Genomic DNA, 137306 nt, shown 5'->3' with positions numbered 1-137306 from the left:
GTGCCCGGATGTTCTCGTTTCAGAGCCCGGATGAGTGGAATTCAGTGCCCGGATGAGTGGATTTCAGTGCCCGGATGATGGCTCTCGGTCTCGGCGTGACGTCACCACAATGCCGAACACGGGAGCTAAAAGTATTTCATGCTTAAAAAGCTTAGGCACTCAACTTTAACCCAGAGTGTTTCCTAATGGTGCTTTTAAAGGCTAAATGCGGCTGCGGAGAATAAACACCTCTTTCCTGGCACGCTCAGTGACACTGCAGTTCTTTCAAGGCACCAAAGTTAGTTATTTGATTTGAAGCATAGGTGATTTTTCCAGTACCTTTTTAATCAGCTAGGAGGCGCTGTTCGGCAACAAAGTAAGTTGCTTGGAGTGAGGCGTAAAACTTGGCAAGGCATACAATAAAATGGTTCGACTTATCGCCTTTGTTTATAATGCGCGCAGAAAACGCCTCCTTGCCTTTTGAGAACTTAACCTAACCTAAAGAGCACAATGGCATAGTATGATGACATGTCGAACATGTCGCTTCCTCTTGCTCGATGGTGACGTTGATTGGCTTCCAATCAACGTCAGCACTCAGCTCAGCTCTCAAGCGCAGCGGCGCAAGCGGACGAGAAACGATGCGCTTGCGGGCATCCTGCAGCACCGGTTTGCGGGAACCTGCAGCAAGTCTACAACTCTGCTACTCATCTTACTGCACTGCGTACGGTCAAGCGCCGCAGGGCCACCACGAGAGCTCTATGACCATGGCATGCCTATTGCGCCTACGCACAGACGCACTGCGAGTGCTTGAGCGAGTACGTCCTTTGGACTGCTTCATACGTATCTATTGTCAACGTCGCCGCACTGACAAGTAGTCTCAACTGATGTCTAACAAACTTGGCTGCGAGTTCTTGGGAAAACTAGCTTCTTTAGCCGGATTTCAAGCCCTATTTTTTACTCGAGGGCCACATAGACGACAGTGTCACCGGGACCTGCAGTTTATTTCCGCCAACATACCTCCAGAATGACTCCATTGAACAGCAGAATTGGCTGAGTGCCTGCAGTCCGGTTCATATGCGGGGAAGATGAGCATGAACAAGCAGTCGATGCACTCCCGCTGTTTACGCGGACGAAAAATTCTTCGGAATCAAGAGAGTGGGACCATGTTATGTATTATCGATGAACTTGTGATCGAAGAACGAAAGGAGCTTACACGCAAATTTCGCGATTACGTTGACCTTATCTATGCCAGCAAAGCGGCTGTTTATGGACTAGGGCGACCTTTCTTCTAAGATGGGCAAAATTTCTCGCGCTCACAATAGTGGTGCGCAATACAGAAATCTGAAAATTTTATAGGAACTCTGACCAATGCGCAACTTTTTCAGCGCTGAAACTAAAAGTAATTTAAAAGCGAGCCTCATTACTTTACATTACATTAATTGTAATGTAATGCCATTACTTCTTGAGAGCAGTAATTTGTAATGTGATTTAATAACTTTTGCGAGATTTCTAGGAAAGTAACCAGTAATGTAACTTAATTACATTTCAAAATCAATTTTGCCATGCATGAAACTATCGCTTCGAACGGAAGCTCCTCAGTGAACTACTACCCAAAGGGCAGCGGTTCCGTTCAAGCTCAACAAATTTTTCTCAGAAGAGCAAGTTGCTGGGCTAGTTGGTACTGTTGCATCGTGGTGGAGCAGCGCAAAGGACGGGACACAAGAAACAAGGAAGGACGTACACAGGCGCTGACTATCAACTGAATTTTTATTTCGAAACACATAAAATATGTAGCAATCATATGGAGGTGGAACAGTCACGTCAGTAGATAAAACATATTGGTAAATGTGGTGGCGGTGAAAGACGATAAAGAGAAGCGGAGGGTGTGCAGGGTCAAGGCGCGAAATAAGGGATGATCGGTAATGTAAGATGAGGTCGTCCAAAAGGGGCTAAAAGCTACAGACAATAAATAGCGGAAATGATGGCATTAAAGACATATAAAATCGTTAAGAAGAATTAAAAAACACTTTAAAAACATTAATAACTGGTAGGCTGCGAAGTATGAAGGGCCGGCAATCAACAAACACATTAAGGCCTCACAGAAGATGAATTTTTAAAGAGGCCAAAAAAGGAGGCTAAAAGCACGAAACAACTAAAAGGAGGAGTAAAGGCCTGCGACGAATAAAAACTAACTCTATGTCACAATGAAAAACCCGGAATAAACACTGGAAACAGGATTGGACAAAATCAAACAACGCAAAGACTGACAACGCATGCCCTGCTGTTCTAAGAAAATCCAATTCTTTCTGAGATAAACTAATGGAAGATGTACTGACACAGTGGTCTTTCGCACGACGGATGTTTCAAGCCTCAGAGATCGTACGTCGAGAGAAATAATTGAGGCTTGCAACATTCGTCGTGCGAAAGACCACTGTGTCAGTACATCTTCCATTAGTTTATCTCAGAAAGAATTGGATTTTCCGAGAACTGCAGGGCATGCGTTGTGAGTCTTTTCGTTGTTTGATTTTATCCCATCCTGTTTCTAGTGTTTATTCCGGGTTTTTAATTGAGACATAGAGTTAGTTTTTATTCGTCGCAGGCCTTTACTCCTTTTTTTTAGTTGTTTCGTGCTTTTAGCCTCCTTTTTTGGCCTCTTTAAAAATTCGTCTTCTGTGAGGCCTTAATCTGTTTTTTGATAGCCGGCCCTTCACACCTCGCAGCCAACCAGTTATTAATGTTCTTAAAGTGTTTTTAATTATTCTTAACGATTTTATATGTTTTTAATGCCATCATTTCCGCTATTTATTGTCTGTAGCTTTTAGCCCCTTTTGGGCGGCCTCATCTTTCATTACCGATCATTCGTTATTTCATGCCTCGGCGCTATACACCCTCCGCTTCTCTTTATCGTCTTTCACCGCCACCACATTTACCAATATGTTTTATCTGCTGACGTGACTGTCTTCTGGATTCCGGTGACCGAGCAACCCTTTTATCAATGTTCCACCCCCTCATGATAGCTATATATTATCTGTGTTTCGAAATAAAAATTCAGTTGATAGTCAGCGCCTGTGTATGTCCTTCCTTGTTTCTTGTGTCCCGTCCTTTGCGCTGCTCCACCACGATGCAATTTTTTCAGCAGCGAAAGGGCTTGAAACTGCGCCACAATTCTCTCGATCAATGGCCCTTTTTTATTTTATTTATTCGTACTGTTAACCCTCTGTGTGAGGGTCATTGCAGGGAGGGAAACATATACATATACAAATGCAATTCTGTTCGCTAAGAAACACTCAAATACACAGAATTGCAGATTTGCACAGCAATCTTCCAGGAACGTGTTCACACCTATCACAAATTTGTCTATACGAGATCTGTTAGAAAGTATCCGACATTATTTTTTTTTACGAACACCTGATGGATTTGAAACAAGCACGCTTGCACCAGCCTACCTTGAACCTTCGTACGCATGCACAAATTTTTTCTCGCCTGCCGTTAGCTTCAGTCACTGGCACGCAGCGTTTGAGTGAGGCAGTGCGCAGTGCTCTCGTCGGTTTTTTATTGCAAGGAAAATGGCGGAGCGACAGGAGCAGCGCTACTGCATCAAATTTTGCCAGAAACTAGGCGACAGCCAAGTGGAAACCATTCGGAATATTCAGACGGCTTTCGGTGACAATGCTATGAGCAGCACACAGATTAAGCAGTGGTACAATTGGTTTAAAGACGGCCGCACATCGGTGCAGATAGAGCCACGCTCCGGTCGGCCGTCAACATGCCGAAATGACCAGGTCATTGCCGAAGTGAACGCTGTGTTGACCCGGGACCATCGTGTGACTATCCGAGAAATTGTGGAAGAGGTGGACATCACCAATTTTTCTGCATATTCTATTATCACCAAAACTTTAGCCATGGAGAAAGATGCGGCGAAATTCGCGCCGAAGCTGCTCACGGTGGAGCAAAACAGCTTCGTGTTGAAGTCTCACAGGATATGCTGGATTCCACAAACAGCGACCCCGACTTCATGAACACCATAATCGCTGGTGACGAGTCTTGGGTGTACAGCTACGACCCGGAAACCAAATCCCAGTCGTCACAATGGCAGCATTCCACGTCACCAAGACCAAGAAGGCCTGCCAAGTGCGCAGCAATGTCAGAGTGATGCTGACTGCTTTCTTTGACTCCATCTGTGTGGCACACTACGCGTACGCACCCCACAAAGTAAACATTGACCAAAATAATATTACAGGGATGTCCTCCGTCGCCTGCGTGGTGCTGTGCGGCGCAAGAGGCCGAAGTTGAGGTCAACCGGAAATTGGCGCATCCATCATGACAATGCTCCTACACATTCCTCGCACTAAATTCACACTTATTTCGCGAAAAACCAGACTGCTGTAGTTGAACAGACTCCTTACTCTCCTGATATGGCCTCCTGTGACTTCTGGCTGTTTCCCAAAATCAAGAGGTCACTGAAAGGAGCGCGATTCAGACAAGAGAGGACATTGTGGCTGCAACGACAGCTGAGCTAAACTCCATTCCCAAAGGAGCCTTTTCGGAATACTTCCAACAATGGCAGCACCTCTGGGAGAAGTATGTGGAGTCCCAAGGAGACTACTTTGAAGGTTATTAGGTTTCCAACGCTCCAGTTACGCCAGTTTTTTTTTCTTCGGCAAAAGGTCGGATACTTTTCTAACATACCTCGTATCTGTTTGGTCCACAACGTCACTGGGTAGTTGATTCCAAATTTCTACAGCATCGGGAAGAAAGGAGTAGCGATAACGTGTAATAATGGGTTGTAATACGTTACTGTGATTTTTACGTGGGCAACGCTTCAGGGGAGGTGTAACATAGCGTTGTTTATTAACTTTGACTTTATCATTCATTATCAGGAAAAAAAAGTTTAAATTTCTGCTTTGTTCTTCTTATTTCTAGTGATTCTAACTGACACTGTTTCAGCATTGCTGTGACTGAATCAGTGCGGCGGTATTTAGAGCATATAAAACGTGCTCACATCCTTTGCAATCTTTCCGGTTTTCGTTTTAGACCCTCTTGATGAAGACTCCACACTGCACTTGCGTACTGTATAATTTGCCGCACGAACGTCTTGTATGCAATCAATTTAATTTCTTCCGGCCCCACAGCCTTTTATTGCACCTCCTCCGCAGCGCCGCAATCTATGGCGAAAAAGTGACAACCGTCCCATCTGTTATTCCTGTGGGTTTGCTGGCCATGTTGCCCGGTACTGCTTAAATCGCACTCACGACGATTTTGTACCGCACCGAATGTCAGCTTCCTGGCAGCCGCCCCGGATCAGTACGCAGCCGCCGATCCATCTGCAAGCATCACCGCAGCAGTGATGCAGCGTCCAAGCGATGGGCCACTGTCCTTCTATGGCAGGGGCTCGCCCCGGTGGGACTTGGGCGGCTTGAGTGGGGATGCGATCCAGGTTGCTCTTCCCGAGCAGCCTCTGACGTTTAACTGAGCTGCCACCTGACACGGTGGACAGGCTGCAGTAGTGACTCACTTATACCCGTGGCTTTCAAACGTCTGGGGCAAGTGACCTGGACATTGTGTGGTTGCCAACCGGACCTTACCATTGGCTGAAATTTGATGCAGTATGCAACAACTGGTGAGGTGCATCGCAGCGCGCTGTCAACAGCAGCCAACCGCAGCTGACCACTGGCTTCCATTGGCTGCGACATGCAGCCAATGGTGAGATATGGACACCAGCCACCTAATAGCCGAGTCACTTGCCCCAGGCGCGTGAAAGCCATGAGCATATCGCAGTTAACACTGACAGAGGACCGAATAGATGCGAAATGAGCGACGGAAAATGTACAGCTTAAGGAATACCGCCCCAGGACTTGCTACTAAAAATGGACGAACTGCTAATGGGTGACAAGCCGATTTCATAAACTATAACGAATCTAGTATTATTTCGTTATTGCATTATAATTTAGGGTACTTTAGGTGAAATAATGTAGAGGTAATGATTCGTTTTCTTTGGCTCCCTCATAATTTCTGAAGTGAGGGGTTAGGCTATAGTGTTGCCAACTCTAGTTTGTTGTTTTAGCCATGCTAATCTTTTTTGTGCCTGTACGTTATCCCAATTATACTTCTTTCCAAACTACGCTGCGTTCTTCTGTTTCATTTCAATGCATTTTGATTGACTAGAAATTTCAGTGCTATCAAAATTCTAATCTGTTTTAAAGTAACTCAGCATGGTTGTTAAGGAAAACATACTAAAATGCTTATTGGTTTGATCTTTCGGGGAATTAATATTCCTTGGTGTCTACAGTTTAGAGAAACATGTATCGCGGATATCTTCAAACATCGCGCGTAATGACGAAGATAGAAAGAAAAGAGGATAAAGTACATGAGCACAGAGCGCAGATTGCGTACCAAAAACGAGTCCAGCCCCACTGACTCTCTTAAGTGGTTCTTAAAAAAGTCGCCTCCTAATCACTGCCAGCTCACCTGTGAAACTATTACGCGAAAGGAGGCAATGTACTTAGTGAGTTTTCTTCGTCAAAAACGCGTGCCGGTAATCATTTTGATTGCTCTTGACAACTTTTTGCCACTGACTCAAGCTGTGTCTTTCTCCCCCGGGAACTTCCTGGCAGTCAAACGCAGCCACAAGGCTGTAGGCAATGATTCGTATAGGATTTCTAAAAGAGCCACTTGAAAAAGGTACTGGGGCTGAGCCCCTTCATGACAAGCAATCTGCGCTTCTGTTTTCATGTCCTCTTCTCTTTCGTCTTCACTTTATTGCGTAGTGTTTGAGAGAGAGAGAGAGAGAGAAAAGGACGGAAAGGCAGGGAGGTTAACCAGGCGGTGCCCAGTTGGCTACCCTACACTTGGGGAGGGGAACAAAGGGGAAAAAAGGAAAAAGAGCGGCAAAGAAATGAGTCTGTCAAGTGTCCATCGACCACTATGTCACAGGGACAGAGGGCGCGCACAAAAAACTTAGATTATAGGCGGGAATGCAACCCCGAGTCCCTTAGGAAATTCAGGAGCGCTTTCACCGCTTTCCGCTGTCTGGAAGGCTGCGTCTAAGGCCCCAGAACGTTAGACTCTGTTAAAGGACGCGAGTCCAAGCGGAGCAGAGAAGCAACTAGGCAACCGCGCTCTCGCTCAAAACGAGGGCAGTCACAGAGGAGGTGGCTGATCGTCTCGTCACAACCACACTGGCCACACGCAGGAGAGTCAGCCATTGAGCCATTGAGGCGTTTGTGAACGCCACTCCCAGCCACAGGCGGCACAACAGCGTAGTATCATTGCGGGGGAGGCCGAATGGTATATGATGTTGGAGCAAGAGGTTGAAGTGATGCGAACGGGGTGTCCAACCTCCAGGGGCAGACCACGATGTTACAGTCAGGTTTCGGGCGAGCAGTTGAAGGTGCCTTGCTGCGTCAGCTCTTGTCAGTGGTATGCGGATAGTGTTGGTTGTCTCGTGAGCCGATCGAGCAGCATCGTCAGCTAAGGCGTTACCAACAATGCCGCTATGGCCTGGTACCCACTGGAAGATGATTTCATGGTCTTGTTCGATTGCCTGATGATGCAGATATCTACATCAACGACCTCCCAAGTAATCTATCTTCCACCGTTCGTTTGTTCGCCGACGACTGCGTCATCTACCGGAGCATCACTTGTAACAGAGACACTTCCAATCTGCAGTACGACATAGGACTTGTGGAAGAGTGGTGCGCAAACTGGCTGATGTCTTTAAACGTTAATAAAACAACGCTAGTATCATTTCATCGTCGTCAATCGTATTCTACTCCCAATTACACCCTTCGCGGTTCCATGATAACACACGCATCTTCATATAAATATTTAGGTATTAGCTTTACACAGGATTTCTCTTGGACCACCCACATAATGAACATAACGAACGAAGCTAACCGTGTTCTTGGTTATCTAAAGCGTAACTTGCGTTTGGCACCTGCTTCCGTAAAACTGTCCGCCTATTTAACTCTTGTCCGTCCTAAACTTGAATATTCATGCTCAATCTGAGACCTCCAACAAATTAACCTAGCCAAAACCCTTGAGTGCGTCCAGAGCCGCGCGATAAGATTCGTATATTCTGATTACTCATATCATACGAGCGTAACAGCATTGAAAACAAAAGCTAACCTCCCCAGCCTTGAATCCCGTCGAAAAATAGCCAGACTTTGCCTTTTCCACAAGTTTTATCATTCGCATTTCAGCCAATCTGTTATCACCCCTGCATACCGCCTTTCACTTCGCATCAGTAATCCGAAAGCTGTTCATACACCTCGAGCATCTACTTCTGCGCACCTAAAATCATTCTTCGCCCAGACCGCAAGAGACTGGAACGACCTCCCCGCTGAAGCTTTTATCCATCCTGGCCTGGAATACGTCAAATCATTCATCACTGATTTTTTTCTTCAGTGATATGTATGCCCACCCCTCATGTAATCCCCCTAGTGGGCCTTTGAGGTACTAATAAATAAATAAATAAATAAATATCGTATCTCCGCAATAAGTTGCTCATGGTCGCTATGTCTCAAGGCAGATTGAAGACATTGTAGGGCAGCTTTTGAATCACAGAAAACAGCCCATTTTTGAGGTGATTGTTGTGAGATATACTGTACCGCCGCAAGAAGTGCGGCCAACTCTGTTCCAGTAGAGGTAGTCCGATGCGAAATTTGTCGGTGAATTTGAGTCTGTCGCGCAGGAACGACCACAGCGCAAGCAGAACTAGTAGAGGTTACTGATCCATCCGTATAGACGTGAGTACGGTCCCAGTATTCGAAGTGGAGCATGGACAGTGTCAGTTGCTTAATGGCTGGCGTCGATAAATTTCACTTCTTCGCTATCCCCGGAATAGCAAGGCGTACACATGGGAGCCGCGTACACCACAGAGGAGAGGGAGGTAGGGCTGCCGGGGTGAACTGTTGTGGGATCGACGACTGTTGCGTCGTTATCACCTTCGCAAATGCAGAATGTGGTCTCTGCAGTGGCAAGGGCGCAAGGTGATGCTGTGGAATCCTTGAGATATGACGTATGTGCATTCGCAAGCAGTCTAGGACAATATAAGTAGAGATCGGGTGGTCTTTGGCGAGTGCAATGCTACCCAGTGTTGATGCGCTCCGAGGGAGACCTAGGCATGTGCGAAGGGCCTGACCCTGCACTGACTGGAGGGCACGCATGTTAGTTTTGCACGTGTTTGAGAGTACAGGTGTACTGTACCGCAAGCATCCCACAAATAGAGCTCTGTACAACTCCAGCATTGACTGGACCGACGAGCCCCATGATTTTCCTCCCAGAAATCGAAGTAAATGAGCGATAGATGTTAGCTTTTTTTTCAGTAGAGTAAAATGCGGGCTCCATGATAAATTGCGGTCGATCAGGATTCCTAGGAAACGATGAGATTTGCTGTAAGAAATGACTTGACCGTCGATGCGTACCGGATATGGAGTCATACATTTACGTGTAAATGCCACTAGCGCGCACTTTTCCGGTGAAACGCTGCGACCTTTCTTCTGGAGATAGGAAGAAGTGATTGATGCTGCCCGCTGAAGTCTTGCCCGCACCAGGGGACGCGTCACAGAGGAGGCCCAAATGCAGATATCATCGGCGTACATACACACCTGGACGGTGTTGGGGAGGTTCTCAGGGAGGGCGATGAGAGTCAGATTAAACAATGTAGGGCTAAGGACACCGCCCTGGGGCACGCCACGGTAGGTGTAATGCGCAGGCGTCGGGCCATCATCACATTGGATAAAAAATGATCTTTTGGACAGATAGCTCTCTATCCATGCAAACATCCGACCACCGATGCCCACAGTTTCCAGCGCATCAAGGATGGCCTCATGGGTCACGTTGTCGTAGGCACCTTTTACATCCAGAAAGAGTGCCACTGACAAACGTTTCAAGTGCTTCTGTTGTTGAACCGTGGATACGAGGTCAACGACGTTGTCAATAGAAGAGCGACCCCGCCTGAAGCCGGCCATAGCGTCGGGGTATATTTTGTAGTGTTCGAGGTACCACTCAAGGCGCGACAAAATCATTTTCTCCGTGACCTTTCCTACGCAACTGGCCAAAGCTATTGGCCTATACAATGAGAGCTCGAGTGGAGATTTCCCAAGTTTTAGTAGGGGTATCAATCGACTCGATTTCCATTCTTGAGGAACAGCACCGTCGAGCCAAGAGTCGTTGTAACGTTTGAGGAGCTCTTCTCGCGCGTCGTAGCCAAGGTGGGACAGCGCAGCATATGTGATTCCATCTGGCCCTGGTGAAGACGAACGCCGACATCCTGCAAGAGCAGCGTCGAGTTCCTCGCTAGAAAAAAGGACATCCATGGCTGAGACCCGTGAGGCAGGAGGAACACGCCGGGAACTCGAAGTAGTTGGTACACCAGCAATTTTCCTGCAGTAGTCCGTTGCTACCTCAGACTGCTGTCGATCTTGATAGACAGCCAACGCATAGAATGGTTGTCTTTGTTGCGGAAGCGTACGAAGGCCCCGCACAGTACGCCATATGAGGGACATGGGCTTGCGGGGATCCAAGTGCTGACAAAAGGACCTCCAGCGCTGGTTCACCAGCTGATCCAATCTTCGTTTGATTTTTTTCTGCGTACGTCTCGCCTCCCGTAGATCATTTAAGCACTTGGTTCGTCTGTATCGCTTTTCTGCTCGCCGCCGAAGAGCACGCAGACGTTCTAGTTCAATATCGAAATCACTGCGTATTCTTGAGGACGTGATGTGACTTCTCGCAACGTTCATAGCATTAGCTATAGTGTGCTCCAGCCTGCCAGTGAGGGCTTCTTTGCTCGTCTCCTCCATGTTTTCGAAATACTGCCCAGTCGATTCGCGCGAGTTGGGCTGGGGTGGACGCACCAAGGCCGTTTATTTTGAGGTAGGTAGGAATGTGGTCACTTCCATGGGTCTCCACATCACAAAACCAGCGAACACTCCAGTGCAACGACCTTGAAACTAATATCAGGTCCAGGCAGCTGCTGTAGTGACAGCCGCGCAGGTATGTAGGACTGCCGTCATTCATAACATACAGATCATTGTCGGAAGCAAATAACGCCAGATGCCTTCCTTTGGCGTTAATCCTGGTGCTTCCCCATAGCAAATGGTGGGCGTTAAAATCGCCAGTAATGATCCAAGGAGCACGGGTTTCTTCCATGATGGCCTTCAGCCTTTCGCAGTCTAATTGAGAGGAGGGTGACACATATGCTGCAATCAGTGTGAATTCTAGCGTTTTTGTCTTGATTAAGAAACACGTGTATTGATTGTAATTGTGAGGTGGAACTGGGCAGCAAACATACGTCATGTCAGTGCGGAGGTATACCAAGACTTGGCTGCGCTCCCCGCATGTAGGGGCGAAAAAAGATTCGTACCCGGAGAGCCTGATTGCTTCTGATAATTTGGGCTCGCAGATTACCAATATCGGGAAGTAGTTAGTGAATACGTAAGGACGAATACTTGACATTCGCGACCTCAGACCTCTTGCGTTCCATTGGAAGATCGTGGCGCCTCTGACTTCCTCACGAAAGGTGGGGAGGTGGCCAGCCATTATGGATTAAAGTCCTTGAAGTGCTGAACTCAAGGAGTCCAACACTAGTAAAACGCTTCGAGCAGTTGGGGATTGCAGAGCCTGTAGGAGAGGCCGAATTGCGTTGACCACGGTCTTTAAAATCACAAGGGTTTGGCGGTCTTGCTCCGGGAGCCCGTCTGCAGCGGCCGACGTGCTCAGCGATGGGAGCTTACGTGGAGGGGCCTCAGGAGGACATAATGGCGGAAGCGCTGGCCAAGGATTGGAACCTGATGACATCTGGCCACCCTTGTCCACAGAGGGCGGACGGAACACACTGGGGCGAGGAGGAACAGGAGGTGGAGGAGGGTGAGCAGGAGGCGCCAACGGCGCGTCGTTGCGGCTGTCATTGGCAGTTGCCTGTCTGGATTTCCTCTTGCGTCGGGCACGTCTCTTGCGAACGATCGCGGCGGCTTCGCGGTGCGTCGAGTTGTCTCGGACCATTTGTCTTAGGACAGCACGCTCTTCTTTTAGCCGCGGGCAGTCTCTAGATGAGGCGTCATGGGGACCGTTGCAGTTTGAACACCTGAGAATTTGTGCTGTGCATGTCTCAGAATCATGAGGCTCGGCACACCGGGAACACACACTCACCTTGCCGCAGACTCCGCTAACATGGCCCAGTTTCATACAATTGGTGCATTGTAGGGGCTTTGGTATGAATGGCCGTACTGCGTGACGAAAAAGGCCTACCTTCACATGTGACGGAAGGCTGTCGCCTTTGAAGACAATCTTGACACAGCGAGATTTCCCAAGACGTGAGACTCGGAGAATCACGGTGCCTTCGTTTCCTGGCTTCACAAGTATGGGCAGATCTTCTTGCGTGATCGTCTCATCGACGTCATAGATGACGCCAGAAGAAACGTCCTCGCCGAGCGGGATAACTGTACGGACCGACATGCCTCCGAGTTCAGTGATGGCCCGCAGTGACTCGAGTGCTGGCGCATGATGGACGTCAACAGCAACAACGTTTTTGCGCGAGTTCACGCGAACGTCTTTAATTTCATTCGGCACAAGGGCCTCAAGTTGCATTGAGACACCTTGCCTGTTAAGCCGCCTCATGTTGTGGGATCGATGCGCAGGCAGGATGAGAATAGTATGCTTCGATGCTTGGCCAGTTGTCTTCACCGTGGACTGGCTCGATGAGGAGCTGGCACTTAATAGTCTTCTTTTGGTCCTGCGGCTCAGGTATGTCTCAAATTCGCCTTCGGTACTGTCCTCGCTGAAGTACTCTATGGTATCCTCGCTGTCGGGGTCACTGGGAAGGCTGCAACGCTTCCTCGAAGAACTCGAGGAAGGAGCCGGCAGTCTGGTCGGATGCCCAGGAGGATCCACATCCATCGCCGTATGACGGGGGCGGCGTCCCCGCAATACACACAAAAAATACACTAAAAAACACTGGAGCTAGCATGCCGGAAAATTCTGCTCGGTTTGTGTCATGAGAGCTCCGACATGCATATGAGAGCTCTCTGCTAATTATTCAGACCACGGTTGCGGCCATTTAACAGGATACTTTAAGGCAGCTGGCTGGAGCCCGACAGCTTTGTTCTTTGTTCAGTAGTTGCAAGCGCATCTGGGGGCGTGGAGTGGCTAGCCGATGGTAACGCGGGATGGTCGCTGCGGAAGCATAGGCGATCTGACACAGAGTAAGTTTCACCGAAGTACTTTACCTCGAATTTCTTGTGAAACGCCGTCGCCGCTCGTTAGGCTTCCGTTTGCTTCTGGCACCTCCATGCTTCGGTTTTTGCTGACGAACTGTGAACTAATGATCGCTAACAATGCCATTAGACATCGAGCATTCCAGAGCAAACTATTTACCGCCTTTTAATAAGCTGGGTTGGGAAGGGGAAGGCGGGAACCTTAGATTAAAACAGGTAGATCACACTATTTAGCGTTTTCCTGTTTTGGCATCGCCACCGAATCTACTAAAACAACAAGAATTCTCCATCCCCCTCGACTACAAGCTTCAGTTAATTAGCGGACAGACCCGAGTACCGACACTGGTAACAAGAAAAAACCCTAAATGGGAGTAACTGACTTTTCCTTTAGCAAGCACCCAAAAGGAGGTTTTATTTACTCCATAAAAATGGAGTGTTTTATTTGCGCCCCTACAAAATGGAGGTATTTAGTGTACTAGGAAGAAAAACTTTTCTACCCACAGAAATGCAGCAGTATCAGCGGCGGAAACGGACAAGTAGCTGGGGGGCCGCCGACCGCCCAGCTGGGGAAACTGCGCTGCTCTAATATGATCCCGCGTCACGCGTTCTTTTGACCGTCTACAACCTCAGCGTCGGCTTTGGTGAAGGAGACAGGAGTCGTCTGATTCCCGTCCTCTTTGGCTTTATGAGCTAGTTTGGTTGCCTGTGATGGTTGATACAGCGGAGTAACACTGGAATCATTAGTTCAATGCTAAAAAGGAGTCTCGGAGTAGTTTTCATGATCACGCACCCCGCTATAGTTGACTAAAAACCAGATCAAAATGAGTTAGAAAAGACAACACTTCCGAAGGTATGCTAGTATGGCAGTGCTCGCGTTCGTCTTAACTTTTTTAAAGCTTGATTTCTTAGTGTGATTGAGGAAAAATGTAGCTTCATTAGTTCAATCAAAAGCTCGGCTCTGAAACTATGTTGTATCACAGTTACATGTTCATGCAAAACACTATTGCCTGGTGGAACGCAACGTCCGAGCCACACCGAAAAAAGGTGTTAGAATGAGGCCCAAGCGGGAGCTCTAGCGGGATGGCGAAGCTCATGGCTTGAGCATTACATGCTTCACAGGATCAGTTCAGTTGAGCAGTTTACTTACTGCAGCGGAAAGCGGCGACCAGCCGATATCGTACTGCGTGGTAGGCGCCCATGAAGAATGACAAGTGTGCAGAGATCCAGCGACAGTAATAACCAAGGGGTCGTCACTCACCACCATTATCACACGACTGGCCAGAAGCAGACGAGACGCCAGATGGCAGTGTGGGTGGCGCAAAATGGTGTTTTTTTTTTTGTACTCCATTGGGGTCTTCGGGCGCATTGAGACCAAGGAACTTCATTTAAAAATGGCGGTTATAAAGAGCAGAATCCTTCTTTTTGCCCTTTTATTCAGTGCAGGGAGTAAAACAGGTCACATAACATATTTTTACTGTATATTTATGGCGTAATTATTTACACATACGGAGTTTGAAGAAAGATGCCAACTAATGACTCACAATTCGATTGATTCTTGCTTGTAGTGTACACGACTAGCACGCAAACGCGGCAAAGACGCACGATTATTGAATCCGTTTCTGATAAACATTTTGTGTACCTTTCAGTTACTTTATGTTATTGAAATTATACGTTTTCATGCTGTGTCCAAGGGACAAAAACCATCTCTTAGACTCCCCTTATTTACCGACGTGCTATGATAGCCGAGGAAAGCGTTGCATTGTGGTCGGTAATATTGGAATTGATTTGAGCAATTGTCTTTCTGTTTTTTCTTATCCAGGAAGTCAAGCGGCTGCAGAACAGACTGGCAGCCTACGAGGAGGGCGCTGTGATGCCAGGCAACCTTGGTCAAGACCAAGCGTCCTTTCCCGCTCATCATGGAGCTGCATGGGTTACCTGGAATGACGATGTTCCCGTTTGAGCTAGCGCTTCTCAGTTAGATGCTGCAAACTAACGCTGCTCATGGGCTCTAGAAACACTACGACTGCCACCAACGGTGTTCTGCTGACCACGTTGCACAGGTTGATCGAGATAAATTCGTCTGGCTTTAAGGCTGTAGTGGCTGATCGTGTGTGCTCTAATTTTTTTTCTCAGAAAGCAAGGCTATGCAGCCACTCATCTATTCCTTTAGCGCCTTATAAGCTTGACATTGCGGTTTGTGTGACGGCGGCGTTAATATGCTGTTTCGCATAAATACAAATACTTAGATAACATAACAGTAGTGTAGGCTGAGCCTCTAAAAACACGCTCTGAAATAGCGCGACACATCTTACTGAATCAAGCTATTCGGCAGGTCCTGCTGCTTCTCTAACATAGAAGTAAAATATTTTGAACATAACGGCAATAATCGGAAATTAGGGTTCGTAGTTAAAGAGACTGCCATGATGCAATAAAAGTTCCAATATGGCGCGGATGGCGTGGTGGCTTTGTTTTTGGGACATAAATTTATCCAGCTGTCGTTTTGCTGGTGTACAATCTGTGCATAGGAAAGTAGTACTCTGAGAATAACAAGTTTAACATAGGCACTAGATATATTTGGCAGGTCGTCCATCAACCGCTTTTCCTTTGGAAGCCCGACCGGCACACATAGAAAAAAAACTTCTGAGCGAGGAGTTCAACGCTTTTATCCACCCACGCTTTTATCCACCCTGATGTTTATGCCAAGTTACGTGGACGTGCGAATCACGGAAGCGTTTTTTTCATCACATGGCCCTTGCTTCTATTCATGTTTTTTGCGCACATCATCTTTGTGAAATAAGTGTTCAGCCCCGACAAATAGAATGCCTGCAGGGATACCGCACTGTACAGCTGGGTGTGATGTGCGTAAAAACTATACGCCATTTCGGGCTTAGAAGTTCTCGGAATGATGGGTTGGGCAAACAGCAGATGGACTGAAGTCAAAAGTGACATCTTTCGGGCTACTTTCAGGGCACGAGCGCGAGATTTTCCGGTATGTCTACTTTGCCCACCGTTGTGAGGCCATGCTGTATTTTTGCACCTCTTCGATTTGCCTTTGCATTGCAAAGTGAGGATAAAGTGAAAAAGGGAAAGAACAAAAGCATTTGTGATTTAGCGCCATTCGCTTTTCTTTTGTGTTTGTTTCTCCAGCTTTTGGGGTAGCAGGAATTCCTCTGAGTATATCATTTTGTGGCTGATATCAGTCAAGCAATGCGTACGAGGAAAGAGCTCCGCACAAGTCTATATTCTACTATCTGCGCATTATTGGGATTTGGGGCATCCCACCGCTGCCACCACTGTTGGGTCTGGGACTCCAAGCCAAGAAACGGTCGAGGCGACGGTGAGTCAAAGGACGTATATGTACAATATCTACAAGGGCTTTTACATGGCAGATACAAGGGCCAAGAGCACCACGGGCTAGCACAAAGAAGAAGGGCGGCGCCCGGCGATGAGCGTAGCTCCGGCGTGATGGCTCTTCTGCTGCCCGTCTGCTGCTCGGGTCCAGCGCGGCTCCGTTTGTATAGGCGCCGGTCTCCGTTGCGGCAGCCAGCAGTTCAAATCATCCATTCAGGTCACGGCACTGGCCACCGTTCAAATTAGACGAGTGGTCGAGAGGCACCCGGCCGTTGAAGGCTTGCAGTCTGGAACGGGCGGCCAGCGAAGCGTCGTAGGAGTTCGAACCGACGGTGAGGAGGGGGAGGAGGAAGGGTCCGCGGCGGGCGCCGGCGAGGCGGGATGATTGAAGCTGCAAGCCGCGACATGTCCGATAAGAGTCTGGGCTTGCTTTGCGCGACGGCGAGCGCACGGCGCTGGTTTCCAGAGAGGCCAGCGGAATGTGGGCAAAAGCACAACAGCATGCATGGTAGGCTAGCCGCCTGTTGAATAATCATAAATCAACTATTAACATGGAACGTAATTTTAAGACTCCAAAGGTACGTTGGAGAAAAAGATACATGCTAAGCTTTCTTGCAAGATTGACGGAGCTGACTTTATGGGACAATCGTAACAGCAACAAGTTGTTTTGCCGTATAGTGGATTCTGTTATATCAATCCGTTTGCCTGCTCTTCGTGCTAAGCCAGATAATAAGCGAGGTCTAGCGGAGCTGGCGGCCCACCTTCCATGGTATTAATCTCATTACCTAATTATTCTGCACGACTGACTGACCGGTTAGGATTAGTGACCTTAAAGCTTTCAACCAATGTGTAAACCGCTTGAAGTAGGCCGGTCTTAGGCAAGCACTCTGTGTTAAAGAATTAAAGGCGTCCCCGGGCCCAGCCGCTGCTACCTTCTTTGCTGTCAGTCAGATATTGGAGGAAACGAGAGTATGAATCAAGAGTTGCCTTTCTTGGGCAGGAGACACCCCGGCAGTGCTCAGCGCTGAGCTGTGTGAAGCTTGCTCGTATGTCTACACTGAGATTATAGAAAGCCCAGTCAGGCGCAGGAAGGCCGTTTAATTTCTTTGTGAAGTGCGAAGTGGGGACACAAACTAGCGAATGTGCAGCATGTTTGTGGGAGGAAGTTTTTCGCATCCTGTGGCAGTTAAACGGCTCCCGCGAGTACATCAGAGCAGCGCTATGACGAGCGCTAAGTCATATTCTCTAGGGGGCGAGTTGAACAACAGGTCATCAAGTGTGCGAAGGATTGTTCAGGTGTATGCAGGTGTTTTAAAAAATCTGCTCTCATCTGGCGGCCCCAGCGTGCGAATCCGCTGATGTGACAAGTGTCTACTGCTGACGAAAAGCTCGTTCGCAGACCGTCTAGGGTATTTCCCAGCAGAGAAAATTAACGTGGCTCTCCTCCCTCTCCGTGATGTGTTTGTTCTTTCCGATCATGGGAATAAAAGTAGCAATAACGAGATGAATAACTGCGTCCCAGCAGGAAACTGTTAGGAGAGCTGCGCTGTAAGCTACGACATTACAAAAAAAAGACCGCTTATGGGGTTATAGCGTTCCATAGCGACTCAGGCTATGAGGGACGCCGTAGTGAAGGGCTCCGGAAATTTCGACCACCTGGGGTTCTTTAACGTGCACTGGCATCGCACAGCAGAACGGGCCGCTAGAATTTCGCCGCCACCGAAATTCTACCACCGCGGCCGGGATCCAACTCGCGTCTTTCGGGTCAGCAGCCGAGCGCCATAACCGCTGAGCAAGCGCGGCGGCGTTGCAAAAAAGAAAACACATGCGAAAAAGAAAGCACTTCAAATAGAACAACACCTGTGCGCATGTTTTCTTTATTATGCCGTCGATGTTGCGTCGCAGTTCTCAAGAAAGTGCGCCTTGATGCGATAGGCGACATACATGCAGTCAGGCATGTGACGTATGATCAAAGGAATTGTTATGAAGCACCGCTTTAAAATATTTCCTCGCGGGAAATTAAGAACGTTTGTGCAAGGCTGACACTAATCATTAGCGTTCCTGTAATATTTAATTTAGATAGCAGCTCTCTAGTACTCACGACGGATAAACCGCACATTTGTTGCGCCGGTCGCAGTGAGCCAGGATTGAAAAGTATGCTTGCTTCCCAAAATTTTAGTGTAATGCACAGCACGCTGCGGCAGCGCCGCGAACTAGTCTACGTAATTTCGGCACGCGCGTGAGTGGCTAACACTCGGACGTTGATGTGAAAATTTCAATGCAGAAATAAAGTTTAGAGGCGTTGTTAATTGGGTGTTTGAACGATAGTGCGATCAAGGGCTGCTAAGTGTCACTACGTCAGTTGTCTCATGCTGAAGACACACAGAGAGCACTGCCGTCTAGTAAACATCTCCACAACCACTGTAGCACTATGTGGACCTTCGCTCCTCGCAACGACATTATAATTAAAGGCAAGCTTCTAGGCCAGCACACACAGCACGGAAATCGAAAACAACGACCCAACATCAGTAGTGAGCAGGAACTAGTCACAGCAGAGTGCACTCTTTCAAAAATAATCGCTTTGCCTGCTGACTTCTGGAAATTTCGCGTTACTTGCCAACTTTTAAAGAGAGCATCTTGTTTGTCTACAATACACGTGGTACACTCGAAAAATTTGGTGTGGTACGTGTCTTGCTTTGTTAGAGAGTGAAGAGGTCTTTTGCACAATTTTTTTTTTGTCTAAAGAAACACAATGCGCTGACTAACTAACGCTTTCTGGCAATGAAAACAAGGTTGCGGGCAGGACTTCGAGCATAGAGGCCGCCGTAAAGTGAAATCGGAGATATTGAAGCTGCCGTGCACTGGTATCTGGTGCTACGTTAAAAAATTGCGCCTCTCCCGTAACCGAGAGTAGAGTAAGCATGAAATGTTTACGGGCCTAACACAGGCTCCATTGCTCGGCTTAAGCAGCTGTGACGGTGGCGGCATTGAAATCCAGGACGATGCAGAAGCGTACGCGAACACGACGAGACGCAGGCCTGACCAGTATATATATGCAGCGCGTTCGAATACTCCGCGGGCGTGTATACATCTGCCTGCCAGAGGGGGAAAGGGCTTGAAGGCCAAGCGGCCGGTCTTTTACACGCGTGAGTGTGGGACCGCAGCGTCATCCTTGGGGAGGGAGCGAAAGTTTTCCGCCGAAAGCCATTCGCGCCCTGGAGCTCCCCTCTTTCTTTAAGCGGCCTTCTCTCTAAAACCCCTAACAGATCACGTATGACAACGAAGTGTATTGTGGCATGTATGTGCTTTTTCCACGCGTTATTAGAAATCGGAAATTATAATTCCGTGCATTATCAAATGCACAGCTCGACTGATATCTTGATAAACATTGAGAACACACTGGCAGCAGTTATTTTTTGTGACTCGTTTGGAGAGCAACCGGCGCTTGTATGCCGGTCCCGTAGGAGGGCTTAGAGAGTCTCGTTGAATCTCGGTAAGTCTCGTACGGTGCCCGGATGTTCTCGTTTCAGAGCCCGGATGAGTGGAATTCAGTGCCCGCATGAGTGGAATTCAGTGCCCGGATGAGTGGATTTCAGTGCCCGGATGATGGCTCTCGGTCTCGGCGTGACGTCACCACAATGCCGACAACGGGAGCTAAAAGTATTTCATGCTTAAAAAGCTTAGGCGCTCAACATTAACCCAGAGTGTTTTTGCTAATGGTGCTTTTAAAGGCTAAATGCGGATGTGGAGAATAAACACCTCTTTCCTGGCACGTTCAGTGATACTGCAGTTCTTTCGAGGCACCAAAGTTAGTTATTTGATTTGAAGCATAGGTGATTTTTCCAGTACCTTTTTAATCAGCTAGGAGGCGCTGTTTGGCAACAAAGTAAGTTGCTTGGAGCGAGGCGTAAAACTTGGCAAGGCATACAATAAAATGGTTCGACTTATCGCCTTTGTTTATAATGCGCGCAGAAAACGCCTCCTTGCCTTTTTAGAACTTAACCTAACCTAAAGAGCACAATGGCATAGTATGATGACATGTCGAACATGTCGCTTCCTCTTCCTCGCTGGTGACGTTGATTGGCAGCTACAAGTCTTTGTTGCAGACGCTGCGGTACGAGATGGTAGCACGCGGCCTTGAAACTGTCCAGACATGGCACTAATTAAAATACTCTAAGCAAATTACTCTCCGCGGTAATTTGTAATGTAATTCATTACTTTTCTGGGCTGGTAATCTAGTAGTGTAATGAATTACTTTGGAGCACTAATTTTACGAAAAAGTAATTATCAATAGCGAAATTACTTTTACAGAATAATGAGTCCATGCTCTTATATCGAACATCCTTTGGCCTTGCGTTTGCTGGTTTGAGAGTATACAACGCTAGAAAAACTCATGGCCATCAATAATATTGTTACCAGTGAACTGGTTACCGTATCAGTGGACTCGAATCGTGAATGATTCGTGAACGCCGAAGTGGCGGTGCGCTGGACGACCACGACGCTGACAGTGTGAAGCTGGGCCCTTGGAGTCTCTGAGCGGAGTACTGGCCATCGCATCCAGCACTCAGCTCAGCTCTCAAGCGCAGCGGCGCAAGCGGACGAGAAACGATGCGCTTGCGGGCATCCTGCAGCATCGGTTTGCGGGAACCTGCAGCAAGTCTACAACTCTGCTACTCATCTTACTGCACTGCGTACGGTCAAGCGCCGCAGGGCCTCCACGAGAGCTCCATGACCATGGCATGCCTATTGCGCCTACGCACAGACGCACTGCGAGTGCTTGAGCGAGTACGTCCTTTGGACTGCTTTATACGTATCTATTGTCAACGTCGCCGCACTGACAAGTAGTCTCAACTGATGTCTAACAAACTTGGCTGCGAGTTCTTGGGAAAACTAGCTTCTTTAGCCAGATTTCAAGCCCTATTTTTTACTCGAGGGCCACATAGACGACAGTGTCACAGGGACCTGCAGTTTATTTCCGCCAACATACCTCCAGAATGACTCCATTGAACAGCAGAATTGACTGAGTGCCTGCAGTCCGGTTCATTTGCGGGGAAGATGAGCATGAACAAGCAGTCGATGCACTCCCGCTGTTTACGCGGACGAAAAATTCTTCGGAATCAAGAGAGTGGGACCATGTTATGTATTATCGATGAACTTGTGATCGAAGAACCAAAGGAGCTTACACGCAAATTTCGCGATTACGTTGACCTTATCTATGCCAGCAAAGCGGCTGTTTATGGACTAGGGCGACCTTTCTTCTAAGAGGGGCAAAATTTCTCGCGCTCACAATGGTGGTGCGCAATACAGAAATCTGAAAATTTTATAGGAACTCTGACCAATGCGCAACTTTTTCAGCGCTGAAACTAAAAGTAATTTAAAAGCGAGCCTCATTACTTTACATTACATTAATTGTAATGTAATGCCATTACTTCTTGAGAGCAGTAATTTGTAATGTGATTTAATAACTTTTGCGAGATTTCTAGGAAAGTAACCAGTAATGTAACTTAATTACATTTCAAAATCAATTTTGCCATGCATGAAACTATCGCTTCGAACGGAAGCTCCTCAGTGAACTACTACCCAAAGGGCAGCGGTTCCGTTCAAGCTCAACAAATTTTTCTCAGAAGAGCAAGTTGCTGGGCTAGTTGGTACTGTTGCATCGTGGTGGAGCAGCGCAAAGGACGGGACACAAGAAACAAGGAAGGACGTACACAGGCGCTGACTATCAACTGAATTTTTATTTCGAAACACATAAAATATGTAGCAATCATATGGAGGTGGAACATAGATAAAAGGGTCGCTCGGTCACCGGAATCCAGAAGACAGTCACGTCAGTAGATAAAACATATTGGTAAATGTGGTGGCGGTGAAAGACGATAAAGAGAAGCGGAGGGTGTATAGCGCCGAGGCACGAAATAACGAATGATCGGTAATGAAAGATGAGGTCGCCCAAAAGGGGCTAAAAGCTATAGACAATCAATACCGGTAATAATGGCATTAAAAACATATAAAATCGTTAAGAATAATTAAAAAAACACTTTAAAAACATTAATAACTGGTAGGCTGCGAGGTGTGAAGGGCCGGCTATCAACAAACAGATTAAGGCCTCACAGAAGATGAATTTTTAAAGAGGCCAAAATGGAGGCTAAAAGCACGGAACAACTAAAAAAAAGGAGTAAAGGCCTGCGACGAATAAAAACTAACTCTATGTCACAATGAAAAACCCGGAATAAACACAGGAAACAGGATTGGATAAAATCAAACAACGCAAAGACTCACAACGCATGCCCTGCTGTTCTAAGAAAATCCAATTCTTTCTGAGATAAACTAATGGAAGATGTACTGACACAGTGGTCTTTCGCACGACGGATGTTGCAAGCCTCAGAGATCATACGTCGAGAGAAATAGTTGAGGCTTGCAACATTCGTCGTGCGAAAGACCACTGTGTCAGTACATCTTCCATTAGTTTATCTCAGAAAGAATTGCATTTTCCGAGAACAGCAGGGCATGCGTTGTGAGTCTTTGCGTTGTTTGATTTTATCCCATCCTGTTTCTAGTGTTTATTCCGGGTTTTTAATTGTGACATAGAGTTAGTTTTTATTCGTCGCAGGCCTTTACTCCTTTCTTTAGTTGTTCCGTGCTTTTAGCCTCCATTTTGGCCTCTTTAAAAATTCATCTTCTGTGAGGCCTTAATCTGTTTGTTGATAGCCGGCCCTTCACACCTCGCAGCCTACCAGTTATTAATGTTTTTAAAGTGTTTTTTAATTATTCTTAACGATTTTATATGTTTTTAATGCCATTATTACCGGTATTGATTGTCTATAGCTTTTAGCCCCTTTTGGGCGACCTCATCTTTCATTACCGATCATTCGTTATTTCGTGCCTCGGCGCTATACACCCTCCGCTTCTCTTTATCGTCTTTCACCGCCACCACATTTACCAATATGTTTTATCTACTGACGTGACTGTCTTCTGGATTCCGGTGACCGAGCAACCCTTTTATCAATGTTCCAACCCCTCATGATTGCTATATATTATCTGTGTTTCGAAATAAAAATTCAGTTGATAGTCAGCGCCTGTGTACGTCCTTCCTTGTTTCTTGTGTCCCGTCCTTTGCGCTGCTCCACCACGATGCAATTTTTCTCAGCAGCGAAAGGGCTTGAAACTGCGCCACAATTCTCTCGATCAATGGCCCTTTTTTATTTTATTTATTCGTACTGTTTACCCTCTGTGTGAGGGTAATTGCAGGGAGGGAAACATATACATATACAAATGCAATTCTGTTCGCTAAGAAACACTCAAATACACAGAATTGCAGATTTGCACAGCAATCTTCCAGGAACGTGTTCACACCTATCTCAAATTTGTCTATACGAGGTCTGTTAGAAAAGTATCCGACTTTATTTTTTTTTACGAACACCTGATGGATTTGAAACAAGCACGCTTGCACCAGCCTACCTTGAACCTTCGTACGCATGCACAAATTTTTTCTCGCCTGCCGTTAGCTTCAGTCACTGGCACGCAGCGTTTGAGTGAGGCAGTGCGCAGTGCTCTCGTCGGTTTTTTATTGCAAGGAAAATGGCGGAGCGACAGGAGCAGCGCTACTGCATCAAATTTTGCCAGAAACTAGGCGACAGCCAAGTGGAAACCATTCGGAATATTCAGACGGCTTTCGGTGACAATGCTATGAGCAGCACACAGATGAAGCAGTGGTACAATTGGTTTAAAGACGGCCGCACATCGGTGCAGAGAGAGCCACGCTCCGGTCGGCCGTCAACATGCCGAAATGACCAGGTCATTGCCGAAGTGAACGCTGTGTTGACCCGGGACCATCGTGTGACTATCCGAGAAATTGTTGAAGAGGTGGACATCACCAATTTTTCTGCATATTCCATTATCACCAAAAATTTAGCCATGGAGAAAGATGCGGCGAAATTCGCGCCGAAGCTGCTCACGGTGGAGCAAAAGCAGCTTCGTGTTGAAGTCTCACAGGATATGCTGGATTCCACAAACAGTGACCCCGACTTCATGAACACCATAATCGCTGGTGACGAGTCTTGGGTGTACAGCGACGACCCGGAAACCAAATCCCAGTCGTCACAATGGCAGCATTCCACGTCACCAAGACCAAGAAGGCCCGCCAAGTGCGCAGCAATGTCAGAGTGATGCTGACTGCTTTCTTTGACTCCATCTGTGTGGCACACCACGCGTACGCACCCCACAAAGTAAACATTGACCAAAATAATATTACAGGGATGTCCTCCGTCGCCTGCGTGGTGCTGTGCGGCGCAAGAGGCCGAAGTTGAGGTCAACCGGAAATTGGCGCATCCATCATGACAATGCTCCTGCACATTCCTCGCACTAAATTCACACTTTTTTCGCGAAAAACCAGACTGCTGTAGTTCAACAGACTCCTTACTCTCCTGATATGGCCTCCTGTGACTTCTGGATGTTTCCCAAAATCAAGAGGTCACTGAAAGGAGCGCGATTTCAGACAAGAGAGGACATTATGGCTTCAACGACAGCTGAGCTAAACTCCATTCCCAAAGGAGCCTTTCGGAATACTTCCAACAACGGCAGCACCACTGGGAGAAGTATGTGGAGTCCCAAGGAGACTACTTTGAAGGTTATTAGGTTTCCAACGCTCCAGTTACGCCAGTTTTTTTTCTTCGGCAAAAGGTCGGATACTTTTCTAACATACCTAGTATCTGTTTGGTCCACAACGTCACTTGGTAGTTGATTCCAAATTTCTACAGCATCAGGAAGAAAGGAGTAGCGATAACGTGTAATAATGGGTTTTAATACGTTACTGTGATTTTTGCGTGGGCAACGCTTCAGGGGAGGTGTAACATAGCGTTGTTTATTAACTTTGACTTTATCATTCATTATCAGGAAAAAAAAGTTTAAATTTCTGCTTTGTTCTTCTTATTACTAGTGATTCTAACTGACACTGTTTCAGCATTGCTGTGACTGAATCAGTGCGGCGGTATTTTGAGCATATAAAACGTGCTGACATCCTTAGCAATCTTTCCAGTTTTCGTTTTAGACCCTCTTGATGAAGACTCCACACTGCACTTGCGTACTGTATAATTGACCGCACGAACGTCTTGTACGCAATCAATTTAATTTCTTTAGTCGCATTCGGCAACTTCCTCCTCAGGAACGAGAGCTTCTGGTAGGCTTTTAAATAGACATTTTCAATATGGGTGCGCCAGTCAAGATTATTTGTTAGAGTCACTCTCAAGTATTTGAGACACTTTACTTCATCTAAGGAATTTTCACCGATATTGTATTGAAACACCAGAACATTCTGCTTCCTTGTTACTTGCATGTAATTAGATTTTTGGTAGTTTATTTCCATACCCCATTTCAGGTAACACGAGTTTAACGACTGAAGACACCTATTTATGTTCATCTGATCTTTTTCGTGACACACACGAGCTCGCGGAAGCGGGCTTCTCTCGAGAACGGAACCGTTAATGCTGCTGCATTAAAACCAGCCAATTACTCAAACGGAAGCAATGCTCTCGGCTTTAGCGAAAGGGAATTTTTTGCCGAAAGGCGTCTTTGATTAGAATACGGCGCCATAAAAAAAGTCAATATAAAAACTAGCCACATAAACACTTTACCGCCTTTAGAGGAAACGATAGTTTCTTTTCTTTTTTTGCGGAATACCCGCTACAAATAATGTTTCGAAATTTAAACACATTATGCAGCAAAATACTCGACGTGATTAGAGCTAGGCCACTTAATATGAACTGTTTCTATAATACCCTGACAACTTGCACCGATATGCTGTCTGAACAGTTCATTTTATTGAAAATCGATGAAGAACCAATTCATGAAAGGACAGAGGTGTTTTTTGTTCGAGATAAGCGCATGTTCAGCAGAAATTCGTGGTGAGTCACAATCGGAAGTCATATATCTGCTTCATCTTACCTTACCATAGAACAAATACGATGCCATGGCTGGGCAGAGTGTAACAAAATATACAGAACAGAGTTTTGAGAGTGCGTAGAATGGTTGTCTTTGTAAGATATAATTTCCTTAAAACCAGTATGCCGGCTATGGGCGTTTTCGTACTCCCACAGTGATGTCCTTGGCAGTTAGAATGGCGGCGCCGTTATGAAACTCCAGGGGGACCTGCAAAAGAAAGAAAGGCTCAGGATTCCGGAAGGGCGCGGGCCTCTTCAGCCATAGATCTAGTCATAGTCATAGATCACCCGTTCGTGTCAGCAAAACAGGGCTCGTTGCGTCATACACTAGCCGGCGCACCATTGTATTGTATTGTAAATAACATCATTATTGTACCTATTCGCTCTGTAAACATGTTAATATGGTCAATTCTCGTCTATTCATTCTTTCTCCCACAAACAGTGGTTTTACACTACAGTACAATGTTTATTCAACATCGGAAGGATGTCTGGCTCACGGGCAAAAAGCCAGAAGAAGGCTTCACTAAGTAGCCCGTACTCCAATATATCGCAAGCAAAGGCAACGCATGAGAAAATTTTATATGCACAATGTTCAGCTACATGCTGCAGTGGTTAACACAAATAATAAATAAAAAAATGGCTGCCAGGTCAAATAATACGTGATAGGAGAACACACACAAATCAAACATTAGCATGCATAAATAAAAAGCGGACTGTAATGAAAATGTAAATTTAACATGGTGAAGCGTATACATGTTCAGCCATATATGCAAATTGATTCAAAGACATCAGCAATAAAGAGCATAGAAATAAAGTGAATACGCAGAACAGCTTCAAAATTTTAAACATGGTGGCATCCCACTTCTATACATATTTATTCCGCTGACTCTTCAATGAAATAGACAAGAGAAGGATGATCCCGTACTAAAGTGGGTACGCATAGACGAAGTACTCCTGCTGCAACTGCGCAGTGACCTAGCAAGCGAGCATCGCTTGTGCTCCAGTTAACCACTTTTTCGTGTGTATAATAATATGCAGGGCATTGTGTCGGATGCACACTCTTTGTTTCATTGTTTTCTCTAGTTTCGATGCCGATGAAGACGGAAGTGCCCGGCGTGCCTTCTTTGCCAAACTAACCAAGCTGCATGGTTTGCTTCTCTGTCGAATATAGCACTCTGAACAGGAATACGCCTATATGGGAATAAAAAGGGTGTAAATTTGTCCTCTAGTGCATATTTCCTTAAAAAGTGTGTGCACTAGAGGAAAACTTTCCTCCCTTTTTACTTCTGTTATTCTGTTAGATTGTAAAGCATTTATGGAACGACTTGAGCTCTAAATCTCTTTATGATGAGGAGAACCTTTCTCACCTTTCACGACCTTTTATTTTTTAGGGAAGCCAGGCTTCCGCTATGCGGGTGTAAAGCAATCCATGGCTTATTTTTGGCAAACGCTATATGTGCATTTAATTGCTTATCACCCTATCCCAGCTAAATTAATCGAAGTGCAGTGCGCTTCGGCTATAAGCGGTTCTGCGCTGCGGTTTAATTGAAGAGATGTATGCAGCCTTGCGATGAGCCTTTGACTAATTTCTGTAATTTCATAAGCTGTAGTACTTTATATCTCGCAGTGGGCGCCTTGTAACACCAAATGCTCTTATTCGAATGGTTTTCTAACGCTAAAAAAAAAAACAGAATTGGAATCAATGGCCTGCTTGGTGAAACCATCGAAATCAATGCGTATGCTGGCGATCTGAAGCCGCACGCCACAGCATTTACTTTGTTCTCAAGTTCTCAGGACGTCAATTTTGCAAATACGGATCATTCCTCACGTCCGTAAGCATTTCTCGAAATAAAGCATTACCAAAAATGACGATGCCATGTAGTGACACATATTCCCCTCCCCCCTCCCTCAGGAAAAGCAGCGAAGGCTAGTGTCGGCACTCACTTTTGTTTTGTCAGTTCTGACCAGCGTGACGTTGTGTACTGCGTGCAGCACGCAGAGCTTGACGGCCTGGAGGGCGAAACGCATACCAATGCAGTTACGCGGCCCGGCGCCGAATGGTAGATACGTGTAGGGATGGATAGATCCAATGTTATCCTCGTTGAACCTAAAGGAGGAATTGGAAGCAGTGAAAAAAAACAAACTCTTGTCAGCTGTCTCGTTCAACTGCTGGCAATTTGTACAAAGCAGTCAGGAGCCTCTTCAAAACTTGAATTCGCTGTTGCAATAAGCTGACACTTTATGGGATCCTTTAGCCTTGCAAACACCGGACACTTTTGGAAAATTTGACGAAGATACCGTAGTTTACATTGATTTATAATTTTTTTTTTCGTTGGCAGCAGAGCTTACTGCTTGCAACCCTGCCATTCAGCGCAGGATGCAGAAGTGCGCTGATATATACCCGTTGAAATGAAACATAGCACATCCTCTTCCGGCTTAATGAGGCTTTTCGCTCGGTCAGCTTGCGGCCGCAGCTTCCGTACCGGCTTTGAACTAAACAGGTCAGATTTGCTGTACCCTTTGCCTCCCCCACATTTCTCGCACGAATAAACTCTCCAACGACTAATTTCACTAATCCGTCCTGTGGATCTGTGCCGAGAAAAATGGTTACTTTTTTCCCAACATATAAGCATAAAATTTCATTCCGTGGCACGTTTGTCAATCAGCGTGAACTGAGTGTACGTGCAGAACTGCTGCGAAATAATGACAATTAAAACAGCGGTGAACTTCGCTCACCTTTCCGGGTCGAAAGTGTATGGGTCATGAAAGTAGTTCGGATCCCGGTACATAGCATAAAGGGGAATTGCAATCATGTCGCCCTTCTTGATCGCCACGCCGGTGTCGCCGAGAACGTAGTCATCATGCGCCGTGCGCTCAATTCTTGAGGAGAAAAAATAATGAGTTTTTTGTTCAATGCGGCGAACAATGATTGCATGATAAGTGCCATTCTTGTGCTTTAGGAAGTTACATGCATCCTGCACCTTGTGCTGTATATAGCGCATCGTTGCATTTAGTTACTTACATCTATGTTATTATGAATCGTTAAATAACTGTAGTTTATTTGGCAAAAGTATTTTAATACTGACAGCATTACACAGGGCATACTTTTATATCGGGCTGCAACTGCGCTTTTGAAAGGAAGACACAACAAAAATGAGACCCGCAAACAATAAAAGAGCACTCATACTGGCACTGCCTTCAAAGAAAATTTTTCTGAGTGTAGGTCCTTTTTGCGTTCCTCTTTTGTTCGCCCCAACCCTGCGTTGGTTTTTCCTTTAACTCTTAAGCAAGCAGCGTTCAAGCCTCAGATACTCACAGTTAACCCTTAACTAGCAACCCCAAGCTCGCCATGGGAGGTTGTACCAATTACCAATGAGGAGTCACATTCGTCCAGCCTGATGTTGTGTTACTCCCACTTCCAAAGACGAGTTAAGGTCAGCATTTATTTATTTATTTATTTATTTATTTATTTATTTATCATCATACCCACAGCGCCATTGGCTGGCATTACAGTGGGGGGGGGGGGGGGGGGGGGGGTAGAAGAAAAAGTACACAAATGCCACCGCGTGCAGGTGGTTACAAAAAAAAAGATAACAATGAGATAGAAAGAACACGGAATTATTATACACAAAAAAATGTCACAGCATGGAAGAAAATGAATCATTTGATAATATGGACACTACTTCCTCAGGCAGCTTGTTCCATTCCGAAACCGTTTTGGGGAAAAAAGACATTTTAAAAAGGTCAGTCCGGCACCTGTATTCTTTGTATTTTGCACCTGTATTTTCGTTGTTTGCAATTTTCAATACTAGGGGGCTGCAGTTGACCATGTTCACGCCTTTCGCGCGTTTTATGCCTGAAAACAGTCTTTTTCGGCAGAAATGATCAAAAGAATTGGGCAATTTTGGTACGTTTTTCGGCAATTATTTTGCTGGTGTAAGGGATAGTAAGCTTCGACCCCTCAAAAAGGATTAAAAAAGAATGTTTCTGCCCCTGCCACTAGGTACGCAGTACTAATCAGGGACACTGAGACAATGGATTGTTGAGCATTGAAAAATGAATATATGATGTCGTTGTCCGTGCCACAAACCTCGGAGCTCATGTCATCGGCTGAGGCGCACTATCACCGCGCCGGAGGGCAGGAGGTGACATCAAACACAGCGCGAGTAGGGCGTCCCATTGTGCCACAGCCGAACGCGCCAAACTCGCTCTGCGCCGTTGCACGTCGCGCTGTCTGTTTACTGTGGCCTCTGAGAAATACGCAGACATTGGAGTCCATTCTAACTACCTGCCGAAGCCGAAGACTTCGGTTACTGGTTTGGTTTATTGGGGTTTAACGTCGCAAGGCAACTCAGGCTATGAGGGATGCCGTAGTGAAGGGCTCCGGAAATTTCGGCCACCCAGGGGTCTTTAACGTGCACTGACATCGCATAGTACACGGGCCTCTAGAATTTCGCCCTCATCGAAATTCAACCGCCGTGGCCGGGATCGAACCCGCCGCGTCTTTAGGGTCAGCAGCCGAGCGCCGTAACCACTGAGCCACCGCGGCGGGGCGGTTACCGATTTGTACAATTAGTATCAAGCAATTCAGTAATACAAACTCAACGCACGCGTGATCGCGAAATGCTACGATTCTTATAGTGCAGGTCAGTCAGACGTAGCACCGTCGCGTTATTTTTACTGCTTTTGGTGCATACGTTCTAGAGCTTCAGCTAGTAACTCCCACAATTACCTGTTCGCGATTCTAAGTACGATATCCGCTCTCCATGAAGTCACCTTACATTCCTTGATGTGCGTACACATTGCCAGAAATAGGGTGCTTGAGCTAAGGTAGGAAGAAAGAAATTGGCTGGAATCCTTAATATTATCATATCTGCGGACATGCATGGGCATCCGGTCGGCGGGTACCTTAGTGAGTGAAGAGCAAATAAATGCTTCGGAACGCTATCGTATCCAAAATTTATTTAAGCTATGCCCACTTGGAATGCTTCTTCTTATTTCTCTCTGTCGATGCTTGCTTTTGGTCCTAACCGAGCGTGCGCAGCATCGCCAGTGTCATCTGCCCGCGGCGCACGGCTACACGTCGGTCTCACTGGAGCGCGTTGGCGCGCACTCGTGACATGCGCTCCCAGCCAAACGAACTGCACCATTGGCAGCTAGCCGAACGTGGGTCACCATACGAGTGCGCAGAAAACTCCTCCACTGCTGTCAGTTGAATGCACATTAAAGCCGCACGAAGTTTGTCATTGTTGTCCGAATTGAACAGGTAAGGCTTTAGTAAAAAAATGAACAGGCATTTTCACGAAGAAAGTTTCTCTATGGGGCACAGTTTAGTTACAACGCTTAAACATGTTTACGCTTCTATTCCAGAGAGCCGCCGCGACGGCTCAGTGTTTATAGTGTTCGGCTGCTGACCTGACACAGGCGGGGTCGACCGCGACCGCCGCAGCCGCATTTTCATGGCGGCCAAATGCTAGATGCCCGTCTACTGTGCGATATCAGCGCACATTAAAGAACCCCGGATGCTAGAAGTTATCTCGAGCACCCCACTATGGCCTCCCTCCTAGGCTAAGTCGCTTTGGTACGTGTACCTGATAAAACCTTTATTGAACATTCATGTCAATAAATAATATACGCCCAAGAAGTTAAGTAAATAATTTTTACTGAGCGCGTAATTTTGAGTAGTTTACGTTGTTATGTCTAGTTGCGTCTTTTCATCGAGTGCTCAATAGAGCGCCCGGAACATCTGACTTCGAAAAGCGTAGCTCGGGGTTCAACTAACTGAAATAGATGTTGAATGGAGGTACTAACAAAGCCCTTTGAAATAATCAAGCAGTATAACTCAGATGTTCTATCGCGGCAAGTCCGAAAGGCGTTAGCCTAACATAAGGGCAGCCTGAAAGTCACAGCTTCGTCCGTTTGAAGAACGATATAGCGGATAGCTTGGTAACCATATCAGGTAAGCAACAATTTTGTGGCTTTCAGCACAAAGAATCGGAAATCGACGGTCCTGGGGTGGGAGGCGTTGCACCGGAACAGGACACGCGCCGAGTACTTAATAATATCATTTGCACCGTAAGAAACTGAATAGGGCAGTTTTCGTAGCGCTGTATGAGTAAACGCCGTGTTCACCTTTCCATTTCTTTTATTACCATCACGCCTTCGTCGCCCCAGCTTGAGCTTCGCACACATGCAGCCACTCTCGCGGAGTTCGCCCGTCTGCTCCTTTAAAGGGCTCTGATCAAGAGAAAGGGCGACGCTCTCGTGGCGTTGTTAACCTTTGGAAGCGCGTACATAGCTGCATTCAAGCAAGCCTTACCGCGCAGCAGGAGGATACATGCGAAGAGACTCGGATACAACGCAGTGCAAGTACTTGAGCCTCGTTACGGCGTCCAGGTCGGGGTGATCGCCCTGTGAAACGAGACACACATCACATAACAGTGTAAAGAAAGCTTTTTTAATGAAGCTTTAACCCATAAAATGAACGCACGTAAAAAAAGTATATCAGCCGATTTGGGTAACTAGGCCAAATTCAGATATCTGTGCTCATTATCATCATCAGCCTGACTACATCCACCGCAGGGCCAAGGCCTCTCCTATGTCTCTCCAATTAACCTTGTTTTTTGCAAGTTGCGGCCACCCTATCCCCGCATACATCTTAATCTCATCCGCCCACGTAACGGTCTGCCACCCCATGCAGCGCTAGCGCTCTCTTGCAATCCACTCCGTTACCCTAAATGGCCAGCGGTTACTTTGCCTTCGCATTGCATGCCCTGCCCAAGCGCATTTATTTTCATTCATTTCGACATTTATGTCATTAACCCGCATTCATTCCCTCACCCACTCCGCCCGTTTCTGATCTCTTAACGTTACAGTAAGAAACAGCTGTTGTATATTTTTCTCTCAAGGGATATCGGTAAACTCCCATTCATGATCTGAGAGAACTTGCCATATGCGCTTCACCCCACTCTGATTCTTCTAGAGTTATTTCTCTCTCAAGATCCGGACTAGTGCTCACTACCTCCCTACCTCCACACACTCAGCAGCAGTGGTCGGCAGCGGCGGTACCGAGTGGTTCAGGCCTGTTTCAAAGACGGCACTTCTCATGTTGCAGGATTCCTTCCGCCATCGCTAGACGCACCTTTGCCATTTCTGGCGGCGTGGATCTTATCTACCGGCTGCCAGCAAATTACTTCGCCCTGACGTCAGCACCCCTGACGTCACTGACGTCACCAGAAGAGAGCAACAAAAGAAACCTGACATCGCTGGAGGCAGTCACACACTCAGCAGCAGTGGTCGGCAGCGGCGGTACCGAGTGGTTCAGGCCTGTTTCAAAGACGGCACTTCTCATGTTGCAGGTTGGTTGTTTTTCACCTTGTACTTTTCCGTCTATTGCTGCCACTGCTGCTGAGTGAACCTGTTTTTTGGCGTGACGAGTAATTGTTATCATGTCGGACTGTCTCGTTTGCAACAAAGCGCTTCAGGACGATGAATTACACCTATCGTGCTCTGAATGCGATTATAGTTATCATCTGGGCCCTTGCTCGGGGGTGACGTTAAGCGCCTGCCGCAAAAAATCGGAAACCGCCTTGAAATCCTGGAAATGCGCCACTTGCAAAGCAGGCAAGACCCGAAGCGGTCAGAACACAACAAACTACGATGAAGTAACGGAACTGAACCTTTCAAGTGAAATTTCAGAAATACACCGCAAACTTGCAGTGCTACTTGAAATGAAAGTTAAGCTAGACGCTCTAGAAGAAATAAAGGAAACTGTTACTAGCGTTGAGCAGGCAATGCAGGAAATGGCTACAAAATATGATGAGGTCATTATTGAGATGAAGCTGCAAAATGAAGATATTGCAAGCCTTCGAAAGCGTGTGGAAAAACTTGAGGTCGACGTAAAGGACCAAGAAATTGACAAACTTAGGCAGGAATTAAACGACCTCGACCAGTATGGCAGGCGGCTCAATCTAGAAGTGCATGGTCTGCCCCACCATATCAATGAAAACCTGCTAGAAAAGCTAAACTGTCTGGCGGACGATCTCGAGCTTCCCCACCTTTCGGGACATGACATTGAAGCCGCTCACCGAATTCCGTTGAAGTCCAGGACTGGTGCAGGAGACGATGAAAACGAGAAACCCAGCACTGAAAAACCGGAGAAGGTTCCGCCTGTTCTGGTTCGCTTTACATCTCGCGCTACGAGAGATGCTTGGCTTGGAAAAAAGGCTCAACTGAAAGAATTAGACTCAAAAATTTTCCTGAATGAAAATCTCACAGCGCAGAACAAAAAACTTTTCTGGCATATGAAGACGCGAGCGGCTGAAAAAGAGTACAAATTTGCTTGGCACAAGAATGGGAAATTTTTTGTGCGTCGTGGTCCTCGTTCCCGAGTCATCAGAGTTATCACAATGGAAGATCTGGATAGGATACGGTAGAGCCCGTCAGCATATATTTTTATGCTAATTTTCAAAGATGGCAATCCCTTTTCAAGGATGCAGGTACTACAATAAGCTTTCTTTCAAGCAGAGTATAGCGTTAACTAACAACAATCAGATGTCCTTATTCCATTTGAACGCCCAAAGTTTAAAAAGCAAGCACGAATCTGTTTGTATGCTCCTAGATGACCTAGAGCACGAATTTGATGTCTTGGCTTTCTCTGAGACATGGTTTCGCGATGATTACGATGCAGTTCACTTTTCAGGGTACAAGTGTTGCTCAGTTTCCAGGAAAAGTAGGAAAGGGGGTGGTGTAGCTTTCTATGTAAAACACGATCTCGGTTTTGATGTAATTTCTGAGTTTTCTGTCATACAAGAGCACTTCGAATCTCTCATGCTCAAGTGTGCGAACACAATATTTGTGGTTATTTACAGGCCTCCTTCCGGTGCTGTATCCATCTTACTAGATTTTCTCGAATGCATGTTGGAATTTTGTACACAACTGGGTTATCCCCTCATTGTCACAGGTGATTTCAACATTAATCTGCTTTCTCTAGAACGTGCCAAACAGATGTTTTTGGATGTATTCATTTCCTTTGGCTATGAAAATGTGTTCAATGTTCCAACCAGAGTGACGAATGGTTCTGAGAGGCTACTTGACTTATGTTTCACGACGCGAACAACTGAATTAGAATCGGGTGTCCTCACAACTGACGTAAGCGATCACATGCCGATATTCTTATTTTTCACACGTGAGACTAAAATAAGACCGCAGCTCAAGAAGGACAGCAACTCAAAATACAGACTGATAAAGAAGAACACGATTGCTGATTTTCATGCATTAGTGAGCAAAATCGAATGGTCCGAGATATACACGTTGACGGATACTCTTAAGGCGTACAGCCTTTTTGTTAGTAAAATCAAGGAACTTTATTGCAAGGCATTCCCTCTTAGACAAGCAAGAAGAAACAAGAAATGTAGAAAACCTTGGGTTGATACCGCGCTTTTAAAACGGATTAAAGAACGAGATAGGCTTTTTACCACTTTCATAAAGACAAGGCAACCAGAATACCTATCGGAATTCAAAAAGGTAAGGAATAAGCTAAGCCGCGACATCAAGCTGGCGCGTGAGAGCTATTGTGAGAATAAGTTTACTCATATTCTTAATGATCCAAAAAAAGTCTGGAAATCATTTAATAATCTGCTCCCGCACAGTGAACACAGCTCAATTTCTGAGCTCACTGACAACGGTGTCGTATTCACAGGGACTGCGTTGGCAGATAAGTTTAATCAGCACTTCTTAAATTGTGGTGCGTCAAATGCTTTCGTTTCTGACAGCCCGAATTATCAGACATATATTCCATGCAGTATGAGAAAATCCCTGTTTCTTGTACCAACAGTTGAAGCTGAAATAAGTAGCTTATTCTCCAAGTTAAAAAATTCCACATCATGTGGTTTGGATTGCATAAAGGCAGAACCAATAAAAGCTGTGGTGGCGCTTATTAGTAAGCCTATGGCACATATATGTAATTTAATAATGTGTACTCGTTCATTTCCCGATGAGTTAAAAGTTGCACGAGTAACGGTAATTTTTAAAGGGGGAGACAGAAACGAAATGAACAACTACAGGCCGATTTCAGTTCTACCAGTTTTTTCAAAAGTCGTAGAGAAAGCTATTAATGACAGGATTTTAAATTTCTGCACCCGAAACAGCATTTTAACAGACCACCAGTACGGTTTCCGGAAACACCAATGTACCGAAACGGCGCTGCTAAACATTAAAGAAAAAATAATAAGTAATTTTGAAGACAAGTTGTATACAATAGGAATATTTCTAGACTTTAAAAAAGCGTTTGATTCTATTAAGCATGATATCTTGTTTCGAAAGTTAAATGAGTATGGGATCAGAGGTACCGCTCTTAACTTAGTTAAAAACTACTTAACGAATCGACTGCAGTATACCGACATTCATCACCACAAATCATCACTTGGTGAAATTAAATTCTGTGTTCCGCAGGGGTCCATTCTGGGGCCGCTTCTTTTTCTCTTATACATTAATGACATTACAAACGTGCCCCTAACACCTGACATAATTATATACGCTGATGACACTAATGTTTTTTTTTTCTGGCGAAAACTTGTATGCTCTCCAACAAGAAACAAATATCTGGCTCGGTAATCTTTCAGAATGGCTTCGAGTAAATAAGTTAGAACTAAACATTAAAAAGACAAAATACGTTGCCTTTCGCCCTCGTAACAAGTGCATTGATGACAGCATAGTAATAAAATTCCGTGATGAAGTCGTCCAGCGCTCCACTTGTCATAAGTTCCTTGGTGTTACGTTTGAAGAAAACTTAAACTGGACCGCCCACGTCGACAGCGTGAAAACCAACATTGCACGATCCATCGGCATTATTAATAAACTAAAGCATCTCTTTCCTTCTCGATTAAAAAAACAGTTGTACTATAGCCTAGTACATTCGCGCCTCCAATACTGTTTATCTGTCTGGGGTACCACGACGAAAACTAACATCGACAGCTTGCTAACCTTGCAGAAACGTATGATACGTGTCGTTGAAAATGCGCCCTATAGAAGTCATTCTGCGCCTCTTTTCAAGAAGAATACTACATTAACAATACAAAATCTTATTAACAAAAAAAAAACAGCTATTGTAATATTTCGAGAGATCAGCCATAATGAAAGCGCCTTTTTCAAAACATACCTTCCAAAAGAGCACACATATAATACAAGACACACTATATACAACACAGGCAAGATAAGGACAAACTATGGTATGCAAAAGCTATCTTTTATAATTCCAGATTTCCTAAATCATCATCCTACCATCCTCAGTATTGTAAACGAATCGCCATCTCTAGGAAACTTCAAAAAAAAAAGTGAACTTGTACCTGTTATCTATTCAGCTGTGATTGTTTTCCTTGAAAGTGTAACTTGCGTTCACTGTTTTTATTATTGATTCCATGTTACTTACCTTCCATTTTAAGTGTATGTATATACTTTATGTAATTTTTCTTACCCCCTGTTGCTCGAGTGTTTTGTGTTTTCAGAAAGGGGGCTGACACTTAGTCAGGCATTCGTTGCCTTTTTTTCAGCCTCCTCGACAGACGTTTTTTGTATTTCTGTCGAAAATAATCATTCATTCATTCATTCATTCATTCATTCATTCATTCATTCATTCATTCATTCATTCATTCATTCATTCATTCATTCATTCATTCATTCATTCATTCATTCATTCAAGTAGACCAGCACCTCGCTACCGATAGTAAACTGGAGTTTCAGTGCTAGACTGTTGAACATTACTTTGGTTTCCTCATGTTTAATTTTTAGGCCCACCATTGTACTCTGCCTGCCTAACTCATTGATCATGCTTTGCTGTTCATGTCCTGATTGACATAGGAAGGCCATGCGATCGGCGGATCGCAGATTACTTAGGTAATCTAGGTTAACTTAACCCCAACTGTTCCCAATTCAGCCATCGGAATACGTTCTGTAAACAGGCTGCGAATGGCATTGGCGAGATTGTGTGTCCCTGCCTGACAACCTTCCTTATTGGAATTTTATTGCTGACTTTACGGATGACTATGGTAGCTGTGCAGTCGTTATAGACATCTTCCAATATTTGCACATAACTCTTCTACACCCAGATTGCACAATGGCTGCATGACAGCTGAGGTTTCTACTTAGTTAAATGCTTTCTCGTAAACAGCGAACGCTGTATATATATATATATATATATATATATATATATATATATATATATATATATTGTTACGGCTAGACAGTCGGGACGGCCAGGACACGCTTTACTGTGAAGCACCAGGCAGCAGCGGACTCCCGAGGGCACCACACAGAAAAGACGACGACGAAGAAGCACTGCCCGCCACCATGGCTAAAGCTAGTCAGAATAGCGGTCAAGGCAATTCGGCCGGGAGACGGCGCCACGAGAGTGCCCAGGAATGTGGCATTGCTCCCCCCCTCTGGAAAGCGCCGCCCTCGGCGCGGCAGGTCGTGTGGACCAACGGCGGCTCCCCCGGGCACGGGATTTTTGGCACACGAACACCTGCTGTTCATGGGGCGCCCGTGCAGAGGGGCAGTAGTCCTGGTGCATGTAGCAGTTATCGTCGACGGGCGCGGAATCCACTGTCTCGGCTGTTTTGATCTCGTATGCGAGGAGGGAGAGACAGCTCTCAGTCGTCCGGACATCTGCTACTTCCAGTTCGCGCAGCACGCGGTCGTTGAGCGTTCCCGAAACCGAGTCTGTCCGACGGAGTATTCAAGCGGCAGCGTGTTGTGGTTAGACAGCAGGGCGAGTGTGGGATTCCATGAGGTGGTTCTGGCCGACCGCCATCTCGACGGGCACGCACGCTGAACACCGTAGTCTTCGGCGCCCGCACGTAAAGACGAGTGAGCTGCTAGCGGGCGTGGTAAGGCTTCCTTCGTGCGACATGCACAACTTCGGACGTTGGTCGTCTAGAAGAACGAATAGTTCCTTGAGGGAGAACTTCATAGTTTACCTCGCCGAGTTGGCGTATCACTTTATAGGGGCCAAAGTACCGCCGAAGCAGCTTTTCAGAGCGCCCTCATTGGCGGATTGGGCTCCACACCGAAACGTTTTCTCCGGGCTGGTAAGTGACATCACTGTGGCGATGGTTGTAACGGTGAGCGTCTTTTGCTCGTTGATGCCGGATATGTTGCCGAGCAAGTTGGCGGGCGGCCTCAGCTTCGTGAACAAAGCGGTCGGCCCCCACGACAGCGGTGCTTACACTACCAGGAAGAAGCATTGCGTCGAGCATAGTCGTGGCTTCGCGACCATGTACTAAGCGAAACGGTGTGAAGTGAGTCGTCTCTTGCAGCGCAGTGTTATATGCGAAAGTTACGTAAGGGAGTACTGCATCCCAGTTGCGGTGGTCGTCGTCGACATACATAGAAAGCATGTCGGCGATCGTCTTATTTAGGCGCTCTGTGAGTCCATTAGTTTGCGGGTGATAAGCTGTTGTTCGTCGGTGGCTGGTGCCGCTGAGCCGCATAACTTCCTCTGTCAGCGCCGAGGTAAAGGCCGTCCCTCTGTCAGTTATAACCACCGTGGGTGCGCCATGACGAAGCACGATGTTGTGCATGAAGAAGGCGGCAATTTCCGCAGCTGTTAAACCGGGAAGAGCTTTCGTCTCACAGTATCGACTCAGGTAGTCGGTGGCGACCGCAATGTACCGGTTACCCAGCGAAGACTCCGGAAAGGGGCGGAGTAAATCCATGCCGACTTGGTAGAAAGGAACGTGTGGTGTATCAATAGGCTGCAGTAGTCCGGCCGGCTTAGTAGACGACGTCTTGCGAGGCTGACACTCGCGACAAGTTCGGACGTAGCGTTTCACAACCACCGCAAGCTTGGGCCAGTAATACTTTTGTCGTATGCGTGCCAAAGTTCGGGAGAAACCAAGGTGACCAGAGGAAGGGTCATCGTGGCACGCCTGCAAGACTTCATCACGAAAGGGATTAGGTATAACGAGCAGATAGACAGCCTCCGTCGGCCCATAGGTCCTTTTGTACAGGATGCCGTCCCGTTAACAGAATGATGACAGGCCGCGTGAAAAGATGCGGGGCGGATTCCGAGCGCTTCCTTCGAGATAGTCAATCAGGGACCGTAATTCAGTGTTGTCTCGTTGGCGTTGAGCCAAGTCGGAAGCGGAGATGACCCCAAGGAAAAGGGAATCGTCGTCGAGGTCCGCGCTGTTGGTTGGAAGTGGACACGGGACAAACAATCTGCATCACTGTGCTTTTGCCCTGATTTATACACAATGGTGACATCAAATTCCTGCAGTCGGAGGCTCCAGCGTGCGAGTCGCCCTGAAGGATCCTTGAGACTTGCCAACCAACACAGCGAGTGGTGGTCGCTCACCACTCGGAAAGGGCGGCCATACAAATAGGGGCGAAATTTACTGCCCACACAATAACTAGGCATTCTTTTTCGGTGGTGGAATAGTTCAGCTCAGATCATGATAACGTGCAGCTTGCGTAAGCGATTACGCGTTCGACACCATCCTGCCACTGTACAAGAACCGCACCAAGGCCAACGTTACTCGCGTCTGTGTGCAGTTCTGTGCCAGCTGCCTCGTCGAAGTGCCAAAGTATGGGTGTACTTTGAAGACGCGTGCGTAGCTCTTCGAAGGCATGTTGTTGCTCCCGACCCCAGAAGAACTATTCGTTATCTTTGGTGAGGCGGGTAAGGGGCTCCGCAATTCGGGAGAAGTTCTTCACAAAACGCCGATAATAGGCGCAGAGACCCAGAAAACGGCGCACACTTCGCTTGTCAGCAGGCATGGGAAAAGCAGCGACGGCGGCAGTCTTGTCGGGGTCTGGGCTAACACCCTTGGCGCTCACAATGTGGCCTAAAAACTTCAGCTCCTCGAAAGCGAAGTGACATTTTTCTGGCTTAAGGGAGAGACCGGCTGAACGGATAGCTTCGAAAACAGCGCGTAAGCGGCTGAGGTGTGCCTCGAAAGTGTCGGAGAAGATGACATCATCCAAGTACATGAGGCAGGACTGCCATTTCAGGTCTGAAAGCACAGTGTCCATCATCCGTTGGAAAGTTGCCGGAGCCGAGCATAGACCGAAAGGGAGCACCCTGAATTCGTATAAACAGTCCGGGGTAATAAATTCTGTCTTCTCCCGGTCACGTTCGTCCACCTCTATTTGCCAGTAGCCGCTGCGTAAATCGAGTGATGAAAAGTATTTGGTGTGGCGCAGGCGGTCGAGGGAGTCATCAATGAGCGGCAAAGGATAAACGTCTTTCTTAGTTACTTTGTTCAGGCGTCGATAATAAACACAAAACCGCAGGGTCCCATCTTTCTTTGCAACTAGGACCACAGGCGACGCCCACGGGCTCTTAGATGGCTGGATCACGTCGTCCTGGAGCATTTCTTGAACTTGCTTTCGAATTGCGTCTCGTTCCTTTGAAGATAAACGGTACGGCGACTGGCGTAATGGTCTCTGGCTGTCGTCGACTATAATTCGGTGTTTTGTTATCGGGGTTTGTCTAACTCTGGAGGCTGACGCAAAACAGTCCCGGAAAAAGTCAAGGACAGTCTGCAGATTGCGTTTTTCACTAGGCAGGAGATTCGGATTCACGTCGAGTTTAACAGGAGCATTCGTTGACTCTACTGATTTCGTAGCCCCCGTCAGCGAGTACTCTCCGGCGCATTCCCCGAGTTCTTCAAAATAAGCAATCGTTGTGTTGGCCGCTAAACGTTGGGGTTCACAACCGAAATTTGTGATCAAAAGCTCGGCTCGCTTTTTGTTCAATTCTATAAGCCCGCGAGCGACACACACTTCCTCATTAACACACACAGCGGCACTTCCTCATTAACATGCAATACAGAGGCCAAGAACTTCATTGATGTCTGTTTAAATTTTAACCTCACACAGTTAGTCTCGGAACCAACTCGCGTCACGCATGCAACCGCAAATACCCTTGACCTAATACTAACTAATAGCCCTGAGTACCTATCATCCATTAGTTATCTTCCTGAAATCAGCGACCATAAAATCTTACATGCTCTATTTTCATTTACCCCAGCTCAGAAGCACCCATCCAGAAAAACAATAAATCTTTACGATAAAGGGAATTACGGTGCAATAACTGAAGACCTTAACATGTTTTTTTCAGAGTACCAATCCACATTCGACACTCACTCTGTTCACGAAAATTGGTTGATATTCAAAAATAAGTTAAATGTGCTCTCTAATATGTTTATCCCCAGGGTATCTTTCCAAAATAACCGCAATAAGCCATGGTTTACTAAGCATCTAAAACGTCTAGAAAACAAGAAGAAACGCCTGTTTCGTACAGCCAAACACACTGATAATCAAGCCACTTGGGAAAAATACCTTGCATCTGAGAAATCATACTTACTTGCAGTTCGTAGCGCCAGGCGCTCATTTTATCACACTGACTTACCGAAGCTACTAATCAGCAATCCTAGACAATTCTGGCAGGTTTTAAATCCTAAGCACACTCATGATATTACACTCACTAACGACTTGCACGAAGCGGTTACTGACCATGAATGCGCAGAAATATTTAATAACGCATTTGCATCTGTTTTCACGAGTGAATTTGATATGCCTTCACAGTTACCATCGCTCAACACAGAAGCCATCATGCCAGCTATCACATTCTTCGCAGATGGTATCGCTTCCATAATTGATAACATGAAACTCTCATCATCAGCTGGTATGGACATGATTAATACAAAACTGCTTAAAAATGTGAAATCAACATGTGCAGCCTACTTATCTTTGATTTTTTCGCAATCGCTCTCTTCAGGGATCATTCCAGATGACTGGAAAACGGGGAAGGTCGTTCCAGTCCACAAATCAGGTAACAGAGACTCCCCCATGAATTATCGCCCCATTTCATTAACTAGCGTACCCTGCAAAATCATGGAACATGTCATCCACTCTCAAATTATAAATTTCTTAGACTCAAATGATTTCTTCCATTCTTCACAACATGGGTTTCGTAAGGGCCTCTCTTGTGAAACCCAATTAGCGTTGTTCCTTCACGACTTGCACACTAATCTTGACCGTAACAGACTGATGCTATATTTCTAGATTTTGCGAAAGCTTTTGATAAAATTCCCCACCGTCGTTTATTAGTGAAACTTGCACAGCTGAACTTACATCCTAACATACTACAGTGGATTGAGCAGTTTCTCACTAATCGTTCTCAATCAGTGTTTGCTAACGGCCACCTGTCTAACAGCCTCCCGGTTACATCAGGCGTTCCGCAAGGATCTGTACTCGGTCCATTACTCTTTTTAATATATATTAATGATTTACCTGACCACGTTTCCTGCAGTATTCGAATGTTTGCTGACGACTGTGTTATTTACCGCACTATTAGTAACTCTAGTGATCAACTTAGTCTTCAAACCGATCTTAACAGCGTACTTAATTGATGTAACAACTGGCTCATGTCCCTAAATCCTAATAAATGCAAACTCTTATCCTTCTCTCGTCGCCATAGCCCGCATCGCTTCCAATATTCCATTTCTAACACCTCGATTAATTCAGTATCATCTTATAAGTATCTAGGAGTCACCTTGTCTTGTGATTTATCTTGGCGCACCCATATTGGCAACATCATTTCAGCATCGAATAAAACACTTGGTTTTCTCAAGCGCCATCTCCGCCTTGCCCCTCAACACGTAAAATTGCTCGCATATAAATCGCTCATCAGACCAAAATTAGAACACGCCTCTGCCATATGGAGCCCGCCCCAAACTTATTTAATTAATGCATTAGAAGCTGTCCAAAACCGTGCCACTCGATTCATCCACTCTGCATACTCATATGACGTCAGCATTTCTTCATTGAAAGCATTATCAGGACTACCGCCCCTTTCGTTCTGTCGTCGCATTTCAAGTCTCACCCTTTATCACAAATTATTTCATTCTTCCCTCAATCGGTCACCGTATATCACAGCTGCCGCACGCATATCTCACCGCACCAGTCATCCCCTACAAGTTGCCCGGCCGCCATCGCATACTGCCACCTTTTCCGCTTCATTTTTCTTTCGAGCAGCAACGGACTGGAACGGCCTACCCCCTAACATCGTCAACATCGCTTCATCCTCTACTTTTCAAGAACATGTAACCGATCACCTTCAGTGCTGAATAATATTCGATGTTTTGTTTGCTCATTTCATTAAAATCCCACCCCTTATGTAATACCCCCGATACAAGGGGGCCTTTAAGGTAAATAAACTGAACTGAACTGAACACTTGCCGACCCAGGAGCAGTGACATGTTGGCTTCAGCGATACCATGGGTGCCGGCGCTGTCATCGCACTCCACAGTCACTAACATGCTGGTTCTCGACGGAATCACCACGTCATCATCGCAGACCCGCAACTTAGTCCTGCGTTGCTGGGGTTCGTCGGCAACAGTGCGGTGTGCGGCGAACGAGACGATGAACTCCTTAAAGTCGATGACAGCCCCGTATTCCCGGAGGAAATCCAAATCGAGTATCAGATCTTTAGAGCACTCAGGAAGCACAGCAAAGCAGCCGGGGAAAGTGACCCCGCGGATCTGAATTCGCAGACGCCGGTCGGCGTCACAACATGGCCGCCGGCTGTGCGGATCTGCGGCCCAGTCCAAGGTGTCAAAACCTTCCTGAGGGTCGTGGCTAGCCGGCTGCTTATCACAGAGAAATCAGCGCCGGCATCCACTAGTGCGGTTATTTCTAAATTATGGGCGGTTACTGGTATATCCGTTGAAGCCAATCGCTGGCTCTTCGTCGGTGGGCTCGTCGGGTCAGGTGGTCGTTGGTCTCGTAGTCGCTGCAAATCGTCGAGTGGAGGCTCTTGTCTCTTTCCAGCCGCGGCGGCCCTACCCCCGGAGGACGCCGTCTTCAGTTTTCTCGCCGTGGGGACATGCCTCTGAATTCGCCAGAGGTTGATGGACGGCTGGGAGAAGAGAATCTCCGTGGCGATGGGGATCGAGACTGACGTTGCGGCACGGTCGGAGCCTGCAGGTTGGAAGTCAGGTACTGTTCTATCTCCTGAGGTCTCTCGCCGTAGCGTGGGCGAGGAGCGTCCGAAGCAAAACCCCTTAAACCCATTCGACGGTAGGGGCAGTGGCGCAGGATATAACCGGGCTCACCGCAGTGGTAGCAGAGTGGCCGGTTCCTCGGCGTACGCCACACGTCGGCTTTACGCATGGCGGGCCTGAATTCCTGCGGCACGGTGGTGGGCACAGCTGGACGTGGAAGCCGGCACAGGTGAAAAAGCTTTTGCCACTGCCGCAGGCCGTCGAAGTGCTTCGCTGTAAGTCATGATGTAGGGCTGCGGCTCCGGAACCACTGGTGCTGGCTGCACCACTCGCCGGATTTCATCCCGCACCACGTCCGACAGTACAGCGACGCTGGGCTGTGGGGCTTCGAAGCGGAGTTTCGCTAGTTCTTCGCGAACAATGCTCCTGACGAGCTCTCGAAGATCCTCTGCGGGCAGCGTCGTAGGCGTGCAGGTTTGAGCGGTTGGCATACTAGCCTGCCGGCCGTACTGCGCGCCGCGTTCCTGCAAGGAGCGCTCCATGCTCATTGCCTCCCTTGTGAAATCGGCCACTGTCCTTGGAGGGTCGCGGACAAGTCCAGCAAAGAGCTGCTCCTTGACACCCCGCATTAGATGCCGCACTTTCTTGGCCTCGGCCATAGCAGGGTCGGTTCGATTGCAGAGACGCATCATGTCCTCAACGAACATGGTGACGCTCTCATTTGGCTGCTGCGACCGGGAGTGCAGAGCGACTTCAGCCTTCTCTTTTCTTTCACTGTTGCCGAATGTCGCGAGCAATTCACGCCGAAAAACCTCCCAGGTGGCAAAAGAGGTCTCGTGGTTCTCGAACCAGATCTTTGCCGAGTCCTCTAGCGCGAAGTAGACATTCCTCAACTTCCGATCACCGTCCCACTAGTTGAAGGCTGCAACACGGTCGAAACTGGCAAACCAATCTTCAGCGTCTTCAAACCTGTCTCCGTGGAACGTTGGCGGTGACCGGGGCGCGTGGAGCACGAACGGAGCATCAGCTCCAAAACGTTGAGTGGTTTGGCTACCAGTGGTTGATGTCATCTTCCTTGGTTTTGTCAGGCCGCTGAACTCTGGCTGTAGGCCTAGCAGGCGGCGGCTCGCTTTGTGGACGGGGGTTGTGTCTACGCCCTCAGAACTGGCTTCAAAGGCCTCTTCGGAGTCAGTATACATGGGACGTTACCCAGCACGGCTCCACCAAATATGTCACGGCTAGACAGTCGGGACTGCCAGGACGGACACGCTTTACTGTGAAGCACCAGGCAGCAGCGGACTCTCGAGGGCACCACACAGAAAAGACGACGACGAAGAAGCACTGCCCGCCATCATGGCTAAGGCTAGCCAGAATAGCGGTCAAGGCAGTTCGGCCGGGAGACGGCGCCACGAGAGTGCCCAGGAATGTGGCAATATATATATATATATTGTTGCGGGAAAGAATATATTTACAAATATTTACAAACCGAAAAGAACAGCTGTGAGCGGCACCGAGAACACAGTCCGAACTTCGTTGTCGTCTTCTACTCTTCCCACTCGTGCCATCGCTCTTTGTCGTCGTCGTCTACCCGCTTCAGGACCCCCGGCTGCTGAAACGCCGTCTCGGCGTCAGGGCGGCGACGTATGAGCGTCGTGATAAGGTTTAAGGCGACAGACGTGGACGATGTCGGTGGTGGCGCCAGAGGACGATGGCGAGGTTTCAAGGGGAGCAATTTCATAGTTCACGTCGGTAACACGGCGCACGACACGGTAAGGGCCACGGTAGTGCGAAAGGAGCTTCTCGGAGAGACCGACGCTGCGAGTGGGCGTCCAGAGAAGGGCGAGTGATCCTGGGGTAAATTCGACGGCCTGGTAACGGCGGTCGTAGGCTGACTTCTGGGAAACTTGAGAGGCTTGGAGCCTACTACGTGCTATTTGGCGCGCCAGAGTGGCCTGGGATATGGCGTCCCGAGCGTAAGCAGTGGTTGGGCCTGAAGAAGGCGGCATGAGTGTGTCCAAAGGCAAGGTGGGATGCCTACCAAACATAAGGTAGAAAGGAGAATAGCCTGTTCTGTCATGAAGGGAAGAGTTATATGCAAATGTCACATAAGGCAAGGCTGCGTCCCAATCTCGGTGGTCTGGCGATACGTACATGGCTAACATGTCGGTGAGCGTGCGGTTGAACCTTTCCGTAAGCCCATTGGTTTGTGGGTGGTAAGCTGTAGCGAGCTGGTGCTGCGTGTCACACGAACGAAGAATGTCGTGAACTACTCTGGATAGAAAATAACGACCGCGGTCGGTGAGCAGTTGACGAGGGGCGCCGTGGTGAAGGATGACGTCTTGCAGAAGAAAATCGGCAACATCGGTAGCGCAGCTACACGGCAAAGCAAGCGTGATGGCGTACCGAGTGGTATAATCAGTTGCGACAGCGATCCACTTTTTGCCGGAGAGGGACGTCGGAAAAGGGCCAAGAAGGTCGAGGCCAACACGGTGAAAAGGTTCCGGAGGTATGTCGATGGGTTGCAGAAGACCGGCAGGCAAAGTGGAGGGCCTTTTCCGACGTTGACACAGGTCGCAAGCGGCCACGTAACGCTTGACGGAACGATAGAGACCAGGCCAAAAGAAGCGATGCCGCACCCGAGCGTACGTGCGGGACACGCCAAGGTTACCGGCTGTCGGCAGATCGTGCAGTTCTTCAAGGAGAGAAGAGCGTAGACGTTGGGGTATTACGAGAAGGAGCGGAGGGCTATCGGAGCGTAGGTTTCGGCGATACAACATGCCGTTCTGGAGCACATAAAGGTTCAGAGACGGAGATCGGTTTCCAGAACGGATGCCATCAAAGATAGGACGTAAAGATGAGTCGTGGCGCTGTTCGTTGCCAATATCGGCAAGATCAGAGATAGCTAAGAGGCAGGGCAGGGTCTCAGCGTCCTCTAGGTCAGGTGGTTCCACAGGGTATTGGGATAAACAGTCAGCGTCCCGGTGATGGCGCCCTGACTTGTACACGACGGAGTATGAGTATTCTTGGAGGCGCAATGCCCAGCGACCAAGGCGACCGGTGGGATCTTTTAGTGAAGACAGCCAAAAGAGAGCGTGGTGATCAGTGACAACAGTGAATGAACGGCCGAACAGGTAGGGTCTGAATTTAGCTACTGCCTAGACAAGGGCAAGACACTCGCGCTCAGTAATGGTGTAATTTTGCTCTGCGGCTGAAAGTAGGCGGCTGGCATAAGCGATGACTCGATCTTGACCCTGTTGACGTTGGGCTAGGACGGCGCCGATGCCATATCCGGAGGCGTCGGTGCGAACCTCTGTGGGAGACGACGGGTCAAAATGTGCTAAGATGGGTGGAGTGGTCAGCAAATGGACGAGGGATGAAAATGAGTTCTCTTGAGCAGGGCCCCAGGTAAAGGGGGTGTCGTTCTTCAGAAGATCGGTGAGGGGACAAGCGATGCCGGCGAAATCTTAGATAAAACGGCGAAAATACGAGCACAACCCGACAAAGATGCGCACATCTTTCGACGACCTTGGAAGAGGAAAGTCCTTCACAGCTTGAATTTTGATGGGATCTGGGCGTACACCAGAAGCGTCAACGAGGTGTCCGAGAATAGTGAGTTGGCGACGACCGAACTTGCATTTCGATAAGTTCAGCTGAAGTCCGGCGTTACGAAACACTGTCAGAATATTGGAGAGGCGCTCGAGGTGCGTGGCAAAAGTAGGCGAGAAAACCACAACATCGTCTAGGTAACAGAGGCAAGTGGACCATTTAAAGCCACGAAGAAGGGAGTCCATCATTCGTTCGAAGCTAGCCGGGGCGTTACAGAGGCCGAACGGCATGACTTTAAACTGGTATAAGCCATCAGGCGTCACGAAGGCGGTCTTCTCGCGGTCCTTTTCATCAACGGCAATTTGCCAGTACCCCGATCGAAGATCAATTGAAGAGAAATATTTGGCGCCGTGGAGGCAATCTAATGCATCATCGATCCTTGGGAGTGGATATACGTCTTTTTTTGTGATGCGGTTGAGGTGCCGATAATAAACGCAGAAGCGCCAGCTGCCGTCCTTTTTCACCAGGACGACTGGTGAAGCCCAAGGACTTGACGAGGGCTCGATGATGTCTTTTGCGAGCATCTTGTCCACCTCTTTTTTTATGACGGTGCGTTCGGCGCTGGACACTCGGTACGGACGTCTGCGGAGAGGAGCGGAATCACCGGTGTTTATGTGATGCGTCACCACAGAGGTCCGAGCCAAAACACGGCTATCAAAGTCGAAGATGTCGCGGAAAGATGATAAGAGGCACCTAAGATAGCGAGCTTGCATCGGCGGTAGGTCAGAAGCGATCATGTCGGCGTAGTCGTCCGTTGGGTTCGCTGTTGATGGGGCCGCAGGCAACCGGCATTGCTGAGTGGAAGGTAAGCAGCTGTCCACCACTGATATCACACATTCGGTAGCAGGGCACAGCGTGGCGAGTGAGATGCCTTGCGGGAGCGGTTGGATGGATGAACCAAAGTTCAGGACCGGAAGGTACGTTCGGTTGGCCGACATTGTAAGTACAATGTGTGGAAGCGCAATGCTGCGCGTCAGGGCGACGTCAAGTTCCGGAGTGACTACGTAGTGACCATCAGGTACAGGGGGAACAGATGAGAAAGAAATTTAAGTGGCGGCTTGTGGCGGTAGACGGACAAAGTCGACAGCACAAAGACGGCGTATAACTGGGGACGGCGACTCAGCAGAAAGAGGGAGGTCAAGCTGAACAACATTAGTGGCGCAGTCAATGAGGGCTGAATGCTCAGACAGGAAGTCGAGGCCAAGAATGACTTCATGAGGGCACTGGTCCAGAACAGAGAACAGAACGGATGTATGGCGGCCTGATATGGTCACACGGGCTGTGCATAGTCCAACAACATGAGGCGTTCCGCCGTCGGCAACGCGGAGAGCGGCTTTGGGTGCAGGGGTCAGTACTTTTCGGAGGCGGCGTCGTAGGGCTGAACTCATGACAGATACGTGCGCGCCTGTATCGATCAGGTCTCTCACAGGCACTCCATCGACATTAATGGCGAGCAAATTATGGTGTGCGCGAAGGGCTAATCGAGGATTTTGGGGCTGGAGCTGTACTGCAGCATCACCTCCAGACACTGCAGCGTCTAGTTTTCCGCTTGCGAGCGTCCGTAGGGGCCAGGAGAGGAGCGACGGCGTTGGGGCGAACGAGACTGTCGACGCAGGGGGGACGGGGAGCGGCTGGAGCGGGGAATCTGGCCGCCGACTGTAGCACTGTGCTGGGCTGGAGGGGGCGTGTAGTGGCTGGGCTGTTCGTCGTCGCGGTAGGAGCTGAGAGGACGGTATGTGCTGCGACGGGACCAATAATTTCGACAGTGGCGGGAGATGTGGCCAATGCGGTGGCAATGGAAACAAATGGGCCTGTCGTCGGTTGTCCGCCAATCGTTAGGGTTTCGGCGACGTGGAGTGAAATACGAAGGTCGTCCAGGAGCAATCGCAGTGATTTCGGGTGGTGGTGAAGACCGTACAGGGCTGACGGGCTGGAAACCAAGGTTTGCAAGCTCTTGGCGGACGACAGCTTGTACCAGAGAGATGGTAGGCAAGCGGTTGTCGCCATCATGTAGATGCAGGGGGGCAGGGGACATAGCTTCGAGCTCGCTTCGGATGATGCGGGTCACATTTTCTGGGGGCGCTGGAGTTTCCCGGTGTCGCAGGACTTCACATGAAGAAGTCGCAGCCGTGTTGGGGAGGCGTGTGTACGGCTGGTCAATACGCCTGCTTTTGGCTTCCTCGAAGCGTCGACATTCCTTAATAATTCCGTCGTGCAGTTCTTGTATACGAGCAAGTTGAAGGCATCGTCGGCGATTCCCTTCAACACGTGGCCGACTTTGTCAGAATCGGGCATGTTGGCGTCAACTTTGTGACAGAGGGCCAGCACATCTTGAATGTACGACACATAGGACTCCGTAGATGTTTGAGCTCGGGAGGCGAGGTTATTCTTAGCGGCAAGCGTTCGGCCGAGCGGCCGTCCAAACAATTCGCGGAGTTTCTCTTTGAGCACGTCCCAGCTGGTCAGATGGTCTTCGTGCGTCTCATACCAGACCCGGGCGGTGTCTTTTAGATAAAATATTACATTTGCGAGCATAAGGGTCGGATCCCAGCGGTTGTAGGTACTCATTCGCTCGTACATGTTGACCCAGTCGTCGACGTCAGTGTTGTCGGTACCAGAAAATGTCCCAGGGTCACGAGGGGGAGAATGAACGAGTGATGTCATGGCCGGGGCTAAGTGTGCTGGGCGGCGTCTTGGGTCATGATGAGTGAAGGCAACTGGCGGCCGCTGCGGAGCTCCGTCGTCGGTAGACGTAGGGGAAATCCGCACCTCCACCAAATATGTTGCGGGAAAGAATATATTTACAAATATTTACAAACAGAAAAGAACAGCTGTGAGCGGCACCGAGAACACAGTCCGAACTTCGTTGTCGTCTTCTACTCTTCCCACTCGTGCCATCGCTCTTTGTCGTCGCCGGCTACCCGCTTCAATATATATATATATATATATATATATATATATATAGGGAAGGGGAATGAGGGGCTCGTTATAAATATGCAAGAAGCCAACAGCCACAGAAACCAAGGGGCACAGGGGATTTTTTTTTTTATTTAATTTATTTATTTTGTGGTGTTGATCAAATTAGAATATTACTGAATATGTTATCGCTTAAAGCTAATTGATTAGAAAAGCAGAAGAAAAAACAACCACTGCCGCCGGTGGGATCCGAACCCACGACCTCCGAATTACGCGTCCGGTGCTCTACCTCTGAGCTACGGCGACGGCTGTCCAATCTTCTGCTTTCGGGGGTATTTATGTTTACAAGTAACCTAACCTTGAGAGTGTTCATGAGCGCCACCCACGTTCATAAGCGGCGGACGTGGAACGTCCTGAGTTACCGCAGGTGTGACGTAGAACGTCATCGAACGGAGAGGGTGGAAGCTGCGTGAGAACCCGCTTATGCTTCCTATGGCATCAAGGCTGCCAGAACCGAGGCCCTCGCTAAGCAATTAAGCAAACAAGGGAAGGGGAATGAGGGGCTCGTTATAAATATGCAAGAAGCCAACAGCCACAGAAACCAAGGGGCACAGGGGATTTTTTTTTTTTTATTTAATTTATTTATTTTGTGGTGTTGATCAAATTAGAATATTACTGAATATGTTATCGCTTAAAGCTAATTGATTAGAAAAGCAGAAGAAAAAACAACCACTGCCGCCGGTGGGATCCGAACCCACGACCTCCGAATTACGCGTCCGGTGCTCTACCTCTGAGCTACGGCGACGGCTGTCCAATCTTCTGCTTTCGGGGGTATTTATGTTTACAAGTAACCTAACCTTGAGAGTGTTCATGAGCGCCACCCACGTTCATAAGCGGCGGACGTGGAACGTCCTGAGTTACCGCAGGTGTGACGTAGAACGTCATCGAACGGAGAGGGTGGAAGCTGCGTGAGAACCCGCTTATGCTTCCTATGGCATCAAGGCTGCCAGAACCGAGGCCCTCGCTAAGCAATTAAGCAAACAAGGGAAGGGGAATGAGGGGCTCGTTATAAATATGCAAGAAGCCAACAGCCACAGAAACCAAGGGGCACAGGGGATTTTTTTTTTTTATTTAATTTATTTATTTTGTGGTGTTGATCAAATTAGAATATTACTGAATATGTTATCGCTTAAAGCTAATTGATTAGAAAAGCAGAAGAAAAAACAACCACTGCCGCCGGTGGGATCCGAACCCACGACCTCCGAATTACGCGTCCGGTGCTCTACCTCTGAGCTACGGCGACGGCTGTCCAATCTTCTGCTTTCGGGGGTATTTATGTTTACAAGTAACCTAACCTTGAGAGTGTTCATGAGCGCCACCCACGTTCATAAGCGGCGGACGTGGAACGTCCTGAGTTACCGCAGGTGTGACGTAGAACGTCTTCGAACGGAGAGGGTGGAAGCTGCGTGAGAACCCGCTTATGCTTCCTATGGCATCAAGGCTGCCAGAACCGAGGCCCTCGCTAAGCAATTAAGCAAACAAGGGAAGGGGAATGAGGGGCTCGTTATAAATATGCAAGAAGCCAACAGCCACAAGCAAACAAGCTTAATTGCTTGTTTGCTTAATTGCTTAGCGAGGGCCTCGGTTCTGGCAGCCTTGATGCCATAGGAAGCATAAGCGGGTTCTCACGCAGCTTCCACCCTCTCCGTTCGATGACGTTCTACGTCACACCTGCGGTAACTCAGGACGTTCCACGTCCGCCGCTTATGAACGTGGGTGGCGCTCATGAACACTCTCAAGGTTAGGTTACTTGTAAACATAAATACCCCCGAAAGCAGAAGATTGGACAGCCGTCGCCGTAGCTCAGAGGTAGAGCACCGGACGCGTAATTCGGAGGTCGTGGGTTCGGATCCCACCGGCGGCAGTGGTTGTTTTTTCTTCTGCTTTTCTAATCAATTAGCTTTAAGCGATAACATATTCAGTAATGTTCTAATTTGATCAACACCACAAAATAAATAAATTAAATAAAAAAAAAATCCCCTGTGCCCCTTGGTTTCTGTGGCTGTTGGCTTCTTGCATATTTATAACGAGCCCCTCATTCCCCTTCCCTTGTTTGCTTAATTGCTTAGCGAGGGCCTCGGTTCTGGCAGCCTTGATGCCATAGGAAGCATAAGCGGGTTCTCACGCAGCTTCCACCCTCTCCGTTCGAAGACGTTCTACGTCACACCTGCGGTAACTCAGGACGTTCCACGTCCGCCGCTTATGAACGTGGGTGGCGCTCATGAACACTCTCAAGGTTAGGTTACTTGTAAACATAAATACCCCCGAAAGCAGAAGATTGGACAGCCGTCGCCGTAGCTCAGAGGTAGAGCACCGGACGCGTAATTCGGAGGTCGTGGGTTCGGATCCCACCGGCGGCAGTGGTTGTTTTTTCTTCTGCTTTTCTAATCAATTAGCTTTAAGCGATAACATATTCAGTAATATTCTAATTTGATCAACACCACAAAATAAATAAATTAAATAAAAAAAAAAATCCCCTGTGCCCCTTGGTTTCTGTGGCTGTTGGCTTCTTGCATATTTATAACGAGCCCCTCATTCCCCTTCCCTATATATATATATATATATATATATATATATATATATATATATATAGCAAACACGGCAAGGGGATGAGGGGCTCGTTATAGCTGTGGCTGTGAGAGAAGCCAATAGCCATAGAAACCAAAGGACACAGGGTATTTGTAGTTTATTTATTTTGTGGTGTTGATCAATTTAGAATATTACTGAATATGTGTGATCGCTTAAAGCTAATTGATTGCAAAGGCAGAAAAAAACAACCACATGCCGCCGGTGGGATCCGAACCCACGACACCGGAGGCGTAATTCGGAGGTCACATGGTCACATGTAAACATAAATACCCCCGAAAGCAGAACATCAGACAGCCGTCGCCGCAGCTCAGCGGTAGACCACCGGACGCGTAATTCGAAGGCCGTTGGTTCGGATCCCAACGGCGGCATGTGGTTGTTTTTTCTTCTATTTTTCTAATCAATTAGCTTTAAGCGATAATACAACTTTTTGGGTGAGTTGGTCACCAACATTCATTATTACAGCGCAACGACGGCACAAAACAAGAGGGGGGCACAACAGCGCTGTTGTGTCCCCCTCTTGTTTTGTGCCGTCGTTGCGCTGTAATAATGAAAGCAATAATATATTCAGTAATATTCTAAATTGGTAAACACCACAAAATAAATAAATAAATTAAAAATCCCTTGTGTCCCTTCGTGTCTGTGGCTGTTAGCTTCTCTCATACTTATAACGAGCCCCTCATAGTTTGTACGAGGCTACCACCTAATTACCACTCCAACTTCTTCTTCAGTTTACCTACTGTGCAAACATTATTCAAATCACACTCTCCTCCTCACCGCTGCTACTTATTCAGCTTTGCTCGGTGGGCTTAGGGGGGGGGGGGTGCTCGCCTGGCTACTACCGGCTACACCTTGGCAAGTAAACCACCGTGTGGACAGGGGAGTAGTAGCGCAGTGGCACAAGGCAAGTGCTGTGGCAGTTGTTGCCATTGGTTGGAGTTGGATTGGGTTCCGACCAGGTTGCTCTTAAGGAGCACCCTCTCACGATTAAATGGACTGCCACCCGACGCGGTGGCGGGTTGCCCACTACCTGGTTTGCTGGTGACCAGCTTCCACAAAACCAGCTTCATACAGACATACAAACAGACAACGCCCAGATGCGGGGGATGGCTATTATAAGATGGAGCGCGCTAAATGTACAACAGACACGGAGGTTTCTACTATATAACATCTGATTCAGCGACAGTTGTCTCCCGCGGATAATGTGGTATTCTTCACTCGCTTTTTTTTTGTCTTCTTCTCTGCTAGAGTGCGCGAGAGGTCATTATACTGCCGTTCCTGATGACACTCTGCTGGAAACTTTCAGCCCGGCGCGTGCACTGACGTCATATGCGATCTTACTACATACTGTCCAATCTGCATGAACTGGCGCGTTACTGCAACTACACCTCCGTAGCCGCTGAGCCGAGAAGAGTACCCGTAGCAGATGGCAGCATGTCAACATATAAGCACCTTTCAAGAAGGAAATGATAAAACAATAAATACTGAATGTCAAATTTTGACATTAAACGCTGGGATGAGCACATGCAGATGGTCCTACGCCATTCGGGACGACATTAAGCTTGCAAATACTTCGGGGACACCTAAGTTCACGTTAAGAGTATGACGTATAGCGTTAAAAGGCCCCTATGTCCGCTTGGAGGTCACCCGGTGCAAAGCTTCGCAGTCATGAACATGGTTGTTGTAATTACATACCGGTCTACTACACATCAACGTACATAATTATTGGCGGCGCTTATTAGTGACCCTAAATACCTAGCGTTACTGTAATGTAATTCGCCTACAGTACGATGCCAGGTGCTCTTCCCAGGCCTTCTTTCATCTCAGTGAAGGATTTTCTTTTTTCAACATCACAAGTGAACTTTACCTGACAAAACGTAGCTTCGTGAAAAAGGGACTTTTGTGGAATGGTCTATGAACTGCCGCTTGTGCCAGCAGCCAGAAACTATTGATCATTGCTTTGTGTTTTGTTGTGATGCCGTTTTTTTTGGAACAATGTCAACGTGCTCTCAAAAAGGACATTGAGATGTCCTGTATCGCCCTATCGTAATAAAGTTTTGCCTACCGTGGAAGATTCTACGGTACTAAGTGATCTTTTAATGGTCATAGGACTGTTTAGCCTGTGGAATAGCCAAATGACTGATCGCCAAGCAGAGCTGCAACGTTCGTCAAAGTATCTGTTCAGTGAGCAGTGTGGTCTGGTGCGGGGGGTATATGCTGCGCTGGATCGACGTCCTGCCTGGATCCGTTTCCTCGATGCATGCGTGTGTCTCCCGGCATTTTGACGTGCTGACAAAGTGAGAGTGGATGCTGGTGTGATTATCTATGACGGGTTGCAGGATGCCGCCTGGTTGTCAGACTCAGACTTGAAGCCTCTCAGTTTGAGTGTGCTTCCATGAAAGGGAGAAAAAAGTTCCTCAGCCGCCCGGCGGTTACGTTCCGCCTGGCAGCCACATTTTTTTGAAGCGAAAGCTTCACTACGCTATCTAGAGCAGCCTTCAGCGACCATGTTTATTTCACCTTCAAGCCAGTTAGAGTTCAAACCACAGTAGAGCAATGGTGTGACGTTACACAATAACGCGGTGTAACATGATATCGACCGCGTTATATATATATATATATATATATATATATATATATATATATATATATATATATATATATATATATATATATATATAGCCAGCTGCAAGATTGAAACGACAGCCTGAAGCTGCGAAGAGGAAACATGCAGCCGCAACTGAAGAGGAGAGTGAAAAACGATTGGCAAAACGCCGACGGGAGGATGAGTCTCGTCAATGCTTCAATCACGACTGCTTTCTTAACGTAGCCATAGTGTGAAACTTTCGCTTGGACTCCTGCTTTAATCAAAGCTTAGCCATGCTGGAACTTCTTTTTTCCTTTTTTTTCAGCGAGACTCCTTTTCTACATTACTACCCTCTCCACCAATCGCGATTTTTCACAACGACGTCGACGCCTGTTTTTCCGCCGATCGGTACCTTTAACGACAGAGCTTTATATATGAACGCAAAGCCCTGGCACATTTATCTATGAATCCATATTTACTGCAGCTGCCCCCTGACTGGCAGTCCCATCAACAGCGCTGTCACATGAACAGAAGTCGCTGATGTAACCACAACGATAAATTATTTCATCATTGTAGCCAGCTCCTTCAACCAAGTTTAAAGTGCTACAGTTTAGTGACCTGTACCACTGACTTACAGGCAGCCCTGATTACATGAATAGTGACTATGCTATCCAGGAAGCTTTATCAGGTAGTCAGTGCACCTGGCTTTCAGCCAGCCTGCAACCCTACAAGCTGTCGTCCCCACACACGCACGCGCCACAGACACACACTGAGCGTCTATGCCGTGAACCGAATGTACTGGACAGAAGTCTTCCCATCGATTGAGCGGCAGTCAACTCTGATAGCTCTTTTTTACCCAGTGGCTTCAGGCCGCAATTAGCAGAAGTCAGAGCCGGATTTGTACGGTGTCATGTGTAATGGCCATCTGAGGTGACTGCAGAAAAAGATAACATTTGTACGCTTAGACTTTTTGGCCATCCTGGAGAATCTCTGCCCGATAATCCAGATTAGAATTACATACAATTTACACAACCCCCAAAAGATCCGTCGTTAAGCTTTGTTTCAAACTATTCACGAACCCACGGCGATTGCAAAGCTCATACGGTATTATAATAGGATAAGATTGGCTTGGCTCAAGAGCGCCATTTATTGGTTAGTTTGAGTCTTTGAATACATTGCAGGTTAATCGACCTTTTGAAGCATTATTAAGAATAAATATGCTAAGGCATGGAAAAACCTACGCGGTCTGTCCAAAGCTATAAATAATGTGGCCCTTTTTCTCATTTTATTATATTGACTTTCAACTCACTCTTGCCTTCTTTCTGCTTGCTAATAATCGTCATATGTGTGCTTCATGAAGTTCCGACGGCATAGTAATTTTGCAGACAAGGCAGTCGGCGTCTATCACGATCATTTAGGGGCGATCGCGATCTGGGAGGGCTGCGCTAAGTGCTTGGTTGTTTTCTTCATGCTTTAACTTCCGGCATCAGCTTCCCAGATTGTACCATACACACGGAGGCTGTATTTCACTGTAGTGATAATTCACTGCGCAATAAACTCTCCTTCCACTCAGAGCGTTTCCACTCGATATTTTGGGAAAGAATGAAGACAATGCATTTTTTTACTTAAATTGAGGCGCTGTGGTGGAATTTGGGGGGAATTGGGCAGGGGCGAGGGGACGTCAATTCTACGCGCAAGTAGTGTCTTGCTCTTTAATTCCGTTGGCGAGGATCTACAGCGACTGCAGTAATGTTACCGCATTTCTGATGAGTGTCTTCTGTGGTGATATTTTTGTACGATATAGAATCCCTTGAGTTAAAATCCCGGCAACCCAACAATAGCAGGAAAGGAAAAATATGAATTGGACTGTGGAGGAAGAAAAGATGTTGGGTAATTACATTGGTAGCGAAGCACTCGTCTGCTTCTTCTCTGAGCTTTTCCTGCACATCGGGGTGAACAGCAAGCAGGTACAGGGTGTGTGCTATCGCAGTAGACACCGTGTCTTGGCCAGCAACAAGAAAGACCAGGCACTGAGCCATAGCCTCGTCTGCAGTGAGTGCTGAAAAAAAAGAAAACAACAATAAATATGTACAACCTCCTTCAACATCTACTCGCGTAATTGTAATAGTTCTGGTAGTAGACCAACAAAGCTCGTATTGAAATGCCTGGACCGCGTCAGCACGTCGTTCGTACTGCATTATTTTCGATTAACGCAAGCGTTTTTATAAAAGTCAAAGAAAGCTTGCATTGGCCGTGGTCTCATCTACGAGCATGTGGAAGAGATTATCGCTTTGGCCGAGAAGTCCTGAGTGAAACTAGGGAGTTTTATTGGTAATATACAGGCCGTATCACACAGCATGACCAAGGCCTAAAAATGTGTTTAACTGCGGATTGCTCAAACAAACAATAGACTGCTTGCGATTCCTTTTCGCAACTCACAGTATCACTATTCTACAAACTGCTTGTCAGCATGAACTGGTGGGCGAGTTGGTCTGACATATCTTGTGAAGCATCGCTACGGCACAAGGCCAAGGGAAGAAAAGGACAAACACAGCGCTGATTTTAAAAAGCCTCCAAACAACGCCGCCAGCACTTCAGGAGGAAGGATCCGCTTTCGAATGCAAAAACCAAGCATTCGCAATTTGCATGATGGATTAGCAATAGCTGGGATTGAACGGGATGGTTCAACAACACAAGACGACTAGATAGAGCCCCTTGTACATGAAATTAAGTTGTGCAATACGAACTGGTGGGCGAGTTGGCCTGACATATCTAGTGAAGCAGCGCAACGGCACAAGGCCAAGGGAACAAAAGAACATACATAGCGCTGATTTCAGCGCTCTGTATGTATATCTGTATGTATGTCTTCACTAGATATGCTTGTCAGTTCCAGCAACCTCGTACAGTGAAGTCTATTTCGCGTGCTTATTTCGATATACTGGCAAGGAAGGAAAATGTAGGAGGTATACTGCAACAGTAAACCGACTAGACTGTTCTTCAACAATTACAATTGTGTCTTCACATCGAATATTGCATACATATGATTTGGTTTTGTGTGGTTGAATGTCAAAAAGGAACTCAAGCTATGAGGGACGCCGTAGTGTATGGCTCCGGAAATTTCGACCACATGGGTTCTATAACGTGTACTGATATTGCCCAGAACACGGACCTCTAGAATTTCGCCTCATCAAAATTTGACCGCCGCAGCCAAGATGGAACCCGCGTCTTTCGGGCCAGCAGTTAGTTGAGTGCCGTAACCACCACGCCGCAACCACTGCGTACTCTCGGGGACGCAGCGCATGGTTTAAGCATTCGCCTACGGTCGTGGTCGCCATAAAACACTCTGAATTCAGCGTTAGACAGCTTTCAAAGGAGCCGTTTTTTTAAGTACGGATATTTTCTGAAATTCAAGAGAACCGAAACAATAAACGCGAAAAATATGCAATAAAATCACTGAAGAATATTTCTTATTCTTGCTTCCAAGCCACGGTCGTCTCCTGAAAAAAAAAGATCATTAGAAAATTGTGGGCAGCCGGTCGTCTCCACGTGTGAGAGACGAATATCTCGGGTTGCAGTTTTCTTCTTCACCAAGTGCAGTTACAGTAGGTGTAGCAAAAACAATTCACTAAACGTGGGCTAGTCACTATTCGTGCGGTTACTTTGTAGTCAGAGGACACGACGTTCACCAGTGCAGTCTAACGGGAGGTAATTTGGGCGTTCGAGGTATATAAAACCGTAACAGGCAGGCAAAGCTAGCCCTTTGTTTTTGTTCATTGACGGTAGGCAGGCTGCCCACAATGAGAACGCAAATCTTGTTTTCGATAGAGGTGATTCTTCGAGCAATCTGACCTTCTCACTCACATCCATCAAGGAGTGTCAAAAGTGTTTGTCTCCGAAACAATATTTTAAAACCCTTTCTACTGTGACGCCAGATGACAATAATTTGGTATCGTTCCTTCATACCGCATATCGCTCTAGGGTTCAAGACTCGGGGCAAACTAGGTCTCTTTATGCCAACATTCGGCACTATTGCGTAAAAAAATTATTCTCTGGGGTTAGTGCCCCTGTCTCTGTAAACCTGATAAAACATCGGGATTTTTCGAGCCAGATTTACGAACTACTTGAGTGCATGAACTGGCAGTGTTCGGTCCACATTAATGGAAGGTTGACTGGGCCCTCGTTTCACAAGAACGCGGAACTCGCTGATGAAGCCCCGGTGTGTAACATCACTATAAATAAAAAAAAAAGAATCCTGCGCTCAGCGAGCTGCGGAAGCTCGTGTAGCCATAGCTCGTTTTTTTTTTCGTGAGGCATCCAATGCGTGGCGAGGTTGCATAGTGGTTCGTGGCTTGTTTTATATTGGCGTGGATGACTGCGTCTATTCAAGTTGGCCCACATTTCGCTTCTCGCTTGTGGCTTAACCGGCAGCGCATCCGTTTCCCGCATCGGAGGGCTCAACAGCAGTGTTTTTCGCTCTCACTCAGACATGCGATTTACTCGATTTAAGGAAAATCTGGGGGAATACATAGCGAGAAAGTTTTAACTAGCAGGCAGAAGCTGACACATTATCTCAAGCACAGAAACAAGACGCGATAATATTCCTGCGCTGGGAATTCATTTCACAGCGGCATGTAGACGCCGCAGAATGGGCGTGCTTTTGGACACGCTCAGAAACATCGGCTGTTTCTTTTTCTTCTATTTCTGATTGATCATCTATGAATCCTTCGCTAGTAGCCTTTATTTGTCTGTTACTATACCTAGGATGTGGTGGCGTGAAATTAAATGACTTCTCACCTTTGTTTGATGATGGCGCAGTATCAGGCCTCACTTCTGAGCCAAGGTTGAATATCTGATCGTCCCGCTCGAAAGAAGAAGTTCCTGCTACACTATCAACTGTTCCATCTTGGGCATCCATCATCAACTGCAGGAAATCTTCATGGTGCTAAAAATGCCAAAAAGCACATGACAATAAGAATTCAAGGAATGGGAATAGGAATTGGAATAGGTATTGGAATATAAATTGGAATAGGAATTGGAATAGGAATTCAAGGAAGGGAGCACAGTATTTAGAAATACCAGTATATTCACCTCTTGTCCCTGCCTTCGTCTTTTGATGATGTTTTGGCAGGTCTGTATCAGGTACGTAAAAGAATCGGAGGTAGCAATCCGAAGGCCAAGCAGGTTCGCGACGGCCGGAAATGCAACTGCAAAAAAAAGCTACAATTTGAACCGTGCATACAAATGTGAGCTTATTATTCTCTTCTAAGAATTCTAAGAATTAAGAGCTTAAAAGAATTCGCTGTCGTAGGACGGAATAATGAGTTTCAATCAAGAAATTTGCCGTACATATCTCTCATGTCGTCAAAGCGCTTGATACGACATTGTGAAGAGCACTTCGAAAGCATAAAGAAGGCAATATCGTAAGGGGGAGGAAAAGGCGCGGCGAAAAGAAATTGAAATTTTCGAAATTGAAAGGTTGCAATACAAACGCTGGTTTTGTTTCCATTGCACTACTCATGCCAGAAGCACCACGAATGAGTCTTAAGTGGTCTCCTGACAACATGGGAAGGTTCAAGTTTGATTGGGCGAGTTGTCTAGATTTCGAAATGGTGTCTGCTAGAAATTTCATTCATAAATAGCCAATACGCTGTGAGTCTGTCAACTTAGAATTCTAGCGTCTTGCCTGTCGCGTGCAGCGATGCCATGAATGTTTGGCAAAATTTCAAGCTTTTGTTCTGAGTTCAGGCGCAGTGCTGACCTTTAGTCAACTCTGTAGTGTTTCGGCTATGAGTTGCAGGCTTAGGCTGAATTTTATGCGTAGAATTTCTCCGTTCTTTATACTTTATATGAAATTTATTTCGGTACGTTCGACGTTTTGTTTTACAAAAGCTACATATGGGGTTCAAGAACTTGCACTCTTCCCGATCGTGAGTGCTGTCGTACATCTAGCCGAGAGTCTTCCGCGTCCCTGCTCCGGCACGTGGCAGTTGTGAGAGAGTTGTGAGGCCTACATTCATTTGCCATTGGTTTATGGAGGTTTCTAACCTCCAAAAGTGACTCAAGCTATGATGGACGCCGTATTGTAGAGCTCCGGAAATTTTCGCCACCTGAGGTTCTTTAATGTGCACATACGTCGCACAGTACACGGGCCTCTAAGATTCCATCGAAATTCGACCGCAGGGTCCGGGATCCAACCGGCATCTTCCGAGTCAGCAGCCGTGCCCGTAACTATCATAGCATTCAAATGGTTATTCGGCAAAACCATGTTCCTTACTTCTTAATTAATTAATTAATTAATTAATTAATTGAGTTCATTGGAGAGACATGGGAGAGACCTTTGCCCTGCAGTGGGCGTAGCCAGGCTGAAGATGGTGATGATGATGACTTCTCTCAATGAGAACAGCAGCCTGGGCATGTTGGTTACACATTTGTGACGGAACAGCGCAAAACACCCGGACCAGAGACAAGCGCTTATCTCTTGTCGCTCGTCTGTTGTGCCGGTGTTTTGCGCTGTTCCGTCACAAATTCTCTCAATGGTTTATTTGCTTTCCATCATTCTTCCTTCTGCACGACGCATCCCTTTCATCTCAGGGAAAGCATAAAACTTACGTTTGCGAGACTGCAACACATAACGAGAACCATCCACTGAAAACTGTAGGTGCGAACTGTCATGGAGCCGGTTGGCCCCGCCGGCATAAAGATTAAACTGCTTCGCTTTCAGTCAGACGAAGTACTCTGTCTGAATGTGTTCTCTTAGGATTTTTGTTTTCACATCAAAGGTTCTTTACTTTGGCAGTTTTGAGGTACTAGTAAACAAACAGGTAAATAAACATATGTATCAGGTTTTGAAATTATTCACTGTTGTGACTGAATGCGTGAACTTTTGCTGTCCACATTCGGTGCCTCCTTACCCTTGTTGCACATGTCTATCATATCTCGAGACTGTGGCTTTCTTCCTAATCATGTTTCCTTTCGTGTTTTTTAGTTACTTTTCTCGTTTAGTTGCATGCTGCAATCGCGAAAAGAATAGGGCGGTAGAAAACTTCAGAGGGAGGAGGAACTCACGCATGAACAAAAGGCGTGGTGTAACGCGTCCAGAAAAGGACTGCCTTGTCTTGGTCACAAACTCATTTGTTGTGTCCGAGTGCGAGTCCACCTTTGTCGCGAAAGCACATCTGGCGATGACGTCCAGGGAGTAGTTACCAAAGAACCTGATGGTTGTAAAGAACACAAAAAACATAGATGACGCGACACACAGCCTTCCTAATAATTATGAGTTGCGTGAACACGGAGAGCAGCCACACTTCAGGTAATGGGAAGCAAAGTGAGCTTCTATGTAATCACAGCGAACACTGATTACATGGTTATGCTTGAGAATTTGATGATGCGTACAATTAATGGTCATGCTTAAAGGTCACAAAGACTGCCTTGAGATTAATAATTTAGTTAGAGACACATGAAACATTAAAAATCCCAGACTGCGTTTGACGCACTAAATCTGCGCGCTAGCGTTTATCTCGGGTGTGACCAGACGCAAAATGTACACGACTGAATAAAAATACTAGATTAATAAACTGAGGCAGAGGGGTAGAATCTGACAGGACGGGCGCTTAACATCAACTGTAATTTTTAGTTCGGCAGAAGGTACATAAATATAGTTCCGTGACACATGCAGGCGCAGGATTAGAACAAAGCAAAAAGTCACATTCCAACACGTGGCAAACTGTTTCACAGGTACATCATTCATTTTTGTTGCAAGGCAAGAGAAGGCACGCGCACTCAGTTATCTCCTTCCTTACTAAAGTAAGCGCGGCGGGTGCGTGCCAGCATTTGATGCCACGTGTGTGCTCAATAGGGGTGGACCGAGGTTACATCGGGAGATATGTGAGGGCTATCACATTAGCAGTGAAGGCGATAACTGTGTGCGCGCGCCTTCTCATGCCTTGTCACAAAAAGAAAGGATATACGTGTGAAACACTGTTGCCACGTGTTGGATTGTGATTTCTTCGCTTTGTTTTAATACTGTGCGTGCGTATGCCACGGAACTTTATTTATTTACTGTCGGCCGGAAAAGTAAATTTGTTGTTGTTGTGTGTTGTGTTTAATAGCGCATAAGCGGCTAAGGCTATCATGCGCCAAGCTCAGGGTAGAATGGAAAAGTAAATGGACCATCGCCTAGGGCAGCGGATCGGCTGCAGGGCCGCGGCGTTTTTACCTCGCGCCCCTCGCTTGCAGAGAGAGTGCCCAGAGTGACGACAAACTTCGCCGTCGCTCTCGTGCGGGGGGTTGTCGTCCTTGATATATATCTAGTGTTGCATTCAGCTGCTCTGCTGCTGACGGTCTCGACTGAGGGGAGCGCGCAGGAGTAGTGGAGGCAAGAGATAGGTAGTAATATCTAAGATGATGTCAATATAAAAGGACAACCAAACACAAAATTACGACTCGTTTCATGATATTGCCGCTTCTGACTGACTGACTGACTGACTGACTGCGGCTGCCCGACTGACCTGCCATAGCCCGATGTGCTCGATTAATAGGCGATGCGCGCTCCCCGTCGTCGAGACCTTCAACATGAGAGCAGCTGAAGGCAACGCTAGACATTTTATCAAGCGCGACAAGCCCCAGCGCCTGAGCGAGGGCGAAGTTTGTCGTCACTCGGTGTACTCTGGCTTCTAGCTAGCGGCAAGCGATAAGAGAGAGGCGGTGCGGTCCCGCGGTCGCTTCTTTGCCCTGAGCTGTGGTCCATTTACTTTTATATATATATATATATATATATATATATATATATATATATATATATATATATATATATATATATATATATATTGTAAAGAGGAAGACGCTTAGCAGACGCGGAGCAACAGAACCGATGCGCGGCGCGAGGCGAGAAGAAGACGATCGGCAGCTGAAGCAGCAGAACCGACGCGCGGCAAAAGCATCAGCTGTTCCGGGACCGGACCTGCCCTTGCCCGCTCTAACCGGCCTTAACAACCAGTCATCTATTGCCAATAAAGGCCGCTACAATATATATATATATATATATATATATATATATATATATATATATATATATATATATATATATATATATATATATATATATATATAAATGGTGAAGGTGCATTGACATACGGTGCAATAACGAAAAACTTTAATACCAACGTTTCGACCAGGGTCTGCACTTTACGAGACTGGTAGATGAGAGTGAACTTTCGGGGCGCAAGGGCATCTGCAGCCAGAGAGCACCATTGCACAAGGCATATTCCTTTGCGCAAGGTGGAGTCAAAGACCCATTTCCCAAGCATTTCACAGTGATTTAGCTGAGCACCAGGCTAGGGCAAGCTTGCGCCCATTTTATCACGTGTGGGTACCAAGCGTTAAAACAGATGCTTGGGCAAGTTGGTAACTCATTTTCACCGGAACAGCGCGCACTAAGACACGGACAAGAAGGGAGACACGACACACACGAGCGCTGACTTTCAACTGGTGTTTATTGTTTGGAACGAGGCATATATACACAGTTCCAACAACACAAGGAAAACAACCATCCTTTCATAGATTCATAGTCAATTCATGCATGTCACACTGAACAAGGACGATAACAACATTATCATTTTCCATTCACTAAAAATTCCAATTCTTTTGAACTGATCGATAAAGAGGGGCTACTGACGCATGCGTCGTTAGACCAGGCGATGTGCGCTGCTTCGATTATTTCGCGTGTTAATTGGTCACTGTGTTTACTTAAAATTCGTGTGCTAGTGAAGTCAGGGTGGCAAGTTTTGTTTTCACAGTCTCTACAATGAATCCCGAGATGCCCTTTTACTGTGTTATGCACGTTATTATTGTGCTCCTTCAGGCGTTCATTGAGGCATCTCCCCGTCTGACCCACATACAGCTTGCCGCATGACAAGGGAATGGCATACACTACACCTTCTTCACATGACACGAATCGATTTTCATGCTTGATGTCGCAATCTCTGGGAACGAAATCAGTATTAACCATTTTGCACATCTTCCCAAGCTTATCTGGAGCCGAAAATATAACCTTAACTCGTGCTCTATTCGCTATCTTTTTTAGTCTGTGGGAGAAATGATGAATGTAAGGTACAACAGTAAATTTTTCTTTTTCCTTCCGCGTCTCTGAATCTGCCTGCTTCCCTTTTACATTTGTGCTCAAGCTACTGAGAATAGATTCGGACACTGATACTAGTAGCTGCTTGGGATAACCAGCCTTAACGAGCCGATCGGTTTGGAGAAGGAAACTATCTTGCATGGAGTGCATGCAGGATTTGTTAAGCGCGTTGTAATAGCATGACTTCACCACGGCACGTTTCACCAGCTTAGACTGAGATGACGTAAAAGAGAGCAATGGCTTTCTGCTTCGTGGCTGGTAAGACCAACACATGTGATGATGCATTAATCTGAGTTTGAGGTCTAAAAATTGGATGACATTGTTTTCTGGCACTTCAGTAGTTAGTATGAGGGGATGAAGGCACTCAACAAAGTTAGCTTTGATCTGCGTAAAGACTGCGTCAGATTCTTCCACATTAGAGTCTATAAGAATGAGAAAGTCATCTACATATCGAAAACATTGGACAACCTTTGACCCTTTCAATTTTTCTTGAAGCATTCTACCCTTTTGTGCTAACAACAAGTCACTAAGCACGGGAGCTATGCATGACCCGATGCAAACTCCTCGTTTTTGCAGGTAAAACTCACCATCCCAGGAAATGAAGGTAGAAGTTAAATACACTTGAAGTAGTTCTAAAAAGCCTTCGGCGGATATGCCGTTCTTGTTTTGGAATTCAATTACTCCTTGCTGGTCAATACATTCTTCTAAGCACGCGAAGAGCTCGTCATGTGGTAGTGAATAATATAGGTCCTTGACGTCAAAAGAGCAGGCCATCAGTCCCTTGTTCTTGTTAGTTTCTAAAAACTGGATTACATCCTGCGAATTTTTTACCTGGAAAGGATCGTCCAACGTGAGCGAATTTAAGATCTTTAGAAAAACGGCTACATTTTTCTGCCATGTGCCTCTCTCAGATACGATCACACGAAACGGACACTCTGGTTTGTGGGTTTTTGCGCTAAAAAACACTTGTAAACTAAGGCCTTCACTTTTATCGGCTCTTTTCGTTAACAGATCAAGGTTAAGTTTTTTGCACACTCTCTTGGCCTTAGCTTTAATTCTTTTCAGATTAAGGTTCTTGGCCACAGAAAACGAAGACAGAATAGCTTCCCTACCCTTCTTGACGTACAAATGGGAGGGTAGCACTAGGAATCCCCCTTCCTTGTCGGCTGGGAGCAAACACAGCGAATTTCCCTTCAAATAGGAAACAGTTCGCCGAACCGAGACGGTGTTCACTGGGGCCTTGCAACGCAGAAGCGCATCAACTCCTTCAGACACGAACCTATCGGATTCTGCCACCGGTGCCAACCTGGACACCTGCCTCACCATGCTCAGAAGTTCTGCGGGCGAGCTTTTGGGTTCCGTGGCGTACTTCGGCCCCTGGGAGAGAACACGACGCACTTCCGTAGGCAGCGACACGTTCCCTGCGGTGTGGATTACATTCTCTGTCGAGTGCTTCTTTCTGGCCGGTGATGCCCGGAGCTGGAAAAGGGTTTGGTGCCACAAGAAGTCAGCCGTTGTGTTCGCTAAATCAGAAAGCTCTTTCCATTTCTTCTTTCTATGTGGTGGGGCTTCGGTTCTTTGCAGCAGAAGAAAAAGACTGCGCCTGTAAAACAGAGCTTGTCTGTTCCATTCAGCCTTCAGGATGTGGCAAATTCTTGAGCAATGGCCCTGCGAAGGCTGGAATCCTCCAAACAGCTGCAGAACGTACGTTGGAACACGTTTTTCCTTGACGAGAAAAGCCAATGATCGAGCGTTGCATACGGCGACAGCAATGTAGGTGACGAGAATACATGGATGGACGGACAGACAATTAATAGGGCCCGATGTACTAGAAATGAAATTCGTTAAAACAGATGCTTGGGCAAGTTGGTAACTCATTTTCACCGGAACAGCGCGCACTAAGACACGGACAAGAAGGGAGACACGACACACACGAGCGCTGACTTTCAACTGGTGTTTATTGTTTGGAACGAGGCATATATACACAGTTCCAACAACACAAGGAAAACAACCATCCATTCATAGATTCATAGTCAATTCATGCATGTCACACTGAACAAGGACGATAACAACATTATCATTTTCCATTCACTAAAAATGCCAATTCTTTTGAACTGATCGATAAAGAGGGGCTACTGACGCATGCGTCTTTAGACCAGGCGTGTGCGCTGCTTCGATTATTTCGCGTGTTAATTGGTCACTGTGTGTACTTAAAATTCATGTGCTAGTGAAGTCAGGGTGGCAAGTTTTGTTTTCACAGCCTCTACAATGAATCCCGAGATGCCCTTTTACTGTGTTATGCACGTTATTATTGTGCTCCTTCAGGCGTTCATTGAGGCATCTCCCCGTCTGACCCACATACAGCGCTCGTGTGTGTCGTGTCTCCCTTCTTGTCCGTGTCTTAGTGCGCGCTATTCCGGTGAAAATGAGGTACCAAGCGGCACTGGAGAGCGAGACTGGTAGATATGTTTGTATAAAAGTTATTCGTTCTTTCACAGCGCGTCCATCAACCTGCTTCACCGGATCCATACGACGTTCAATTTCCGCTTATATATATACATAAATAAATACATTCATCAGCATTTTACGAACTGCCAACCAAACGACGAGACGGGCAATTTAAATGGCATTTCCGTGAATGTGGGCTTGAGTGCTAACGCTCTTAAAGGGGCAATGACTGCAGTGTGAGAACCTCTTATTCCCCTATGGCATCAAGGAAGCCAGAACGGAGACTCTCGTTTATACTATTACGCGCACACCGCATAAAAACATATGAGGCTTTTTCGAATATATGCAGGAAGCGGCCAGTCGATGAATCCAACCCGACCACGGGGGTATATAATTTCTTAATATTACCTAGAGGGAAAGCAGGTGGCACTGCACCATATCCAGCGTACAGAGGTGGAGGTATTATCGGAAGACGAGGTTTCGTATTGGGCATGAGAATTTTTTGCGCGTGAAATGCGCATTCATAAATAACAATACGAGCCGTCTCGAGGAAAAAAGCTTCGATGAAACGCTGTGAAACTTACATCAGACTAAAACGGGTAGAATGTTTTTGAGGAAGGCAAAAACGCAATAGTAAAGTGATATCACGTGCGCAGAGAGGAGAACATAGTACCAAACAGCGGCGCAGCTGCCAATTCGGAGGCACAATCGATGTTTCTGGTCGACACTAGGAAGGCCGAATAACAAACCTCTTTTTCTCGCATTTCCGCGGTGGATGAAGTGCTTTTTAAGAAACCCGTATAGACAGCGCCGCTAGCTTTTCGTATAGGTAACATTCAGAACCTCTGTGCACAGGAAATTGTGCATGTGATTTCCTCGCTTCCTAAGAGCGTTGCATTCTTCATTATACTGTGGAACATGCGATTAGTTGACTCTTGCTGTCAACGCTCCCTGCCATGTAAAGGGTACCAATAATAATATTACCCTTCGTTGATTTTCGCTTTGCTTCTCTCGTATAGGTTCCGGTCTCTTCTGCTTCTCTCCCAGAAAATATACTCGACGACGGTCCAACTCACGTAGCCATACAAAGATGCACCTACCCCAGCGATTTTGTACTTAAATTCAGTACACTAACTCGGTTCATAGCTTAATGTGATAGCTGACTCTACGGTGATAGTTTAGAGATGGCGATTTGAAATAGGGCAACGTTTAATGTCCACTTCCAGACAGCGTGATTCATATTGTAATGACCAGCATATCATTTGGAGCACGACGTTTGAAAGAAACAATTATTTTCACCTCTGTTGTAGAACTACATGATTTGAGAAGATAATTCTGATGATGATGAATATGTATGGCGCAAGGGGATCTATGGCCAAACAGCGCCACAGGACAAGGTTTTTTCTTCTACTCAAGGTGGGATCAAAAACCCTTTCCCAAACATTTCACCGTTAAGAAGCCGAGCACCAGGCAGGGAAAAGCGTGTACCCGTTGTATCACCGGTGGGTGCCCGGAGGCACTGGGGAGAGAAGGTAATTCAAGAAACTAGATCCTCTAACACATTTATCAGAGCAAGGTCATATTTTCACTTGAGGTAGGCCTCGGACAACTCCTAAAAGGTAAATGTACGCAAACACTAACCCTAGCTGAAAAACAACCTGTAATATCTGCTTTTGTAAAGCGACATTGCAGGTGACAAGGGAATTTAGAATTTTGTCCTAGATTTACTGCACTCCTCTGCGTATTTACTAGCAGTTTTAATAAATGTAACAATTTTCGTACATTTGTGCATTTTAGAGGTTAGACTTATGAACATCGCAAGAACACGGGACGAGAAAGAACAAGGGATTACAACGCGCTGGCTCGAAACTGGTTTTTATTCCACCAGAGGTGAAATGTATACAGATGTATACAAATCAAAACAACAAAAACACAAAACAACGCGTTCTACAGTCGCGTACTTTCTCGTCCCATGTTTATGGGCTGTTTTTCCTTCTGAAGTATGATCAACCAACTTGCCCAAGACTCTGCCCTAACACAGATGTTAGAGCAGAAATCTTTGAAGGTCACGTCTTTTATTTTCAATGTCACTGCAATGCCTCTGCAATACTCCTCAAAACATATTAATATTTCGCAAAACGTATAAAATCGCTTACTGTTTCATGTCAATGTCTTCATTATTCAATGCCGCCTTCTTCAAGTGTCGAACTGTAACCTGGGCACATTCTTCAATCAAGGAATGCATCTGCGGTGTCAGTTAGTCACTTGGTTAGAAACTTTGGTGAAATGTTTATGAATGCACTTTCTAGACACTGTAAAAGCGCAGCGAGCGCGGACGCACTCCGCGTACGTTCACGGATAGCAGCGATGGCAATGGAACGGAATTATGTGTGCGCGTACTTTGCAGTGAGATTGCAAAAATGTTAAAGTAACGGCGCGTGTCCTAGCAGCATTTCCCTATCAAAAGGATATACTGGCGCTAGGCCGCAGCTTCCCCACCTTTGCGGCTTACTAGTGCGCTCATATGAATAGTGAAATGATATTAGCCGTGTTCATAACTTCTACATACCCGCGAACTGGCAGTTAGAGGTTGTACAGTTATCCAATATTCACTCTTTTCACAGCTTATATTTCAGAGGTTAGAAGAATCGTGGGATAGAAAGTCGACAGCAGTGAGGAACTGTTGCTGGCTACAAATAAAATACTTCAAGCACTTTAAAATGTTAGATTCAAGGCCCCCGCTTCGTAATATTAGCAGCAAAAGCCAATCCTAGATTTTGTGAAATTGTCTGGTGAAGTAATAATTATTACTTTCTGAGAAGGAACAGCGAACGAAAGCGACATGAAAAAAGTGGGAGGTGATAATTTTTTTTTATAAACAAGGCTGTCGAACTGTTTTGTGATTATAAAAAGATTAAATAACTGTTAAGGTGAAAATTTCCAAAAAAGGATAACAATCTGTGAATGATTGACAGGGTCTTGACAACAAACAGAGATGTAAAACTATAAAGGAAGCATATATTTGTAGCTTTGTACATCGGTAGCACCTTAAATACTTTAAACTTCACTGTTGTTTCTCAAAAGTCTGCAGGATAAATAACTTTTATCACTAGCAAAATTGCATGAGCGCCAAGGCAGTCACCTTTTTCAGCTTTCCCGTGGTGAAGGCAGGGCTAGTAGCTCGTCGCACCCTGCGCCACTGCTCTCCTGTGGCAAGTGTCATCATGCTGCTGACAAGTGGTTCCATGCCGATGGTGCTCTAGTAAAAGCCCAGAAAATGCTACAATTAGGGATCCGTTCACATCGTAGTCTGAATGTTACATAATGAAAGATGTCAGACGTGTTACGAGCTTCCATAAGGGAAAGCTTCTCGCCCTGGACTTCATGCTACAATGCCGTGAAGGTTTTACGGTTCCGACCTACCAGAGCGTCTGATAGTCATTAATTTCTTCTACATAATGCAGATACCTCCGTTTGGTTCTGCCTGGGAAACAACCTACGCTTTTTTCATGGCATTGATCGGAACGGCGCTGACTGCGCGGTAACATTATTAACTTCCACATAACCGCCTTTTCTACAGGCGAGATCGCGACTACTGGAAGAATATCCTTAATATTGAAGAGGGCTTATTTTAAAGCACTTACGTACCCTTCGGTTTGGCATATGCGAGAAATCCTTGACTAAGACTTGTTTCACCAAATCAGGTTCGGCGATAAAGAGCACAGGCTTTCCTCCTTCGAAGCCTCTGCAAGGTGGAGGATGGTAATGCACAAATTGTTTGGGAAATGCTAAATTGGCACGAGTTATGGGGGAGAGAGGTTACTTCCTTGAATACCTCAGAATTATTAAAAGAAATACTTATAGTTAAACTAAAGATTCGGTTTAAAATCAGGCGGCTTTAAATTCGCTGTACACGCTGTTTAATTAAGCAAAATAACCCCAGCCAAAAGAAGACGCGCACAGGAAATTGGGAAGGCGACAAGAAATAGGCTGGACCGCCAAATGTTTGTTTATCAGATCAGGGCTCAAATATACACAAGTCAGACGACGTTCGCACAATCTCTGTCCCATTGACTCATCTAGCATGGATCAAATATAATAACGATAAAAATTTACAAAGACCTCCTTCACCTTCTGTCTTTCTCGGGTGTCTCACAGCTTCAGCTTCCTAATGTCAGTGCAGAAATTCTTGTCAATAAGAGAAAATCATTGCAAAAACAGAGGCAATAACATTAAAACAACAAAACCGAAAAGGAACACTTTCAGCGCCCAACAGCACGAACGACATCCAGCGGAACAGAATTTCATTCCGTCTTGTCTGGAGTAGCAGAGGCTCTGGCACAAAAAATGAAGCGGTCAGGAAGCGCCATAACAGAAGCACCAGGACAAAGGCGACCATGAGGGGCCCCCATACGCACCGAGTGGCGCGCAGCCTGTAGAGGGTTGCGGTCAGGTATGAAGTACCCGTCGTTTCTACAGCGCCAAGAAATATAAATGGATTTTGCGCATATATCAGGCGGAAGAAGAAAGCCTAGTGGAGAAAAGGAAGGGCAAATACCTTGTGAACACTCTGGTTTGTGTTGTTTACAGAACACCACTGACCTGTGGAGGTGCTTACATAGGCGAAACGGACCGTTGTATCAATGACATAGCATGGAGAACTATCGATCGTTAGAGCTGCCGCTGTGGCTCAGTGGTTATGTCGCTTGGCTGCTGACCCGAAAGAGGCGGGTTCGATTCCGGCCGCTGCGGTTGAATTTCGATGGAAGCGAGATTCTAGAGGCCCGTATAGTGTGCGAGGTGGCCGAAATTTCCGAAACCCTTCACTGCTTCGCTCCTCATAGCCTGAGTCGCTTTGACACGTGAAGCCCTTATAAACGATAAATTGTTAGAGACGAGAAGTCGAATTTGCCCCTTCACTGCAAAAAGTGGAAATGTGAGGAGGTGCTTGATGATGTCAGGATTCTGGGCAGGAGTTCGATAAGATGACGGTGAAATACTTAAGGCTTTTATGATTATGAAGAAAGGCGATACTTGTTGCTGTGATTGCTCAATTTCCCTTCGAGAAAAGAAAGTTGCCTTCATGAAATCTGTTTTATAATGAAAAGGGCTTGCTAGGAAACAGCCACGTTTTTTTCGAAAGTTAAAATTCTGTTTTGCTTGAAGTAGTTTGGTTTGCTGGGCTCTGAATGTGTTGCTTTTTTGGTTTTCCTGTTTTATTGTTATTGACTGCTTTTCCAATGATTACCTGTTATTGACAGGATTACTTGTTATTGATTGCCTTGACATTAGCCAACCGAAGCTGTGAGATATCCATCAGAGAGAGAAGGCGATTTGATGTTTGTAATTTTGTAATTATTATATTTTTTCCATGACAGATGGGTGAACGGGATGATGACTGTGCGACGGTCATGTGTCTGAGTGCCCAGTACGTATTTCCACCCCGATCTGGCAAAGAAACAGCCGGTAGTCCAGGCGCTTTCCTGTCGTTTTCCATGTTTCCTGTGTGCATCTTCTATTGGCTGCTGTTATTTTACATAATGCAGTGGCAAGAAGTAGCCGAAAAACGTGTTTCACTGGACTACATTTTTCAGGCATCGTTTCTGTAATCGCCTCTTTGGCAGCCATAATTTAGACCGGTAAAATTTCTTGTGTACGATATTTGAGCCTTGGAGGCAAAGCAGCGTACCTTAACTGTGAGACTGTCATGTTATAGTTTTTTTTTTCCCTGTTAGTGATGAAAGCGCTGTTTACGCTTTAGTTTCGCATTGTTGTATAACAAAACCCTGGAACTACAAACTGATTGATGGGGCATACTTGTGAAGCACTTGAAAGGTCGAGCGAACATATGCTGCGTCAACGAGCAAGCTTACTATTCACTACAGCAAGCCTGGAAAAAGTTTTGGAGGTGTGTGATCGGCCACAGCAATAGCGAGAACTTTTAGTCATTGTTGCCGAAGGCTTAACCACAGACCTCACAGCGCGAAGCGGCGAGCGCGAAGGCAAAGCTCTCATAAGTGCTACCGTGATCCTTCTGTATTCGCGCTTTGGTGTTTTAGTCTTACCGTTCATTTGATGCGAACGTGGAGCAGTCAAACGGTTCTTTCAGGTTCCTGGTCTCTCAAAAGACGGAACCTACCTAAATTCACATTCTCTCTTCATAGCAAATAAAAGGGGCTACTGCGTACAAAAAGACACGGACAAGAAGGTAACACAACAAGTGCAGACTCGTGACTAACTTTATTTGAAAAACGGCACTCCTTTCATAGGTTCAAACTGTCCCATCACACATATGCACAAAACAAAAACATGCCTTCAACCAAAAGTGTCTTGTGCATGCTTGTGATGGGACAGTTTGAAGCTATGAAAGGAGTGTCGTTTTTCAAATAGAGTTAGTCGCGAGTCTGCGCTTGTTGTGTTACCTTTTTGTCGGTGTCTTTTTGTGAGCAGTAGCCCCTTTTATTTACCCTGATTGACCGACTAGTCCAACAAAGTACGCTCTTAAACTCTCTTCATAGACGCCAGATATCCTTCAGGCTGCCGGTGACATGCATGCGCTAAAATAAAAGGCGTAGGAAAACGGTAGTTGCAGCTCTCGATTTATTTTCGTTATATAAACACGGAGGTCTCGATGAGCCGCCTCAAATCTTTCGCATATTTTCTAAGCATTGTTTTATTGACGCTTTAAAATCTAGCTCAAGCTTTCAGAAGTGTACTCACCCAAAAAAGCGTCCGTATTTCTGATATCTTTCATGGTCAAGCTCATGCTGAGGCTGCAGTAAAGAAAGTATAATTTTTTGTCCTCTACCTGAGAGATACAGCCAAAGGCATAAGGGAATACTCCTACATATGCAGTGCTATCTAACAAAACATTAGCATTCCATGTTTACGCAAAAGGCGTACTGGCGCTAAAAAACGGAGACAACACACACAACAGGACAGGACTGGCGACAGTCCTGTCCTGTTGTGTGTGTTGTCTCCGTTTTTTAGCGCCAGTACGCCTTTTGCGTAAATATGTCATGCTACAACCAACTAGCTCAAATCAAAGTATTGCAGTAGCATTCCAGCTTGGAAACAGCAGTCTGGTGCATATTCAGCCGTCAGTTTTCCTTCATTAAATTTTCTTTAATTAAATTATGTCTTGAGATCGGGTCGCAGATTGTTTGGTGTGATGGAGATTTATGTTTTGTAAAGAAATGCTAGTGTGCCAGCATCGCGAGCTAGTTCTACGCCAAGCAGCCTCGTTAGCTTAGTGGTTATGTCACTCGGCTGCTGACTCGAAAACAACGGGTTTGATACCGGCCGCAGTGGTTGCATTTCGATGTACGCAAAATTCTAGAGGCCCCTGCACTCTGCGATGTAAGTGCAGGTTAAAGATTCTCAGGTGGTCAAAATTAACCGGGCTCCTGCACTGTGCTGTCCGTCATGGCCTTAGTCGCTTTCGGAGAATGAACCCCGTAAGCCAACCATTTCAGGATTAGTTGGCACGACTAGAAAGCTATGATACTCATGGCACCCAAAGGTGAGGAAGTTTTCGCGGTGAGAAGGGCGACAGAAAAACTACTTATAGATACCTTGTTGTGAACATCGCAGCCAGCCGTTTTTCAAGGTGATCTACAACTGCAGATTTCGCACTTTGTTCCTGAAGGCAAGATTTCCAAAGCTCCCAGCTTACTTTTAGCAATTTAAGCAACCTTGTAGAGCGAAAAAGTAATCGCAAGTTCGCTGCGTGACTCGCCTGCATTCAGTTTTTCTGTGTTAGCGGGTAGCCTGCCTTGTTTAAAAAATTGGAGGCTTATCAAGGTTAAGCCCAGTGGATGCGAAGCATGTCCTTAGCGTTTGGAGGCATCTTGACCGCATACAGGCCCGGCGCAAAGACGCTGGCGCGGTTGCGGGCACAGAGACTGACGCGACGGCGGGAGCGCGCCGCCTCATCCCTGGCGTGACGTCACATATCACGTGATGCAGCGATGGTGGCGCCACCGCCGCGTCGCGCGCGACGGCGCGAACCGAAGCGTGGAGGCCACCGCCGGGCGACGTCCGACAGCGCAATATGAGGCCCCATCTGCAGCCGGTGTGACGTCATCACGTGGCGTCACATGTGATAGGTCAATGGTGGCCACCGCCGGGCGTCGCGCGAAGGCCCGAAACCTACGTTAATATGCTTCGCATAAAACTTGATGAATTTCAGCTAAGCCACCCCATATACATAAATCAATGCATGGAATGCGCCGCGGCGGTTGAATTTCTATGGAGGAGAAATTCTAGAGGCCCGTGTACTGTGCGATGTCAGTGCACGTTAAAGATCCTCAGGTGGTCGAAATTTCTGGAGCCCTTCACTACGGCGTCCCTTATAGCCTGAGTCGCATTGAGACGTTAAACCCCATAAACCAACCGAAACCAAACCTCCTCTTTCCATGGTAACCCTTCCAGCGTAACTGCACTCAGGGTGGTTCCCGTCAGAGCCACCCTCCGCTTGCGGTATGGCGCCAGCGTGCGAATGCGTTACCGGTAGGTGGTTGTCATACCAAGATGGAGGTTACGCGAGAACGGAGGACTGTAGCACGGTCCATCTGCGCAAGCTGCTGCGAAACGCGCCGCCCGAGAAGAGGCTCCTCTCTGGCGCGGCGCACCTAGAGCGTGTTGTTGTGAAGGTGTAGGTTTCGCAAACACGGGACGAACCACAAAGAAACCACAAAGCGCTTGTGTGTGTCTCTGTGTCTTTTTTTTTGTGGTTCTTCGCGTGTTTGCGCAACCTACACCTTCACAATAACATGTACCAACTACGCCCAACCGAAGTTTTATTGAAGCACCTAGAGCGACCGACTAGGGACGAGAACCACTCGATACGTGAGTATGTAGGGAAAACTAAAATGAACGCTCTAGAATATACATATATGAAGTTGCTCTCTAATTCTCTATCACATCTTTTCGTAAAATATAAACAACCTAATGGCTGTTGCTGACTATGCATTGAATCTACATTGAATGCTGATTTTTTCTGGAAAACCTGCGTCCTTTTCCCTACTGCCCATCCTACCTGCATCAGCTGAAATTCGTGGCCCTATTGCGGATGCAGCATAGGAAAGAAGCGGCAGGTGTCCCTCAAAGGAGGCCCTCCGGCAATGGCATCGACTAATTTACATGACGCCTAGCTTAATACAACTAGGCCGTGGTTAATCCACTTTCATCGGCCACTCAGCGCGATGCAATGCTAGCAGGAACAAAAGGACACCACGACGTCATAAGAATTAGTAGACGGCCTTGGTCCGAGGGCCTTTGAGGGACATTTTCCGTTTCGTCTTTGGGCTATATCCGGCGACCGCATCTAAATATAAGAATGTAGGTTTTCGAAAACTGAAAATATTTCTTGAACTTCTCTGATCGTTGCGGTAAAATACTTTAAGACATCTGTCCTGTTTTGTATGCTCTGACCATTCGGAACACGAACAAGGGAGAAGTACTGCACTTCCTACCTAATTTGCTTACGGGTATTAAGTAACCAGGAGCAACTTTTGAATGCACTTAGTAATGAATATGTTCTCATCAATATCAGCATTGATATAGACTGTGGCGAAATAAAAACGCTCGTTGTCTACTCCAGTAACAGTTTGGAAGTTGCACTTAATTTGTTGAGCGCTCACCCTATGCAGAGCTCTTGCGTACAACTTACTTTTAACAGAAGATTGAGTGTAGAACCCCATATTAAGGAGAATGGCTCGGAAGGGAAGCGTTGCTGCTTCCAGTGGTTACGGCGCCTTGAAGCATACCTGCGAAGAAAAACGTGGCAGTCAAATAAAAGGTGTGGTGGGGGGGGGGGGGGGGCGGAGGTAGGCGCAAATAGAGTACTGTGTGCCTTCTCTCTTTGAAATGGTGCGTGTGCTGGAGATTTTTTTCGCTACAAATGAGGGATTTCAATTACAGCGTATCCCGCTGTCGCACAAAATAAAAGGAGACTACGGTGATTATGCGAGCACTTAAATTCACACCATGCACTAGCACCTGCCGGTCACACACTCTGCTGCTGCATCAAGTTTTGAAGCGTATAATGTGCTGGTCTGACTGCTTTTTCCCATTCAGAGAATTACGAGAAAAAAAAATCGCGAATTCTCTTTGATGGTCACATTACCTCGAAGTTTGTTTTGTAATCTATTTATTTTAATGTTCAGCCTATGAGGGCTGTTACAGAGCCGGAGGTGAACAGTTCACAAACATTACGTGAAAACCGTTCTCGAGCTCTGCTGAGAAATTTCATCTGATTGGCGCTGTGTGCACACCTCGAGATAGCGATTATTTCATTCAATAGTAGTTGGACTGAGACCTCCAAATTGCAATGATGGTTGGTTTATGAAGTTTAACGACCCAAAACGACTCATGCAACGAGAGACGCCGTAGTGAAGGGCTCCGAAATATTCGACCACGTGGGGTTCTATAACGTGCACTTGCATCTCACAGTGCACGGGCATCTAGAACTTCTCCATCTAAATTCGACCGCAGCGGATGTGTACACTGTTGGTGTGTAAGGCTGAATGGCGTGAGTAGAAAAATTAACGGGTTGATATTAGTCCAGGAGGGCGTAAGTACACTTTCGTTGTTAATTTGAATGTTTACTGCGAAAGCAGGTCTAACCGCTCAGCTTGTTGTCCGTGGGCCGTAGACCCCCCTGCTTTCAAAAACAAATTGGCCAACATGAGTGGCACATTCTCTTCCGTTGGCTGTGATTGGAACAGCCACCAGCCAGTGCAGTGGTGCATTATTTGACCGCTGCGCTACTGGGATGGTAGTGGGATGAGGACTCGCCGCGATCTATAAATGTGAAGTAGAGAATGAGCAATTGTGCATTTATGGACATTAACCATGGCTTCCCGTGCAGCACCCTGACAAAGCCAGGGCGGCTGTGTGAAGGCAAACGGCTGGTATATATCCGCCAGCAGCCTTCGTAAATAGTGCGCAGGTTACTCTCGGCTTCACAGTGCAGAAACATCATTCGCCATTAGCGAGTTGCCGGGCAACACCAATCGACAGTACCACGTACATTAGTTGTACACGGGAAGAGTTGACATTCTGGCATTTAGTCTGCCTGCATATCCTACATCAGAGGTAAAAGGGTTAAGCGTGCCGAAATAGCAAGACCTTGCACCTTGCCTAAAGGGCGACAATTCGGGCTAGCGAACAGGTACAGTGCTAGAGAGAACAAAGTGAAAACATAAACTCGTGTAGAAACGTTACACGAGTAACCTGTCTTTGCGCAAATTGTTTTTTTTTTCGAGTTTTTTTCTTTCCTCTCACCACCGCCTTCCCTGCTTTTCCTGGGTCCGCTCGCAACAAAAAACCTGCTCAACCCTGGTTTTTCTGTCTGCCTTTGTTCCTTCCCTGAGGACTCCTCTGTGTCTGTCCTGTCCCTCCCAGCCCCCTTCCCCGAAATGGCGCGGAGGCGCTCAGTCTACACACCACTACCGAACATTTTAAGCCGCCCTCCCGACCACACTCCTTGCGGCGCTTCCATGAAGTGGAGAGGGGGCTCCGGTTCTACTTGTTCACTGTGTCCGGTCGCTGCGGGGTGAAGCTATGCAGAAGTGCTCCCCCGCCTTTCCTGCGTTCGTTTGGAACAGGTTTTTCTTCTCTCCTGCGGTTGGGTTGAGTGTGAAGCGATGAAGGTAGCTGCAAAAGCACGCTGGCACTCGCTACTCTTTGTTGAATTTGTGTTATACAGTTTTTTGTGCCTTTCCTCGTGTTGCTTGATCAATCCACGATCGAAGATGACATCGCCTTCCATGCGTACGTCCTGTGCAAATATGGTGGAACCCTATCGTCCTTCTCTCAGTGTTGAATGACTTCGCTCCGAAAGACGTGAGTGGTGAACAGTGACATTTACTGACATTTGACCGGTGGAGGCCACGGCGATGAAGGCGGATTTTATGACGGCGACGTCGTGCTGCTAGGACGTAAGTACGCATTTCAAATCACTCTATTCTTTAAGTACTTCCTCCGTCTCGGTTATATGCTCGGCCTCAACAGAAACGTTCTAACTGTCCAGTGTCTTTTTAATTAGCAATTTATGGATTGCACGGCATAGAGGAAGAAAAAATTGGAGGCTTATCAAGGTTAAGCCCAGTGGATGCGAAGCATGTCCTTAGCGTTTGGAGGCATCTTCACCGCATACACGCCCGGCGCAAAGACGCTGGCGCGGTTGCGGGCACAGAGACTGACGCGACGGCGGGCGCGCGCCGCCTCATCCCTGGCGTGACGTCACATATCACGTGATGCAACGATGGTGGCGCCGCCGCCGCGTCGCGCGCGACGGCGCGAACCGAGGCGTGGAGGTCTCCGCCGGGCGACGACGGACGGCGCGATATGAGGCTCCAGCTGCAGCCGGTGTGACGTCATCACGTGACGTCACATCATGTGATCTCACTTCAAGGTCAATGGTGGCCACCGCCGGGAGGCGACCGACGGCGCGATATGAGGCCCCATCTGCAGCCGGTTTGACGTCATCACGTGACGTCATGTCACGTGACCTACTTGAAGGTCACATGAAGGTCAATGATGGCCACCGCCGGGCGTCGCGCGAAGGCCCGAAACCTACGTTAATATGCTTCGCATAATAGCGCAAAATTTTCTTTCAGCTACATACCGAAATTGCTTGTCCTTCATGATAACACGACTAAAATTAGTTTTATGGTTTGTATTCTTTCTTTACAGAGGCATATGGTGTATACGTGTGAGAGCAATCAGCTATAAGCGTCCTGAGGGGGAACGGCTCAAGACCTTGAACAAACATCACGCATCGCATCATTGCTGCGGTATGTGTGTGAATAATGGAGGATGACCACGCAAGCACTGGAATCGTCCGAGCAACCTGTTTACACACCAACAATGTTACGACGCAGATTTGCAATACATTATTGATTCAAATACGAAAGGCGTGAGGTGCATTCACGATACTGAGCATTGCCAATGCTCAGGGCCAGGCGTCATGAGACGCCTGGCTTGTCTGTGGCTTGTCTTGGCCCACGAGGGCCTGCAATTCAGAGCCCCGTTTCTTCTACTGGGGTATGCATTTGTAATTATTGCATGCAGGTCCACCTCGGGAATGGAATTTTTATTCCTTCGGCAAAGTGGGCAGCAGTTACGGTGGCACCCAAAGATTCGCGTTTCTGCAAGGACGCAGCCCGCAGCCTTTGGACGACTCCACAACTCCTGGAAAGGAGCGTGACAGGGCAAGCTTGCCATCGGTACCTGAAGTCAGAAGCCTCTACAGTGGGCAGAAAGCCAATGACCCTTTAAAGGTACAAGCCATTGGCCTTAAGTTGCATGTCACAGTGCTCAATGCATTATGTTGTGTGTCAGTGCCCAATTAAATGATCAGCTGGGGGCATTATGTACTAGCAATCATATTTTCTTTTCTGCAGGTGCTTTTCACTACTTCATTGGCCAGCACCCTGTAGAGACCCCAGCGCCGGTAGATCGTCGCAGAGTTAAATTATTACCTCAGTGAGCTGGTTCAAGGCATGCGAAAAAAATCAACATCGTTTGGAATTTTTGATGCATTATTATACTCATCAAGCTGCCAATACTTGGTGAAAGCTGGGAGCAAATAACACAATTGCACATCGACTGCAATGCGAGTCTCTATTAATCGCAGATTACCAGTTTCTGAGGCTCTGTATATTGCAGCATTTGGCATGTACACTTATGGAATTTGTTGGAGAATTGCCCCAGTTTTTGTGCAGATTTAGTCCAAGTGGGATATATTGGAAGCATTTTATTCCTGCCTTTGTCCTGTGATACAGGGCCCTCCTGTATGTTACGGGGCTAGCCTGTACAATACAGGACTGTCCTGTAATCCGCTATGAAGTTTAAACCGGAACCGCATACCGGGTTATTGTACAGGATTTGCGATACCGGAGTATCCTGTATAATACAGGACTGTCCTGTTTTATACAGGATACTCCGGTAATCTGATACCGGATTTTTCAGTAGGGACCCACTACAGCTATCGCGTCATACCCTTAAGACGAAGCATAAGTGTCCTCTCCAACTGAAGAATGAACACCTGCTTTAGCACATCTACTCGGCTTAACTACGTTAAACCCCTACCAAATTTTCATATTTTGTATGATCATGAAAGTATTTTAGCATGGCTATTTTCCGTCATGCGCACAAAGAATGCAGACTGGCGTTGTCGGCCAACTGAATGATCACCTTATTTCTTTCGTACTACGAAAATATAAACCTTGCTGCTGGCCTTTGGTTCCTTAGTAATTTAGTATACGGAGTTTGACTGTGCCAGCCCAAGCAGTACTTGCGCTTCTTAATGTTGGCCTAAATACTTTTTTATACGCTGCGTAGGTCTGACTTTACAAGGGGCATTTGTTAGCTGTTTCTTCAAGAAAACAATCTTGCGTTGAGCTGGTCCACTGGTGTTTTTAAAATGCTTATGCCCATTCAGATTACCCGTAATTAGGATGATCACTTAGTTGATTGAAGCGCATGTTTTCTTTTTAGATGCTATTGTTCTCTGGAGTTTTGCAGTCTTGTGAATAGGTTATGAAATCATTGACTGCAAGTGTTTTTTTACGGCAGAAAGCTCATAAACGAAAGCAGAAATTATTTCGGCACGAATTAAGCATCTTATGGCAACCATCCGATTTTTCATTGCAAGAACCGTGCACTAAACACTTAGAGTTGAGTCAGAACGGCTAGCAGGATACGAAGTGTAGGAACTGAATAGCGGGGTAGCTTTCTCTTCTGGGCGATCGTTATGATGAAACAAAATCCTGCGCAGTCCTGTCCTTTCAGTTTTTGGCTCGTATGATGTTCTATAGGACTAAGAAGGGAAAGGCTTTTGTTCCTCTGAGTGAAGACTCGCGCCATTGCAACTTTGGCTGAAGCAAGTTGTGCCTACTCCAGGTCGCTTCACTTCTATTTCGAGCACTTATTATCAGCTTTGAAGGCTAAAAACCCAAACAAGTCACTTGTAACTATGAAACAAACATGTATTGACAATGCATCCATGACCATGAAAGGGATTACTTCGGCAATTTAGCGCGAATGCGCTATTGCTTGCGCACTAAATTTTAGCACGCATAGCCTTTATGGCGGGAAATTCTTCCCGACTTTAGGATACGTGCTTTAGATTTTTGTCCTTGCCTCAGACCAAGTCTGCAGCGCATATTCACAAGCACTGGAGCTTCATTCCATTCATATGGCGTTTGTGTTCACAGCGGTGACGCTTTTATCACGCAACCTAGCCGCCTGGAACTAATGCGGTTGTCTGATGACATCCGTTTAGTTGAAATGATCTCTGCCTTTTTTTAAATTGGCACAATCACAGAATGCATGCTGTCGGAAGAAAATGCAAGGCTAACAAAGACACACAGGCTAAATGATTTCAGCCTTGCTTGCAACAATCTTAAAATCGCGAAAAACCCTAAAGCAATAATGTTTCTTTTCCAGTTCCATTTAAGGCGATGGCTGAAATAAAACAAGAAAATTCTATCTGTTGATAACAGAGAGGCTAAGACAGGGTAATCCTTAGTACCAAACTTTTTCAACTTATTTGGTCAGATATAACGCACTGTGGCCAAAAACTTTCGCTGTAACTCTCGTCTTCATATGAACACAGCCTGTTGATCTACCACGCATGCATTGATTAGCCTAAAACACAATAGCGAGTGTGCTGTGATTTTTCACACTATAATACAAAAACTGGAGGGCAGCACCGATCATTTCTGTCTGTATGCGCTGACCGTAGCGTGCGACGTGGCTAGAACCAACGCGAAAAGGTGAGTTTATTGAAATTTACAATAGAGAAGACTTCCGATGAAGAACAAGCTTCCAAATTTCCAACAAAGAACAACGAAGGACATGGCATTCGATCTCACTAAAACTGTTCATTTTCTATCGCTCAGTAAGAATGTATGGCCCGTGCCGAAAACAAGTTTAGCTATGCAATAAGTTTGGAGAAATCATTCGCATTCGGTTCAAAAAAGAACAAGTTCTTTCAACAGCAGAGCCTATTTGTAGGGCTCGTAAAAGTCAGATCACAATTTAAATGAACACTACCGCCAGGGATTCATATATTTTCTCAAGCGAACAGGTCTCTATTCGCTTGAGAATACCTTGCAGCATTACCAGCAGCTCAATCTTGAGTTCATATTGTTACCGGTGAACTGGTTACTGAACAAGTGAACGAATCGTGAACGAAGAAGTGGCGGTGCGCTGGACGACGACGACGTTGAAAGTGGGTAGCTGGGCCCTTGGAGTCTGACCTGAGTGCTGGCCATCTCAGAGCAGCCGTCAATATAGACTTACTGTAACAGTAAGTCTATATTGACGGCTGCTCTGCCTTGAAGCAACTCTCGCCGTTCACCAAGAAGCCGTAATAAGAGATCCATCGCTTTCACCCTTCGACATGCCTAACCTCTAATTATTGGCTTCCGTTCGCTAGCGGTCAAGTTTATATTCGTCACGAGCTCTAAGCCACTTCTTATTATGACGGTATTATTATGACGGTATTTTTCAACTTTTTTGATTGCTTCTTCTTAAAATGAGTTACAGCTTTTTTCGCAACGCAGTGAGGTTCAGAGCAAGTTCTTATGATTATTATCATACCATCGTTTTTCTGTCCTCTTTCTATCGCAAAAAAGATCATTCACGATGGACTTTATTTTTTTTTGACAGAATATAGATATGAAACAGTACGCAGCTCAGGGATTGTCCTTCTTTTAAAAGCCAGCCAACTTTGAAGAGCAAAATGAAAAGGTTAAGTTTAAAAGACAAGAAAAGCGTTTTTTAAAGGCTTAGAGTGCTCTCTGTGGCGCTGCTGAGAAAGCTGGAAGGGGGTACGCACACGCCACTTCAGCGTTGGCTCCTAGAGGCCTTCTCTCGACTTTCCCCCATTTGCACCCTATTAGGCTGAAACACCTGCTTCGATGCGGACCGCCCTCTGGTCGACCGTCTGATATCGACGACTGGATATTTGGGCCGCGGAATCTTCCTGGACTTCTTCCCGGAATCCGGCGTGTACTTATTTATGTAAATAATCACTTATTACAATGCACGCTGTAGCAATAAACTGAAAAGATGGTTACGTGCCGACATTCCAGAAGGCATCTAGAGATGTTTCAACAGTTGACACTGCTACGGTACATCTTATAAGTAGAACAGTTTACAAGAACTGTGCATTGGGTACTCACTGCTTTCTTAGCCCAGACGCCGCAAGTGTTCCTTTGAAGGGAACCTGAATATACTTCGTCGCGACGGCACAAGAAGTTCGACAGACGTTATGTTTTTCCAGCGTGATATGTATCGCTTTAACAATATGTCTGCTTTTTTATCAGAAATATTATCAGAGCTCTATAGTCGGAGCATGCAAGCTATTGTTAAAACAGTTTAGTACGTATTATGTTCAAAGACGATGCGCTACTTACAGATACAAAAGGACGAAAAATATCACCGCCAGTGGTATCCATTCCTGCCAGTAGAAAAGCGTCATATTTGTAGTAACAGCCACACAGTTCTAGCGGGAACTAAGACAAGGCACCCGTATATGCTGCCGGCACAGAGAGATCTGGGTGGCTTCTATCAGTGACGGCTGGAAACGCCAAGCACGCTGACAACAGCCGCTGCCGCCGCCGCGATATCCGGTGCGGTCTCGGGCGTAGACGGCTTGCGTAATGCAAGATGCGCTTCGGCGAAAGCGCACAAATGGGCTCTCAATTGGAAACGGAGGACAGTAGATTGGACTGCAGCGAGGGCGACAGGATGCCCAGATTAATTGGGAAGGGTGAGGTAAAGGCAGTGAGAAGTGTAATATTTAAGCGTACGCAACAAGAAACGCCCCTACGCATACGGACGTGGCGCATCGAGAGCACTTTTTCTTTCCAATACGCAAAGCACATAGCGGCGAGTACACGCTTTTTATTCAGAAAGCACATTAAAAAAAATCAATATTACTGCATTACCCGACGTCAAGATTAAGGTATAAAATATACGTTACATGCGGCGTTGCTACCTGGGTTTTTCTTGGCAGAGGCAGGAGCCATAAAGACTCATTGGGTGATTTACTTATCATTAACCCACTGCCTGCACTCATTAACGAGGAGATTTGATGGAAGAACTCCTGATAAAAGGAAGAGGTGGTTCATATCTAAGCACTGTATGAGCACTTGTCGCGAACTTTGATATTTTTTAGGAGGATATTTTGTGCGGGCGATCAGTATCGCTCTGGTGAAGTCTTTAAAAACAGTGTCAATAAAGTTATTACTTTATGGCAGCGGCAGACAGAAGGTAGGAATATGAGATTCTTGATACACAAAACAAAGTGTGGCAATAGTACTGGTAAGGGGGCGGACAGTGTAATGAGAAGAGAGTAGTGAGCTGAGAAATTTGAACTGAACATTCTGTTGCCCACGCAAGGCGGCTTTGACAGGCGGCATACCAAAATGGGTTATTGCTGTTGACCTGAGAAAAGTGGGATAAAGAATTACGCCAGCTATGCAGAACGAAATCCCTGAAATTACGCCAGAAGGGATAGCGAACGAGAAGTTGAAAAAAACTCTTTCTCCAGGCAAGGGGGCTGAAACAGGTGGCATGGTAAGAAGTCGGGTCGACCTTAAGAGCCACTGATGGAGATCGAGCAGCACGGCACAACATTATGCAACGGCATGAGAAAAGTGAGAGAATGACAAAAAAATAGTTGAGAGACAACGGACTCAAATGCCTTTTTCAGGCCAGAGAATGACAGAAAAAGAGAGGACGAAAGAAAAGAAGAAACAAAAAAACAACCGAGAGAAACAGAGAATTAAAAAAAGAAACGAAAAAAAAACAAAGAGAAAGGAAAGGGCCACAGGAAGGACTATGGGAACCAAGAGTCAATCTGAAATGATTGCAGGACCAGCAGAGCAGCATGAAAAAGTAGATAAGAACAAAATGATAACATGGAAAGAAACAAAGAATGACAATCGATAAGAGACCTACTCGCTAAGAAATTCCCGCCAATAAGCTCATGATTGCGACCCAGATGTAAGAATAGCAAGCATTTACAAAGCTGCACTGCTTTTGGAAGCATGCAAACCAATTCAACATCTAGATAAAGACAAGCTTTAGCTGCGAGTCACCTAATGTTGTCTGCATGTTTCAAAACTCCTCCCATCCGAAATAATATAGCGGGTCGACAGGACAATCAATAAGTTCGAAACAGAATGGCCACCATGCTAACAGCGGAACGATCCACAAATGCCGTTTAGGAGCATTTTAATAAGCGTAGTGGTAACATCGATGAACCTATGCTGTTCCTTCACCATGAGGCTCTAAATCGGCACGAGACAGGGAATACAAAAAGGTATTACTAATTTACTATTTTAAACCTTACTAAATGTATTATAAGAAAACCTAGAACCTCAAAAGCATATTCCATCTCTGACGGAAGCCTTTAATTAGGCTCTGGACCTGGTCACAGCTGAAATACCACCTGAGGGGAAAAGCGCGCTGCAACTGCCTTCCCAATTACTAAATCGGCTCTTTAACAGTTACGTCATCGTTCTTTGATCTTTTTCTGGCGTTTCTCTTCTCTTTTCTTTGATTTTTACTCTTTTACGTTCGTATCTACCACTTCTTTCTGCTCTACTCCTCGTACTATTAGGTCGCATAGACCCATTGCTCCCATGCTGCTCCCTCCCACTCTTTACTTTCTTTCACCTTTTTTTCTTTCTGTCTTCTTCTGGCATTCTCTTCACGCGAAAAAGCCATTTTCATGTCTTTTGTTTTCCACTTTTGTGGCCCTCTCTCTGCTCTTTTTTTTACTTCCCGGTATTTCGTTCAGCCATGCTGCTCGATCTTTTTATCGCAGTTTTTTCACGTCGATCAGACTTTTACTTAGGGTGACACCTGTTGCAGTCCCCGTTCCTGGACAACAGTCCTTTCAAGTATTTCAACTTCACGCTGCCCGTCTCCCCACCACCCTTTCCCTCACTGGTGCGTCGTCCTTGGAGGAGGAGGAACAACTTTATTTTAACAAAAGAACAGAATGTCCTTGAGGGCGGGCTCCTACTTGTCCAAGAGTGCACGGTGTGGGGCTTCCCGGAGAGCTCTGTTCAGTAGCCATGTTTGGCCAGCTGGTGAGGAGCTCCCAGAGCGGCACCCTATGAAGAGGGAGATGGGTAGGGTATGAGGGAACTGCCATGGGTATCCCATTAGGTAGTGCCCCATATTTTGAGCAAAGCAGGGTCAAGGAGTGCAGGACCTATTTGTCCCCTGTCAACGATGAATATAATGCCCAGGCAAAGATAAGTCCTCTTGTCGAAACGTTAACTTGCGGACTAAGCCTCCCCCTTAACCCTTTTCCACTTAATTTCTTCAAATGCCGTTATATCTTCGATGCATTGGGTCTGGAAGAGATGATCAGAAGTTGTGTCGCGAGGAAATTTTACTAGTGCGCAGAATTATCATCCAAAATTATGGTACACAGCCCACGCGTTATAAATGTTTAATCGTCGAGCCGTCGCGGTAGCTCATTGGTGACGGCGCTCGGCTGCTAACCCGAAAGACGCGGGTTTGATCAAAACCGTTTCTGCTTTAAAGACAGGTTAAGTAACATTGAAAATGCTACTATTTTTAGCGGCAGATGCCTGCGCCAAGTTGTCTCCTCCATATATCTGATTCTGGCTAAGAACTGCTATTTTAGAAAACTTACCTAGGATTATAAAAAAACACTCGCATGTAACTTATTAGTGATGGGCAGCTTCACCAAAAAGAAGTTTTGACTAAATGTCAGAATTTTACCTTTCTCGATGGGCGGTCAAAAGCGCCACTTAGAATTCGGATCGATCATAACGAGCTTCTGCTTTTGCGCCCCTAACCAGAAAGACAATGATCTACTGGTTGCTCGGAGCACGGTGGAAGAATACGTCTGTTTCTTCCGCCGTGCTTCGGAGCATCTTTTTTCGGAGGCATGCGCTCGCTGATTGCGGATATCCTAGAGATTTGTTTGTTCAGATCATGCTTTCAGCGCTTATGTTGTATTTATCGCTCATTATTTATTGCAAAAAATCATACGATCATAAGATGAGATGCAACAAATCTGTGTCAGTATTAATGGTTTACATGTCTCTACTACGTGAGTGCCTTGCCTCTGTGACCTTCATTCTGATTTCACCTTTTTCATTGTGTTGCTGCAAGGGAATCTGGTGTGTGGCGCTTACAAAGGTTGCAGGTGGCTGGCTGCTGGGTGAAAGGGGGCCGGTGGTGGGTGAGGTTCTGTAGGGTGAAGGTGGATGGGTGGTGCGTGGCTGGTGAGCCTTCTGGAGGATGAAGGGTGAAGATGGGTTATACTGTGGATGTGGGTGGCAGGGTGATGAGCTCCTCAAAGGGTTTTCAGCTGAGTCGAGGCTTCTGGGGGGGGGGGGGGGGGTTAGGCGGATGGGTGAGTAGAAGCCTACTCGTGGGGGACGCTTCCGGAGAGTGGATGTGTGTGGTAGGTGGAGACGGGCGAACGGGTGGTGGTTGGTACTAGCGGCACTTTGCACTCTGAGATTACACACCCCAGAGCCCTTGTTTTCGGGAAGTGGCACTCTTATTTCTACTGTAACGGCCTTTATTGAGAGTTGTGAAGGCCGGTTAGAGCGGGCAAGGACAGGTCCGGTCACAGAACAGTTCACGCTCTCGTCTCGCGCCGCGCGTTGGCACTGCTGCTTCAGCTCCCGATTGTCGTCTTCTCGTCTCGCGCCTCGCCTCGGTTCTGCTTCTCCGACTGCTGATCATCTTCCTCTTTACATTTGGCCCCGGGGGAAAAAGAGCCATCCTGGCGATTTAGGGGGTCAACACGACGCAGGGGTCGTAGTGCGGCTTCAAACGCGAAACGTGGACGGTCTCGCGCCCACGTCGTCGGAGATCGGGTGACGGCGTCACGGGCTCAACGACGTAAGTGACGGGAGAGTGCGCCCAACGACGCGGTAGGGTCCGTGGTAGTTTCACAGCAACTTGCTAGAGAGACCTGGTGCAGCAGAAGGCACACGGAGCCAAACAAGGGATTGCGGCTGAAAAGTGTCGGTGCCACGGGAGTGGTCGAAGCGGTATTTCTGGCGCCCTTGGTCGTCGGATGTCAATGACCGGGTGAGCTGGCGGCACTCTTCAGCGTGTCTGGAGGCTTCAGATACGGTTGTGGAGTCCGACGAATCAGGATGATAAGGAAGAATAGTGTCGAGCGGCGAGGATGGTTCACGGCCGCACAGAAGGAAGAATGGTGAGAAACCAGTAGTGCTCTGCGTAGCGGTGTTGTAGGCATATGTGACGAAGGGGAGGACGACGTCCCAGTTGGAATGGTCGGCCGCCACGTACATTGACAACCTGTCACCAAATGTTCGATTGAAACGTTCAGTTAAGCCGTTCGTCTGGGGATGATAGGCAGTAGTGGTGCGGCGAGTACTGTTGCATTGCTGCAGGAGACATGAAACGACGTCTGACAGAAACGCCCGCCCACAGTCGCTCAACAGTTCACTCGGTGCTCCGTGCCGAAGTATGAAATGGTGCAAGACGAAGGCTGCAACATCCCGCGCTGTAGCAGCCGGGAGGGCGGCTGTTTCGGCGTACCGTGTCAGGTGGTCCACAGCGACGATGACCCAGCGGTTTCCTGCAGGAGTGTAGGGAAGTGTTCCATACAGGTCAATGCCAACTAGGTCAAATGGCCTGGATGGGTGTGATGAGCCACCAGCGCCCTTCAGCACTAGCGGCGGCCTGACGCTCGCTCAGGCGAGAGAAGGAAGGAGAAAAAAAGAAGAGAGACGCGATGCGTGGCGCAAGCGGCGCGAGGAGACGAGCTCGGGCAACGGAGCAGGCGAGGTCACGGCTGAACGGCTTCTTGAACCCGGGTGACCAGGCCTGGGGAAGCCATCCTCGCCCCGTTCCGCGCAACTAAGAGCCTGCTGTCTCCTCGCTGCCTGCCTCTCGCTGCGTCGGAGGGGGGGCGGCGTGCCGGTCACAGGCAGGTGCTGCCCGCCCGGAGATCCTGCGGGCCTTGCTGTCGGTTCGTGCCTGCCGTCCCGTGGCTGGGACCTCCTGCTGTGAAAAGGTGGCTTCCTGGTCGTGCCCGGGTGTCCAGACCTGGGCGGCCGCCTCCTCCCTCTGGTGCGTCGTCAAGGCCACTGGTGCTAGTGCTCTGCGCCCGACTTCGGGCCGCAGGGAGAACAGGCCTGCGGAGGTGCTTGGCCCCGGCGCCTTTCTGGCGACGGGCAGCGGAGTCTCACGCCGGAGCCACTCCTCGACCCTCGGCCGCACAGTTTCCTACCCATCAGTGACTGCTCGCCTGTTTTAAGTAAAACCATTTTTGTTCTCCCTTCGGACGTGCTCGGTCTGTGACGATTTTCTGGATCCTCCGGGGCCCCACCCCGGAGGACGCTCGAACCTGCTTGGGGGACTTTTCCCCTCACAAATCTGGCGTCCGCTACGACAGGACAAGGCCGAGCAGCGTTTGCCAGTTAAAGGAGTTTGTGAGACAAGATGAGTGCGCTCGAGCTGGTTGCTGCAGGAGAGCGCATGGGACTTCAGGGAGCCGCACTACGGGCGTATGTCAGTGACGCACTGCGGAGAGCGCGTGAGGACCGTGCAGCTCAAAGGCGAGCGGAGATAGCATGCCGTATGGCAGAGATATCCCATCGTATGGAAGAATTATCGCGTCTTGAAGAGCATCGTGTGCTCGAGTTGCATGTTGCTTGCTTAGATGCAAAGAAGGCTCTTAGGCTCGTGGAGAGTGCTGAGCTCTCACTTGAGACAAAAGTCCCATTGCCAACGGAACATGAGTCGGGCATCTCTTGTTGGAGCGCTGTCGAGGACCTCACAAGTATGGTCAGTGTGGAGCCTAGTACCGAAGTAGCAGCATCTTGCCTAGAAGGCTGTCTTGAATTAAAACGTCGCTCAACGCAAGCCGACAGTGGCGAGGAGTGTGCCCTTACAGCGATTTATGAAGAGCACAAAAATTAAAGACTACCTCTAGAAAAAGTAGAGGTTATTCTAACAGGACAGGGCACAGCGTTCTTAGAGGAGATTGTTGGCTTTTTGTGTGCTAGGATAGGAATTCTTGGGCACGGTGCCTTGAAGCAAAAGGGCGTAGACGGCCACAAATGTGAACTCCAACAGGTTAGTACTTGCGAACAGAGTGGATTCGAGATGCTCAGCAGAGCTGGAAGTATTAAGCAGGCAGACGACCGTGGAGGCAATGTGTATGATTCCTGCCCCATTGATTTCATTCGTGCTAGGATAGGTGGGCTTCAGGCGTTAGGCGCATTTAAGTGTGAGTCTGCGGGTGTGTTTGGCGGTGCCAGATGTGGTGACAGCTCAATGAAAGTGTTTGCAAGTAGCGATCTGCTCAAAGAGCACCGGATGCACACTTCGAATAGGAGTTCTTTCGAAGATGAAGAGTGCAAGCTCTTGAATTTGGCTGCATCGGTCGCATCGAAAAATCATGCTGATTCAGATTGCATGGAGCCAGAATTCAGCATCATAGAGGGCTCTGCTAGTAAATATGGATTGGCTCAAGCAGGCAGAGTAGGCACCCATTCTTGCTTGGAAGGCGATATTTGCGAGAAAATCGAGCTTGTTACTAGAGTGATTTCATGCCAACCAGGGCATGCAATGGTGCCAGTTCTTGCTGTGACGAAATGGTTGAAAGAGTCCAAAATATCAGGCTGCAGTGAGCTGTGCTTTATTGTAGAGGTAGAGGAAGACACTGATATGCTGCCACAATCAGTTATCATGAATATTCTTGCCCAACAGAATGGTTTTATTCAGGCTCACGGAAAGGCTGGAGCGAGTCCTCTCTCCTGTGAATTCGGTTCATCCGTTGAAAAGGCGATAGAGGAGGGGCATTGTTCTGAATCTCGCGAGGGTTTAGGGATTGAAATGGAAAAAACGGCAAAAAGTATCAAGCCCTCGGTTCACTACAATATACAAGAGATATCTGTGCCGAAGCCGTTGTGCCTTATTTTTCCACCATGTGTTGTTATGAAAACCAGCTTGTTGTTTTCTCGGATCTTTCGAGTGCCCATTGGTGGTTTTCTCACACATTTCATAGGTGTGTTTTCAGGCTAGTGTGGGATGGAATCAACTGATGTATAGTCCAGTTTCCGATAGTCTTCTCAGATGTCACCTTAATGGTATACCTTATTTTTGGTTTCTGTTGTGTGTTTTTTCGGTCGTTTCGGCGGACATTGTGCCATGTGAACAGCATTTTGTGTTTTTTTGTTGTAGTAGCATTCCTAACCTTGTGAGAACTCTGTCGCCGCAACGTTCTTCTGACTGGTCCGGTAACCAATTTTTGTGTGTGAACTTCCTTTGGTGGCGTCTGTGCAGTTATGTTTTGTTGTGTGTTGTGTGTGTGAAACACTGTCGCCAGCCAGTGAACGGTGGTACGCGTGTGAAAGTGCTCAGTGTGGTGTGGTGCAGTGCGCCGAACAGTGCTTTGTGCAAAACCTTTTTTTTTTTAAACTTCTCAAAGGGGGGCATATTTGTGATGCGCCACCAGCGCCCTTCAGCACTAGCGGCGGCCTGACGCTCGCTCAGGCGACAGAAGGAAGGAGAAAAAGAAAAAGAAGAGAGACGCGAGGCGTGGCGCAAGCGGCGCGAGGAGAAGAGCTCGGGCAACGGAGCAGGCCAGGTCACGGCTGAACGGCTTCTTGAACCCGGATGACCAGGCCTAGGGAAGCCATCCTCGCCCAGTTCCGCGCCCAGTTCCTCGCCCAGTTTTTTCTAGACGAGTTGATCATCAGTGGAAGATCCGAGCGATTAAGTGTCGCACAGATGTTTACAAAACCTCGTTCTTTCTACGGACGATCAATGAGTGGAACAGGCTACCAGCCGGCGTCACTGAGTGCTGCACGGAAGGTCATCTCCGCGCATTTTTATCTGATGTGTGACGTGGCGCGCAGTCGTCTTGCGCGTGTCTTTTTCATTTCATTAGTGTTATTTTATTTCTGGAGCGTGGTTGTCTTCATTCAGTGCATGTTTTTCCTCATCTATTAGTTGTGTGATTGTATTTCTGTTATTATGTGTACTTTCGGCCAAATGAGCAGATGTTATTGTTTCCCCCCTGCAAATAATGCCCTCGGGCGCTGCAAGTATCTGTAATAAATAAATAAATAAATAAATAAACTAGGAGCCTGCTGTCTCCTGTCTCCTGCCGGACTCTTGCTGCCTCGGAGGGCGGGCGCCGTGCCGAGCACAGGCAGGTGCTGCCCGCCCGGATATCCTGCCGGCCTTGCTGTCGGTTCGTGCCTGCCGTCCCGTGGCTGGGACCTCCTGCTGTGAAAAGGTGCCTTCCTGGTCGTGCCCGGGTGTCCAGACCTGGGCGGCCGCCTCCTCCCTCAGGTGCGTCGTCAAGGCCACTGGCGCTAGTGGTCCGCGCCCGACTTCCGGCCGCAGGGAGAACAGGCCTGCGGAGGTGCTTGGCCCCGGCGCTTTCTGGCGACGGGCAGCGGATATTCACGCCGGAGCCACTCCTCGATCCTCGGCCGCACAGTTCCCTACCCATCAGTGATTGCTCGCCTGTTTTAAGTAAAACCATTTTTGTTATCCCTTCGGACGTGCTCGGTCTGTGACGATTTTCTGGATCCTCCGGGGCCCCACCTCGGAGGACGCTCGAACCTGCTTGGGGGACTTTCCCCTCACAATGAGCAAGGCAAAGGCTGCATAGGGCCGGTCGAATGATGATGACCGAGTTTGCGGCGCTGGCAATCGGGGCAGGATTGGATGAATTTTCGGACGTAGTTGTACATGCCACGACAGTAATAGCGGAGGCGAAACCGGTTTTAGGTCCTGAAAGCGCCACCGTGACCAGCTTGCAGGTCGTTATGAAAGGCTGCGCATATTTCGGAGCGTAAATGTCCAGGGATCACTAGGAGCCATTTGTGGCCATCAGGGAGATAATTTCGGCGGTACAAAATCCCATCATGAATAATGAAGTGGGCAGCCTGACGGCGGATTGCACGCGGTGCCGACACGACAGAATGGTCTGAAACATAGCGTACAAGAGAAGTGATCCAAGGGTCCTTGGACTACTCGTTGGGAATATCGTCGAGTGACAAGGGGGCGCAGTCGATGGCGGGAGGGGAGGCAGATTCATCGGCTAGAGGTGAACGAGACAAAGCGTCGTCGTCGTTATGCTTCCTGCCAGAGCGATAGATCACACGAATATCGTACTCTTGAAGACGTAAGGCCCATCGGGCGAGGCGGCCATTTGGGTTTTTTAGGGAGGACAGCCAACATAGGGAATGATGGTCCGTGACGACCGCGAAAGGCCGGCCGTATACGTAAGGCCGAAATTTTCCGATCGCCCAAACGATTGCCAGGCACTCTTTTTCAGTGACTGAGTAGTTTTGCTCTGGCTTCGTCAGGGTGCGGCTCGCATATGCAACAACATACTCCGCATATCCCGGTTTCCGTTGAGCAAGAACAGCACCGATACCAACGCCACTGGCATCTGTGCGGATTTCATTTGGAGAAGCAGGGTCATACCACCCCCAGACGAACGGCCTGACCGAACGTCTGAACAAGACTGTACGTGGACGATGTACGATGGACGTGGAGCACGAAACGTGGGATGAAGTCCTGCCTTATGCCACGTTCGCCTATAATACCGCCGTCCAGGAAACAACCAACATGACGCCGTTCAGTCTCGTCTATGGACGACAGGTGACCACAACACTCGACGCTCTGCTTCCCCACGTCGACGACCACCCAAATGCCGACGTTGCCCAGTTTTTACAGCGCGCCGAGGATGCTCGTCAACTAGCCTGGGTGCGAATTCGCTCTCAGCAGGACCAAGATGCCCGACGGTACAACCTGCGGAGACGGGCGGTCGAATATTTCCCAGTCCGACGTCGCGGACTCAGCGACAAGCTCTTACGTCGTTACTTCGGCCCCTACTAAGCCCTGCGGCGCATCGGCGATCTCAACTAAGAAGTCATTCCTAATCAAACCCCACGCTCACGACGCGACGCGCGCCCCGAGGTGGTCCACGTCGTTCGCCTGAAACCGTATCACGCAAGGACACCCTGACACTCCCTCTGACGCTGGTTTCCTTTTAGCATCGGGACGATGCTTTTCGAACGAAGGGGGGGGGCTAATGACGCTAGCGCTAGTGAAGACGACGACGTGAGGACATTAAGCGAAAAGGACGAAGTTCGCCACCGTCGGACTCGGCACCGGACGTTCTTCGGAGCCTTCCAAACCGCCTTGAGCGTTAGCGCGTCTTACACCGACGTGACAATATAATCACTCTATTGTCCGGTATGACATGGGTCGTGCTTTTCAGCTCCAGAGGCTGTTATGGCGGACTCTGGTGGACATCGTGATGGAGGGCTTCGGATTAATGTCAACCACTACGGTTACTGTTGTGTGTCCCATCATCGCGGAGCAAACAGGCTTCTTTGCATTCGCCTCCGTTGGAATACGGCCGCTGTGGCGGGAACACGATAAACGCCACGGCCGCTGAGCCACCACGGCGGGTCAGTATCTCTGCATGCAAATTCAAAACAATACTGGAATACTCAAGATAGTTTTTGATATACCCATGTCAATTTAATTAAATAAGACCGTGATGTGTGGGCTTGAAGAAACGTTCGGCACTAATTATTAAAGGAAAAGGAAAGGAGAACGGAAGGCGTGGAGATAGGACCATGAAAAATACAGATTCGTTACTCTACACTGGGAGGGAAGGCAGAGGGGGTATAAAAGGGGAAGAAAAAAGTTTCGTCTTTGGGGGGTTTAACGTCCCGAACAGACTCAGGCTATGCGCCATAGTCAAGGGCTCCAGAGAAATTTCGACCTCCTAGGGTTCTTTACCGTGCACTGACATCGCACAGTACACGGTGCGCTAGAATTTCGCCTCTATCAAAATTCGAGCGCCGCGGACGGGATCTAGTCGAGTTAAACTTTAGACCGAGTTAAACCGAGTTAACTTTAGTTGGCACGGTAGCAGTACTTGGAACACCATGGCTCATGTAGAGCATCTTTTCCCTTCGCAGACGATATTTGCGTTCTTGGTGCTGCTCTGTCCGCCCCAAGCATACTCGGCGGATGACATTTCCACACCGCTGCTACAACCAAGTGAGGACGCAATCTACCAACAGCTCTTCAACTATATTCACCTGGATCTACTACAGTTAATGTGCCCGGCTTTCTACGTGCCTTCATTGTCGATTCTGACGTCTTATCACACTGGCAATATAAGCGACTGTCTGAGCGACAGGCCGCTAAGTTAGTAAGGAAGAAGCTTTTGGAACACAGCTTTTGGAAAGGTACAGTATGCTGCCGCAGTGTGGAATCCCTTTCAATAAAACCTAATTCACTCATTAGAAATGATCCAGAACAATTCTGCTCGCTTTATTCTTTGTAAATATAACCGAACTGCCTGCATTTCTGCAACCAAATTAAATCTTAGCTTGCTATCTTTAGCATCTCGCCGTAAAGCCCTTAGACTTTCACTTTTTTATAAGATATTTCATCATCCTTCCCTTCGCGACCAACTGATCTCCCCTCCCCAATACATTTCATCAAGGCTAGATCACAATAACAAATTCGGAATTCCATTTTGCAAACCCAATGCCATGTTTCAGTCATTCCTTCCGCGCACAGCTGCTGAGTGCAATCACCTTCCTGCATCAACCGTTACAATTACTGATAACCAACGCTTCAAGACAGCATTAGAAAACACTGTATAAGTAGGAGCATCTATTTTTCTATTTCTTTGTTTTTGTACGAACATTGTTTTTTCACTGTATTGCTGCGCTCTATGTTGTGTATTATATACTATTAATCAGCAGACCAAGAACCCAGCAGCTAATATTGTATAACTAGGAGCCATCATTTTTATATTACAGTCAGTTTGCTGCACTGTAATTTTTTCTTGAAATTTATGTAACCACTCCGCTCTATAATGCCTCTGGCCCTGAGTGTAGACAAAATAAATAAATAAATAAATAATAAATAAATAAATAAAAAGTCGGAGTCATCCGAGCTAAAAGAGTGCGAAATAAGAAAAAAAAAGGAACGGAGTGCTGCATAGGCAGCTTATTGCGTGGGCACGGCGCCCTCCGGGAACTCAGAGTGTATGGAATGCCTTGAGAGGCGACCTGTTACTGGCCCCACGCCATCAGTTGAAGAAAGTGAGGACGGTTCAGTGCCCAGCACAGCGACTGTCTTTCGGCTCTGAAAGCAGGGCATTCACAGAGTACGCATTTCTTGTCCATTTTATTCGCGTTCTTTTGTCTTATAGGTTTTCTTGCGCAGGCACCAATTGGTTACACGCTACTATAGAACGACATGGAATACGCTCTCAATTTGCTTTTTTTTTAGTGCTAGGAGCACGGTAAGAACTCTATGAGGTGTACGGTGCTTCTGATAACTGTTTAGTAAGCGCCAAATTGACATGGACTTCGTTGAACTGCAGAGGTTGACAAGTGCATAGCTCTAATGCCATGTGGTCGAAAGAGTGACACCCAAAAAATGATACGCACATGCCTAATTCTTGTACGGATGTCTGCACAAACAGAAATGTAACCTTCAAGTGTAATCTACTTTGTTTTCAATAAACATTCGCATTCTTGCCCTAGGCAAGCGAGTAAGCAAGGAATCAGCGCAAGTCTGACGTACTACTGATAGCTTTGGAGACGAAGGTCCTTAACATTTTAGCGCAACGAAATTTAACTTTAGTGCAAGAGTTCAGCAATGCACCAATTTGGCTTGAGCTGCCTATGCCCTTCGCAACATGTTCAACATTTACTATGGGTTGAGCAAAATCACACCACAGTGTTTACTGATTAGTGTTCCATTATGCACGCCGTAATAATTTGTTTCTTAAACCAGCATCGAATAAAATCTCGTTATTTCAAGTAGCTAGGGTGTAAGAATACGAAGCTTTGGTCTGAACACGTGTTTTTCTTTTACTTCCTTTAGGAAAGGCGTCATTATTCACACCAGTGAGCGCATGCGTTTAACGCACCCAGATTATTAAATGAGAAACCCTTCAACAGTTCCATATTGAACATGCCAGCGTCACAGTTCCTGTAATCATTATCCGTTCAAACAGAGAGAAATCACTGACAAACCCGCGATGCCAAATAGTCCCTCACAACTAACACAAACTATAGATCTACACTTCAAAGGATAGTACTCGTAGCAAATAAACGTTTACCTCAAGATGAGCGAAACCAGTAACAATGTGTTTTCCGTCTCGCCTGCCAGTTTGTTTGTCCCCTTCATGCAAAGTAGAAGGGGAAAAACACTTGTCTAGAACAACCGAACTGTGTATTCCGCAGCTCCCAAAGCCGCCGCGACCAGGATGGCAAAAAATGACAATGAAATCTTATGAGGCTAATTGCACATGCTTACATCCCTACCATTTTTAACCAACCGCTATCGCTAGATATCGCGTGTTCAGCCCAAAACACGCCAAGAACGTGTTCTAGATTCGCGTTTTGCCCTTTGTACATGTATTTTACAGGATTGATTTCGCAAGGATCTCTGGACAAGGACAGGAAGATGCTAATTGGGTCAGAAATATTGCCAAATGCTCTACAACTGACGTCATTGGAAGAAGACATTAGAAAGGTACACTCAAAATGCCAGATGAAATAAGATGTGGATGCTTTGCTGGGTTTCATAAACGTTGAAACGCTTGGTCGGCATTGGTGTGCTGCGACATAGCAGCCTGACCTGTGCAATTCTTTGCGGTTTTGTCAATACGCATAGAGATATGCCCCGAAAGACCATGTGGACTGACCATTGTGTATGCATTATATAGAACTTGTGCATAGGAGCAATATCCTGTTGCCTGTATCAAAGCTAGTCAAAATGAATAGCAAGTATTCTCCACCGAAAGAAAGCCATGACGAGGCCTTAGTCTCGTCTATCTTAGGCTATGTTGAACCAGCTTTTTTTTTAAATTATGCATAGAGTGCAGGCAACACTTATAAAGCACATGAATTACATCCGAAAACCGACACAGAAAACGCTGCTGCCTGACATCTGAATTTTTATAGAGGCTGTGGGAGAAATTCTTGAGTAATATGTCAATGATAAGCTGGTTATGTACAAATAGCACGTAAAAATGCTCCATATTGACTGTTTCTGTTTAAATCGATAGTTGGCGGCGTAGCAGAGATTAGTTAAGTGTAAAGGGTAAGGTAAATTGCGAAAGAAATCGTTTTTTCTTTTGCAATTTGGGAAGTTCAATTCCTTCTACACGTGTTCCATGATAGCACTTTCCCCACAAAGCCATATTTCGGGGCTGAAAAACGCTTTTTGCGAAACCAAATAGTGAGCGGCCACCCCCCTTCCCGGATACCCTCCGCGTTTATCGTCAATTTTTTCAACCAAAAAGTTCACCACATGATTTCAAAGCTTGTCTGGAATCAGCTACATAAAACAAAATTGTCTGAAAACAATTGTACAGCTGTATTTTTTAGCCAAGACGATCCTGAGACGCTGCGCACGTTTTTCCGTCTTTCTGCAACCTTCATGCAGCGGCGTCCGAGTGTTTTTCCTTCCGATGAGTATTGTACTTTAGGCCAGTGTTGGCTGTTGTTGATAAGCTGAGATTCCCAGGGGAAAGAAAGCCTTCACCAGGCGTGAATTTTATGGCAACCGTTACATTCGTGGTGAAAAAGTAAAAGGATGTCCTCGACATAATGAGACGCCGAACGCGCCAGCTCCTCGACGTTGAAGCTGTCAAGATTTTCTGTGTGCTTCCAGGAAGAGGATGTACTACACAGCGGCAGCGAATATGCCTTAATGGACATGCACGGCATTTTTGCCGCCATTATACAGAGTTGTGTGCTAGACAGTGCGGGGGAAGTGTTGAGCTTATCGAAATTGTGACAAAGCGCACGTGTTAGGCTTCGGGCTCTAAGGATGGCAGCACTGGATGCTGTTCTTACATTTAATCATGGTAGCATCGCACGGGCCAAAGTTGTGAAGGCGTATGGATTGAATCCAGGCGCAACGCCAACAAGTGGCTGAGGGAAGCTGACCACAAGCGTATGTACTTTGCGGACCGAGCAACACGACAGCCCACAAAAGAGGTCCGCAAGCAAAACGACACGCCCAAAAACCAAAAAAATGACTGTGACCGTGACTACGAATCAGGGGGCTATTAAACCAATGACTATGAATGTGTTTGTGCGAGTAAAAAATTGTTTTTCACCTCTTTTCTTTTCTCTTTAAGCTTAATTATCTCAAAACAGTGTTTTTTCTTATGAAAGTACTATTATTTCCAGTGTCTTTTAAAAGAGACAGCTGATTTTCTTTTCCACCCATATACATAAGCTTTGGCAACTACTGAACTCGAATTAAGCAATTTCACTCAGCAGTTTTTCCGTTACAAATTTTCAAATGTGCAAAGAAAGTCTAAATTGATGTACTACAAGTAGAAATTTCATTAAAAATCAAATTTTCAACACATTTCAATTATTATATTTCAGTTAAAAGTTCACAAAATTTTGAACAAAATGATATATATATTGCTAAGTATTCTTATTAGTTGGTGATAACTGTGTACCTCAGCTTGGCCTAAAATGTATGGGAAGTATAGGGCTTACCCTGTGCTCTTAAGTGTTTTTAGTTTATATAATGATGTCGTGCAGTAAACTGTCATTCCATATCGTAAAATGACTTTCCTAACCCCCTTATAGATCATTTTTCTAATGTACACATCGCAAATAGATATTCGAGCATACATATAAACACGCACAACGTGCAAATGTTTGGCTAGCTTTTGAATATGAAAATTCCAGAACAGTGTTTCGTAACATGTCATCCCAAGACACTTGAAATTCCAATTAAGTTCCAGAGGCGGGCATGCCAGCATCTACAGCTCCGATCATGATGGTATATATTGAAGCGTGTTCAAAATATTTTCTATGTGCTATGAAAACAAAGAAAACATGCTTTTGAGGTTTAAGTAAAAATTAGATTAGCATTAAACCATTCTATCAAAAAATGCACATCCTGCTACGTCCTGTCGGCTGCTTCTTCCTATGTTTCGCTTGTATTTGGAAGTAGCACCTGAATGTAAAAACAAAACTGTGAGTTTAACAGAAGGTCGGTTATATCTCTGAGGTAAATATTAAGTAGCAATGGTCCTAAACCTGCCGTGAGGAACAACTGTTCAAACTTTAGCATTGAGCCCTATGATCGGCCTATTCGAGCACATAGTGTCGATCAGTAAAATAGCTCCTAAGAATCCAGTACGGACTTTTAAAACCAAAATGATTGATCCTGCTAATAATATATCGTGATTAATAGAATCGAAATATTTTTGAAAATCAATAGTTATTACTATTTTTACCTGATTTTTTACAGACTAGGTAATGCATATCTCAATAAGCTTATAGTACTTTTGCCTCTGCGGAAACCACACTCGGCAACATTTATTAGATGGTATTTATCACCAAAGGACGTCATGCCAGCATATACAATTTTCTCCGTTACGCAAGCGACGGTGGGCAAGATCAGCATTGGCCTGCTATTACTAAAAGCTTTTTAGAGCCTTTTTGTGAGCTGTTCTTATTAAACGCATTTTCATCTACCTGAATTATCCTGGTCATGAAAATTTTGTTGTTACTAAAAAGTAATAAGGTTTTAAGCCTGTCACAGCGCACTATAAGATGCCTCTTCGTAACGCCATCACAACCTGGTAATTTTGAAATTCAGATTTTCGCAATATGTGCCACAACTCTAGCTGAATGCCACAATGCTCTAGCTGAATGCAATATGCCACAATTCTAGCTAGCTGAAATTTAAGCTGAATGAAGGATCGAAGCAGCAGCAGTAGCTTTTTACACTGACGTTCCCTGTTTACACAAGACGGAAACGATTCTGCTAAGTGCTTATTCAGTTCATTGGCGGTATCCGCTTGTTTTTCTGAAAGTGCTTATTCTAAGCCATCATCAATGCTTTTATTGGGCGGTTTTCTATGTTTCTATGGTGTTCTGCACGAAGTTCCTTGTCATTGGTTTTTGCATCAGGACTGCGTGCCGAAAACTAATTTGTATGGTACTGTTTTTTCTGCAGTCGGATTTTTGCTGTCATTTGCTGTGACGCTCCCTTCAACTCACGTCCGAATTGATTGCGATTTAATGAAGAGAACAGCTGTGTTTCTCAATCTTGGCGGGTAGTGCTTCTTCTTACTAACACAGCCTATGTTCCCTAACATTAGTTGATCTCAAGGTTCAGAACATTGATAAGGATGCGTAAGTAAACATGCGGCATGTTTGCGAAAAGCATGATTTCGAAACTGCCCAAACAACCGTACCAATGAAAAAGATGATTCAAGTCTAGTTAAATCACGGACATTCTGTTCACAGCTGCGACTTCGCTGTGGCTCCAAAAGAGAGTTCATCCAATTCAAACTTGAGCGGAGATCTAAGAACAAGCTGTGTTTGAAAACAGCCAATACTGAAATGCAGAACTCATCAAAAATTCAGGGGGGCGCTTTGTTTACCTAAGGTGCAGTGAGGCTGAGGCCTTAAGCGCGGTGTTGCTGCTTGTGTCACTCATGTGTGGTTAAGATGTCGAGCTTCGCCTCAAAGAGTGGAACGCGACAACGTCTTGCAACGCTGCCAGGGAGTGGACAGAACACCGTCGCCCCTTCGGCTGTATGCCTTGCTCGTCGGTAAATTGGTTTTTGAGGAAAGGAAATGTATCTGTCTCACTTGTCTCGGTGTACACCTGAACCTCGCCGCAAGGGAATGGACAAAGATGAGAGCGAGCGAAGACACCGTATTCACTAGACGCGCCTTTGTTAACTCCAAACCATCGATCTGGCATGGCGGAGTTCTTAGCGTGCTCGTCTCGCACTCCGGAGGCCCTGGTTCGATTTCCCAACTCGACCAGATTTTTACTTGGATCCGACCTAAATAAAATCAGAAAACAATAAAGGCATCCACAGGTTCAACCAGTCCTTCGAGGGATCAGACATCGCCCTACTGGAGAAGGCACGAGAAAAATGTTTCGGCGATCACAACCCCCCGCGATACCAAGGAACGTATCGAGGAGCCGAAAACGAGAAACTCGACCGCCCCATAACTGTGGAAGAGGTTTACGCGGCCATAAGAAACACCACCAGAAACACGGCAGCCAGAGCGGACAGAATCGACAACGCCCTAATCCGCAACCTGAGCGATGACCTCATACAGGAGCTCGTCAGCTTTCTTAACAAACATTTGGAGGCGGAGACGGTTCCCGAAGATTGGAAACACACCGAAGTAATAATGATACCTAAACCTGGCAAAAAGCTACAAATTGAAAACTTCAGGCCCGTATCACTCACGTCATGCCTTGGCAAGCTTTACGAACGGGTGGCAACTTTAAGACTGCAAAATTACATGGAAGATAACGGCTGTGTACCACATACCATGTTCGGTTCCAGAGCGAAGCTCTCGACGCAGGTCGTTCTCCTCAAAATACAAGAAAAAGTCCTGCGAAACGTACCTCGGACGAGAGAAACTGTCATAATGGCCCTGGACATCAAGGGGGCATTCGATGACGTCAGCCACGAAGCGATCCTTACGGGCCTAGACAACCTGGATTGCAGACGCAGAATCCACGGCTTCGTCAAAGCCTTCCTGTCCGATAGAACTCCCACCATCGGCATAGGAGACCTTCGATCGGACAAAATTCGCACTCCAAACAAGGAAACAACCCAAGGGTGAGTTATCTCACCCCTACCCTTCAACATAGCTATGATAGGCCTAGCTCGAAAACTAGAGAACATCGAAGGCTTCAGGCATGCAATGTATGCTGATGTCTGAACAGTCTGAACAAACACGGGCTGTCTCGGAGAGAAGGAAGAAAGGCTACAGCAAGCGGCCTCTTGTGTAGAACAATACCTCGCAGAAAGAGGACTCGCATGCTCGACCGAGAAATCGGAACTGCTGACAGTCTGGAAAGGCAAGCAAAACCGGACCGTCCCAACCAACGAAGACCTAAAACTCAACTTCTACCTGGCATGGACGCCCATACCCGAAAAGACAACAATAAGAATTTTGGGCATGTGGGTTCAATCCACCCAGCGCACTACTCACACTTTTACCCTGCTGAAAGCATCAACGCTACAAGTCGCACGCATGATCACCCGCATCACCAACAGGCGACATGGCATGCGTGAAGAAGACACACTAAAACTAGTCAGAAGCCTAGTAGTTAGTCGAATCACGTACAGCCTACCCTACCAGTGCCTCAACAAAAACGAAATACAACAAGCGGATGCCCTGCTACGCAAAGCATATAAGACAACGCTCCGACTATCACGAAACTCGTCTACAGAAAAACTCATGGCCCTGAGATTACATAACAGCTTTGAGGAGGTACGAGAGGCGCAGCTTGAGTCGAAAAAACTCGGGCGATTACAAACAACGACTGCAAGAGCGCTCCTGCAGAGGCTCGGATACCGCGAGCAGATGCGAGAAATGTCGAGGACGGCAACGATCCCAGATGAGCTTCGCGAGACCCTCAAGTTAGCGCCAACACCAAAAAACATGGATCGCAACCTCTATCGAGGCAGAAGAGCAGCGAGGGCCGAATTCATCGAGAAAACATACGCTCCTCAAGCCACGACCGTGTATGCTGACGTATCTTGAAGAAGAGGAGACACCAAAATCGCTGTGGCGCCGGTGGTCGATTCGTCTTTACGCGAAATGACCAGCGCGTCTCTCCGAGGTTCTACAGCTGCAGAGTCCGAGGAAGTAGCCGTTGCTCTAGCGGTGGCGGAGGGCTATAGCACTGGGCGGTCGCTAACAATACTCACGGACTCTCAAACAGCCTGCCGAAATTACATGAATGACAGGATAGGACGTCACGCGCTCCGTATACTCCTCGTAGTGAGCGACAGAATTAAAAACCAGGAAGAACAAAACGACAAGATCCCACACAAAATTGTGTGGGTACCGGAGCACACAGGGGGGGGGGGGGGGGGGGGGGGCAGGGAACCAAGAGGCCCACAGGGTAGGTCGAGGATACATAACATTTCGAGCATCCGACGAGACCGCGGAACTCGCGCCAACACCCAGGGAATACTCGGCCATACTACAAAACTATAGAGGCAGAAGAATGCGATATCGCCCACTGCACAAATCTCTCAGTAGAGAGGAGACAATTGTTGGAGACACTTGGAGACAATTACAAACAGGCTCTTTCCCAAACCTACATATACTAAACAAAATGCACCCTACGATATACGCGGACAAATGTCCCTGGTGCGACGAAAAACCTACTCTATAACACATCCCATGGGTCTGCCAAAACATAGACATGGTACCCAAAATACAAAACCCGAGTGCGGAGCAGTGGGAGACTCTGCTGTCCAGCGACCGCTGTGAAGACCAACGAGGTCTGGTACAGCGAGCTCAACGGGCGGCACTGGCCAGCGGAGCCCTGGACTGAGGGCAAATGACCATTGATTAGAGGCGGACGACTTTGACAGAGAAGGCTCGTGGGGGTAGAACCAAGACGTCTCTGAAGATGCGCCCAAACCGCAGGAAAAAGCATTAGTGGAAATAAAGTTTTCCCTTCCTTGGTTTCAATTATTTGTCTGGTCTGACTAGAGAGTTTTATTATGCCTATTGGTTAATTAACTAATTAACTAAACGCAGTGAACCATACTGAATGCATCACTATTCCATCGCTTTACTTGGTTGAATGGTTACAAGCCAAAGTACAATTACCGCCGTTTGAAATTCGCGCAATGTGACGTCACAACTATTTCGACCAATTGAAAAGCCTGACATTTCTGTCGACAACTCCTGCTTACAAAAATGAGGCATGAAAGGCTTCCGCCAAAAAACTTCATGATTCAGATACGATGCCCTGTATGAGAAGGAAGCACAGCGGTTTAATGGCAGCAGCTTGCCATTTTTGTCTGGCTATGAGTGAATTTTATGTGAAGAAAATATCCGAATTCGCAAGTCGGTTGCTGACCCGAAAGACGCGGCCTCGATCACGGCCGCGGCGGTCGAGTTTTGATGGAGGCGGAATTCCAGAGGCCCGTGTACTGTGCGGTGTTAGTGCACATTAAATAACCCAGGTGGTCGCAATATCCGGAGTCCTTCACTGCGGCGTCTCTCACAGACTGAGTCGCTTTGGGACGTTAAACCCCATAAACCATAAACATCATTGCAAGTCATGTTTAACTTAAGTGCCCGCAAAGCTATTTCAAAGCATCTAGAAAATGGATGGACAAACACTCACTCTTTTTGCTTTTTCGCTTTTTCCCAAAAAAAAGAACTTTCAGTATATAAAAATGACACTAGGCTGTAAATGGCCAGAAACATGACACTTTGGCTCTAAGGAACCAGCCCCACTATTTACCAAGATTTAGAACCATGGGCGTTTTAAAGTTTCTGCTTTTCAAGAACTTCGTAGCTTTCGTATTCTGCGCTAAAAAAATTATCCCTCTTGTGAAAAAAAAGACGGCGGCTATCTTGCAGGAATGTTAGTGGATCTCTCAAGAAACCTGCCGAGAGACAGCACTGCATACGGGATTAAGATTCAACAAGGGAAAGCTTTGGGCCAGTTGGTCTGATATGTTGCAGAGGAGGAATAACTGCGAACTTGGACCTTGGAACTTGGACTTTAACCTGTGACGGGCATTTCATTGTTATTTTTTGTTCGTTTCGATGTATTTCATTAACTATCTCGTGTGTTCCACGTGTCACTATCTCAGTTCTCGTAAGCTATGCGCAGATGCAACCTTTGCTGCAACATGTCTTTTTTCCAATAAACTTCAGTTGCTAGCTACCGCTCGTCCTGTCGTCTGCTCATTCTTCAGTCCTGTCCAAGTTTGCGGTAATTCCTCCTCTCCAACATGGCATTAAGACATTACAAGGATTTTGAAATGGCAAGGAGTGGTCAGTGAGAGCAGACTTCACACTTATTTAAAAAAACTTATCCAACATGAACTTATAGGATGCATTAAAAGACAAATTCTGGTCCTTTGCGGGAAGAAGGACACACCTTCCTGAGACGGGTGACTTTTTAAGGTGTCGGCCATAATGCCTCGGTGGCAAACTATGTGGCCTTTCTAAAGTTCGCAAGAACCGTTGGTCTTTGCAGAACTGAAATCACAGCTACGAAATAAACGATATATAAAGATATGAAACTTCATGCCAGCAGCAAACCTCGCTCTAGACGCTGGTGCAAAGTAGGTGATTAAAAAACAAAAATAAAAACGCATAGCGAAGGTCTCTGGATGATTGTTGGTCTTATGGGTCACTTTATCACATCGGATATAAAACCAGCGCTGCCGATATCGCTTCTTCAAAGTATAGCAAAGCAAAATGCGGGATTGGATTAATATACTGTGAACTCGGGAAGAACATGAGCGGAATGACCGTTCCAACAACGTTCTTAGTCTTCATTCAGATGGTCTTCATTCCAGCTAACGGTAAGGAACCTGCTTCATTTCCTCAGCTCTATTTCAACATTGACTATCTATTGGCTGATTGAAATGAAGACTGCTAACAATGGTAACAATTTCTTCCTAAAATAATATTTTAAATGGAATGAAACCGCAAATTAGCAATATATATTAACCGTTTGCACCTGTGTGCCCTAGTTCTTGAAGCTGAATTTCTGAGAAGCTCGAAAAAATGATAGCTGTTAATGATAACACTTTTGTTGGGTCCCCTACAATTTCAATGTCCGAGTGTGATGTACACACGGTGTCGTCGGGGTATTTTTGGAACGCGCTGTGTCGACAGTGGTGCGTCAGACAGCGGAGCCGCACGTGACAGCCCAGCGTTGCGCTTGTGCACGTCCGAATGGTGCGTGCGAGGCGGGCAGCAGGAGCGGAGAGCTGACTTGTCAGAAAACCGAGGTGTGAAGGAAGGCACCGCAGCGGAAGTATGGTCATTGAAGCGGGGGGGGGGGGGGGGGGGGGGCAGCCGGCGGACGTTGGGTCCGTGCGGCCGGGGACCTTTCTTGGATCGCCGACGCCAGCCTACTGTGTCCCTTTCAAGTTTAGAGGTGCCAGACGATGAATTATGGGTCCGTACTTCTGAGGCTTCCTCAGATAGCCTGCATAAGCCTACGGCGTTTCGGGACGCCGTTGACAGGACCTGGCTATGCTTTTCCTGCTGCTGCTGCCAAGTTCTTATGGCGGCTGACTGGAATCCATCGGCGTATTCCTTTGTTCCTCTCCGCTCCTTACCACCTGGCTCTCTACCACCGCTTCCTTCAACGAACGCCAGCGACGCATCGCCGATCGTCAATGCGAGTCCTTGCTAAACTATGTCCTAGTATAGTCCATAACCAGGATGCCAGTGAAAATATCGAGGGCCCAGAAGGCGTGTTGGCTGGAAAAGAAGTGTCCGGACGTAGTCGGGAGAATACTGCTTTAAGCGTCGGTCCCATGCAGTTCACCATGAAGGTGTTAGAAAAAGAGCAAAGAGAGGATGGTTCATTGAAGGCATGTTGGGTGAAAGTAGGAAAGGTGTTCCATGGCAAGATCGGCACTTCGCACTCGTATTCTCTTGAAAACGTTTGCTGCACCGCATCAACCATCTCGCCTCTGGCAGAGAGGTTCGACAGGTACAGAGTCTATCATACTTGTCTATAGCGCTGGAAAGGTGCCGGGGGGGGGGGGGGGGGGAAGAAGAGAAATTGTGGAGCGGGTATTGACTTTCATTGATGGTGCTTGCGCTGGAGAGCAGCTTAACAAAGACATGAACGCACAGGTACCAGTGCCGTAGCGGTAGCAAAGCATCTGCGAAAAAAATTCAGTTCATTTGCTCCGCAGCACACCGTCCGGACACTCCAGACAAGTGTGAACGACTCCGTACACTTCCAAAGTCCTGCAGATCGCAGGTTTTAAGGCTTGCCCACGATAGCCCATTGACGGGGCATCAGGGCATTAAGAAGACTACAGATCAAGTTCTGGAAGAATTCTACTGGCCAGGAGTGCAGGACGAGATTAAAAGGTATTTCATGTCGTGCGACACTTGCCAAAGGGCATTCCCGAAAAGAAAAGTAGAAAGAGCTCCATTGGGACGCAAGCCTCTAATCGACACTGCATTTGTTCGGGTCGATGTCGATATTATCGGTGCGCTGTCGCCCACATCGGTGCAAGGGAATAGTAGAACCCCGCTGTTACGTTCCTCACTGCTGCGTTTTCCCGGCTGTAACGTCGTTTTCTTCGGGTCCCGGCATAGTTTCCATAGGATCCAATGAATTGGGAACCCCGCTGTTAGGTCGTAGCCGAGGAAACGATCCCGCATCATACGTCGCAACCGGGCTCACCGAACCCGCCCGTGCAATGCGCGCCAACCGTCATTTTGATTTTTGACGAGTCTTGGCCAGGCTTGGCTACGGAACTGGCTGCAAGAAGCCGCACGCGAGTTCGAGAGGCCGCCACTAGATGGCTATCTGCCTCGCGAACGCCGAATGCCGCGATCTTTATTGTGGGAGGTGGTGACGAGAAGGCGCGCGGCTGCGGTCGCTTATCTGTTTTTCCCAGCCAGCCTCCGCTTCGGCGGACGCAGTTGTTGCGACGGGCGTCTTTTCTTTTCTTTCACTCTTTCTTTTTATCGTTTAACTCTCCTCTATCTGCAAGTGGCAGCGGTGGTGGCTCGGCTGGAGCCAGTTGGCCGGCCCGTGCAATTTCCTTTTCATCGTTCTGGTTTGGTTTATGGGGTTTTGACGACCCCACATAATGCGCAGGTCCACACGGGACGGAGAGGCAAGAAGACACCGTATGGCTCAGTTTAAACAAAATGATGTAATCAATAATTATACATGGTACATCAGAGGCTGGGGTGTCCGAGCTTACGTGGCGAAGCCGTCATGGGGGCGATGGATGGTCTCCGGAGTTGCGATCCGTCGGTGGCTGGCAGAAGCTGCGCGCCGTCCGGCTTCGGCGCTGAAGGACCCTTTTTCGTGAACGATCTCGTCCTCTGCGTGCCTTTCGTCCGCACTCGCCAGCTATATCTGCTCCGCCGGCCACGCCCGATCTCCTGTCTTCCCGACTGGAATGTTTCTTTCTTCCTCCTTTCCACGGCGGCGCCCTGCGGCATCCCCGACATCCGTCGTTGGAATGTCGTTTGTCTCCCGCCGGCAGCTTTTTTCTCTTGTCCTTGTACGGCCAGGCATGCCTAATTGGGCTGGCTTTCCCTCCGGCCGGCGCCTTTGCTGTGGTCGCTCGGACAATACCTCCGGCGCGTCCCCGGCCTTCGCCGCTATAGTGGTCACCTCCGCTCAAGGAATTTCGCTGGGGTTACTGCTGACAATGGCCCTAGACATTCCTGCTACACTAATCCGCTGAGGCTCGGAGGGGCATTCCAAGCATCCCACTTCCCATGGTCGTCGCGAGGTTGTCGGCCTTGTTGATTGTTCACGGTTGAGCACAGAGAAAATTCCGCCGAAGGTATGGGCCCTGGTAGCTCACGCACGGAACGTCACACTCGCTCACCCTCCAGAAGAATGTTCTCCGAACATTTGAGTCCAGGCAGCTCCCCTTCTTTTTCTGAATCGCCTCGCACATTCCGTCCGACAAAACACTTTTCGCTGCACACAACACCACTGCACTGCACCATATGCCGCAGCTGTCATAACTGGCGTCTCCAGGGGCAGCACTGATCTTCTTTCACAGACAAACATGAAACTCAGCACCCAAGCCTCTCCTTGCTAGTCCAAACTGGACGAAATAAATTTACCACAGTTACAAAGGAGCTCCTACTTCCAGCACAATCACGGCACAGACAAAAAATATATAGATAACGAAAGGAAGTCGGGCATGTTCTGCATCCTGTGTAAAAGTGTTACTTAATGACAGAAAGGCTTAACTAGCAACTCCGATATTTTAACACATAAGCACATAGCAATGTTATGAGCTGCAGCATTACACAGTCTTAACCAGTCCCCAACTCCGCTCTGTTTACGCCATTAGTCCGACTTAGCTTTCCGATTTCGAAGTGGATATCGGCGTTCATGAGTCGTACCAAGTAATTCTGTGACCCCTTGTCTGCTTTGAGACTCGCGAGGGCTCGTGGCAGGAGCCTCTCTTGGCGTTATCTGCGCGGCAACCTCGCGCGCTCCTTCCTCAACCAATGCATGAAGTAAATCCGGTGGCATTCCTGCCGTAACCTCTGGCGCTTGCCGAACAAATGCAGGAGAGGGCGTTTCTTGCGAACAATCTGCGCTCCGCTTCACTTCGGTCCCCATCAAAATCTGCGCTTTCCCCCTCCTCATTTCGTGAATACTGAACCGGTGCCGACTTGAGGCGATTTGCGTGTATCCTTATCAAGCGGCGGTTCACGTCTCGGACCCTGAAGTTTACCGGAGAAAGCTTCTCGACAACCTCGCACGGTCCTCTCCACCTCGTCTGGAACTTACGAGCCAACCCAATCTGTCTTTGGCAGTTTTCGATGTACACGCTGTCCCCCACATCAAACGGCGCGTCTCTAGCACCTCGATCGTGCACCTCCTTCCTGCGCTTCGCCGCTTTCTTTAAGGCCTCCTTTGCGATGTCCCTCGCCACTTGCAAGCGCGATTCTAGCTCAACCTTATAGTCGTCCAGTGAAGCGTATGGGACACGACGGGGGCCCTCTGGCACTTCACTAGGCTGGTCCGGGTCTCGGCCGTAGAGAAGAAAGAATGGCGATTCGCCCGTGCTCTCGTGTGCTGCGGAATTGTAGGCAAACATTGCATACGGGAGCCACAAGTCCCAGTCCCGCTGGTCGCGCGAAACAAAATGCGACAGGAACCCGGCCACGGTTTGGTTCAGTCGCTTCACCGCGCCGTTGCAAGCCGGATGGTACGGTGTTGTCTGCTTCTTAGTGATCTTAAGCAGCTCGCAAACTCTCCTCATTAGCTGCGACACGAAGTTTGTTCCCCGATCTGTCAAGAGTTGCCTCGGAGATCCATGTCGGAGCACGATCTGTTCGACAAATGCTCTTGCAACCGTGTCTGCTTTCTGGGGCGCTATGCTGGAAGGCCCGAGTTTGCTGAAACTCGGAATCTTCCCGAGCTCTGGCGACGCCCTCAGATGAGTGAACTAATGGTAGCAAGACAAAATCCCACCCTTGTCACGCCTCCAACTTCATTGGGTTATCTGGATATATTCCGTGCTTTATCATCACATCGGCGCTACCTCATGGGGCTTCTTGGGCGGTCTACAAAGAACGGGTCACGTGAGACAACCGCCGGTGCACTTTTCATTTGTGTGTCGCTCCACCAAGTGCATTGCGTATGCAATTAGACAAACGAAGTTTGTTGAATTTTATAATGCACTTAGTACACCTTTACAAGCATTTTATAGTGTGCAAGATTTGGATTTAAAGCGCTTTAGAGTGATTCATGCATTATTAAATTTTGCTTTGTACCGCGAGGGAACGCTACCAACGCTACGGTCCCGTCATCAGCTGACTGCCAATGGCCACGAGCCACATGTGCAACGCGGTGAACGTTACGGAAGTAGTCCGCAAAAAGAAAAAAGAAAAAGGGGTGTACCACTCCGCGCTGTTCTGTGGCCGTGTGGTCTAACGCGTCGCTCCGGAGAGTCGACAGGCAATTGGAGTGCGTGGGTTCAAATCCTGCATGCCGGAAATTTTTTTCCCACTTTTTTTTTCATCGCAAGTTGAATTTCGCGTGACTTGAATGAGAAAACTCGTTTTGTTCAGAATCGCTTAAATATTATGTCGTGTTCTGAAATGAACTGCATGCATCTGTTTTTTTTTTGTTTTTTTTTTAAACGTCTTTATTTCTGCATTTAGTTCATTTGATGCATACCGCGTTAATGTGAGCTGTCCGAAATTCGTTGTCAATGAGCTCGCACCGGCTTTTGGTCAGCAGTGGCGGTTTTCTTCCCGATCCTGCAGCATTGTGACTATACTTTTTAGATGCAAGTGAAAGGTTTGTGCGAAAGATGACATTCATTCGTCGGGTTTAATTAATTAGCACAGTGGTGAGTGCTCTGCAGTGGCCCGATTAACAAGTGGCCGTCTGCAACTTTCGATTTCGCCGTTGCAGAGGAGCCCACTTTTTTGTGGGCCTCCCTTAAGGTACCTGGCATGTTAGGAATTGTTCTGTGCAACCTGTTAGCGGCTGATCCAGTCTTCGCCAAAAGAGGCTGGGACTGACTTTAGCACTGTTCTGTAGAGCAGCCCAAAGGGCTTGGCGAGAAAAAAATATATTTTACTGATCGCAAAGTTCAGAACCAAGATGTCTGTTAATTTACAATGCTGGTTTATCATGCAGGAGCGCAGAAAACATGTTCTAGACTTCTTAATCGCCTATTTTCTCACTGTATATGTGTCCCATTCTTGTGCATATCTGCAATTCTTTTGTTTTTGTTAAGATATCTCCGTTCTTAAGCAAAGCGCCTTTTCCTTTGTCATTGAAGAGGGCTCTATAACTTGGCTATTATATGCGGCAAAAGAGCAGTATATTTAAACTGATTGGTAAAATTACTTTTACACACACCACCTCGATATGGCCTGTTTTCCCGTGTTAAGTGTTACATTTTAAACATAGTGTTGATTCACAGTGACAGAAAATAGTACTGCCTCAAGAGTCAGCTTAGCTCGATTTCCCTGCTCTCCTAGAAGAGCAGAAGCTGCTCAGGCGGGATTTGCATGCAGCCAGATAAAAAGAGTTCCAAAATACTTAAAATACTTCTAGGAAAAAATACTTCGAAAGAGCAAACAATAAATGAGACAAGACAATCAAGAATGCTGACCCCGCAGTGTTTGCGAGAAATGGTTTATCCTGGAAACAGCCAGCGGCATGGATCACAGTGCATACAAATTAAAGGACAAATGCAGTGGATGTACACCAACACACAATCAGTCAAGTGCTCCAAAACTGAAAAAAAAATGTGGAGCCATCGAACAACACCCTTTGATAAAACGAAAACCTGACCAATGTATTAACAAAGACAGGACTAGAAACAAATTCACATTTAACTGAGCAAGAGCCAGCTTGAAATCATTCACACCTCCAAAAAATTGAGGACAAAACATAGAGTACTGGCTACCTCAACACTGGCACTGCATAACATGTCAAAATGACCAGAAAGTGACAGTAATGCAAGACAACACCAAACCAGGAATCCCTTTTCAGGACATGAAGATCAGACACCCATACATACCATTCCCAACCCTCACACACAAAATGAGGACAATGCCTAGGGGTTTGTGAATGTTCCAGCTTTTCGGACAGCATAATTGAATAAATTTCTGTTCAGTTAGTCGAACGAATCAAACAGTATATGTTCAAAATTATTTTAAATATATCCAATTTGCTCTCAAATTTTCAGATACTTTTCGAATAATTGACACAAAGCTTGATTAAGCTCCACTGTATCTTTCTGCAATTAATCTTCCAAAAACTGCACACATTGACGACGTGTACCAGTATACGTATTCTAATTGGAAAAAGTACTATTTGCACTCCCTTACAAATTCTACTTCTATACAGACACTACTAACACGACCACCTCACCACCTACACTACAAGTTACTGCCCGATACACTTTGATGCAATGAATTGCAATGACGCAATGATTTGATGTAATCGTTACAATTTTTGATGGAAATGGTACAATTTCCTCGGTAGACTGATAACACACACACATACCCACATGCACACATATTTCACATTTCCGCCCACACATGCACAAAGGTGATCACAGCAAGCCGATGAGTCCTGTCTCTTTCCTCGGTAGTATGTGTATTACACATCAATTCGAAGTCAGACAAGTTCCTCGATGCCACTCAAATCTTCATCACTGGAATCAGTGCTCGACTCATCAGAGGAGGAGTTGCACAAGTCAGAAATGCTGAAGACAACCGGTTCAATTTCAGCGTCAACAGTCATATCGCATTTGCATGCTTCAGCCTCAACTTGCTCCACATGAACACAACAGTTTTGCCAGTTTTCCTGGCTTACAGACGCCAGTGCTTCCGGCAGGAGCTTTTCCACTTCAGCCAAAGTGAAACATTTATTGCGACTCTGAATATTGCATAAGAATGCAATCTTGGACTTGCTCTCCGACCGGACTTGCTCTTCGACCGAAAGCGAATGAGGCCCGGTACGCACTCTCCGCAGGCGTGGGTCGTCGCCTAACTCTTTACACAACCAGCGCACCGATGTTTTGGACAGGCGAAAATATTCGTCGTCGGCCATGGCAGTAAACACGTCAGAGGAAGCGATGACCCAGGCTGCTGCTGCTGCCGCCATGACAGTCCCGAGATGAATTCGGGGCACTTCACCGTTCACGAGTTTAGCTCCGAGTTCACCTGTCAATCAAAACCATTGGTCACGCCCCCGGCGTGCCGTACATAAATTATAGGCGTACGTGCTATGGGTGGGCCACTCCCAACATCCCTGCCTGCTACAGGTATGCTGCGCGGCTGTGCTGATTGCTGACAGACATCGACGATGTTGACCATCGAAATATAACAGGCAAAACGGACGTCATCGCTGATTAATCTAAGCACCTCTGCGAAGGACACGCAACGTGGCGACAACCGCCGATTTCTTCGCTCGCATACCAAGATTGCACAATACTATATAGCCTGTTGCAACCACGTAACACACTGCACCATGCTGACGGCGCGTCACGCCTGCTTGCAAGGCGTCAAACACGGAGCACGACGACGAAACGGTGCTTGGAGCACGTCCTACTCCAAAACATCGCACCACCGGTGTTTGGCTTGGCCGTCCTTTCATCGGTGATAAAGCTCAGCATCAATGTGTCAAACACATCCTGTATCGACAAACGGTGTCTGCTCGAGACCCAGTGCGATAAAGAGTTTGTAATTTCCAGCACGCAAGGACTGCGTACTTCACAACCGTAAGACCTTTCTCTGTTATAAGTCCGATTCCATTATAACAAACAGGATCCCTCATCTGTCCGAACGATATTATTGCGATGTCACTGCGGTATACAACGGCGATCGACGTTAGTGACAAAACCAGTACGCAAAGCCTTGAAGTGCGCGACGTAAACAAATACTACGCAGATACGCGCGCCACCACCTTCACAGCTTTTAGTCAGCGTCTGACGACATAGGATGAGTTGCGCCGCTGGGTAGCACGCTCTTTGCATCCGCAGTGCACTAAAGAGGCGCCACACAAAACAGGTATACGTAATGAATCATTGAATACAGCCAAACAGCAATTTTTTCCTCACACCGCATCACCGACGCTCGCACGGCCAATTTCTACCGCTGATATTCGCCAAGAGCGTACTAAAAGCAATGGTACTAAAAGCAAGCGGGGTGCGGCAGCGGCCGTAGCATCGGAGAACTCCACCTGAGGGCACTGCAGAGAGCAGCAGTGACGCGGGGGTACAGTGCAGCTCAGTTTTTTGCTTTTGTGTATTATTCAAGCCAGAAGATGCATGACTAATATTTTAATATACGACACAATAAAATATATTATCGCAATGTCCGAAAAAGAAGACAGATTCAGCGTGTAGTAGTTGCCCAGTCTTTCCAGTCGAAGGCAGCGCTACCGGCGGCGTGTCAGCGGAGGAGCTCTCTTGTTTTCGGCACGGTCGGCTGCCGCTCTAGTTCGTATGCAAGCTACGTTGCAGGCTATGGCCTCACTATCGCCACTAGCGGCAGAATGTGTCAAATTTTTGTTAATTCCCTAAAGCTATCCTCTTCAACAACGCTTCATTGGATTCACATTTTAAAATACATTTGGAAATGAACAAAATGTTCATAATATCTTCTGTTGCTTTTTAACGTATTCGAGAGAAGAGAAAGGGTTGATACAAGAGTGCACCTAGTGCGCACTGTTCGTCTTCGGAAGTGGAGAGACAGAGCATGGAAAATGATGAAAAAGAAGACACGCCTTTGACGCGCCCGAAAAGGCGTGTCAAACAGCTAGCGGCGAGTGTGCAGATAGATAGCAGAGAAGTCACGATTTCGCGATTGCTGATATGGCGCTGATAACTTCAGGTAGCGCTGCGGCCTGGTATTGTGCAGTGTATTGTGTTTTAAGTGTGAAACAGGCGCGTAGGGTGCGCTTGTATCGCGTTTACGTGGCTTTATCTCTACATTTTATTGTCCGCTGCCTGCCCACGTTCCGCGCTATCTTCGTTCACTGACTGCCGTCATCGCAAACTCGGATGAAACTCGGGCGAGCGCCAAACTCGGGCCTTCCGGCATAGCGCCCCTGATCTGGGAGTGCTACCGCTTCCGCGTATTTTGAAAGGTGATCGACAAATACTAAAATGTACCTGTTTCCAGAAGTGGTCGTGGGCAATGGGCCCATTATATCCATACCTGTCCGCTCGAAAGGAGCCGAAACCTCAGGGAACGGCTGAATTGGTGCTGGCCTGCGTCCCTTGGGTGTTTTTCTTTCGAGACAGGAATGACACTTCGCACAGTAGTCTCTAACATCCTGTCGCATGCCACTCCAAAAGTACAAACGCTCGACGCGCCTGCGTGTCTTCGCTACGCCAAAATGACCGGCGCACGGCGTATCGTGGAACGCGCGAAGAACCCTTTCTGTCCACGACCGAGGTATGACGACTCTCTCCCAAGCTGTTTTCTCTGGTCTCCCTTTCCTGGTTGGCCTCGTGCGCCGACACAGGGTGCCGTCTTTGCCAATGAAATAACCTAGGTGTTCGGGGTGAGATGGTGCGCCCTCTAAGCTTTCGATTATTCGCTTCAGGTCAGGATCTTTGCACTGCTCTGTGCGTAATTCGGCGGGGTCGACTACGGGGACAAACTCATCTATAGCTGACACGGCAGCTGTACGGCTGAGCGCATCAGCATTCAGATGTGTCTTTCCTGACTTGTGCTCCACCTCAAAGCAGTATTCCTGCAGCTGTAGATTCCATCTAGCGAGTCGCGAGCTAGGGTCCCTGACACTCATCACCCATTTCAGAGGATGGCAGTCTGTGACTAGCTTGAATTGGCGGCCGTAAAGGTAGCATCTGAAGTGCTTTACTGCCCAGACAACGGCGAGGCACTCCCTTTCTGTAGCTCCGTACTTCTGCTCTGTGGGGCTCAGCTGTCGGCTAGCAAAAGCCACGGGATGTTCTTTGCCCTCGATAACCTGAGATAACACAGCACCAACTGCGAACTTTGACGCATCTGTGGCCAAAACGAAGGGCAAATTAAAATCCGGGTGGGGCAACAGCGGTGCACTCATTAGCTTCCTCTTCAGGGCCCCAAAAGCATCCTCCTCGTTTTTGCACCAGCGAAAGGCGACATTTTTGGCTGTTAAGGCAGTGAGCGGCTTAGCGAGCTTGGCGAACTCCTCTATGTGCCTTCGGTAGTAACCGATCAGGCCGAGAAACTGCCGGACCTGGCGGACACTAGTCGGGGATGGAAAATCCGAGACACACCTTAGTTTCTCAGGGTCCGGTCACACGCCGTCAGCTGAAACAACGTGCCCGAGGTACTTCACCTCGTTTTTGAGGAGTTGGCACTGAGAAGGCTTCAGCTTGAGACCAGCTCCTCTTAGTCGCACCAAAACCTGTTCAATATAGCGCAAGTGTTTCTCAAAACTGTCACTGTATATGATTATGTCATCCATATACACGAAGCACAGCTTCCCCAGAAGACCCGCCAGGATAACATCAGCGGTTCTCTGCCAGACAGCAGGGCTGTTGACCAGACCCATCGGCATTCTTTTCCATTCATAGTGCCCTGAGGGCGTGTTGAATGCCGTTTTCTCAGCATCTGCCGGATCCATTGCTATCTGCCAGAATCCCGCCGCCATGTCCACTACCGTGAAGTACCTGGCAGAGCCCAGCTGAGAAAGCGTCTCCTGTATATTGGGAATGGGGTATGGATCGATGCGAGTTACGGCATTTAGTTTGCGGTAGTCCACCACCAATCGATACGAGCCATCTGGCTTTTCCACCAATAGTGCCGGTGCTCCCCATGGTGACTTTGAGTGTTCGACAATGCCGCGATCAATAAGGTCCTGCACCTGCCGCTCCATCTCCTCACGTTGGGAGTAAGGAATCCTGTACGCACGTTGGTAAACGGGCGATGAAGTGCCGGTTTCTATCCTGTGCTTTATAACGCCACAGCAGGCCAAATCCAGGTTGGACGCGGCGAATACCTCTGAGTAGTCGTTCAGCAAACCAGCCAGAGCCTCCGTCTCCCTGGATTTTACGTGGGAAAGATCGAACAACGCGTTTGGAGGAGCCGAAGGACTAGCATGCTCCACAGTTGCGAGTACCGTATCGGTGGGCTCACGTTTCTCTATCGCAGAGGTGAAGAAAGCCAATGTTTTGTTCTTGGGAAGGCTCAGTGGCTGCTGGCTACAGTTAACCACCCGTAGGGGCACTCTGTGGGCGTCATTAACAGTCACGAGGCACGCGGCTGCCTTCAGGCCATTACTAAGAGAGTCGACCGGTTCAAGCACTCCCACGGCGCCGCTCTCTACATCTGCAGGCACATAAGCGAACAAAATGTGCTCCGACCACGGAAGGACGACCGCCTCATCGACCAGCTTTACGGCAACCCGCGAATATACCTTCTGTAATGATCCCACTGTTTGACGGGTGTCAATATCGGTACTGCGAATCTCAGCCCTGTTCCTGTTCAGAAACGGAACTTTTGAGCCCCCCGCATTAACCTATTCCTCAGAGAATGAGACTACTACCTTCCCTTTTCTCAAAAAATCCTGCCCTAATATACCTGACACTCCGTTTGGCAGAGACACCGTGTCCGGGCATACGTAGCAGGGGTGTTCCAATGCAATTCCGCCGAGAGTGAAGTGTAACCGGTAGAGCCCACTTATGCCAAGAGGATCCCCCGTTATGCCTACAAATTTGGTTGCCATACCACCAGACGCTTCCAACACCTCGCGGTTCCCTTTCCTTCGAAGCGTGTTAAAGCTGCTTTCCTTAAGCGAGGTCACCTTTGACCCCGTATCTATCAACAATTCCATGCAACAACCATTTAACTTGCAACGCACAACAGGGCATGCCTCGTCGGCCACACAAACCACCACCACCTCATTAGCTGCTGCTCCCTCCCCACACTCATCAGGATGGGGAGGACAACCTAGTTTTTTGTCCCTGTATCTGGAGCCTCGCTGTAGGCTTGCTTAGGGCGTGTCTCGCCTGCTTCTCTTTGTGGCTCCCCACGGCGAACGTTTGGGCAGAACCTTGCGATGTGTCCGCGACCCTGGCACGCGAAGCACGCGATTTCTTCAAAATCTCGCATACCGCGCCTGTAGCTTTGTGGCGGTCTCCGGTTTCCAGCGAATGGGCGCCGTTGAGCGCCCGCTTCAACCTGGCGTTCCACCTGGTGAGATAGCAGCTGCTCTAAGCGATCTAACCGCTCTGTCAAGAGAGCAACCTCAGGGTTGGGCACCGCTCTCTCTATGACGCGAACTCTCGCTGCGGCCGTCGTTAGCGCCTCATTTCGTTCCTCATCCAATGCGGCCGCCACGGCTTGGTCCAAATTGCTCGGCTTGCGCGAGAGCACGAACCGGCGCACGGGGTCTTGCAGACCAGCCACAAACAAAGCGGTCATTTCCTCTTTAAGTAGTTCCTCCGCGTATTTCTTCTTTAGCTGGTCTCCTTCCTCCTCCCTACTCAGCGTATCGTGCGCTAGGCGCTGAAGCCGCGACGCAAACGTTCGCACGTCCTCCCCTACCATCTGTCCGGCGTCACGGAACCTCTGTACCCGCACATGACGTGGTTCAGTGTCGAAATGCTCGAACGCGAGCTTCTTAAATTCCGCAAATGATTTTGTGGATTTTACTTTTTCGTCTCGCCAAGCAAAATCATGAGCAGCTCCTGCCATCTTACACCTCGCCATTCCCAGCATTTGAGCATCGGACCATCCCCCCATTTTCCCAATCTCTTCTAGCATGGAAAAGAAATCGCAGATTGTAACCCCTGTCTTATCCCCCGTAATCGTCGGAATGACGCTTCCTAATGCCAGCATGCTTGCTCCGAGCGACGGCTGTGGAGTGGGAGCTCCGTCAGTTACAGACATTTTTTCCGCTCCAGCCCTCCGGTGCCTCAAGCCTCTCAAATGGGGGTCAAAGTCCCACAATCAGTCCCGTGATTCCCCTTTCATTACAATTTTGAAGTCATGAATGTCGCAGCATTCAGAGGACATTTGCTTTTGAGACCCCACTTCTGACACCAGTGTGACGACCCCACATAATGCGCAGGTCCACACGGGACGGAGAGGCAAGAAGACACCGTATGGCTCAGTTTAAACAAAATTATGTAATCAATAATTATACATGGTACATCAGAGGCTGGGGTGTCCGAGCTTACGTGGCGACGCCGTCATGGGGGCGATGGATGGTCTCCGGAGTTGCGATCCGTCGGTGGCTGGCAAAAGCTGCGCGCCGTCCGGCTTCGGCGCTGAAGGACCCTTTTTCGTGAACGATCTCGTCCTCTGCGTACCTTTCGTCCGCACTCGCCAGCTATATCTGCTCCGCCGGCCACGCCCGATCTCCTGTCTTCCCGACTGGAATGTTTCTTTCTTCCTCCTTTCCACGGCGGCGCCCTGCGGCATCCCCGACATCCGTCGTTGGAATGTCGTTTGTCTCCCGCCGGCAGCTTTCTTCTCTTGTCCTTGTACGGCCAGGCATGCCTAATTGGGCTGGCTTTCCCTCCGGCCGGCGCCTTTGCTGTGGTCGCTCGGACAATACCTCCGGCGCGTCCCCGGCCTTCGCCGCTATAGTGGTCACCTCCGCTCAAGGAATTTCGCTGGGGTTACTGCTGACAATGGCCCTAGACATTCCTGCTACACTAATCCGCTGAGGCTCGGAGGGGCATTCAAGCATCCCACTTCCCATGGTCGTCGCGAGGTTGTCGGCCTTGTTGATTGTTCACGGTTGAGCACAGAGAAAATTCCGCCGAAGGTATGGGCCCTGGTAGCTCACGCACGGAACGTCACAGGGTTTAACGTCCCAAAGCGACTAAGGCTATGAGAGACGCCGTAGTGGAGGGCTCCGGAAATTTAGACCACCTGGGGTTCTTTAACGTGCACTGTCATCGCACAGTACACGGGCCTCTAGAATTTCTCCTCCAAAGAAATTCAACCGCCGCGGCCGAGATCGAACCCGCGTCTTTCGGGTCAGCAGCCGAGCACCATAACCACTGAGCCACCGCGGCGGCACTTTTTCATCGTTCTCTCAGTCGCAACAACATCTTTATCGTGCTTTGATGGCGTGACAGCGTCGCGTAAGCGGAAGGCGCTTCCCCTTGAGGAAAAGCTGGACGTACTAAACGCAGTCGACAGGCAGCCAGGGCGGCCTACGCGGAGCAGCGCGGCGAGCAGCCTACGAACATTTCAGTGCTTGACGCTGTGCACAACGTCGCTTCAGGGTGGACTGCAGTGAGCGCGTGATCTGCACAGCACTGCTGCGCGCGGTGTGGCCTTCGCATAGAAGTGGAAACTGCCATGGAAGATGAAGAGTAGTAAGCAGCCTCTCGTGATCAAGAGCTAACTGAGGCTATCCATTGCGCTGGGTGCCACGGGAATCGCATGAGGCGACTACGTCGCCGTGGATGCTGCCGTCGTGTCGTCGGAATGTCAAAGCATTGCCGAGATCGTTGCGAACTCGGTTGTAAGCGAAGCCGCTGACTGCGATGAAGATGCCGACGAGCCGCATGATTCCTGCGAGTTGGCAGATCCGATTTTTGGAGAAGCCGTCACGGCTCTGGACCTCCTCCGCAAGTATGTGTGTCGCACCGCAAAGCGACGCTGACAGCAATGCGGCCTTCCAGGCGTTCTTTTTTCCAGCGAGCAAAGGAACTGGAATCCACCATTCTCGATTTTTTAAAGTCCTAGGGTCACTTTGCGGAAATAAATTGTTTCAAGTCATAGCTGCACTGCTTTCATTAATTTTCGGTGCTTTCTTCACTGTGGCGTTTTCCCGGCTGTTACGTTTTTTTTCCCGGTCCGGTGAAAAACGTATGAACGGGGTTCTACTATATACTCTCACTCTTGTCGATTTTTCCACTCTGTATCTTGAAGCCGTGGCTCTGCCAAATATTGATTCGGCAACGCTGGCAGAAGGTCTGGCGGAGATGTTTTCACGAATAGGTTTTCTGAGAGAGATACTTTTTGACCAGGGCTCCTGCTTCACTTTAGAAATGATGACAGAGCTCAGTGACCTCTTGGCGGTGAAACATCTCCGCATGACCTCTTTGTCCAATGCGATAGTGGAGAAATTTAACGACACACTCAAGCAGATGCTGCCGAAGCTCAGTCAGGAGTAGCCCAAAACATGAGATCATTATATCGCTCCGCTTCTGTTCGCATACTGTTAGGTGCCCCAGGCGAGTTTAGGGTTTTGTGCTTTTGAGTTGACATTTCAACGACACATGCGAGGACCGCTCACAGTCCTCAGAGACCTCTGGTCATGGTAAGAGCTAGGAGGATACGAAGACGATATAAGGTTACGTTCTAGAACGTGTGTGGGTGTGGTTTAACCAATGGCCATCCCGAGTAGAATTGCGGAAGCACTTCTGAGCCACCCGCGAAGCGGAAGAGCCCGCGGTGGCCCCGGCGCCACAGCTGTGCCACAGGCGTATGGATTGAATCCAGGCGCAACGCCAACAAGTGGCTGAGGTAAGCTGACCACAAGCGTATGTACTTTGCGGACCGAGCAACACGACAGCTCACAAAAGAGGTCCGCAAGCAAAACGACACGCCCCAAAACCAAAAAATGGCTTTGACCGTGACTACGAATCAGGGGGCTATTAAACTAATTACTATGAATGTGTTTGTGCGAGTAAAAAATTGTTTTTCACCTCTTTTTTTTCTCTTGAGGCTTAATTATCTCAAAACTGTGTTTTTTCTTGCGAAAGAACTATTATTTCCAGTGTCTTTTAAAAGAGACAGCTGATTTTCTTTTCCACCCATATACATAAGCTTTGGCAACTACTGAACTCGAATTAAGCAATTTCACTCAGCAGTTTTTCCGTTACAAATTTTCAAATGTGCAAAGAAAGTCTAAATTGATGTACTACAAGTAGAAATTTCATTAAAAATCAAATTTTCAACACATTTCTATTATTATACTTCAGTAAAAAGTTCACAAAAATTTGAACAAAATGACGTATATATTACTAAGTATTCTTATTAGTTGGTGATAACTGTGTACCTCAGCTTGGCCTAAAATGCGTGGGAAGTATATGGCTTAACCTGTGCTCTTAAGTGTTCTTAGTTTATATAATGATGTCGTGCAGTAAACTGTCATTCCATATCGTAAAATGACTTTCTTAACCCCCTTATAGACCATTTTTCAAACGTACACATCGCAAATAGATATTAGAGAATACATATAAACACGCACGACGTGCAAATGTTTGGCTAGCTCTTGAGTATGAAAATTCCAGTACAGTGTTTCGTAACATGTCATCCCAAGATACTTGAAATTCCAATTAAGTTCCAGAGGCGGGCATGCCAGCATCTACAGCTCCGATCATGATGGTATATATTGGAGCATGTTCAAAATATTTTCTATGTGCTATGAAAACAAAGAAAACATGCTTTTGAGGTTTAAGTAAAAATTTGATTAGCATTAAACCATTCTATCAAAAAATGCACATCCTGCTACGTCCTGTCGGCTGCTTCTTGCTATGTTTCACTTGTATTTGGAAGTAGCACTCGAATGTAAAAACAAAATTGTGAGTTTAACAGAAGGTCGGTTATATCTCTGAGGTAAATATTAAGTAGCAATGGTCCTAAAGCTGCCATGAGGAACACCTGTTCAAACTTTAGCATTGAGCTCTATGATCGGCCAATTCGAGCACATAGTGTTGATCAGTAAAATAGCTCCTAAGAATCCTGTAGGGACTTTTAAAACCAAAATGATTGAGCTTGCTAATAATATATCGTGATTCATAGAATCGAAATATTTTTGAAAATCAATACAGTTATTGCTATTTTTATCTGATTTTTTACAGACTAGGTCATGAATATCTCAATACGCTTATAGTACTTTTGCCTCTGCGGAAACCACACTGGGCAACATTTATTAGATGGTATTTATCACCAAAGGACGTCATGCTAGCATATACAAATTTCTCCGTTACGCAAGCGACGGTGGGCAAAATCACAATTGGCCTGCTATTACTAAAAGCTTTTTAGTGCCTTTTTGTGGGCTGGTCTTATTAAACGCATTTTCATGTGCCTGAATCTTCCTGGTCATGAAAATTTTGTTGTTAATAAAAAGTAATAAGGTTTTAAGCCTGTCAGAGCGCACTATAAGATTCCTCTTCGTAACGCCATCACAACCTGGCGATTTTGAAATTCAGATTTTCGCAATATATGCCACAACTCTAGCTTAGAAACAGTAGGCATTTAAGCTGAATGAAGGATCGAAGCAGCAGCAGTAGCTTTCTACACTGACGTTCCCTGTTTACACAGGACGGAAACGATTCTACAAAGTGCTTATTTAGTTCATTGGCGGTATCCGCGTTGTTTATCTGAAAATGCTTATTCTAAGCCATCATCAATGCTTTTATTGGGCGGTTTTTCTATGGTGTTCTGCACGAAGTTCCTTGTCATTGTTTTTTGCATCAGGACTGCGTGCCGAAAATTGATTTGTATGGTACAGTTTTTTCTGCAGTCGTATTTTTGCTGTCATTTGCTGTGACGCTCCCTTCAACTCGCGTCCGAATTGATTTCGATTTAATGAAGAGAACAGCTGTGTTTCTCAATCTTGGCGGGTAGTGCTTCTTCTTACTAACACAGCCTATGTTCCCTAACATCAGTTGATCTCAAGGTTCACAACATTGATAAGGATGCGTAAGTAAACATGCGGCACGTTTGCACAAAGCATGATTTCGAAACTGCCCAAACAACCGTACCAATCAAAAGATGATTGAAGTCTAGTTAAATCACGGACATTCTGTACACAGCTGTGACTTCGCAGTGGCTCCAAAAGAGAGATCATCCAATTCAAACTTGAGCGGAGATCTAAGAACAAGCTGTGTTTGAAAACAACCAATACGGAAATGCAGAACTCAAAAAAATTCAGGGGAACGCTATGTTTACCTAAGGTGCAGTGAGGCTGAGGCCTTAAGCGCGGTGTTGCTGCTTGTGTCACTGATGTGTGGTTAAGATGTCGAGCTTCGCCTCAGAGTGGAACGCGACAGCGTCTTGCAACGCTGCCAGGGAGTGGACAGAACACCGTCGCCCCTTCGGCTGTATGCCTTGCTCGTCGGTAAATTGGTTTTTGAGGAAAGGAAATGTATCTGTCTCACTTGTCTCGGTGTACACCTGAACCTCGCCGCAAGGGAATGGACAAAGATGAGAGCGAGCGAAGACACCGTATTCACTGACGCGCCTTTGTTAACTCGCCATCGATCTGGCATGGCGGAGTTCTTAGCGTGCTCGTCTCGCACTCCGGAGGCCCTGGTTCGATTTCCCAACTCGACCAGATTCCTACTTGGATCCGACCAAAATAAAATCAGAAAACAATAAAGCCATTCACAGGTTCAACCACTCCTTCGAGGGATCAAACATCGCCCTACTGGAGAAGGCACGAGAAAAATGTTTCGGCGATCACAACTCCCCGCGATAACAAGGAACGTATCGAGGAGCCCAAAACGAGAAACTCGACCGCCCCATAACTGTGGAAGAGGGTTACGCGGCCATAAGAAACACCACCAGAAACACGGCAGCCAGAGCGGACAGAATCAACAACGCCCTAATCCGCAACCTGAGCGATGACCTCATACAGGAGCTCGTCAGCTTTCTTAACAAACATTTGGAGGCGGAGACGGTTCCCGAAGATTGGAAACACACCGAAGTAATAATGATACCTAAACCTGGTAAAAAGCTACAAATTGAAAACTTCAGGCCCATATCACTCACGTCGTGCCTTGGCAAGCTTTACGAACGGGTGGCAACTTTAAGACTGCAAAATTACATGGAAGATAACGGCTGTGTACCACATACCATGTTCGGTTCCAGAGCGAAGCTCTCGACGCAGGTCGTTCTCCTCAAAATACAAGAAAAAGTCCTGCGAAACGTACCTCGGACGAGAGAAACTGTCATAATGGCCCTGGACATCAAGGGGGCATTCGATGACGTCAGCCACGAAGCGATCCTTACGGGCCTAGACAACCTGGATTGCAGACGCAGAATCCACGGCTTCGTCAAAGCCTTACTTTCCGATAGAACACCCACCATCGGCATAGGAGACCTTCGATCGGACAAAATTCGCACTCCAAACAAGGAAACAACCCAAGGGTGAGTTATCTCACCCCTACCCTTCAACATAGCTATGATAGGCCTAGCTCGAAAACTAGAGAACATCGAAGGCATCAGGCATGCAATGTATGCTGACGTCTGAACAGTCTGAACAAACACGGGCTGTCTCGGAGAGAAGGAAGAAAGGCTACAGCAAGGGGCCTCTTGTGTAGAGCAATACCTCGCAGAAAGAGGACTCGGATGCTCGGCCGAGAAATCGGAACTGCTGACAGTCTGGAAAGCAAGCAAAACCGGACTGTCAAAACCAACGAGGACCTAAAACTCAACTTCTACCTGGCATGGACGCCCATACCCGAAAAGACAACAATAAGAATTTTGGGCATGTGGGTTCAATCCACCCAGCGCACTACTCACACTTTTACCCTGCTGAAAGCATCAACGCTACAAGTCGCACGCACGATCACCCGCATGCCAACAGGCCACATGGCATGCGTGAAGAGGACGCACTAAAACTAGTCAGAAGCCTAGTAGTTAGTCGAAACACGTACAGCCTACCCTACCAGTGCCTCAACAAAAACGAAATACAACAAGCGGATGCCCTGCTACGCAAAGCGCATAAGACAGCGCTCCGACTATCACGCAACTCGTCTACAGAAAAACTCATGGCCCTGAGATTACATAACACCCTTGAGGAGCTACGAGAGGCGCAGCTTGAGTCGAAAAAACTCGGGCGGTTGCAGACAACGACTGGAAGAGCGCTCCTGCAGAGGCTCGGATACCGCGAGCAGATGCGAGAAATGTCGAGGACGGCAACGATCCCAGATGAGCTTCGCGAGACCCTCAAGTTAGCGCCAACACCAAAAAACATGGATCGCAACCTCTATCGAGGCAGAAGAGCAGCGAGGGCCGAATTCATCGAGAAAACATACGCTCCTCAAGCCACGACCGTGTATGCTGACGTATCTTGAAGAAGAGGAGACACCAAAATCGCTGTGGCGCCGGTGGTCGATTCGTCTTTACGCGAAATGACCAGCGCGTTTCTCCGAGGTTCTACAGCTGCAGAGTCCGAGGAAGTTGCCGTTGCTCTAGCGGTGGCGGAGGGCTATAGAACTGGGCGGTCGCTAACAACACGCACGGACTCTCAAACAGCCTGCCGATATTACATGAATGACAGGATAGGTCGTCACGCGCTCCGTAAACTCCTCGCAGTGAGCGACTGAATTAAAAACCAAGAAGAACAAAACGACAAGATCCCACACAAAATTGCGTGGGTACCGGGGCACACGGGGGGGGGGGGGGGGGGGGCAGGGAACCAAGAGGCCGCAGGATAGCTCGATGATACATAACTTTCCGAGCATCCGACGAGACCGCGGAACTCACGCCAACACCCAGGGAATACTCAGCCATACTACAAAACTATAGAGGCAGAAGAATGCAATATCGCCCACTGCACAAATCTCTCAGCAGAGAGGAAGCTGTCACTTGGAGACAATTACAAACAGGCTCTTTCCCAAACCTACATATACTAAACAAAATGCACCCTACGATATACGCGGACAAAGGTCCCTGGTGCGACGAGAAACCTACTCTATAACACATCCCATGGGCCTGCCAAAACATAGACGTGGTACCCAAAATACAAAACCCGAGTGCTGAGCAGTGGTAGACTCTGCTGTCCAGCGACCGCTGTGGAGGCCAACAAAGTCTGGTACAGCGAGCTCAACGGGCGGCAGTGGCCAGCGGAGCCCTGGACGAAGGGCAACCGACCACTGATTAGAGGCGGACGACTTCGACAGAGAAGGCTCTTGGGGGTAGAACCAAGACGTCTCTGAAGATGCCCCCAAACCGCAGGAAAAAGCATTAGTGGAAATAAAGTTTTCCCTTCCTTGGCTTCAATTATTTCTCTGGTCAGACTAGAGAGTTTATTTATCCCTATTGGTTAATTAACTAATTAACTAAACGCAGTGACCCATATGGGAGCATCACTATTCCATCGCTTTAATTGGTTGCATGGTTACTAGCCAAAGTACAATTACCGCCGTTTGAAATTCGCGCAATGTGACGTCACAACTATTTCGACCAATTGAAAAGCCTGACATTTCTGTCGACAACTCCTGCTTACAAAGATGAGGCATGATAGACTTCCGACTTAAAAATTCGTGATTCAGATACGATGCCCTCTATGAGAAGGAAGCACAGCGGTTTAATGGCAGCAGCTTGCCATTTTTGTCTGGCTATGAGTGAATTTTATGTGAAGAAAATATTCGAATTCGCAAGTCGGTTGCTGACCCGAAAGACGCAGCCTCGATCACGGCCGCGGCGGTCGAGTTTTGATGGAGGCGGAATTCCAGAGGCCCGTGTACTGTGCGGTGTTAGTGCACATTAAATAACCCCAGGTGGTCGAAATATCCGGAGTCCTTCAATGCGGCGTCTCTCATAGCCTGAGTCGCTTTGGGACGTTAAACCCCCTAAAACATAAACATGATTGCAAGTTATGTTTAGCTTAAGTGCCTGCAAATCTATTTCAAAGCATCTAGAAAATGGATGGACAAACTCTCACTCTTTTTGCTTTTTCCCAAAAAAAGAACTTTCAGTATATAAAAATGACAATAGGCTGTAAATGGCCAGAAACATGACACTTTGGCTCTAAGGAACGAGCCCCACTATTTACCAAGATTTAGAACCATGGGCGCTTTAAGGTTTCTGCTTTTCAAGAACTTCGTTGCTTTCGTATTCTGCGCTAAAAAAATTGTCCCTCTGGTGAAAAAAAGACGGCGGCTATCTTGCAGGAATGTTAGTGGATCTCTCAGGAAACCTGCCGGGAGACAGCACTGAATAACCGTGAAGTTGGACCTTGGATTGAAGTTCAGAATGGCGCAAAAGACACACACACAGGAAATGTAGGGGATGACACAAAGAGCGCCTACTACCAACTGAGTTTATTGCGGAAACACCCTCTTTTATAAGGCAAGACATATCAACCACGAACCGGAAGCAGAAAAAACACATATTCATGGTTTGAATTCACATTTCGAAACACCATAGGCAGAAAAGAAAAAAGCCACAAGAACAAAAAAAAACAGAATCTAGAACTACACGTGCCCGTCTAAGAAACCCAGCTCCTGGCGGCATAGTTTAATCGACGACGTGCTAATGCACGTGGACCCAGCTTTCTGTATATGATATGCTTCTATAATCTCTCTTTCAAATCGCTCCTTGCCTCTGCCGATAAACGTTGCCTGTTCCAGCATCGGTCCGCAATCTCTGCATTCCCTACAGTGATCCGGCAGGTTGCCCTTTGTGTCATCCCCTATTTTTCCTGTGTGTGTGTCTTTTGCGCCATTCTGAGCTTCAATCATGAACCAACTAGCCCCAAAGCAAGTTCTCCTGTACCTTGGAACTTGGACTTAAACCTGTGACGGGCATTTCATTGTTAGTTTTTGTTCGTTTCGATGTATTTCATTAACTATCTCGTGTGTTCCACGTGTCACTATCTCAGTTCTCGTACGCTATGCGCAGATGCAACCTGTGCTGCAACATGTCTTTTTTCCAATAAACTTCAGTTGCTAGCTGCCGCTCGTCCTGTCGTCTGCTCGTTCTTCAGTCCTGTCCAAGTTTGCGGTAATTCCTCCTCTCCAACATGGGTTTAAGACATTACAAGGATTTTGAAATGGCAAGGAGTGGTCAGTGAGAGCAGACTTCACATCTTATTTAAAACAACTTAGCCAACAGGAACTTATAGGATGCATTAAAAGACAAATTCTGGTCCTTTGTGGGAAGAAGGAATCACCTTCCTGAGACGGGTGACATTTTAAGGTGTCGGCCATAATGCCTCGAGGGCAAACAATGTGGCCTTTCTAAAGTTCGCAAGAACCGTTGGTCTTTGCAGAACTGAAATCACAGCTACAAAATAAACGATATAAAGAGGCATGAAAGTTCATGCCAGCAGCAAACCTCGCTCTAGAGGCTGGTGCAAAGTAGGTGATTAAAAAACAAAAACAAAAACGCACAGCGAAGGCCTCTGGATGATTGTTGGTCTTATGGGTCACTTTATCACATCGGATATAAAACCAGCGCTGCCGATATCGCTTCTTCAAAGTATCGCAAAGCGAAATGCGGGATTGGATTAATATATTGTGAGCTCGGGAAGAACATGAGCGGAATGACCGTTCCAACAACGTTCTTAGTCTTCATTGAGATGGTCTTCATTCCAGCTAACAGTAAGGAACCTGCTTCATTTGCTCAGCTCTATTTCAACATTGACTATCTATTGGCTGATTGAAATGAAGACTGCTAACAATGGTAACAATTTCTTCCTAAAATGATACTTTAAATGGAATGAAACCGCTAATTAGCAATATATATTAACCTTTTGCACCTGTGTGCCCTAGTTCTTAGAGCTGAATTTCTGAGAAGCTCGAAAAAATGATAGCTGTTAATGATAACACTTTTGTTGGGTCCCCTCAAATTTCAATGTCCGAGTGTGATGTGCACACGATGTCGTCGGGGTATTTTTGGAACGCGCTGTGTCCACAGTGGTGCGTCAGACAGCGGAGCCGCCCGTGACAGCCCAGCGTTGCGCTTGTGCACGTCCGAATGGTGCGTGCGAGGCGGGCAGCAGGAGCGGAGAGCTGACTTGTCAGAAAACCGGGGTGTGAAGGAAGGCACCGCAGCGGAAGTATGGTCATTGAAGCGGGGTGGGGGAGGGGGGGGGGACAGCCGGCGGACGTTGGGTCCGTGCGGCCGGGAACCTTTCTTGGATCGCCGGCGCCAGCCTACTGTGTCCCTTTCAAGTTTAGAGGTGCCAGACGATGGATTAAGGGTTCGTGCTTCTGAGGCTTCCTTATATAGCCTGCATAAGCCTACGGCGTTTCCGGACGCCGTTGAGGGGACCTGGCTAGTCTTTTCCTACTGCTGCTGCCAAGTTCTTATGGCGGCTGACTGGAATCCATCGGCGTATTCCTTTGTTCCTCTCCGCTCCTTACCACCTGGCTCTCTACCACCGCTTGCTTCAACGAACGCCAGCGACGCATCGCCGATCGTCAATGCGCGTCCTTGCTAAACTATGTCCTAGTATAGTCAATAACCAGGATGCCAGTGAAAATATCGAGGGCCCAGAAGTCGTGTTGGCTGGAAAGGAAGTGTCCGGACGTAGTAGGGAGAATACTGCTTTAAGCGTCGGTCCCATGCAGTTAGCCATGAAGGTGTTAGAAAAAGAGCAAAGAGAGGATGGTTCATTGAAGGCATGTTGGGTGAAAGTAGGAAAGGTGTTCCATGGCAAGATCGGCACTTGGCACTCGTATTCTCTTGAAAAGGTTTGCTGCACCGCCTCTACCATCTCGAGAGCCTCTGGCAGAGAGGTTCGATAGGTACAGAGTCTATCATACTTGTCTATAGCGCTGGAAAGGTGCCGGGGGGGGGGGGATGAAGAGAAATTGTGGAGCGGGTATTGACTTTCATTGATAATGCTTGCACTGGAGAGCAGCTTAACAAAGACATGAACGCACAGGCACCAATGCCGTAGCGGTAGCAAAGCATCTGCGAAACAAATTCAGTTCATTTGCTCCGCAGCACACCGTCAGGACACTCCAGACAAGTGTGAACGACTCCGTACACTTCCAACGTCCTTCAGATCGCAGGTTTTAAGGCTTGCCCACGATAGCCCATTGACGGGGCATCAGGGCATTAGGAAGACTACAGATCAAGTTCTGGAAGAATTCTACTGGCCAGGAGTGCAGGAGGAGATTAAAAGGTATTTCATGTCGTGCGACACTTGCCAAAGGGCATTCCCGATAAGTAAAGTAGGAAGAGCTCCATTGGGACGCATGCCTCTTATCGACACTGGATTTGTTCGGGTCGATGTCGATATTATCGGTGCGCTGTCGCCCACATCGGTGCAAGAAAATTCAGTAGAACCCCGCTGTTAGGTTCCTCAATGCTGCGTTTTCCCGGCTGTTACGTCGTTTTCTTCGGGTCCTGGCATAGCTTCCATAGGATCCAATGTATTGGGAACCCCGCTGTTACGTCGTAGCCGAGGAAACGATCCCGCATGATACGTCGCAACCGGGCTCCCCGAACCCGCCCGGGCATGCGCGCCAACCGTCATTTTGATTTTTGATGAGTCTTGGCCAGGCTTGGCTACGGAACTGGCTGCAAGAAGCCGCACGCGAGTTGGAGAGGCCGCCACTAGATGGCTATCTGCCTCGCGAACGCCGAATACCGCGATCTTTATCGTGGGAGGTGGTGACGAGGAGGCGCGCGGCTGCGGTCAAGGCCGATTGCACACGTATGCACACGTATGCACGTATGCACACGTACTGCGCGGGCCGCGGACGAACGGTCCGTCGTGTGAATCGGCCTTTATCTGTTTTTCTCAGCCAGCGTCCGCTTCGGCGGACGCAGTTGTTGCGACGTGCGTCTTTTCTTTCCTTTCACTCTTTCTTTTTATCTTTTAACTCTCCTCTATCTGCAAGTGGCAGCGGTGGTGGCTCGGCTGGAGCCAGGTGGCTGGCCCGTGCAATTTCCTTTTCATCGTTCTGGTTTGGTTTATGGGGTTTAACGTCCCAAAGCGACTAAGGCTATGAGAGACGCCGTAGTGGAGGGCTCCGGTAATTTCGACCCCCTGGGGTTCTTTAACGTGCACTGACATCGCACAGTACACGGGCCTCTAGAATTTCTCCTCCAAAGAAATTCAACCGGCGCGGCCGGGATCGAACCCGCGTCTTTCGGGTCAGCAGCCGAGCAGCATAACCACTGAGCCACCGCGGCGGCACTTTTTCATCGTTCTCTGAGTCGCAACAACATCTTTATCGTGCTTTGATGGCGAGACAGCGTCGCGTAAGCGGAAGGCGCTTCCCCTTGAGGAAAAGCTGAACGTACTAAACGCAGTCGACAGGCAGCCAGGGCGACCTACGCGGAGCAGCGCGGCGAGCAGCCTACGAACATTTCAGTGCTTGACGCTGTGCACAACGTCGCTTCAGCGTGTACTGCAGTGAGCGCGTGAACTGCACAGCACTGCTGCGCGCGGTGTGGCCTTCGCATAGAAGTGGAAACTGCCATGGAAGATGAAGAGTAGTAAGCAGCCTCTCGTGATCAAGAGCTAACTGAGGCTATGCATTGCGCTGTGTGCCACGGGCATCGCATGAGGCGACTACGTCGCCGTGGATGCTGCCGTCGTGACGTCGGAATGCCAAAGCATTGCCGAGATCGTTGCGAACTCGGTTGTAAGCGAAGCCGCTGACTGCGACGATTCCTGCGAGTTGGCAGATCCGATTTTTGGAGAAGCCGTCGCGGCTCTGGACCTCCGCCGCAGGTATGTGCGTCG

At 47.4% G+C, this 137306-nt stretch overlaps 1 protein-coding gene across 3 annotated transcripts; it reads right to left on the bottom strand.

Annotated features, from left to right (window-relative positions):
* Window positions 1-26280: 26280 nt before the first annotated feature.
* On the bottom strand, window positions 26281-87415 carry LOC149344139 (cytochrome P450 3A5-like). Of its 3 annotated transcripts, none has more exons than XM_089546159.1 (14): window positions 87260-87415; window positions 79498-79594; window positions 76545-76597; window positions 73473-73569; window positions 72967-73083; window positions 71981-72039; window positions 64307-64452; window positions 62330-62445; window positions 62036-62183; window positions 59140-59300; window positions 32799-32890; window positions 29216-29359; window positions 28424-28586; window positions 26281-26687 (listed from the first exon to the last, which is right to left on the bottom strand). In XM_089546159.1, exons 1-14 carry the CDS (start codon window positions 87322-87324, stop codon window positions 26610-26612), a joined length of 1536 nt encoding a protein of 511 aa, XP_089402285.1. In that variant the 5' UTR covers window positions 87325-87415; the 3' UTR covers window positions 26281-26609. The 3 variants fall into 3 exon arrangements, with proteins under 3 accessions (XP_089402285.1, XP_089402286.1, XP_089402284.1); XM_089546158.1 differs by having other exon boundaries at window positions 26288-26687; window positions 71981-72069; window positions 87260-87414; XM_089546160.1 differs by lacking the exons at window positions 76545-76597; window positions 79498-79594 and having other exon boundaries at window positions 26287-26687; window positions 71981-72069.
* Window positions 87416-137306: the final 49891 nt, after the last annotated feature.

This window comes from Amblyomma mixtum, chromosome 5 (genome assembly GCF_055824585.1).
Source record: "Amblyomma mixtum isolate Tamu chromosome 5, ASM5582458v1, whole genome shotgun sequence".
NCBI classification, from domain to species: Eukaryota; Metazoa; Arthropoda; class Arachnida; order Ixodida; family Ixodidae; genus Amblyomma; species Amblyomma mixtum.
This window is presented reverse-complemented; position numbering and strand designations above follow the sequence as displayed.

Bases quoted from the DNA above. Each gene is read 5' to 3' on its own strand.
- LOC149344139 (XM_089546158.1), bottom strand. From the start codon at position 87,324: ATGACGCTTTTCTACTGGCAGGAATGGATACCACTGGCGGTGATATTT. The intron at 29,360-32,798 runs GTAAGGCTTGCT...TTTCTCCTCAAG, and splicing joins ATGTATCCTCCTGCTGCGCG to AATTGAGCGCACGGCGCATG. The intron at 28,587-29,215 runs GTGAGCGAAGTT...TTCCTCCTTTAG, and splicing joins TACACTTTCGACCCGGAAAG to GTTCAACGAGGATAACATTG.